A 144179-nucleotide genomic window follows, 5' to 3' on the forward strand; every position below is an offset into this window, starting at 1 on the left:
AGTTAGCCTTTGAGGAGTGGAGGTATTTGTTTGAGGGAGCTCAGCATCCAATCTCGGTAACCACGGATCATAAGAACCTCCTGTATCTACAGTCAGCCCGATGTCTGAATCCACGTCAAGCAAGATGGGTACTCTTCTTTACCCGTTTCAACTTTAAACTTAGTTACCGCCCAGGGTCCCTCAACAAAAAGGCAGATGCATTATCTTGTTCCTTGAGTTCTGAAGAACCCTCTGACCGTTCAAAAGAACAATACATCTTAGACTCCACCTCGTTTTCAGCAACCAATACCTCTCCACTTCCTCCTCTAGGAAAGATCTTCATTGCTCCAAATCTTCGCAAGAGACTGCTTACATGGGCTCACTCCTCCTCCTTCATGGGCCATGTGGGTGGTCATAAAACGCTCAAATTCATTCAGCGCTCCTACTGGTGGCCTCATCTCAGGACTGATGTACAGGAATTTGTGGCTGCCTGTCCAAAGTGTGCTCAGCATAAAAGTCCTAAAGGTCCTCCAGCCGGGTTACTTCATCCGCTACCTGTACCGCAAAGACCATGGACACATATTTCTATGGACTTTATTACTGATTTGCCTGTGTCTGGCGGACAGAACACCGTATGGGTCATAGTTGATCGATTTTCTAAAATGGCACACTTTGTTCCCCTGGCCAGTCTTCCATCAGCATCCCAGCTGGCAAAATTATTCATAGCAGAGATTTTTTGTCTCCATGGATTACCGCAGGAAATCGTATCTGATAGAGGTCCCCAGTTTGTGGCCAAGTTTTGGAGATCCCTATGTTCTGCTCTTGGCGTGAAATTGAATTTCTCCTCAGGATATCATCTTCAAACGGATGGTCAAACAGAAAGAGTGAACCAGGACCTGGAGACATTTCTGCGTTTATTCATGTCCTCCTCTCAGGACGACTGGCTGGACTTCCTCCCATTTGCAGAATTTGCCCATAACAATCTTTATCACTCTGCCACAAAATCTTCTCCATTTTTCATTAATTATGGTTATCATCCAAAAGTTCCTGACTTCCAACTTCTGCCTACACTCGAGGTTCCTGCCGCAGAGTCAACACTTAGACAATTTACTGAAACCTGAAAACAAATTCACAAGGCCTTGCTCAAGACATCCAAGTAGTATAAGACCTACGCAGATCTAAAGCGAAAAGCGGTACCAAGTCTTAAAGTGGGAGATCGGGTTTGGGTTTCCACACGTAACCTAAGATTGAAGATTCCTACTAAGAAGTTTGCTCCCAGGTTTATTGGGCCCTACCCAATCGAAAGAGTTTTGAATCCTGTGGCTTACAAGGTGAAGTTACCTCCACATTTAAGAATCCCTAACGCTTTTCATATTTCTCTCTTAAAACCGTTGGTACTCAATCGATTCAGAGCTGCTCTACCTAAATCACCCAAGATCCAGTCAACACAAGGAGACAAATTTGAGATTCATAAGATCCTCGACTCCCGCAAACGATATGGTCGCCTCCAGTACCTAGTTGATTGGAAGGGATATGGACCTGAGGAAAGGTCCTAGGTAGAGGCAGAGGACGTCCATGCCCCAAGACTTCTTCGGACATTTCATGCCAAATTTCCAGCTAAACCTTATAGGTGTCCGGAGTCCACCCGCAAAAGGGGGGGGTACTGTCAGCGTCCGGGGTCTTACCGGAATGCTGGGGCCGCGGGGCGGGCTTCACGGGCGGCCGGGCAAGGGCGGTGGAGGGCTGCGGCGCTGGGTTCAAGGGTACAGGCAGCGGTAATGGCGTTTAGGGGGTCCGCTCGTGGCGGCGGGATGCTGCTGCAGCAGCTCGATCTCGCTAAGCCGTTGCCTAGGAGACCAGGGGCAGTGAGCAGCATGTTGTCAGAAAAGGTCTGCATTACTGGGCGCCGCCATGTTGGAGACCAAGTTTCTGACATAATTCCTGTTCCTAGTTTTCCAGCCAATCCAGGGAGACTTCTTCCTATAAAAGGGGGCTGGTTTAGGACAGGGATGCCAGTGCTTCAAGTTACAACCCTGTTGTAGGTGCTTTAGCCTGTGCTCCCAGGATTCCTGCTGTATTCTGGTACTTCTAACCCTACTTTGCCAGTTCTCAGTTGCTGCTGCAGTTTTCCCGTTCCTAGCCTGCTGCTGCCCGTGGAGACGCTCTTGGAAAACCCGGTTCAGTAAGACCCTTTGGGCACGGATGACCCCGGGTCTCTTGCCTCGTCCTCCAAGCCACAGTCCGCAGTTTCTTGCTTCCAGCCAAGTCCTCGAACCACCATTCACAGTCCTCAGCTCGTTATCTCCAGCTTCATCTTTCAAGCAACAGTCTACAGTTCTCAGTCTCCAGTCACGACCCAAACTACCGTCCACAGTTCTCAGCTCCTCTACCGCAGTTTCATCTCATAAGTCGCAGTCCACGGTTCTTGTCTTCAACCTCGTTTAACTCTCACCCACAGTTCCACAGTTCTTTGTCTACGACCACGTTCTCAAGTCACCGTTCATCAACCTCAGTTTTCTACCTCTGCTCTGTACATAATAAATACTTTTCATTGACTCTCAAACTCTGCTTACATCCTTCATTGCTCCGTATCCCATGCAAAGGAACTATATCCAACCCCCTCATTTTGTTCTTCCCCAGCCTGCTACCTCCTTGGGCAAGTCTCAACTGCCGGATCCCCAAACTTTGCTAGACGTGACAGTGCTAATATGCAGGGCTTCATGAGCCAATGTACACAACGTGCGGGTATGCGCACGCACGGCAGAACACGTGCACGCACAGAGACCACTCTGTGTGGTGTTTGCACGTGTAGTGTGTGTGTGTAATATTTTCAACTTCGACATCCTGGATGAATATAAGCTTGGTATAATGAAGCACTCTGCACCTACATGACAAAAATAAGATTTTGTGTTGTGGGACAAGAAAGGTGGCCCTATATGCCCAGCGCATTAGCACTCTGTGCCGAGTTCACTGCCCCCAGCATATGTAGCATCATGACGTTATACAATAAGTAATGGCGGGAAAGGGAGGTGGGCACTGAATACATCCTAAGAACATTTCCTGTGGCTTTCTATGTACTGTAGCAGGGTGCCACCCAAGGAGGTGGTGGCATCAGTGGCACGCCGTTTGTTATGACTCTGTCCATATTATTCCCACAAAACTGTCTGATTTGCTAATTAGGTGCTTGTGTGTATTTTCAATAGGAAGCATTTTACTAAATTTGGTATCACTTTATGGGCCTGATTCTGAGACAGATGCAGTGGCGTCCATGTTCGCCTCTTTTGCCGCAGTCAGACGCAATTACGGGTAATGCAGAGTCCTACACAACTCTGTCATCTTGTATTAAACTCTGCATCAGCCCCTTAGTGTAATGTGTATGACATACTGAATGTTTATTCTGAGTCTCCAAAAACATATTCTTACCGTTTGTTTAGCTATAGTACTTATCCACATAAAAATTTTACATTTTTATGTAATGCAAAATATATAGTGTAGCATAGCCACCCATAGCGAGCATAAACCAAGCAAAATAAAAACCACTCAATTTCAAAGATCTCAACATAAAAATATGCTTGTTATCAACTGCTAGTATAATATATATGCTAATCCTTAGCATCTATATCTATATTATACTAGCAGCCAGACAATGGATTCTGTGATTTGTATATGGTCAACCATGGACTGCATGTTTTATTGTACATGTGAACTGGCAACCAGAAAAGGTTTTGTTTTTTATTGACTACTAGATACCCAGGCTTTAGCACTCTGGGATTGGATTATGTATTACAAACCACAAAAAATTCATCTTTAAAATATAGTCTATCAGAGAACGGAGGATACTGTACATCATTCGGGGGAATTCAAATTTTTGAAAAGTCGGTTGGATTTCTGTTTTTTACTGTCTATCAGACACCCAACTGACTTTTCAAACAATTGAATATCCCTCATTATGTCCACAGTCACTATATTGACAGTAACTATATAGAAACGGGAAAGCACATGCCGGTACCCTGAAGCGGGTGTGATGCTGCTGAAAGCATATTAACTGCATGGACAGTATAAGTTAAAGCATGGCTTTCTCACTGTAGACGTTGTGGGGGAGATTCAAATGTCTGAAAAGTCAGTTGGGAGTCTGTTTTTTCCTATCTAATAGACAGGAAAAAACAGACATCCAACCGACTTTTCAAACATTTGAATCACACCCAATGACTGTAGACAGCTAGGGGTGGGTGAGTGATATACAAGTGTAGCCATGCTCAGCTTTGCTGCCAAGTGTCCTAGTCATGGCAAAGCTGGCGCTGCTAATGTACTCATGTACCATGACTTACGCCATTAAGTTGCACCCATGGCACAGTATGAGCTTGCCACAAGTGCGACGATGAGTGTGGCTACATCTGTATGAGGGGACACTGGGCTGGATGCGGGGACAGTGTGATGGAGGGGCACTGGGCTGTATGGAAAGGAGGGGCAGTGAGATGGGGGTGGGAGGGGTGAACAGTTGGCTGGAAAAGGGGGACACAGTGTTGAATGGGGGACAATGTGCCTGGGCTGGCTGCGGGGGTGAGATGAGCCAGTGTGTTAGGGAGTGAAGGTGAAAGACACTGGGACTGGAGTGGGGTGAGATGGTTGGGGATACTGGGTTGGTGAAGGAGAAGACACTGGGAGAGGTCAGTGAGATGGGTGAAGGCCGCTGGGGGGTGAGGGGGGGGGGGGGGGGGTCATGTCTCTGGGAAAATGGTAGCTCTGCCCTAGTGTTGCTGCTCCAGTAAATAGCATGCATCATTAGCAGCCTTTATTTCTCTGCTTCGGTTGCACTGTGCTGCTCCTCAATGCTTGCTGTTGCTGCTGAGATCTGGTCATGTATCCAAAACAGTTGGCTACCAAGGGCCAGGGGGTTGCCAGTTTGGTGGGAGGAGACTGGTGTTGTGCCCATCCCTCAGACTCCTGCAGCCAGCCTCTCACAGTGAGGCAGCTTTGTCCTTTTTCACTGCAGTATCATTGGACTCTGACAGTCCTGCTTCAGTCACGTAGTTTCTAGCCATTAGGGGAAGTTCAGCTCTTTGCTGCCTCACTTATCATCACTCCCTGTTTTAGTAGCAGAGTGCCGCAATTACAGCAAGTTTTTACAATAACAATGATTAGCATAATACAAAGAACATATTTCTAAGTTATAAATATCTTCTTTGCAGTGTTGGACTGGGGCATGAAGGGCCCACCAAGGAATGCAGTGATAGGGGCCCATACTTAGGGGTGTGGCCAACCTCCAGAGGTGGTGTGGTCAGCCTCCACATAGGCTTGGCTAACTATTAGAGTGTGCATGGCCTGGGCCCCTTTACAAATATACAGTATATATAATAAATACTGCAAGTCCATGCATGAAAATATAACAAATTAATAACAGGAATGCACAGTAGAAAATACAACAAACTTCTGTGCAGTATCATGTATAATTCAGTCTAGATCCGGATCCCTAATGATTTTTCTGCTGCGGGGTACACTGGGCTCCACAGGGAATGACATTGGGGTGTAGAGTAGGATCTTGATCCGAGGCACCAACAGGCTCAAAGCTTTGACTGTTCCCAGAATGCATAGCACCACCTACTCTATAACCCCGCCTCCGTGCACAGGAGCTCAGTTTTGTAGTTGGTGCCATGCAGTAAGCAGGCACATAGCAGGGGGGCTGCTCCAGCAGCCCTGAGAGAAGCTTTTAAAGAATATTGAAGACTTCAAGGGCTGGAGCATAGATACTGACTGTGTTAGATGTCAGTCAGACATCTCCTGCTGCAGCTCCATCACCTCCCCCAGCGGCGCTGTACACTCCAGCGCCCTGGTTGCCGGGTACCTACAGCAGAGGCTCCAGTTTTCTTCCAAGTTAGTCACACACACGACCGCTGTTCTCCTGGATCGCGTGGCTGCATTCAGGGAGGAGGTAAGGGGTCCCCTCGACGGGACCCGCTGTAAATCGCGATCCCGCGCGGCTGGTAGGAGGCGGGCCGCGCTCGCTGGTGTGGACACTGTGGTAATACAGATACCCCAGTAGACCACCAGGGCATGGGCACAGGTCGGTTTTCTCTCACAAAACCGTTTTATTAAGCCCCCAGTACCCGGTGGTGAAGTCCAGCAGGGGCATAAGGCTTTGACCTGTAGCCCCTCCCCCAGCCCCAGGGCGCCATTTAGAGTAAATGTTCCCGCCCTGGAGCTGCATATCCCTCTCCCTCACTCCCTGTCAGCGTTTGAGCATGGCGCCCAAACGCTGACAGGGAGTGAGGGAGAGAGAGATATGCATATAGCAAGCAGAGCTGATCCTGGGATTGTTTGGGCAAATCCTCCTCTGTAAAGCCACCTGCCTGTCAGCGCTGTGCATTTTACAGGACACTTAAGTATTCTACATGTCTGCTGACAGTGTTAGTTAAGAAAAAGTGCATTTAGTCAGGGTTATTTGGTACAAGTATCCTGTGATATACATCCAGTCTTTACTGTGCATTGTTATATCTATTAAGTGTATAGCTACACATAGTACTACTCTGTATTGCTAGTCCAGTGCAGTTTTATTGCATGTCATAATTTCTGCATTGTACAAACTGTGACTCTGTGTGTGTGCATATAGCTGCTGTGTGACCTCCATTTCGTGTATCTCACTCAGATTGCTATCACTATATTCTATAACCTGAGGGGGGTAAGTGTGTCAGGTTTATCATAATATAGGCAGTTCACAGGATATACTCAGTGTGTATTTTTCTCTGTGATTTTTAGTCACCATACACCTCTTGAATTCCCTGTTTGTGCTGATACACTACACAGGGGGGTTCTTGTCAGGTATTGTGCTTCTGATATTGTACTGTGTTGCCTTGCATTGAGCTTTTGATTATGTCAGCTACAAAGGGCAACGGAGCTGGGGCTGATCCCACATTGCGTGGTGTTGATGCTGCAGACACATTTGAGGATAACATAGCAGCTGAGGGTACAGGTTCTGGGGGTTCCTTACCCCCCTAGTGGGACTGTAGCAACGGGGGTGCCAAATGACCCACCTTGGGCTACCTTCTCCACGCTATTGAATACGCTGGTAACTATACTAACGCCCTCTATGGGACCTCCTGTGTCGGTACAACCGCTTATGGTCCCACCGGTTAACCCGCCGTGGGCAGATCAATTGTCCAATCAGTTACAGCAATTGAACCAATCACTGACTGCTCGAAAGTCTAACCCTCGCCCGCCTAAGATCAAGGGGTCCTTTAAGCGGGCAATTACTTCCTCACAATCCACCAACGTCCCAGACACCTCGTCTGATGAGGATGGCATTTATACGGACCCCACAGATTCTGATCCTGATGCTTCTGATGGGGAAGTTGTTTCGCAGGTGGATGTGCCTGACTTGTTAAAGGCTATCAGGCTCATTCTTCAGGTTGATGATGAACCAAAGCCTGACACTGCCCCTAATAAACCGGACAGGTTTAAACGTCAGAAGGTGGTTAAACAAGTTTTACCTCACTCTGAACATTTAGCTGACATACGTCAGGAGTCCTGGGAAAATCCAGGAAAGAAGTTCACGCCTCACAAGAAGATGCTGGCTCGCTACCCCCTCACTGTGGAGCTTAGTAAAAATTGGGAAACACCCCCGCCAGTGGATTCGCAAGTGGCACAGCTGGTAGTATCCTCAGCTCTGCCTGTAACTACCGTCACGTCCTTGAGAGAGCTGATGGACAAGCGTGTGGAGGGTTGTTTGAAGGCAATCTACACCCTAAATGGTGCGGTGCATAGGCCCACTATTGCAGCGACATGGGCTGCAGAAGCTGTGGAAGCGTGGGCTCAGGAGCTGGAGGCAGAGTTGCCTTCCAATGCTTCTGATCATGCTAGACAATGCCTGTCGTATATTGTTACAGCGTCTCATTACATTAAAGAGGTGGTTTCTGATGCCGGTATTCTGGCGGCCAAGGCTTCTACTATGTCCATTTTGGCTCGTCAAATTCTCTGGTTACGGTCCTGGTCTGTGGACATGGACTCTAAGAAAACTCTGGAGGTACTCCCCTTTAAAGGAGACATTTTTTTCGGAGAAGACTTCAACAAGATAGTGGCTGACTTAGCGTCTGCTAAAACAGCATGTCTTCCTAGTACTGCTCCTTCGGTGCCGAAGGCTAAGAGTACTTCCTTTGGCTCCTTTCGTCCTTCAGGGGAAAAAAAAGGTCAGGCGTACCCAAAACAGGTTTGCACTTCCAAACCCAATAAGCCCAAACCAAAACGGGCCTGGGCTGCCCGTCAGCCTGCTTCCAAATCTGACAAGCCTGCTGCATGACGGGGCGGGCCTCCCTCTGGGGGATCCCAGAGTGGGGGGCCGACTTCTAGGGTTTACCCAGGAATGGTTGAAGACCATTTCAGATGCCTGGGTAGGGAAGTCGTCACTCGAGGTTACGCCGAATCCTTCAAGAATCATCCCCCTCATCGATTTTGTCTGACAGACGTCCCTTCGGATCAGGTGAAGGCAAGGACTCTTCATTCGGTGGTACAGTCCCTCCTGGACACAGGAGTGGTAGTACAGGTGCCTCTGGCTCAGAGAGGCAAGGGGTACTATTCACCGCTGTTCCTAGTCCCGAAACCTCAAGTCCTTGAACAAATTTGTGAAGGTCTCCAAGTTTCGTATGGAGCCTGGGGACTATATGGTCTCACTGGACATACAGGATGCTTACCTGCATATTCCCATTGCAGTGTCACATCAGCAGTACCTGAGGTTTGCAGTTGGCAACCTCCATTACCAATTTCAGGCGAGTCTTCACCAAGGTCATGGCGGTAATGACGGCGGTAATGACGGCTGTACTCCGCCGTCAAGGGGTCAGGATCCTACAGTACTTGGACGACTTGTTGATCCTGGCAAATTCCCCAAAGATTTTCCTACGCCATCTGGATCTGACTAGTAAGCCCACGGGTGGCTCATCAACTGGAAGAAATGCTCCCTGGTCCCTGCTCAGAGCATGGTGCACCTGGGGGCGTTGTTGGACACTCACAGGAGAAAGTTCTGAAGCTTCAGGACAGGATTCAATGCTTCCTATCTCGTCCACAAGTGTCGATACATTTGGCGATGCAAGTGCTAGGTCTCATGGTGGAGTATGCTCAATTCCATTCCCGCCCTCTCCAGAGGCTGATTCTTGCCAAGTGGGAAGGCCTGCCTCACCGGATCAGGTCCCAAATGATCTCATTGTCTCCGGAGGTCCGTCTGTCACTGAGCTGGTGGCTTCAGGACCAACGATTGAGCAGGGGTCATCCCTTCTGGATCTCCAACTGGGTCCTTCTGACGACGGACACCAGTCTGAGGTGTTGGGGCGCGGTGTTGGAGCAACACTCCCTTCATGGTCGGTGGACCAAGGAGGAGTCTCTCCTCCCGATACACATTCTGGAATTGCGGGCGGTGTTAAACTCTTTGAACTTGGCCAAGCATTTAATACAGAACAGACCTGTTCAAGTACAGTCGGACAACGCCACCACAGTGGTGTACATCAATCATCAAGGCGGCACTCGAAGCCGCATGGCAATGAGGGAAGTATCACGGATTCTTCAGTGGGCGGTACGCCATCTGCCAGCCATATTGGCAGTGTTCATTCCGGGGGTGCTAAACTGGGAAGCGGACTTTCTCAGTCATCTGGACATACACGCCGGAGAGTGGAGCCTCCATCCAGAAGTGTTTCAACTCCTTGTGGACAAGTGGGGCCTTCCAGATGTGGACCTGATGGCATCTCGACACAATCACAAGGTTCCGGTCTTCGGAGCAAGGACAAGGGATCCTCAAGCAGCGTTCGTGGACACACTGGCAATTCAATGGAACTTTCGGCTGGCATACGTGTTCCCTCCGGTGTCACTCCTGCCCAGAGTAATAAGAAAGTTCAAGCAAGAAGGAGGAATCCTACTTCTGATCGCTCCAGCGTGGCCCAGATGGCGTTTCTTCTCAGACCTTCAGGGTCTCTCAATAGAGCATCCACTTCTACTTCCGCAGCGCCTAGATCTCCTCGATCAGGGCCCCTGTGTATATCAGGATTTAGCCTGATTGGCTTTGACGGCGTGGCTCTTGAAGCTTCCGTCTTAAGGGCCAAAGGATTTTCTGAGGCGGTCATTCAAACCATGTTGAAGGCCCGGAAACCGGCTTCTGCTCGGATTTATCATAGGGTCTGGAATACTTACTTTGCTTGGTGCGCATCTAACAATCATGACGCTTACAAGTTTAGTACGGCCAAACTTTTGGCCTTTCTACAACAAGGCCTGGACTTGGGCCTTCGTCTGGCCTCCATCAAGGTTCATATTTCTGCTTTGTCGGTTTGGTTTCAGAGAAAAATTGCCACCTTACCTGATGTGCATACGTTCACTCAGGGTGTGTTGCGGATTCAACTTCCTTATGTCCTGATGTTTTTCAGACAAGGGCGTCTTTGTTACTAATAGGATGGAATTTAGAGGGGAAAATATCAGCAAAGTGCATTGCAGGAATATTAACATATCTCAGATTCAATTTGATAAAGCAATTCCCCTTGGCGGTCTTCTCTTTCTGTACAGTAGCTACCGTACGAATACTTGGGACCAGCAGTATGCTCTGTTCCCTATGAAGGCAACCTGGATTTAGGTGTAATATCCAGAAACAGAACCATGAGCCCTTTCCCAGCACCGTGAGCAGGTTAAGAGTTTACTATAAAAGTACACAAAGTATGTGGCACCAGTAAGGCTGGCACCAGGGGTTATATAGTATGTAGATCTATAATAAGGCAGATAAAACAAATCAGCATAGATGAAAGAAATATGTTCTTGTTCTTTTGCACTGTCCTGTGTTGACCTCTTGCAGTTCTTTTTCTTTCTGGTGGCACTCAGTGGTATGAAATAACAGCATCTGTTTTTTGTTGGTCTAATTTTTAATCTTATAACTAGAAATCAGTGACATAATTTCAGAAATGAATAAAATAAGAATCCACTCACTTTTCCATAGTATAGAAGCTACTATAAGGGGTTCATTTACTAAAGCTTCTAAAACAGAGAATTGGTGATGTTGCCCATAGCAACCAATCAGATGCTGTCTATCATTTTCTAAAAGGCAATAGAGAAATAATAGTGTCTGATTGGTTGCTATGGGCAACATCACCAATTCTCTGTTTTAGAAGCTTTAGTAATTTAGGGCTTGATGTACTAAGACGGCGGTAACATTCTGCCACATTGATACTTATCGCATATGTACTAACATATGCGATTACTATCACTATGCAGTAAGAGCTGCCCCCAGCGTTACCTGTGCCGCCAAGTGAGAGGGCTTGCTGGGGTCTCTGTCACCTCCCAGCCCCAGGAGGTGATGTCTGTAGTCAGCCCCGGGCTCCTCCTCCTTGCAGCCGGAAGGGGATACGGTCATTAGATCGACCACACTTAGGTCGTCAGTCATTTGGTCAACATGCATTAGGGTAACATGGTCATTAGGTCGACATGCGTTTTTCACCTTTTTTTTCCTTTTTTTGAACTTTTTGATACGTTACGATCCACGTGGACTACGATTGGGAATAGTAACCTGTGCCGAGCAGTGTGGTAGCAGTGAAGCACCTTGCCCGAAGCATGGCGAGAGAAGCGCGCCATGCGAGGGGACACGGTGCACTAATTGGGGTTCCCTGTCACTTTACGATGAAAACGACACCAAAAAAGTTTTTAAAAAACGCATGTCGACCTTTTTCCATGCTGACCTTGTTTATGTCGACCTAATGACTGTGTCGACCTACTCACTGTTGACCAATAGTGGTCGATCTAATGTCTGTCGACCTAATGCATGTCGACCCTATGACCCATACACGTCGGAAGTACAGCCGGCTGTGTTCCGGGGGCAGGAGGAGGTTGGGATCTGGGACTGTGAGGGGGAGGCTGCCAGCAGTCAGGTATGCGGGGACAGTGTGAGCAGCTCTGCACGGCAGTGGTGGCGGGATGCGGAAAGAAGCCCATAGGATTCTATAGAGTAAAAAGCTGGCGATACGCGCTGCGTTGATAAGCGTCCGGATTCGACTTTGTACATTTGAAAATGCGGTAGAAACCCCCAAAACAGGGATTTGACCTCATTTTTAAATCCCGCCCTTACCTCTTAATCTTGTATCCTGAATACCGGTAACATTTTTCCTAGCAAGAAAACTCTGCTTATAGGTGACAGTAAGGCAAAATCTGCATTATTGATTTCTGAAATAATCTTATAAAAATTTTAAAAAATAAAATTGTGGTAAATTAATATCATACAATGAGAGTTGTACCACAAATTGTAAAAGTGAAAGCTTTGATCTAAGAAATAGTTCATATATATTTGACAGTTATGCATTATATAAGAATTGTACTATGTCAGAGCAGTATTTTTGCAGATAACAATGAGAAGAAAGCATGTTTATGTGTGTGAGAAATGTCTGACCTTGTGCATCTTCTTGATGTGCCATGGGCACTGGAAGTGGAAATGCCTACAGGGCTGAGAATCAAGTTCCCTTCTAGAGACAGAGGTACTGGGTAAATTACATATATTTTGTCAGTGGTGTAACAGTGATATTATTAAGGTTTAGGGGCATATTCATCTTCCTTTAAATGTTACAATTTCTACATTCCCCGGGGAATGTAGAAATTGTGACATTCATCAAACTAAAAATCATTTTTTTCGGAGTTTGAATGGGAAACTGTTCGCCACCCTGAGATGGCGAACAGCTTCCCGAATCACTGCGCAAGCTGCTGGCAGCTTGTGTAAAGCATGTAGCGGCGGGATCTATTCAGATCCCTCATCCTCCTTGGGGTGCAGCCGGGTACGCAGGGTGATGGCAACGGGGGGGGGGGGGGGGGGGTTTGGGGCGGCCATGCAGCAGCTGACCAGCCCTGGGAGACACATAGGTGCCGGTAGCAAGGGGTGCGGGGCGGTCGTGCAGGAGCTGGCCAGCCCCGGGTCACACATACAGTAGGTGCCGGCAGCAGGAGGGGTGCGGGGCGGCCGTGTAGCAGCTGGACAGCCCGTGAGGCAAACAGGTGAATATTATATATGTTATATATGTTGTCGAAGTCGAAAATATTGCACCTACACTCAGCACGTGCAAACACCACACCGAGTGGCCTCTGTGCGTGCACGTGTTCTGCCGTGCGTGCGCATACCCGCACGCTGCGTACATTGGCTCACGAAGCCCTGCGTATTAGAGTGTGGTATGAAGAAATACGGTAGCCTACGCGTTCGCATAGAAAAGCCACAAAGACATATTCAATATTTTATCCACATAGTGCATAATTTACACATAGTCTACACACACCACACCAGCAAGTTACATTTACTTAGGAAATAGAACAACAGAGATATCCAGCTTTACAGGATGTGAGGGGACAGAACTAGGTTAGGACACAGTGTTTGGTATCCAGATGTACAGTATTTCAAGGGCAACATTCCGATCGTAGTTTGCAGATTATAGCATGCTCCTGTGCATAGATATGCGCAGGAATACAATATTCATAATTTACTGTAATTACTGTACTCGTGATATTCGGTGGGAACCCAGTGGAGGACATCTGCAAGTACACATGGACCAAGCATTGCCCACCTATTCAAACCAATCTATGACCCCTCATGTACTGTAAATGACCTGCCCCTTGACCTATGGAAGAAGAGCTTACAGTTTCCTTTGTATTGTGTTTTGGACCATTGTATAAAAGCAAGGCCTCCTGGCCGGTCTCAGGCTAATTCTCTGAAGGTCATCTTGCTAAGACTGACTGAGGACCGGATCCGGGAGGCGCAGGCGAACAAACGTATGTACTATTGGTTGTAGCTCTTCTCTTGTGATATTGTTGTATTTCTGTGTTTATCCCTTTTAGTAAATATTTGTTGCTGCGTTGGACCACAACATAACGTATACAACTGGTGTCGCATTCCATTCTTGTTTGGGTATAGAAGTGTATTCAGCCACACGTGTCGCTGTGTAGTGCGCATAGCGTGTCGGCGTGCATACGCTACGTGCATTCACGTCATAGGGGTATTGTTTACATTCAGCGGCCGCAGCGGCCCGAACCATAGTGTTGTAAGGTATATCATTTCCCTGTAAGTTAAACGAACTTAACAGTTGGGAGCTCGTCCGGTTCACCACATACTCACAACTTGCAGAGCCTAACAGACTTTGGTCTACCAACAAAGGGTGGTGATGTGTCTTAAGTAATTTTGTATTGTGTTTAAAACTGGCTAATGTTGTTAGACCACGTCTGTTCTGTATAGTCTTAGAGGTGCTGGTGCGAACCAAGGGAAAACAGGGAAAAGCCATTTACTTTCTTTTGTGTGTAATTTTTGGCACGAAAACGCGCACAAAGCATACTGATAGTTTGCATACATTCTCACATATTGTTGCCATAGGTTGTAATAGTCATTATAGCTCTGCAGAGAATCGGATATGTTTATTTGTTATATATTTGATATATTTTGTTAAGGGAGAATTATAAAAACACAACACGCAGTTCCGGACTAAAAGTTTAGGTAAACACTCAAATGAGGATTACCCTTGTGGGCGACTTCCGGCAGGTGTAAGGAACAAAACTGTATTGTGTAGTGGGCAGTAGAATTTTGCTCACATTGATCGCGATAAGTGTGGTATATTAAGTTGCGAACGCATGGTGTACACGTGGTACGGTGTCGCATTCCATTCTTGTTTGGGTATAGAAGTGTATTCAGCCACATATGTCACTGTATAGTGCGCATAGCGTGTCGGCGTGCATATGCTATGTGCATTCACGTCGTAGGGGTATTGTTTGCATTAAGCGGCCGCAGCGGCCCGAACCATAGTGTTGTAAGGTATAGCATTTCCCTGTAAGTTAAACGAACTTAACAATGTGAATATATTATATACATATATTTTTATATACATATATGTAATTATTCACCTCCTTGTTCAGGTGCTGAAGAGGGGAAAATTGTCACTGTAAAAAAAAACTGTCTTTTCAGAAAGCCCAGTTTTTCAGAAGTGATAATTTTCTTATGGGGGCATAATGAATACTGAAAAAATTGTGAGAGAATTCAATGAGAATTAAAAAACTAAAAATTCTCATTGCACAATTTTTTCCTGATGAATATGCCCCTTAATGTATTTTGGTTTCAAGCAGTTAACAAAAGCTGGTTACACATTTGACAAGTGCCTTGACTATAACCAAAATAGCTTCACTAAATACTTTTTTTCTGGAAGCACAGTGTCCAATTCTTTATTTGACATTTTAATATCATTGTTTTCCCTCTGACTTCAGTAAAGGAAAGCCATACTGTATGTATTGATGATAAAGAAGAATAATATTATCTGAGGAAAACGTAAATATAGGAGCCTGACTAGTTGCTACATGCATGTCGGCAGCAATTACACTCGTATTGCATTCGCAGAATTTAAGAGGTCATTCAGGTGCGGTTGTTCCTGCGTTATCATGTACTGATGTTCACTACTTTGCGCATGCGCAGATCCCGTTCTGAGCATGTGCGAATGGGTCCTGCGATGTTGGAAGCAGGATGGCAGCAGACTGTCAGTGACTGACAGTCTGCTGCCATTTGGGGTGGGGAGAGAGCGATGATGGCTTCAGTTAGTGAAAACAGATGCGCCTCACCACCGTTTAGGGCAGGCCCGGCCAACCTGTGGCTCTCCAGCTGTTGTAAAACTACAAGTCCCATCATGCTTTGCCACAGTTTTGCTATCAGGGAATGCTAAACTGTGGCAGGGCATGCTGGGATGTGTAGTTTCACAACATCTGGAGAGCCACAGGTTGGCCAGGCCTGGTTTAGGGGGTGAGAAGAGGTCAGGGATCTCCTGGCCTCTGTGACAGGAAGCTTGCCCAGCAACATACTTTAGGTGCCGTAAGGCCCCCCACCAATGGAGACTGAGTGATCCGATCATTACTGCAGCAGGAGGTGTCTGCATGTAATAGACGCCTCCTGCTGCATCTCCATACAGCGTGATCACTGCTGCTTCCAAGGAAGCTACAGAGATAGCAGCTCCAACCACATCTGAATTTGGCCCTTTTTTGCGGATATTGGCTTGATTCTGAATTTGCACATACAGTAGATCCTGATTAAGAAGTGTGCAATGTTGATGTTTACATGATTGAGCGATTATCGGCCGGCTGTCGCAAACGCACAAAAGGTATCATTGCGATGTTGCCCACAGTGAGGATTTATTCACAAACTTATTGACAGAGACTGTTTGAGCATGGTTGCAGAGAGTGGTGGCAAAATCACAGGTGTGTCACGACCATTTTTGGGGAGTTTGTCTGCCTGTATCTGTGATCACACTCGCAGAAAGCATGGCGCCTGCGTCTCAGTTCCCGCAGCCATTCTGCATGACCACAGGGACACTCAGATGGTAGATTATTGGTGGATCTGCTGCGTGTTTGTCAGTACGCAGATGCTGATATTTGCGAGGCTGCTGGTGGGTGTCTCAATCCATTTCCAGGCAGCTACAGCATTAGCAAATTTTCACACATACGCTGCGTACAGGATTGCATCTGCAAATGCATTAGTGTACATCTCACCCATTGGGCCTAATTCAGACCTGATCATGGGGGTCATTCCGAGTTGTTCGCTCGTTGCCGATTTTCGCAACGGAGCGATTAAGGCGAAAATGCGCATGCGCATGGTACGCAGTGCGCATGCGCTAAGAATTTTAGCACAAAACTTAGTAGATTTACTCACGTCCGAACAAAGAATTTTCATCGTTGAAGTGATCGGAGTGTGATTGACAGGAAGTGGGTGTTTCTGGGCGGAAACTGACCGTTTTCTGGGAGTGTGCGGAAAAACGCAGGCGTGCCAGGATAAAACGCGGGAGTGTCTGTAGAAACGGGGGAGTGGCTGGCCGAACGCAGGTCGTGTTTGTGACGTCAAACCAGGAATGAAACGGGCTGAGCTGATCGCAGTGTAGGAGTAAGTCTCGAGCTACTTAGAAACTGCTAAGAATTTTCTATTCGCAATTCTGCTAATCTTTCGTTCGCAATTCTGCTAAGCTAAGATACACTCCCAGAGGGCGGCGGCCTAGCGTGTGCAATGCTGCTAAAATCTGCTAGCGAGCGAACAACTCGGAATGACCCCCAATAAATGTGCTAAATTTAGCACATCTACGATCAATCACACAGACATGCGGGGGGACGCCCAGCACAGGGCTAGTCCGTCCCGCATGTCAAGTCCTACCCCCTCCCCGCCCCCAGCACGTGCTGGCAGGAGCTACTCGTCTCTGTGAGGGTTGCAGTGGCTGCATGTGATGTCACGCAGCACCGCGGCCCGTCCCGCCCACGATCCGGGCACGTCTGTGATACACAGCGCTCTTTCGCAGGCACAGGCAGACACATCGGTCACCCGCAGTTATTAAAAACCTAATTATAGATGCAGTTGTGGAAACATACTTACCAGCTACCCCTCTAAGTGTGTGGTCTGCGCTGCAGCCCCAGGGGAGAAACTGCAACTTAAAACTAATATAAGTATGTTGTTTACCCTATTTTAACCAAAACCAATGTATTGAGTATTAATTTTGCTCAAAGTATAGGTTGAGGACCATAATATTCAGTTAATGAATGGAACCCACCTCTTACAACCGGAACCAAAAACAAATTACTAAAGATGCAAAAAAATCCATTTATCCACTCATATATAATGTATAATATCACCATATACAGTATATATGACAATATAATACATTTTATATAGCAGAAACATACAGTATACAAACACATTTTATGTATATATTGGGGCAGCACAGATGTTGTAATGATTAGCATTACTGTCATGGCTTTGATTCCGACCATGGCCCTAACTGTGTGGAGTTTGTATATTCTCCCGGTGCTTACGTGGGTTTCCTCCCACTATCCAAAAATATACTGGTAGGTTAATAATAAAAAATATATATATTTATACTATATATACTACACACACACACACACACACACACACACACACACACACACACACACACACACACACACATACATAAATATGTGAAACTGGTTTAAAAAATATTATTAAAATCTTTTTTAAGTGCCTGCTTTTACTACAGGGGCACTGTCTCTGGCTGAAGGGCAAGACACTCTGATCAGTGATCAGCAGCCAGCAGGACTCTCACCGCATCTCAGTGTCAGGAAAAGAAGTCACCTGGCTGGACTGCCGCGCGCCTTCACGGAGCTGAGCTCGGGATTGGCTGCATTTGAGCACGATGGTGGGGGCGGCACAACATGGCATGGAGAATACACCAAGAATCGTCAGTATATCGCGCAGGGGGAAGCTAGAGAAGCCTTCCACTGTGCTGCTGCAATGCCATGTCCAGGGACGTCTAAACGGCAGTGTAGGCCCTTCGGCAAATCAATGCACTGGGGCCCCTAGCCATTATAAATATGGCACCCCTTGAAAAAGGAAAATGACAGAGAGACTGGCACAGAGAGGAGAATAGAAGAGTTGCTGGAGTAGACAACAAAAGGGCAGAGAGACTTGCACAGAGAGAAGGGCTGAGAAGTTGGTGTAGGTAGAAGAACGGAGAGACTGGTGCAGACAGGAAAAAATGGGACAGAGAGACTGGAGCAGAGAGGAGAAGGGCAGGGAAGCTGTCACAGACTGAAGAAGGACAGTGAAGCTGGCAGACATTTGCTAAAACTATTTGCATGGGATGCACATGTGTCGATGAGCGTCTGTGACATCAGACCTATGAAGATGGGAGAAACAGCTGGGGACTGCAGAGAAGAGGAAGCTATCCAAGGGAGTAGGAGTCTCCGGAGAAGAAGAGAACGCCTCTTCACTGCTTTTCTTAGTTCCTGCATGTAAGAAAACACATAACGCCATCCAGAGATGGCGTTATGTTTCTCAAAAGAGATGAGATCTTAGCTTCTCTCATCTATTTAAATACTATTCCTGCACAGTACCCATTATTTCAAATGGGACTCCTGGAATGTGACAGGGCTGCTGCAATGTGTCAGGAGAAATGAAAAGGTGGAGAAATTTGTGATTTCACCACACTTTTCATGTAACGAAAATGAAATACATAGAAAACAAAAGTATGGCCTTTACCAGATAAAATGCTGGAGACAAGCCATATTTTTGTTTACTAAATGGACCCCAAAACCTAGTGTTATACAAGGAGGAAGACCACGATATGGGCATCTTGTACATTGCAATGGGAGTACTAAAACCCCTTTAGGCATGCATTTCACTTTAAAGATAAAAAGAAAATTACATATATTTTACATGTAGGTAATTTATTTAATCCAGATACAGCCATAAACTCACCTCTCCTGTGTCTCGTGAGAGCTGGGTGGGCTGCACTGCACTAACAACTGACATTCCTCACACACTGATAAGAGTGCCGTGCTGTCCGAGCAGCAGCATCAGCACTCCCCTTCTAGTCACTTCACAGCTTCTCTCCAGACTCCGACTTTCACTGTATTGGAGGGGGAGTGGGGGCATGCACATCATGTAAAGGTGAGCCGAGTCCCATGATGACACAAATCCATGTGGGGCTAGGTCCAAAGTGAAGAACAGACAGCTGCTTCCCTGGGCAGCTGTCCTTAAATTGCGAAGGGGGAATGTGAACAGCGCAACGGAGATTGTAATTTGTAATGATGTGCCATGCATTCCTGGGTGCAGGGTCCTCTTAAACGCTCTGTGCCCTGCTTTGGCGCCCCCTGTTCTGGAATTGGCGCGGCTATGTCCAGCGCGGGGGATTGGGTTATTGGCCATGGGCCCTTTAAGAGTCCTTGCCGTGTCTAGTTTAACTGCCGGTGACTGGGGGTTGTTGGGCTACCGTGGTCTCAGTGTCTGGGAACTCGGAACGGCCTCAGGGACACAGGCTACAGGCTGTAGCAGGAAATAAGTTTTTCCTGTCTACAGCAGCACAGCAGACCCTGTGGGCCTATTGTAATGGGGGGGCCTGGAGCTGCAGCTCCACCCGCCCCATTGTTAATCTGGCTCTGACTGCGGCGCATGCGCAGTTCAGACCTGATCGGCTGGTGTATTGGTTAGCATTACTGCCTCACAGCACTGAGCTCATGGGGTCTATTCCCACCATGGCCCTAACTGTGTGGAGTTTGTATATTCACCCTGTACTTGCGTGGGTTTACTCCGGGTACTCCGGTTTCCTCCAACAATCCAAAAAAATACTGGTAGTTTAATTGGTTCCCAACAAAATTAACCCTAGCGTGAATGTGTCTGTGTGTACATGTGATAGGGAATATAGATTGTAAGCTCCACTGGGGCAAGAACTGATGTGAATGGGCAAAATATTCTCTGTAAAGCGCTGCGAAATATGTGTGCGCTATATAAATAACTGGTAATAAATAATAATGCAGTTGCAATTAGAATCAGGTTTCTTGTACATATCTGTTTGTAAATAGCCTTCATCGATAGCAGAGCGCACTTACACCAGCTCTGTCATTGCAAGAGATCTACCTGAAACCAGAGGGCTTGCTGCTGACATACAGCTCACAAAGCCTACAGCCCTTCTATATGCCGTTCTCCCTGCTTCTTTTCTCCTCTGTCTTGTATAGGGAAGGAAGTATCCCCGAGGGTCTCCTGCCTGGAGACGATATTTTACAGCTGATTACTCTATTTCTACCACTGTGTCACCATCACTATCAGGTCTACTACGTTATGCCGGCTGTCTGGATCCCGGCACCCAGCATACCGGTGCTGGGATCTCGACCACTGGTGTACCGGCAGCGGGGCGAGCGCAAAAGAGCCCCTTGCAGGCACGGTGGCACACTACACATGCCACGCTATTTATTCTCCCTCCAGGGGTGTCGTGGACCCCCCCTAGAGAAAGAATAGTTGTCGGTATGCCGGCTGTCGGGATCCTGACGCCGGTGTGCTGTGCGCCGGGATCCCCGTCACCTAGCATATCAAGTGCCTCCTTCACTATCTATACCCTGCTACCACCACTGTGTATACACATACAGGTGTGTGCTACCATACCTGCATTCACGGCCAATTAAGATTTGTGTGGGCCCAGGGCAATAAACCTGTGAGGGCCCCCACAGCGTCCAAAACACTTGTCCACCATCACCCAAACCCACCAGACACTGTACACTTACTGTTTGGACGCTTGGCCCACTGAAGTAATTTATGCAAGCTGTGGACGCCTCCCCTGCCAGCCTGGGAATCATTGAGTGCTGCTTGATCTGGAGGGTCTTGCAGCAGGGTAACACTTTGCCCTAGCTAGAACTCATGGAGTGCATGCACAGACCCTCATCCTGCCCCAGCAGCAGCACCCAGGTACACTGCACAGTAGGTTATTGTGCCAAGCGGGGGAAGACACACAGTGCACATACAGTAACCTCTACAGTTTTCAGCTCTGCACCCCTTTCCCCCACATAACCTTTTAATATTTCCCCTCCGCTGACGCACAACCGCCACACCTGTGCACCTGTGCCAAGAAGCAGACATGCCCACCCCAATGCTGTGATTGACAGCTTCAATCCCTTCCGTCAGTACCCTTGACCCATTCTAAGGTGTCCAGTAGCGGCGGCTGTTTATGCCAGGAAAGTGGTAGAAGTTGCATCCAAAACGACCAGTGGAAGCGGTCTTCTGGTGGCCGGAGTCAGCCTGGCTGATCATAAGCAAGCAGCTCATTAGTATGCACTCTGTGGGTGAGTGGGGCTGCATGCTGGGAACAGAGGGATGGGGAGGGCTGAAAAGAGGCTCCTGCCATCAGAAGTACTCATAGCTGGGTGCATGAGGAGAACAGAGATATTGATGTGCTTGGTTAGAGGAGCTGTGTGTGGGAGCCCTTTATGTGTGGGGGCCCTGGGACATCCGCCCCATCCTTAATCCGCCACTGCCTGCCTTAACCTCATACTTTCCTGGGGAAGCCTAGAGATGCTGCATAGTGTACCTGCTACATACTTATTAACCTCGGGATTCTCTGCATCTGCTTTCTACCGGTTAATAAACCAATCCCTGGTTAAATGATCTACCGTGTGGACTTACCTCCATCACACAACGCAGACACCTAATAGCATCAGAGGTTCTGTCAATAGTCCTAACCAATCCTCAGCTACAGTATCATCTGCTTACTTACTCATAGATATTCATGAGCGGGGTAAAATATTAATGTTAACATCTGAATGCTCTGATTGGCTATCTGGTGTTCTAGGCCCATCCATTCTGTATTTCTTGCTCACGATCTTTTGTTTTTACTTTAGGTGTCAAAATACACCTAAAAAAACCCAAAAATAAACAAAACAAACACAAATCCCATTTGCCGTCCTCAGGTGCAATTCACTTCCAGATCTATCAAAACCTTACCCTTTGTGGCATTATTACACCAGTTTGTCGATTTGAAGTACAGAAGGTGGCTGTTTTGTAAACGGGCAAGCGATTTTGTTCTATAATAAGTAAACCAGGTGATTAGCAGACATCAGTCTGTGAGCCTGGCAATTAACTGTTTGACATATCTGCACTTGAAAAAGACTTGAGGCGCTATAATATTCTTAAAGCAAGTGCCAAGTTTTTATAACATGTTTGCCAATACTGTTTGTGAAAAAAGGTGGCTCTATGTACAGTATATTTGATTTGTCTGCCCAGTATCTAATCTATTATATCCCTTTTACACAAACAGTTTAACCGAGTCATTGCCAGGTTAACCGACTTGGACCTCAGTGTAAACGGCTACAAAAAAATAACCCGGGTCCTGTGATCCGGCAATCCAACCTGGGAATCAACAAGGGTTGAACACGGGTAGGTCCTGGGTCCCGTGGCAGTGTAGACGGACGCGACACAAGTTATTTGATTTGGGTAACGGCAAAATACGGTGATGGGAGCTTCTGGGGCGCTGGCAGATTATGTAATCTGTCACTGCCCCACAGAGAGAGACAGCATATGCAGCCATCGCTGGTAAACGCTGACAGACACAGCCTGCTTAACCACCTGCAGTCTCATCCACAGCCTGACCTGCAGCTTGCAGCCTGACCCACAGCCTGATGCACAGTCTGGCCAACTGCCTGCACCACAGTCTGACCTTCAGCTTGAGCCTCACCCTGAACTTCAGCCAGAAACACTGCCTGACCCTCAGCCTGATCCGCAGCCATTTTTAATGACATCCATAGGGATTTACAGTGCCTGGTTCAGTGTAGATGGGGCCGATTTTGGAATAACCTAGGTCAAAGTGCAGTGTAAATGGGGTCTGAAGCTGTGTCCGACCCAAGATTAACCTGTGTTCAAAATACCAGGTCAGACCCAGGATTTTGGGGTAAAAGAGGTATTAGTTAATGTACATACATTGAACATTAGATATGAATTAAGATTGTATACTTTGTATTAATAACCAAAGCTGTGCTATCAGAAATGAATTTAACTAATATACAGATAGAGCCTCTGCTATCTTGGTCGTTTCTGTGACTAGGCACGCCCGCCTGGGCGCACCTAGTCACTGTGAGTGCCTCCGTCTGGCCGGGCGCACGACCCATTCATTTGAATGGAGAGCGTCTCCGTCCACGCGCCCGGACACAGAGTCACTCTGAATTTGTGGTAACTATGGGGGCAATTCAGACCTGATTGCTAGGCTATGTTTTCTTACAGCCTGCGATCAGGTCCGAACTGTGCATGGGCATTGGCGCATAGCGACGGGATGGTGAGAAAAAAATGATCGCACGGGTGATCGCAAGGAGATTGACAGGAAGAGGGCATTTGTGGGTGGCAACTGACCGTTTTCAGGGAGTATCCGGAAAAACGCAGGCGTGTCCAAGCGTTTTCAGGGAGATAGTCTGATGTCAAATCCGGGTCCCGAACAGTCTGAAGTGATCACAGCGGCTAAGTGAGTCCTGGGCTGCGCAGAGACTGCACAAAATCAGTTTGTGCAGCTCTGCTACACATGCGTTCACACACTTGCACAGCTCAAATACTCTCGCCTTGTAGGCGGCGACTATCTGATCGCAGGACAGCAAAAATCGCTGCCCAGCAATCAGGTCTGAATTAGGCCCTATATACAAATTCCTGCTGATAAGTACAAGAACTTAGGGATGGCCATCAGTGGGTTAACTATTGATGGTCACCATCGATTGCACCATTGGTGGTTAAACTCAATGTTAAAAAAATCATTCACAGGGGAGCCATTGATGGTTTTACCCACTGATGATCATCCGTACTCAATAACTCCCTGGGCCGCAGGCCAATCAGAATCTGGGGGTGGACTGGGGGCAGAACTAGGCTATGTGTGTGCGCACAGAGTAGAAAAAAAAACGGGATAAGCAGTGGAACTGAGGGCCTAATTTAGCATGGATTGTAGACGTGCGAAAAATCGCACATCTGCGATCCATTACGCTGCCATGTGGGGGGGCGCCCAGCTTTCGCATGTAGCCGCCATGTTTTGAGCCACTGCGGCTGTGTGTGACATAACGTAGCCTCCACGGCCCGCCCCTCAAACAGTCCGGACACGCCTGCGTTGTCTGGATGGCATAACCCCAACGCTGAGGCCACGCCCCCTCCCGCCCGCGAACACCTCTGCCTGTCAATCAGACAGAAGCTTTCGCAGATGTGAGATGCCGTCGCATCTCACAGTTGCGCTCGTGCAGTGCGGCTTCTACGCATGCGAACACTTCACAGGACATCAGCATCCGAATGCTGCCACAGCAGCGCTCCATGCTAAATTAGGCCCTGAGATTGTAGTATATTAATCCTGTCTCTCAATGTTATTTAGGTGCAGAAATGATTTTCCAGTACTACCTTACAATGGATACATCTCTAACATACCTAGAGGATTATAAAGCTCCAATTACACTTGGCAAATGGCATGTTTTGAGTGTATTTGCTAATGGACCCAAATTGCCCAATGTTCATAATCATTGAAATATTTATTTTTTATTTATGATTGTCAAGCAAAGGAAATCTCATAATTAATTTCCATCAGATATAATAAAGCTAATGAGATCTGTCAGTGTTAATAACTTTTCCATGGAGCCATGTAAGTAAGCTTCAGGCATGAAGACTTCACAGTGCTATATGACGTAACATCTTTGTTTTGTTTCTCTGTGCACAGAAATGTACAAACATACCTATACTGACATGCTAGCTCATGTACTTCTACTGTATTCATTAATATTAAGGGGCCTATTTATTAACTTTTTTTTTTACTAAAATAATGTGAAAAGGGTGTTTTCACACCCTTTTCAACTTAATTTAGTATCACCTAAATGTATTAAAGGTCTTTTGGAGTGGTGTAGTATGTGATGCCGGCGGTCGGGCTCCCGGCGGCCAGCATACCGGCGCCTGAATCCCAACCGCCGGCATACCGATAGCTGGGCAAACGCAAATGAGCCCCTTGCAGGCTCGCAGCGCACGCCACGCTGTCTATTCTCACTCCGGGGGGGTGGGGACCCCCAAGATGGAGAAAAGCTGTCGGTATGCCGGCGGTCGGTATGCCGGCGGTCGGTATGCCGGCGGTCGGGATGCCAGCTTCGGTATGCTGGTCATCGGGAACCCGGCCGCCGGCAAACTGAAGACCACCCCTTTTGGAGCTCCTGTGACCTACGGTGCAGTAAAGTGATGTTGCAAAGCAACACCTCATGTTACACCACCAGGGAGCCCCGATCACCGATCCCCGGATGTTGGCGAGCATGATTACCAGTGGGGGGCGGGAGTAGTCCCGACGAGGGGGTCAATCCGGTGGTGGCGGTAGCTGCAAAGTGGAAGTGTGGAAGCAGTGCCAGTCTCTTGGCTGCACTAGGTGTCATCGACACTGGTACCACCACTGCTTATACCATAAAAAAAAGGTTGCCGTTATGTATGTATGTATGTAGTATGTATGTATGTATGATTGCCCATTTCAGGGAGATAGTATACAGGGTGAGTCTTTCATATCCAATAATCCAATATCAGAAATATTCTGAAATCCAACATTTTTGGAACACGACTGAGACAGTGACACCTTTGGTCTCTGATGGTTAATTGTACACAAAGTTAGTTTCATGCACAAAAATATTTACATATTATATAAAATTACCATCAGACTACTGTATGTGTATATGGTATACATGAAACATAAATGCATTTCGTGTTCAGACTTAGGTCCCATCCACAAGATATCTCATTATGGTATACTAAAAGCCCAAAAAATAAAAAAAATACGATATCCAACATATTTCTGGTCTCAAGATTTCGCATATGGGAGCCTCAAACTGTATCAATGCACAGCTAATAAGAGAGTCCCAATCTAGCAGTGGGGTGCAACTAGCATACATCTACTTTTATTTTTGATGTTACAGTTTGCAAAACAAATTAACATCAAAATAAAATCCTGTGTCTATCTGGCTCTAATTATTGTGATTGAGGCTCCATTTCTATCATCTGTAGGTCCAGTGTACAGTCCACACAAAACTAATGTTGTTTGTTAGTATCCCAATTCAGCAGTCTCTCTCTCTCTCTCTCTCTCTCTCTCTCTCTCTCTCAGACAGGAATGCACATCCTTATCTCCCTCAGGCAACATGAGAAACATAATTTATAACCCCTTCACTTCTAAGGATGAGTGTGACTTATCCTCAGTGTCACAGTCAGGTGAAAATAATAATGTCCTACTATTGCCAAATACAACCACAGAGGAAGGGGGTGTGATATACGTACCCAGCATTTGGGATGATGGCAGTCATGAGACCAACAGCGGCATCCCGATAGAGGAAATCCTAACGGGTTAGGTAAGTATTTTTACCCTCCGCCCCCTACCCTCCTAACCCTAATCCTCCCTTCCTGCAGCCTAACCCTAGCCCCCCAACAACACACACACAGCCTAACCATCCCCGACAGTGCCTAAACCTAACCCTCCCTTCTCCGCAGCCTAACCCTAATCTTCCTGGTGGTGCCTATACCTAGCCTCTACACCCCGCGCAGCCTAACCCTAACAGTCCCCAGCATACTTACAACCGGGATGCCAGCTGTCGGGATTCCAGTGTCGGCTTTTGGACTGATGTCGGTATTCCGGTGCCAGTCTACTGGCCTTGTGTCAGGATGCTGGGATTTCAATCCCGTCCTCCAGCATCCTGAACGTACCAAGTGTAAGGAATAATTTATTACAAAGTATGATCAATAAAAGTACAGGGCTCATATATCAGGCATCTATCGGGGTCGAACCCCCGTTCTGCTGATGCCAGGGTCATGTGATAAGCAAAATCCAACAAGTTGGACAATCTTAATTTGTGAATTCCGCCCCAAAAATGATCTGAATGGTGAGTCAGGGATTGTGCTGACCCCATAAAAATATTGCAGCTCTTTAGAGTCCGCTGATCGGCAATTCGGAATGCCGTATGGTGGACCGGCATCAGGAAATCGCCCCTTAGATATATAGCCTGCATTAGATGTATTGCTCAATTATTTCAGAGGCTGTATAAAAAATCCCATGTTAGGCAATCTGGATCTGGCAGAGCTAAAGTAACTGAATAGCATTAATAGAGCAATAGCTCTAACTGAATAGCAATATATGAGAGGAGTGAGCCGGGAGCAGGAGCTGCGGTGATACGGGCAATTACAGCGGTTAAGTAAGATTCTCATGCCGGGACGGAGTTCGGGGGACGACCAGTAGGAAAAGTAACCCAAAATTGCAAGAACGTCTGGTTGCTAAATCCAGACAGAAGGGGAGTACCTATACGAAAAACGCTGGTGTCCTGGAGGTCTGGTGAGATCATAAGGTTATTACCGAACTGTAAGCTCTTATTACTGCCTGCGATTCGGAGAAAGTTTTATATGTTTTTATCTTTGGATTATAAATAAACTTTTAATTTCTTTTGGATTTGGAAGGATGGGAACTTGATTCATTGGAACTAAAACACAAGGTGATACCGTGTCTATGACTGTGTGATCCGTCTTACGTGAGGTTCCTTTGGAGGACAATGTGGAAACTTTGAGTATTTATTCCTGAAAATATTTATGAAACTAAGAGGTATCTGGCTCGATTTGACAACAGAATTATTTTAAATAATTTGTCTCATTGGAGGTTTTCTGGTGTGGTAATGTGGAGCTGATTTTAACGGCGCTGTGAAGATTTTCAAAGGTTTTTTCATGTGGACTCCCTGAACATTGTTTCCATTTCTGGATCGTATGCTAGGTCTGTTTCATCATTGAACAAGGGTTATTATTTCAGGTAGTGTTCTTCCTAGATAACATAAACCTTCGGAGTTCAGGGAGAGCCACTAAAACTTTTCTTCCACATATATTAATGAGCTATTTATCTGCTATGTGTGAATAACCATTGTCTGATTGTTCCTGATTACCTCCCAGTTTCCTGATTTCCTGAAATTGGTGAGATTTAAACATACCAGGGATTTATCTATGGTACTGGTGGATCTTAAGACTAGGGGGTCTAGTTATATTATATTCCCTGTCCACCGGTCCCCCCCCGTCCCCCCCCCCCGTGTAATTCAAGTACCTCAGCTAACTCTAAAGAATATGGCACTAGTCCTGCATTATTTTGTCTTTGAGGTACCTGTGAGCACATCCAACATTCCGTTCGGTTTAAGACCTTACCCACTAGTGAGTTGTAATCACTCAAGGGATGTCTGTCAAATGCTGCCTTATTGCTAGACTGACATCTCTGGATGCACTCATCTTCAATTATAGGGTCACAATAACTACAAAATACAGTATTCCTCATACAATAGCCTATCACGTTACCTCCGAACTCCGTAACTACTAGACCTTTGATTTTCTCTGGCTTTGACAAAGTGACAGGCAGATCCTGGGATCCTATAAAGACATCACTCTTTTCTCCAGAACCAGTTCCAGTCCCACACTCGACTCCTCATGAAAACCTCATGAAAACCTCACAAAAATAGAATGTCCTGAAAAAAAAATGTTTGTCAACGGGAGAAAAAAAAAGATAGAACAAAACAAATCTTGCCCATAGCAAATCCATTACAATGACTGGTCTTTTTGCAATCCTTTAGTACGCTCAGGTAGTGTTCAACAGTGCCGCCTCTCAGTCTTAACGGAACAGACTCTCGGGTGATACTTCTGCAATCTCACTCCCTTTACGAGTTCCTTCCGGACTTCCGACTTTCCTGCGATGGGAATTGTGGACCCAAGTCTCTCTCTCTGCTACTTTCACTGGGATCGTGCTGTCAACAAAACTTGGTACGGTCCTTCTCACCTGTCTATTAGGCAACCTGAGCGTAAGAACAATCAGACAGTCTCTTGGTTCACAATCAAGACAGTTAGTAGTTGGCATATCAGGAATCAACAGTTTCAAGTGTTTTTGATAAGTTCTCAAATGCTGGCTCATCTCGATAAGGTACTGTACTGTCACCTCATTGGTGTATTTCTGATCATGGTGCGGATCAATCATGACATGAGGTTGTCTTCCAAAACTAAAAAAAACTAAAAACAAAACAAACATTTCAAAGAGGGTGATTCGTGAAGTGGGTATCTGGGAGTGGTTCCGATGCTACGTAACACTAGTGGCAGTGTCTATGACCACAATAGTCCAGTTTCAAGCTATCACTTTGCTCCTACTCTTAAGGATACCATATCTACACACAAATTTCTGCACAATTTTCTTTGCGGTAAACAGCAGTATTTGTAACGGCAGGAAATGCCTCTACCCAGTTTGAGAAAACATCAGTGCACATCAATACATATTTCAAATTCCTACAGGGTGTTAACTGTACGAAGTCGATTTGTATTACCTGAAAAGGTCCGTCTGCAGGAGGAGTATGGGATGGCTCTGTTGGTACTACCTTACCAAATGTTCTTCCTCATGCAAGTAAGACATTGCTTTCCTGCTTGCCTGAGAAGGGAACTCTGGTACACTCCAGTAGGCTCTTACCAATTTGCACATACCTTACTTACCCTAGGTGAGTCAGACCATGTGACGCCTCAGCAAGGCTTGGGAGATACGTCCTGGAGGCCACTGGCTTACCTTGTCCATCTCTCCAGAGTCCTGAGGACTCCTGACCATACCTATTCTCCTTCCAGACCTCCTTTTCCTGTAGGGAACACAAATTTGCATCTCAATTTAATTGTAGTGTGTTTGCAATGTAGAGTACCATGAGCATAACAAAAAAAAGAAATAAGCCATCTCTAGAGGGAAAAACTAAAAAAAATAAAAATATCAGGTCTGCGTTCACCAACGGGCTGTCACTTATGTCTGGTCTCGTAGTAAAGGTCTGATTCAGATATTCCATACCATCATGCATATCAGTGTCTATAAAAAATTTCCCTTCACCAGTATTCTCATCCTCCACCCTTTGTGCATGACTGCAGTAATATACTGGTGCCACCATGCTGGTGAGACATACCGGGTTCGAGCAGAACTTTGAAGGACCAATATGACATGGGGTGTATGGAAATCATGTATCAGTACTACGTCCCAGGTATTTGACCCTTGTCCTACACAACTGCGATTTATCCCTTGAGACCTGGTGTCCTGTTTGGAAGAGACGAAACAGAAACTGCTTCGTATCTGCCAGGACGACTCAAATGAATCGGCGCACAACAACAAGTCATCAACATGTTGTATCAGCACCAACCCATTCTCAGGCTGAAAGGACTGTAAACAGTCATGTAGGGCTTGGGAGAAAATACTCAGGCTGTCACTTGAAACCTTAGGAGAATCGGGTCCATGTATTGTACCCCCTTTGTGAACGCAAAAGATGAAGAGGAAACTGTGAAGAAAAACAGAATAGAGGTTGGTGACAGATAAGTTTGTAGAGGTGGAGAGGATTTTATTAAAATGACAGCTGGATTGGGCACTACAGGGAATTGATTAACTACTTGGTCTACCCCCCTTAAAGCTTGTGCTTGCTGTGTCACTACTGGGACTACCTCAGCCATCAATCCAATGTCCTGTCCTTCCTAAGTTCATAGGGAACCCGGTATCTGTGAGATAATTTCCTCTACCTGTGATGGACATGAATCTAGAACAGTGGAATGCAACATTAGTCTTTGAGGAGTATCTGACATACCTTGTACTTCCTGAGCGGGTGTACAATATATGTATTTCACATTTCAATTTACATAACAAAATCTCTGTCGATTAAGTTAGTCAGTGGCCACTGCTGCTAGGAAAAAAAGAAAAGGGTTTAGCATCATAGAGGCCCACTCGTAACTTCAGCAGATTTTGTCAAAGGGTAATGTTGCACTTCTCTCGTTCCTCCCATTTGCTGAATTAGTGTTTACCAGTGGTCTTGTCCTGATGGAGAATTTTTTAGTACTGCAAAAAAAACAAGCTTCTAGGTCATGCGAAGTATTCATTCAATCCTTCTCATCCCATATTAAGGGTCTGTACATGGTCCAACAAACATTTCCGAGCTTATCTAGACAAGGGCATTCCTAGAAATGAATACTTCTTATGTGGTAATTAAAAAGAAATACCCGGGGGTTACCCCATCTCTCTCTGCTTTCCCACTGGGAAATACTAATGTGTGGACAGGATATTCTCCATTTATGACGTTACTTTCTTGATTTTTATTTTATTTTTGGGTTTTACTATATATGTACTTGAATGGCTCCATACTTACCAGTTCCACTGATCTCAGCCACTTCGCCCGCAGGCTTCAGCTCCTCTCTTACCGGTTGGATACCACTCCTCTTAGTGCATGAGAAATGGCTGAAACCAGTCACCTTCTCCTCCTAAATAAAACTTTGACATTAATTAGTACATATATAGGTTACATTCAAATTTTTCACATTTTTATTTTTATTATTTTCTATAATTTGTATGCTGGCTGTAACTGCTTCCACATCCACATATGGCAGTGTATTAGCTTTCTCTCTTTTTTCTTTTTTATTGTTGTTACGAGTTCAAACAGTTATTATGTTTTCGTTCTTGTCTTATATGACTTTGGTTAAACATACTACATGCAATACTTCAGGATCAAAACCACCAATCACTGGAAATGATATTCATTCATTCATCGTCATTTTTACCCAAACATTACAAAAAGCCTCACCGCGTGGACCATACATTATAAATCGAGTGGACCCTCTTGGCCTCTGCTCTCCAGCCTGAACCTTGGCTGCCGAACGTTTCTCGCTTGTGCACTTGGCTCCCATCGTGGACTTTTTGACACGATCCCCAAAAGGACAATACGAGCAAACGGTGAAAGTCCTCCGAGTTCTCTCACCAACTCCTCCGCTGGAATGTACCACGACTCACTTCAATAGTGACCCCCGCGTACCCAGTGAGGCCCCTACCAGACCCCTCAGCACTGTAAGTATGAAGTATTAACAGAATTAATACGGTACCTTTTTCAGTGGAGGTTACAGGCCCGCGCTTTTTGGTTTCTATCCACTGGAATTTTCTTGGGTGAGAAACAACTTATCGATCACCCTATCGAGTGAATGTCCACCAGGAAGATTTCTTGAGAGAGAGTCAGCAAAAATTCCTTCTACTTTACACAAATCACGTCTGCGTATGCTCTACACAGCGCGTATGATGACGCAATTGCGAACAAAGAACGCAAATGGTATCACATTGCGCCACGTATCTCACACACAGACGTGCGGTCCAATTGCACAGCTTATAGATACTTGTTATCTATACGCCCTACGATCACAGGAGTTGAATTCACAAGCTGCGCTCCACAGCCGGAGCGTAACACTAAAACCTTAAATCAATCTATCACAATCTATCACACTCCGCACGTTTTTCCTGAAAAAAAAAACACACACACTACGTGCCTCAATACTAGTCAATACGCAAGGTTGCTATCCTTCACGCTGCCAAGCCTCTGCTAACTCAGTGTCTCCCACAGGATCCCGGTTTCCGGGGTTCAATGCATCCACACCTACTTTCAACTCACTAATACACAATGTTTCTGTACAGAAAAAAAAAATCACTCCCTTTGATTGATAGCTTGTCCCAGAGGTAGTACACTTTAAACAAAATATTATAGTAATCTGCTTTTAAAATCGGATAGTTACTCGTTAATGTATAACTATTTATTTTATCCCGCCTTAAATTGAACTTCTATTGCAGGGGTGGGCAATTATTTCAGCTGGGGGGCCGCTTAACACTTCCAGCGAATATTCGAGGGCCACACACAAAATACTCAAAAAGAGTCCCCTTTTTTACACATTAAGGCAGACAGCGTGCCCTTTTTACACATTACGGCAGACAGCGTCCCCCTTTTTACACATTACGGCAGACAGCGTGCCCTTTTTACACATTACGGCAGACAGCGTGCCCTTTTTTACACATTACTGCAGACAGCGTCCACCTTTTTACACATTACGGCAGACAGCGTACCCTTTTTTACACATTAAGGCAGACAGCGTGCCCTTTTTACACATTACGGCAGACAGCGTCCACTTTTTACACATTACGGCAGACAGCGTCCCCCTTTTTATACATTACTGCAGACAGCGTCCGCTTTTTACACATTACGGCAGACAGCGTCCCCCTTTTTACACATTACGGCAGACAACGTCCGCTTTTTACACATTACGGCAGACAGCGTCCCCCTTTTTCCACATTAAGTTGCTGGGCCTCCATGTTTTGAGTCGCAGCGGCCCAACCTGCAAATGGTCCAGACACGCCTCCAATATCTGAAATGCGCCACCTCCCCCCCAACACCGCAGCGATGCCCAGAAAACACTGCACAGCTGCCCCATCCCCACCTCACTGGGACTTAGATTGCAATTGCGTGCACATAATTGTGGAAATTGCCGAATTGCAATTTCCACACTTCTGCGTGTCATGCTGAATTGGACCCTTAATCACCTAGCACTTAGTGTCAAGTGAGTTCCCTCTTTGAAAGGTCCAGACAGGTCTCTTTATTCTGTATGAGTGCTTTGCAGATCATAATGTTGGGAGCTGGATCTTCAGTGGCAATTCAGTGTCAATGCTGTCAATTTTTTGGGATCCATATCGCTATCCAGTCTCTTAGAGAAAACACTCTTTACAGTAAATGAGCATGAAGGAATCACATGGCAGTTCGCACAATGTAACATTCAGCATATGCATAAATATTGCTATTGCAAGAGCTCAAAGGAGTAACAGAAGAAAAATTTGTCCACTGCTAGTTTTGACCATCGGGAACAAGGTGAGGAGATGGGACCAGATAACGTTGTTACAATGGGGTCGCTGTTAAGTATTAGACCCCACTCTTGACAGCCATTATACAACAGAAAAATGTAAAAGCAAGGGAATGAGTAAGAGGGCACATAAATTGTTCTATCTCCCTATTCCTTGCATCTAGACACATTTGTGAGCGCCTTCATTTTAATTTTATGCCTCCTTAGTAGTCTTTGTCTGGTGATCATATAGGTATAGTTCTTACAATGACAATTTCTGAAAAAAGAAAAAGTGCAAAAAGCAGTGCACTTTAGATGGGGGGCCACACCCACTCCTCCGGCCCTCCCCCTGCTGTCAGCACCACCCCCAGGGGTGGATCCAGAGAAGGGAGACCAGTGCCCCCAGAACACTTCTTACCTTTCCACTAATGCTGACTGGTGTATAGCAGAGGCACATCGGGTAGAGAGAGAGGAGACTGCTGCTGCTCAATGGCAGATCCCTTCCTTCCCAGCTCAGGAGTGTGCTGGGCTGTGAAGGGTTCAGGTAAGATGCTACAGATGAGCCCTCTCCCTGCGTGATGTCCTACGGACACTGCAAAGCTATATAGCAGCCAATGGTACTGGACAGGTAAAATGTGCTCTTGTGAGAGGAAGGGGAGCTGGGAGAGGATGACCTGAGGCACTCGCCCCCTGGGCCTCTCCCCTTAATCCGGCTCTGCTCTCAAAATTGGAACCAAGCATTAAGCCACAGCACTCTAACCTAAATCAAATCAGCCTAGGAATCATAATTATGATTATAATAATACTGCAAATAAGTTTGAGGCCATCAAACCTACAATTCTTTATATTCTTTGTCCTGCATTGAATCCCAACTATATAAAAGTACAGAGCAGGTGGAAAAAGAAGGTGAAGGGATAACAGTGAAAGGGAAGATAGAGGAATGGAACAAAATTGAAGGTAATATTTACCAGCTAAAATAGTTCCTGCTGAAGTCCAAAATATATTAATGAATGTAGCCAGGGAAAGGGGTGTGGTATGGAAGGTAGATAGTAACTAGGTCGACAGTGTCTAGGTCAGCCACTATTGGTCGACAGTAACTAGGTCGACAGGGTCTCTAGGTCGACAGGGTCTTTAGGTCGACAGGGTCTAGGTCGACTGGTCAAAAGTGTTTTTTATGTTTTTTTGGTGTCATTTTCTTCATAGAGTGACCGGGAACCCCAATTAGTGCTCCGTGTACCCTCGCATGGCTCGCTTTGCTCGCCATGCTTCGGGCAAGGTGCCTCGCTTTGCTCGGCACAGATCACCATTCCAATCGTAGTCCACGTAGATCGTTAAGTATGAAAAGGTTCAAAAAAAGGAAAAAATTGTGAAAAACTCATGTCAACCTTTTGACCTAGAGACCTAGAGACCCTGTCAACCTAGAAACCCTGTCGATCAATAGTGGTCGACCTAGACACTGTCGACCTATTTACTGTCAACCTAGAGACCAGATCCCCAGGGAAAGATATTAATTTACGAAACCTAAATATTATCAAAAAATATGAAACTTCTAATTAATATATTTAATGTTATTAAGTCCAGAATTTGGATAAACTGTGCAATAATGTTATGCTTTCTTAACTCAGCTTTTTTTATTTTTTTTATTCACTAGTAGGAGTTCATCGCTTGGTCAACCTAGTGTTTCTTCCATCAATGCACAAAGTAATCCTAAGAATTCTGTGATATTAATAGTTAATAGGTTGGTGTTTCTGTGCTGGCTAAGAAGAGAGATTTAATTTATTCATATAGGCCACAGGCCAAATCGTAATTGGTAAAGTACAGGATTTATAGGAACCGTCACACAAGTTGACATATGAAGGAGTCCCAAATAAGTTTATCTTTCCTTCACATCTGTCAGAGGCAGCCAGATTTATAGTGAATATACCATTCATTTTATAGAAGTTTCTGACAAAATCTCACAACCTGTAATTTTGTTGACCCCATAACTGTCTAGTTAATTTTGAGTCAAATCACAGGTAACTCAAGTTAGAGTAGATGTATAAACTGTGTTACATATGGAGACATGGTAACCTGTATATTCAATAAATAGGGTATGCTAAAAAGAGCGTAGCTGCTGTAGAAGGGTGTCACTTGGCATAAAATGACCATGACCTGGGCAGATTGCTGCATCATTTAGGGGTATAACAATATAACCTAATTTGTCCCAAATTTTGAATCATACATATTAGAGTCCTCCCAGTGGATAAAAAGCACATCACAGTGTACTAACGGTACATGGATTTTTGTTTGTTATGCTGAATTCATGTACAGCACACAAGAAACACATAAAAAGCATGTGCAATGTTGTTACACAATTTAAGTGATGAGCATCACTCTATTGCCTCTATTCAAAGTCCCCCTCAACACATAAAAGAGGTGATGCATGCTGGAAATGATGTGTGTGCAGGTGTTGATATTGCAGAGTTATGTAGGTGCACACCAGCAGATGACTGAAGCTATGAGCAGCATAGTTACTTAAACAGTGGTGTTGGTTTATTGATAGCAGGTGCACCTGTTACATGTACATAGGTGATGGAGAAGACCTTGAGTGTAGTGGGGTTCATGAAGCTCAGTAGCCGGTGAGTGTATGCTGCAAACGGTTATCACCGCAGGGATGCGATTTATTGCAGGTACTATCCAGGTCTCCCATAGGAGCTAAGCGGGAAACTTCTATCTCCCACCATCTCACTATTCACAGTGAAAAGACAAGAAGGCCCCTGCACATACTCAGTAAAGAACTTGGTGTCCATCTTGGGATAGGGCATGAAGCTTCCATGGAAAACAGGAAGACTGGATTATTCGCAGTAGCGCACTCTTTCAACAATGGAGTTGTGCATGTGCACACCTAGCGGCATCACTCGGGTCAGAGACACCCGGTACGCTGCATAAACCTGAAAGTGGGAACATATGAAAAAGGTAGCATGACATTAGAAGGATAACGTGACCTCAATGATTAGGGCATGGCCTCACACCATTGTCATCACTCTGTGGGGCGAGCCCGGCATTCACAGATATGCTGGACTGCCCCTGGAGATACCTTCTGCACTTCCGGCTGCTCCTCAATGACCAGTGGTGGGCGTTGCACAATAATGTCACAGTGCAGCACATGGCTACCTGTTACTGAGGAGGAGGCAGCATTTTGGTGTGTTCCCCTGGAAGGATGACACCCGGGTGCTGTCCACACCTCCTTAGTGACTCCAGTGTACACACCTAGGATGTAGATGCATTATTAATACTAATACTACTCTGTGAATTATATACTTCCAGTTTCGAGACCTGAAATAAGTTATGTGCATTTGTGACCATCAGATTGTACATGTGTAAGCATTCCAGCATTAAAAAAGTGCTTTTAATCAAATTTTCAATAACCATTTCATGCTATAGCCAACCTGAGATCACAATAGAGAAAGGCGGATTGGTAATTATTATTATCCTTTATTTATATGGCCCCACATGGGATCCGCAGCACCCAATTACAGAGTTAACAAATAAACAAAACGTGAAGACAGTGACTTACAATTCAATACAATATAGGACAAGTACAGGGTATATAAACATAGCTGCATCAGTAAACAGCACTGAAATAAGTATCAGGGTGGCAGAAAACTGAAGGATTTGGTGCCATCAAAGGGAGTATTGAAAAGATGAAAGGTTAAGTAAGAGACATAAAAGCACATGAGGAAAGAGGAACCTGCTCATGAGAGCTTACATTCTAAAGGGGAGGGGCACACAGACAGGGGTGACACAGATGGGGTAGAAAGTGAGCGTGTGCCACAGAAGTCTTAGAATGACAGATGACTGGGTTTGGTGAAGAAGTGTGTCTTGAGAGCCCGTTTGAAGTTTTGTAGAGAGGTGGAGAGTCTGAGGGGATGAGATAGAGAGTTCCAGAAAAAGGGAGCAGCACGTGAAAAATCTTGAAGGTAGGAGTGAAGGTAGGAGAGGAGGCAATCAGAAGGCAGAAGAGGCGGCGAGCATTAGCAGAGCGAAGAGAACGGGCGGGAGTGTAAAGGGAGATAAGGTTCGAGATGTAACTGGGAGAGGAGAGGGTAAGGGCTTTGTAAGTAAGTGTGAGAAGCTTGAAATGGATTAAAAAGGGGAAGGGGAGCCAGTGAAGGGCTAGTAAGAGAAGGGAGGTGGATGTAGGGTGTTCACTGTTTAGTGATGAAGATGATCCAGGCAGCAGCATTCAGGATAGATTGAAGTGGAGAGATGTATGTGTTAGGGATGCCAGTCAGGAGAAGATTACAATAGTCCAGTCTGGAGATGACCAGTGAGTGGATAAGGGTCTTGGTGGCATCCTGGGTGAGAAAGGGTCTGATCCTGGAAATATTTTTGAGATGTAAATGACAGGTTTATGATAGGTGCTGAAAGTGTGCTTTGAAGTAGAGGGAGGAGTCAAGGATTACTCCAAGACAGTGCACTTGGGGGCTAGAGGAGATAGTAGTGCCATCAATAGATAATGAAATTGTGGAAGGTGAGGTTGTGCGGGAGTGTGGGAAGATGATCAGCTCAGTCTTAGACATGTTAAGTTTAAGAAAGCGCTAGGATATCTAAGAAGAGATAGCAGAGAGACAGTTGGATACATGAGTTAGGAGAGCAGGAGAGAGGTCAGGGGAGGAAAGCTAGATTTGAGTGTCAACAGCATAGAGTTGATAATGTAGGTCAAAAAAGCTAATGTGTTCTCCCAAAGAGGATGCATAGAGAGAGAGAAGAGGAGAGGACCAAGAACAGAGCCTTGGGGGACACCTACAGTTAGTGGAAGTGGACGGGGGGGAGGTAGAGCCATGAGAGGAGACAGAGAAGGAATGGTCAGAGAGGTAGGAGGACAGCCAGGAGAGGGCAGTATTATGCAGACCAAGGGTGTGAAGGATTTGCAGAAGGAGAGGGTGGTCCACAGTGTCAAAAGCAGCAGAGAGGTCAAAGAGAATAAGCAAAGAGTGGATTTAGCATATAGGAGGTCATTGCAGACTTTTGTAAGGGCAGTTTCAGTGAAGAGGAGAAGAAGGAAGCCAGACTGGAATGGGTCAAGTAGTGAGTGGGAGGAAAGAAAGGCAGTCAGGCGATTATAGACAATACGCTCAAGGAGTTTGGAGGCAAAAAGGAGAGATGGGTCGATAGTTGGAGAGTGTGTGTGGATCAAGGGTAGGTTTTTTTAAGAATATGGGAGACGAGTGCATGCTTGAAGGCAGATGAGACAGTGCCTGATGATAGGGAGAGATTGAAGAGGTGGGCAAGATAGGAGCATGCAGAGGGAAAGAGGTAGTGGAGGAGACGGGAGGGGATAGGGTCAAGTGAGGAGGTGGAGGGGGGTAAAGAACAAATGAGGGCAATAACGTCCTCACCAGATACATTGGAGAAAGATGTCAGAGTTGGTAAGAGGGAAGAGGAGGAGTGGTAAGGGATAGGAGGTGGCTGGTTGATGATTTTTTGGTGGAATGTGATGTCCTGACGTATGGAGTCAATTCTGAATGTGAAGTAAGTGGCAAAGTCAAGAGCAGAGAGTGAGGGGGGAGATGAGGTGGGGGTGGGCAGGGGAGGGAGTTGAGAGTGGCGAAGAGGTGCCAGGGGTTGGAAGACTGGAAGGATATGAGGTTCTTGAAGTATGACTGTTTAGCGAGGGAAAGGGCAGCACTGAATAATGAGAGCATAAGTTTGAAATGAAGGAAGTCTGCCTTAGAGTGTGATTTACTCCACTGTCGCTCGGCAGTACGTGAGCATTTTTGCAAATATCTGGTGCATTTGGTGTGCCAGGGTTAAGGTGTTGATCTGCGAGGGTGAATAGTAGTTGGTGGAGGGACAGAGTCAAGAGCAGAAGTAAGGGAAGCATTGTATAGGAATGTGGCTTGTTGAGGGCATAAGAGAGACAGTATAGCAGAGAGTAGGGAATTGAGTAGGGAAGTGGTGTCGATAGCCTCAATGTTGCATTTAGTGATGGTAGCCTTAGGAGGAAGAGATGGAGTAACAGAGAGAGATAAGTTAAAGGAGAGCAGGTGGTGGTCTGAGAGGGGAAATGGGGAGTTAGAGAAATCAGAAATATCACAGCGGTGAGTGAAGACCAGATCCAGTGAGCTCACATTTACATAGGGGGAAGGAAGAGGTACACTGGGAAAGACCGAGTGAAGATGTAAGGTTAAGGAGTTTAGAGGCAGAGGATTTTGTGGGGATATCAATTGGGATGTTGAAGTCGCTTAAGATAATGGAGGGAATGTCAGAAGAGAGGAAGTGAGGAAGACACGGGGGAAAGTTGTCAAGGAATTTGAAGGGCATACCAGGAGGGCAGTAAATGACAACTACTCGTAGATGGACACGTTGAAAGAGGTATATAGCATTGACCTCAAATGTAGAGAATGTAAGGGATGGTTCTGGGGGATGAGTTGGTAGGAGTTGCTAGAGGGTAAAAGGATCCCAACACCACCCCCATGGCGACCCCCAGGTCGGGGTGTGTGTGTGAATGTGGGGCCCCCAGCAGAGAGAGCAGCAGGAGAAGTGGTGTCATAGGGAGTAATCCAGGTTTATGTGATGGCCAGGAGGTGCAGGGAGTTGAAGATGAAAAGGTCATGGGTGTGGGCCAGTTTGTTACAAACAGATCTGGCATTCCATAGGGCACAGGATAGGGGGTATGAGTTTGAGGGAGAGAGGCATATGAGATTATCAGCGTTGTAGCGTTGAGGTGTTATTAATTTGGATGGAAGGGATAAACAGGCGAAGCATTAGTGCGGGCTTCTGAACTAGGAAGGGAAACTGCAGGAGGAGGGCAGGTAGGGAATGCAGTGGAGATGAGGTGAATTGACAGAGAATGGAGGGAGGGAACTGGTCTGAGTGGTGGGGTAGTAGTGGGGCAAAAGTGACTGAGAGTGGGGTGACAGGAAGAGAGGAGGGGAAGGGAGGAAGAGGGGTTGATGGGAAACAGAGGAAGGGAGAGAGTAGGAGATGTAGGAGACTAGGGGGGAGGGATAGATGTGGAAGGAAGGCGCAGAAGAAAGAATTAGGTAGAATGGGGTGATGGGGAGGGTAGATTTAAACCTGGACTTAGTATGGGTGAGGTAAATGGGTGTAAAAAAAAACAAAAAAAAAACACCTAAAATATAACTATAGATTGGATAAAGGAGTGGAGACTGTTTAATAGAGACAGAGCAGTAGAATTGCAGGAATTCAGGTGAAAGTACAGTGTTGGTAAATGTGTATTATAATCGAAAGTAATTGAGTTAAAAGTGAAACTTACAGTAAAGATTATAAGATTGCATAAATTCAGTTTTAAAATAGACTGCTAAAATTGAGAGTGATTGTGAGGGTGGGGAAAAAGCAATGGTAATTCAGACCGGACTTACAAGAATATGTTAAAGCAAAATTACATTGGTACAGGTGAGAATTCCGATGTTTTTGGTAAGCTATAAACATAAATTTGAGTAGTTGCAGATAAAGTGGAAAGGTCTTGCAGCGTTCCTAACGCAGATTTAAGTTATAAGTATCCAGGTTACTCAGACTGGAGTAGTTTGATGTGTAGAGTAAGTGGACACACATTTGTTTGAAAGCAGTCCTTCAGTGGTCCAGATTGTGGGTTGATTGTTCTCCTTCAGGTTTCCTTCGGTTTAACATTGGTGTAACGTCATAATTATGTTTAAAATTGTAGCTATCCTTTGAATAATGGCCCTCATTCCGAGTTGATCGCTCACTGCCATTTTTTCGCAGCGCAGCGATCAGGTTACTACTGCGCATGCATATGCACCGCAATGCGCACGTGCATCATACGGGTGCAAACAGCATCATTGCTGTGAAATGCTTCTGGCGATGAATCCATTCGCACAACCGATCGCAAGGAGATTGACAGGAAGAAAGCGTCTATGGGTGGCAACAGACCGTTTTCAGGGAGTGGTAGGGAAAACCCAGGCATGTCCAGGCGTTTGAAGGCGGGTGTCTGACGTTAATTCCGGGACCGGACAGGCTGAAGTGATCGCAAGGGCTGAGTAAGTTCAGACCTACTCAGAAACTGCAAAAAAACATTTTCGTCCCGCTCGGCTGCACATGCGATCGCACACTTGCAAAGCAAAAATACACTCCCCCGTGGGCAGCGACTGATCGCTGCTCTGCAAAAAATAGCGAGCGATCAACTCAGAATGAGGGCCCATGTCTTTGAATTAATGGACACAAGCCTATCGGCATAAGCCTCCCTAATGCTCTGTAAGTAATGGGCCAAGCATGTAAATACACTGATTACACCCAAACGCCAATGAACCCTCCCCTAGAAATTAGAGATGAGCGGATTCGGTTTTACTCGGTTTTACTCGGTTCTCAAAATAGCCAGCAATAAAACAGTTTTCAGAAAAACAAGTTAACATACCAACCATCTAAGATTTAACAGAGTCATGCCCTCATACCTATACTCAGGAGATAACATTTCAATTTATCAATAGCAACCCATTGTGCATAAGCAATCTAATACAACAGCAGGTGCCTTATGCCAATAACAATGCTTTTTTTCTTATCACCCAATTTGCTAACTAGTATTTCAGTGCAATCAGTAGTGATAATCTGCAGCTCTCATTTTCAATATACGTAAGCAGATATATTTTTACAAGCAGTCATTTGGTTGAAATGTTCAGCAGGAGGGTAGTAGATGAAATTACCTAAGCAAGTATATTTTCACAAGGAGTCATTTGGTTGAAATGTTCTGCAGGAGGGTAGTAGATGCAATTACCTGTTGAAGAGAAGGATGAAGGAGGAGTCACTTCCCAAATCGATATCAGTTGAAGATGTGACTAATATATCTAATTACGTTGGTGTAACGTCATAATTATGTTTAAAATTGTAGCTATCCTTTGAATAATGTCCTTTGAATTAATGGACACAAGCTTATCGGCACAAGCCCCCCTAATTGTGCCACCGCGATCAAATAGTACTACCCATTTTTGCATAGGGATGATTTTGCCTGAGAAAATGTAATATTAGCATTTATTAGATTAATTATTATTTTTGGAAAAAACAAACACTTTTACCAGATAAAGTTGTTCTTAACTCAATAAAGAGAGAATGTGAGGACTAGTTAATTGTTATTTTATGTCCTAATATGTGATTGCTAGTTGTCATTTATCCAAAATGTACCACATATATAGAGAGGAACAAAATTAAACTATTCAGTGATATAGTAATTAGTTATTTGGCCACTAGATTTCATGTATTTAGTCAGTGGAATTTGATCTTAAGTGTTCTTATCCCTATCCCTACCATACCACACAGCAAAACGATTTGAGCTAGAGGCAGGTACATGTTGGAAGAGCATTCACTGTATCACACACAGAACAGAACATGAAACCAACCATTTGCCTTAAGGGGGTGTATTTACTAAATATTGATTTTTAGATTGATTTTTAAAATATACCTAAATCTGCTAAAATCATCCAAAACTTGACTACCACCAATTTTTTATTGGACACAACTTATCACATGCAAGAAGTTGATGTGGTTCCTCTAATTCTGCCTCCCGGGTGTCTTCAGTGAGGTGGCGATTTGCATACCACAGGAAAGTGCCCCACTTTGCATAGTCTAGAATTGTCATAGGCCTCATTCAGAGATGGGTTTTTCTATAAAAGTTACTTAGCCTGAATAGGGTCCATAATATCAGTCATACTAAAGACTGAGTTACCCGAACACATAAACATATCTGAGTTACCCGAACACATAAACATCTAAACAGTAACCATGGCAGAAAATTCAAATACATAATTCAATAATGTCAGCAATCATATCAAGTCTAGAACACTTATGTAAAAATGTTATTTACAATGTCTCCGTGATATCCTAGAATTGTAATAACGTTTGCTATTTCTCAGGCTAAGCAGGTATTAGAAACTGCATAATAAAGACTGAAATAGTCAGTTCTTTGTTAAATAAAATCCAAAGATTAGTCAAGTAAAACAGTCTGTGCTTCATACAGTATGTGACATATATATTAGAACTACAAAGTGTATGGGACTAAATCTCAATGTATCCCAGTATAATAGAATAAATTAATGTAATACATCAACAGTAGATGTCAACACCAGGATGGGCTGCACCATGCACTGTTCTTACACCATGGTCACTTGGCCTAATTCAGACCTGATCGTTAGGCTGCGTTTTCGTCTGAACTGCGCATGCGTATGCACCGCAATGCGCAGACACGTCCTCCCCCAGCACCGGACAGCGACGGACAGCACCAGCGATCGCAAGAAGATTGACAGGAAGAGGCCATTTGTGGGTGGCAACTGACCGCTTCCAGGGAGTGTCCGGAGAAATGCAGGAATGTCCAGCCGTTTGGAGGGAGGGATTCTGACGTCAGCTCCGGCCCCGATCATCAGTACTGGAAGAGTAAGTCCTGGGCTGTGCAGAAAATGCACAAACTTTTGTTTGTGCAGCTCTCTGCACATCCGATCGCACCCCTGCACAGCGATTACCCCCTCCCCCTGTAGGCGTCGACTACCTGGTCGCAGCAGTGCAAATAACGCCTGATTGTGACCAGGACTGAATTAAGCCCATTGTCTTTGAAAAAAGCCACTACAAATTAAGGGGTCTATTGAATAAACCTTGGAGAGAGAGAGAGATAGTGGTGAGAGATAAAGTACTAACCAATCAGCCCCTAACTACCATGTTTCCACAGGCTATGTTTTAAAAATGACAGTTAGGAGCTGGTTGGTTGGCACTCTCTCTCTCTCTCTCTCTCTCTCTCTCTCTCTCTCTCTCTCTCTCTCTCTCTCTCCACTTTATCTCTTTCCAAGGCTTAGTACATAAACTCCTAGGCTGGCTACACATTAGAACAACCAGCAGTAGGGTCGATGGTCAGGGCAATTTTGCCCCGTGCCAGATTGGCGGCACACACCAGGAAGATGTAATGAACAATGGAATGATCACTGTTCCGTCCTTTATTACACTGCACTGGCTCGCATGCAATATCTGTCAGTTGGCTGTGCAGCAGGGCTGACTAGAAGATGTTGCATATGACCCATGGGATGTTCCAAATTGTGCCGATAGCGCTCTGATGTGTGCCCATCCTAAGACTGGAAGAAAAAAGATAGGTTTAATTAAATATAAACAGCTAAAAAAAAAGACTTCTGGCAGCCCCATCATAAAATTAAGGTATTGTCTTGTCCCTTAGATCACTTATTCTTCAAAGCAAACATAGGCACATGCACTAACTCCGCATAAGGCATTTGGGATAAGGCTCTGACCTGTAGCCCCTCCTTCAGCCCCAGGCGCCATTTACTGCAAATGTTCCCGCCCTGGAGCTGCATCTCTCTGTCTCCCTCACTCCCTGTCAGCGTTTGGGCGCCATTACACACACAGCTGCGCTGACTTTGGGACTGCTGGGCAATGTCTCCTCTGTAAAGCCGCCTGCATCATCAGCGCTGAGCATTTACAGGACACTTAAGTATTCTACATGTCTTTTAGACAGCGTTAGTTAAGAACAAGTGCATACATTCAGGGTTATTTAGTACAAGTACCCTGGGATATACATCCAGTCTTTACTGTGCATTGTTATATCTATATACTTATATAGCATTACTTTGTAGTGCAGTTTAGAGATGAGCGGGTTCGGTTCCTCGGAATCCGAACCCGCCTGAACTTCATTTTTTTTTACACGGGTCCGAGCGACTCGGATCTTCCCGCCTTGCTCGGTTAACCCGAGCGCGCCCGAACGTCATCATCCCGCTGTCGGATTCTCGCGAGGCTCGGATTCTATCGCGAGACTCGGATTCTATATAAGGAGCCGCGCGTCGCCGCCATTTTCACACGTGCATTGAGATTCATAGGGAGAGGACGTGGCTGGCGTCCTCTCCGTTTATAGAGAAGAGAGTGAGACTAGAGTAGAGAGAGACACAGTAGTAATTTTGGGGAGCATTAGGAGGAGTACTACTACTTGCTGAAGTGATAGATAGATAGTGTGACTGTATAATGTATATCTGACTTGTGGGGGAGACACTGACAGTGGGGAGCAGTTAGAGTCTGAGAGCAGGACTCAGGATTACATATAACGTACAGTGCACACTTTTGCTGCCAGAGTGCCACACTGCCATTGTGACCACACTGACCACCAGTATAATATATATTGTGATTGTCTGCTTAGGAGTACTACTTGCAAGTTGCTGATAGTGTGACCAGTGACCTGACCACCAGTTTAATAATCACCACCAGTTTAATATATATATATATATATATATAATTGTATATAATATATATATAATATTGTATACCACCTACCCGTTTTTTTTCTTTCTTTCTTCTTCTTTATACATACTACTATAGTAGCTTACTGTAGCAGTCTGCGGTGCTGCTGAGCTGACAGTGTCCAGCAGGTCCGTCATCAGTCATTACATAATAAATATATATACCTGTCCGGCTGCAGTACTAGTGATATTATATATATATATATATTGATTTCATCTCATTATCATCCAGTCTATATTAGCAGCAGACACAGTACGGTAGTCCACGGCTGTAGCTACCTCTGTGTCGGCAGTCGCTCGTCCATCCATAATTGTATACCACCTACCCGTGGGTTTTTTTTTTTTCTTCTTTATACATACTACTATAGTAGCTTACTGTAGCAGTCTGCGGTGCTGCTGAGCTGACAGTGTCCAGCAGGTCCGTCATCAGTCATTACATAATAAATATATCTACCTGTCCGGCTGCAGTACTAGTGTGATATTATATATATATATATATATATATATTGATTTCATCTCATTATCATCCAGTCTATATTAGCAGCAGACACAGTACGGTAGTCCACGGCTGTAGCTACCTCTGTGTCGGCAGTCGCTCGTCCATCCATAATTGTATACCACCTACCCGTGGTTTTTTTTTTTCTTTCTTCTTTATACATACTACTATAGTAGCTTACTGTAGCAGTCTGCGGTGCTGCTGAGCTGACAGTGTCCAGCAGGTCCGTCATCAGTCATTACATAATAAATATATCTACCTGTCCAGCTGCAGTACTAGTGTGATATTATATATATATATATTGATTTCATCTCATTATCATCCAGTCTATATTAGCAGCAGACACAGTACGGTAGTCCACGGCTGTAGCTACCTCTGTGTCGGCAGTCGCTCGTCCATCCATAAGTATACTAGTATCCATCCATCTCCATTGTTTACCTGAGGTGCCTTTTAGTTGTGCCTATTAAAATATGGAGAACAAAAATGTTGAGGTTCCAAAATTAGGGAAAGATCAAGATCCACTTCCACCTCGTGCTGAAGCTGCTGCCACTAGTCATGGCCGAGACGATGAAATGCCAGCAACGTCGTCTGCCAAGGCCGATGCCCAATGTCATAGTACAGAGCATGTCAAATCCAAAACACCAAATATCAGTAAAAAAAGGACTCCAAAATCTAAAATAAAATTGTCGGAGGAGAAGCGTAAACTTGCCAATATGCCATTTACCACACGGAGTGGCAAGGAACGGCTGAGGCCCTGGCCTATGTTCATGGCTAGTGGTTCAGCTTCACATGAGGATGGAAGCACTCAGCCTCTCGCTAGAAAAATGAAAAGACTCAAGCTGGCAAAAGCACCGCAAAGAACTGTGCGTTCTTCGAAATCCCAAATCCACAAGGAGAGTCCAATTGTGTCGGTTGCGATGCCTGACCTTCCCAACACTGGACGTGAAGAGCATGCGCCTTCCACCATTTGCACGCCCCCTGCAAGTGCTGGAAGGAGCACCCGCAGTCCAGTTCCTGATAGTCAGATTGAAGATGTCAGTGTTGAAGTACACCAGGATGAGGAGGATATGGGTGTTGCTGGCGCTGGGGAGGAAATTGACAAGGAGGATTCTGATGGTGAGGTGGTTTGTTTAAGTCAGGCACCCGGGGAGACACCTGTTGTCCGTGGGAGGAATATGGCCGTTGACATGCCTGGTAAAAATACCAAAAAAATCAGCTCTTCGGTGTGGAAGTATTTCAACAGAAATGCGGACAACATTTGTCAAGCCGTGTGTTGCCTTTGTCAAGCTGTAATAAGTAGGGGTAAGGACGTTAACCACCTCGGAACATCCTCCCTTATACGTCACCTGCAGCGCATTCATAATAAGTCAGTGACAAGTTCAAAAACTTTGGGCGACAGCGGAAGCAGTCCACTGACCAGTAAATCCCTTCCTCTTGTAACCAAGCTCACGCAAACCACCCCACCAACTCCCTCAGTGTCAATTTCCTCCTTCCCCAGGAATGCCAATAGTCCTGCAGGCCATGTCACTGGCAATTCTGACGATTCTTCTCCTGCCTGGGATTCCTCCGATGCATCCTTGCGTGTAACGCCTACTGCTGCTGGCGCTGCTGTTGTTGCTGCTGGGAGTCGATGGTCATCCCAGAGGGGAAATCGTAAGACCACTTTTACTACTTCCACCAAGCAATTGACTGTCCAACAGTCCTTTGCGAGGAAGATGAAATATCACAGCAGTCATCCTGCTGCAAAGCGGATAACTGAGGCCTTGGCATCCTGGGTGGTGAGAAACGTGGTTCCGGTATCCATCATTACTGCAGAGCCAACTAGAGACTTGTTGGAGGTACTGTGTCCCCGGTACCAAATACCATCTAGGTTCCATTTCTCTAGGCAGGCGATACCGAAAATGTACACAGACCTCAGAAAAAGAGTCACCAGTGTCCTAAAAAATGCAGCTGTACCCAATGTCCACTTAACCACGGACATGTGGACAAGTGGAGCAGGGCAGGGTCAGGACTATATGACTGTGACAGCCCACTGGGTAGATGTATGGACTCCCGCCGCAAGAACAGCAGCGGCGGCACCAGTAGCAGCATCTCGCAAACGCCAACTCTTTCCTAGGCAGGCTACGCTTTGTATCACCGGTTTCCAGAATACGCACACAGCTGAAAACCTCTTACGGCAACTGAGGAAGATCATCGCGGAATGGCTTACCCCAATTGGACTCTCCTGTGGATTTGTGGCATCGGACAACGCCAGCAATATTGTGTGTGCATTAAATCTGGGCAAATTCCAGCACGTCCCATGTTTTGCACATACCTTGAATTTGGTGGTGCAGAATTTTTTAAAAAACGACAGGGGCGTGCAAGAGATGCTGTCGGTGGCCAGAAGAATTGCGGGACACTTTCGGCGTACAGGCACCACGTACAGAAGACTGGAGCAACACCAAAAACGCCTGAACCTGCCCTGCCATCATCTGAAGCAAGAAGTGGTAACGAGGTGGAATTCAACCCTATATATGCTTCAGAGGTTGGAGGAGCAGCAAAAGGCCATTCAAGCCTATACAATTCAGCACGATATAGGAGGTGGAATGCACCTGTCTCAAGCGCAGTGGAGAATAATTTCAACGTTGTGCAAGGTTCTGCTGCCCTTTGAACTTGCCACACGTGAAGTCAGTTCAGACACTGCAAGCCTGAGTCAGGTCATTCCCCTCATCAGGCTTTTGCAGAAGAAGCTGGAGACATTGAAGGAGGAGCTAACACGGAGCGATTCCGCTAGGCATGTGGGACTTGTGGATGGAGCCCTTAATTCGCTTAACAAGGATTCACGGGTGGTCAATCTGTTGAAATCAGAGCACTACATTTTGGCCACCGTGCTCGATCCTAGATTTAAAACCTACCTTGGATCTCTCTTTCCGGCAGACACAAGTCTGCTGGGGTTCAAAGACCTGCTGGTGAGAAAATTGTCAAGTCAAGCGGAACGCGACCTGTCAACATCTCCTCCTTCACATTCTCCCGCAACTGGGGGTGCGAGGAAAAGGCTCAGAATTCCGAGCCCACCCGCTGGCGGTGATGCAGGGCAGTCTGGAGCGACTGCTGATGCTGACATCTGGTCCGGACTGAAGGACCTGTCAACGATTACGGACATGTCGTCTACTGTCACTGCATATGATTCTCTCCCCATTGAAAGAATGGTGGAGGATTATATGAGTGACCGCATCCAAGTAGGCACGTCACACAGTCCGTACTTATACTGGCAGGAAAAAAAGGCAATTTGGAGGCCCTTGCACAAACTGGCTTTATTCTACCTAAGTTGCCCTCCCACAAGTGTGTACTCCGAAAGAGTGTTTAGTGCCGCCGCTCACCTTGTCAGCAATCGGCGTACAAGGTTACTTCCAGAAAATGTGGAGAAGATGATGTTCATTAAAATGAATTATAATCAATTCCTCCGTTGAGACATTGACCAGCAGCAATTGCCTCCACAAAGTACACAGGGAGCTGAGATGGTGGATTCCAGTGGGGACGAATTGATAATCTGTGAGGAGGGGGATGTACACGGTGATATATCGGAGGATGATGATGAGGTGGACATCTTGCCTCTATAGAGCCAGTTTGTGCAAGGAGAGATTAATTGCTTCTTTTTTGGTGGGGGTCCAAACCAACCCGTCATTTCAGTCACAGTCGTGTGGCAGACCCTGTCACTGAAATGATGGGTTGGTTAAAGTGTGCATGTCCTGTTTATACAACATAAGGGTGGGTGGGAGGGCCCAAGGACAATTCCATCTTGCACCTCTTTTTTCTTTAATTTTTCTTTGCGTCATGTGCTGTTTGGGGAGTGTTTTTTGGAAGGGCCATCCTGCGTGACACTGCAGTGCCACTCCTAGATGGGCCAGGTGTTTGTGTCGGCCACTAGGGTCGCTTATCTTACTCACACAGCTACCTCATTGCGCCTCTTTTTTTCTTTGCGTCATGTGCTGTTTGGGGAGTGTTTTTTGGAAGGGCCATCCTGCGTGACACTGCAGTGCCACTCCTAGATGGGCCCGGTGTTTGTGTCGGCCACTAGGGTCGCTTATCTTACTCACACAGCTACCTCATTGCGCCTCTTTTTTTCTTTGCGTCATGTGCTGTTTGGGGAGTGTTTTTTGGAAGGGCCATCCTGCGTGACACTGCAGTGCCACTCCTAGATGGGCCCGGTGTTTGTGTCGGCCACTAGGGTCGCTTATCTTACTCACACAGCTACCTCATTGCGCCTCTTTTTTTCTTTGCGTCATGTGCTGTTTGGGGAGTGTTTTTTGGAAGGGCCATCCTGCGTGACACTGCAGTGCCACTCCTAGATGGGCCAGGTGTTTGTGTCGGCCACTAGGGTCGCTTAGCTTACTCACACAGCTACCTCATTGCGCCTCTTTTTTTCTTTGCGTCATGTGCTGTTTGGGGAGTGTTTTTTGGAAGGGCCATCCTGCGTGACACTGCAGTGCCACTCCTAGATGGGCCCGGTGTTTGTGTCGGCCACTAGGGTCGCTTATCTTACTCACACAGCTACCTCATTGCGCCTCTTTTTTTCTTTGCGTCATGTGCTGTTTGGGGAGTGTTTTTTGGAAGGGCCATCCTGCGTGACACTGCAGTGCCACTCCTAGATGGGCCCGGTGTTTGTGTCGGCCACTAGGGTCGCTTAGCTTAGTCATCCAGCGACCTCGGTGCAAATTTTAGGACTAAAAATAATATTGTGAGGTGTGAGGTATTCAGAATAGACTGAAAATGAGTGGAAATTATGGTTTTTGAGGTTAATAATACTTTGGGATCAAAATGACCCCCAAATTCTATGATTTAAGCTGTTTTTTAGTGTTTTTTGAAAAAAACACCCGAATCCAAAACACACCCGAATCCGACAAAAAAAATTCGGTGAGGTTTTGCCAAAACGCGGTCGAACCCAAAACACGGCCGCGGAACCAAACCCAAAACCAAAACACAAAACCCGAAAAATTTCAAGTGCACATCTCTAGACTTAGTGTTGCTAGTCCAGTGCAGTTTTATTGTTGTTTGTGATAATTTCTGCATTGTACATGTGACTGTGTGTGTTCCAGTAGCTGCTCTGTGATTTCCATTCCGTGTATCTCACATATACTGCTATCCCTGCATTCTGTACCCTAAAGGGGGCTAAGTGCATCAGGGTTCTCATATAATATAGGGGGTCATTCTGAGTTGTTCGCTCGTTATTTTTTTTCTCGCAACGGAGCGAATAGTCGCTAATGCGCATGCGCAATGTCCGCAGTGCGACTGCGCCAAGTAAATTTGCTATGCAGTTAGGAATTTTACTCACGGCATTACGAGGTTTTTTCTTCGTTCTGGTGATCGTAATGTGATTGACAGGAAGTGGGTGTTTCTGGGCGGAAACTGGCCGTTTTATGGGAGTGTGAGAAAAAACGCTACCGTTTCTGGGAAAAACGCGGGAGTGGCTGGAGAAACGGAGGAGTGTCTGGGCGAACGCTGGGTGTGTTTGTGACGTCAAACCAGGAACGACAAGCACTGAACTGATCGCACTGGAAGAGTAAGTCTCGAGCTACTCAGAAACTGCACAGAGAAGTCTTTTCGCAATATTGCGAATCTTTCGTTCGCAATTTTGATAAGCTAAGATTCACTCCCAGTAGGCGGCGGCTTAGCGTGTGCAAAGCTGCTAAAAGCAGCTTGCTAGCGAACAACTCGGAATGAGGGCCATAGTGTTTCACAGGATATACTCTTGTGGTATTTTTCTCTGTGTATTACAGTCACCATATACCTCTTAAATCCTCCGTATGTGCTCTGCTTGCAGTCACACTATACAGGGGGATTTCTGTCAGGTACTTTGTCTGCTTATATTGTACTATTTTGTCCTACGGTTACGCTTTCATATTATGTCAGCTAAACAGGGTGATAATTCTATGAATGATCCTGCAACATACAGTGCGGGTGGTCTTCTGTATGCCGAATGTCAGGATCCCGGCGCACAGTATATCGGCGCCGGAATCCCGACACCCGGCATACCGACAACTATTCTCCCTCGTGGGGGTCCATGACCCCCTGGAGGGACAATAAAATAGTGTGTCGCGCTTAGCGCGCCACCGTGCCCATTGCGTGGCGAGCGCAGCGAGCCCGCAAGGGGCTCCTTTGCACTCGCCACGCTGTCGGTATGCCGGCGGTCGGACTCCCGGCGCCGGTATGCTGGTCGCCGGGAGCCCGAGCGCCGGCATACCATACTACACCCTACAGTGCTAATGCCATGGATGTCTCTGAGGAGAATATTGCAGCTGAGGGTTCAGGCACTGGGGGTTTTATACCCCTCAGTCAGTCTACAGCACCGGGGGCGAATCATGACCCGCCGTGGGCTACTTTTTCTAATTTACTGATTATGCTGGTAACTAGACTTGCTCCCCCTATGGGACCTCCTGTGCCATTACTGCCACATATTGTCCCTGCAGTTAATCCGCCATGGGCAGATACTCTGTCCTCTCAGTTACAGCAATTAAATCAGTCTTTGGCTAAGCAAAATCCTAACCCTCGCTCGCCTAAGACCAAGGGGTCGTCTGAGCGGGCTATTACTTCCTCACAATCCACCAGCTACCTCTAAGAAACCAGATAAGTTCAAGCATCAGAAGGTTAATAAATTCGTTTTGCCCCACTCTGACCACTTAGTTGACATAAGTCAGGAATCCTGGGAGTCTCCAGGAAATAAATTCTCCCTGTCTTAAAACTTAAAAGATGCTAGCTCGTTATCCCCACGCTGCAGAGTTAAGTAAAAATTGGGAAACACCGCCGCCGGTGGACTCACAAGTCGTGCGTCTGGTGATGTCCTCTGCTCTGCCCGTCACTACCGTCACCTCTCTGAAGGAACCGACGAATAAGCGTGTGGAGAGTTGCTTGAAGTCTATTTGCACTCTTGCTGGAGCTGTACATAGGCCTACTATTGTGGCCTCTTGGGCTGCTAAAACTATTGAGGCCTGGGTTCAGGAAGTTGAAGAGGAACTATTGTCTAATTTCCTGATAATGCTAGACAGTATCTTTAGTACATTATTACAGCATCTCATTATATTCAGGAGGTGGCATCTGATGCAGGTATCCGGGTGGCCAAAGCGTCTACTATGTCTATTCTGGCTCGCAGGATCCCCTGGTTGCGGTCCTGGTCTGTAGATCTGTACTCTAAAAAGTCCTTGGAGGTGATGCTTTTTAAGGGAAACATACTTTTTGGGGAAGACCTCAATAGGATTGTTGCTGAGTTAGCATCGGCTAAGACTGCATGTCTACCTAGTACTACACCTTCAGCCCTGAAGGCTAAGAGTACTTCCGTTCATTCCTTTTGACCTCCAGGTAAAGCAAAGGGTCAGGCGTACCCGAAACAGGCTCGCAAACCCACTAAGCACAACCAAAACGTGCCTGGGCTCAAATGTCCCTACAGATCAGGTAAAATCAAAAACTTTCCATTTGGTGGTACAATCTCTCTTGGATACAGGAGTGATAGTGCCAGTGCCTCTGGCTCAGAGAGGCAGGGGGTACTATTCAATGCTGTTCCTACTTCCGAAGCCGAATGGTTCTTCCCGGCCCATTCTCAACCTCAAGTCTTTGAACAAGTTTGTGAAAGTCTCCAAATCCGTATGGAAACTCTTTGCTCTATTTTTCTGGCTTTGGAGCCCAAGGATTATATGGTATCCCTGGACATACATGATGCTTACCTGCATATAGCTATTGCAGTGTTGCATCAGCAATACCTGTGGTTTGCTATTGGCAACCTCCATTTTCAATTCCAGGCCTTGCTTTTTGGTCTGACCACGGCTCCAAGAATTTTCACCAAGGTCATGGCGATCATGACGGCTCTACTCCACCGTCAAGGTATCAGGATCCTGCCATATCTGGATGACTTGTTGATGCTGGTGAACTCTCCAGAGGTTCTCCTCCGTCATCTGGAACTGACGGTCCAATTCCTGCAAGCCCACGGGTGGCTCATCAACTGCAAGAAACTTGGTCCCTGCTCAGAGTATGGTGCACCTGGGAGCACTATTGAACACCCACAATCAGCTGTTGTTTTTGTCCAAGGAGAAGGTACTGAAACTTCTGGACAAGATAAGATGCTTCCTCTCTTGCCCACGTGTGTTGATACACTTGGCGATGCAAGTACTAGGCCTCATGGTGTCGGCTTTCAACATGGTGGAGTATGCTCAATTTCATTCCCGCCCTCTGCGGAAGTTGATACTCTCCAGGTGGGATGGCCTGCCTCACTGTATCAGGATTCACATGGTCTCCTTGACTCCAGAGATCTGCCTGTCACTGAGCTGGTGGCTAAAGGACCAGCAATTGAGCAGGGGTCGTCCCTTCTGGATCTCCAACTGGGTCCTTCTGATGACGGATGCCAGTCTGCGGGGCTTGGGCGCGGTGTTGGAGCAACACTCTCTTCAGGGTCGGTGGAACAGGGAGGAATCTCTCCTCCCGATAAACACTCTAGAATTGCGGGCAGTGTTCAAAGCGTTGACTCTAGCCCTGCCTTTGGTACAGAACAGGCCTGTTCAAGTTCAGTCAGAAAACGCCACCACGGTGGCGTACATAAACCATCAAGGTGGCACTCGAAGCCGCATGGCAATGCTGGAAGTATCAAGAATCCTTTGTTGGGTGTAACGCCATCTGCCAGCCATATCGGCAGTGTTCATTCCGGGAGTCCCCAACTGGGAAGCGGACTTCCTCAGTCGTCAGGACGTACACGCCGGAGAGTGGAGTCTTCATCCGGAAGTCTTTCAACTCCTACTGGACAAGTGGGGCCTACCAGATGTAGACCTAATGGCGTCTCAACACAATCACAAGGTTCCGGTCTTCGGAGCAAGAACAAGGGATCCTCAAGCAGCGTTCGTGGACACCCTGGCAATTCCATGGAACTTTCGACTGCATTATGTGTTCCCTCCGGTGTCACTTCTGCCCAGGGTGATAAGGAAGTTCAAGCAAGAAGGAGGAAGACTACTTCTACTCGCTCCAGCGTGGCCCAGACGACATTGGTTCTCAGACCTGCAGGGTCTCTCGATGGAGCGTCCTCTTCTACTTCCGCAACGCCCAGACCTCCTCATTCAGGGCCCTTGTGTCTACCAGGATTTGGACCGGCTGGTTTTGATGGCGTGGCTCTTGAAGCTTCCGTACTGAGGGCCAAAGGATTTTCTGAGGCGGTCATTCAAACTATGTTAAAGGCCCGTAAACCGGCGTCTGCTCGGATTTATCATAGGGTCTGGAAATCTTACTTCACCTGGAGTGCGACTAACCATTATGATGCATACAAGTTCAGTACTGCCAAGCGTTTGGCTTTCCTGCAACAGGGCCTGGACTTAGGCCTTTGTCTTGCCTCCCTCAAGGTTCATATTTATGCCTTGTCGATATGGTTTCAGAGAAAAAAATGCAACTCCGCCTGATGTTCATACATTCATTCAGGGTGTTTTTCGGATTCCACCTCCCTATGTCCTGCCTGTGGCTCCTTGGGATTTGTTGGTTGTTCTGGACGCCTTACAAGAGTTTCCGTTTGAACCTCTTGAGTCTGTGGACCTTAAGTGGCTTACTCTTAAGGTCTTGTTCTTGCTGGCTATTGCCTCTGCTAGACGGGTTTCAGACTTGGGTACCTTGTCCTGTCGTTCACCCTTTCTGATTTTTCACCATGACCGGGCGGTTCTTAGAACTCGACCTGGTTATTTGCCTAAGGTGGTGTCGTCTTTCCATTTTAACCAGAAGATTGTGGTTCTGGCATTTACCTCTCCAGGTTTGTCCTCCAAATAGCGGTCTTTGGACATGGTACGGGCTATCCATATTTATGTGAAGAGAACAGCTTCTCTTAGGAGATCTGATTCCCTCGTTGTCCTTTTTGTTTTTATTAAACATGGCTGGCCTGCTACTAAGCAGACCTTAACCAGATGGATTAGAATGGTGATTGCACATGCTTATGTACAGGCTGGCCTTCCAGCTCCTGCTACCATCAAAGCCCATTCTACTCGGTCTATTGGACCTTCTTGGGCAGCCCGCCATGGTGCGACCCTTGAACAATTGTGCAAGGCGGTTACGTGGTCCTCAGTGAACACGTTCATAAGGTTCTCTGCCTTCGATACGTCTGCCTCCCAGGATGCCTCCTTTGGACCCCGAGTTCTTGTGCCTGCTACAGGGCGTCCCCTCCCATGAGGAACTGCTTTAGGACATCCCCAATGTTATCCCTGTGGAACCCCAGTGTACCCCACTGCAGAAAAGGAGATTTATGGTAAGAACTTACCTTTGTTAAATCTCTTTCTGCGAGGTGCACTGGGTTCCACAGGGAGCCCACCCTGACGCACTTAGCTTTTTTGGGTTTGTATGGCATTAGCCGCTGGTACCTTCTCCTGTCGTGAGAATGTAGTATATGTGGCTACTAACTGTTGTCGTCTCTCTTACCTGCTACTGCATTGGACTGGTTAACAAAACTGAGCTCCAGTGCCTGGGGGCGGGGATATAGAGGAGGCGGCGCTAAGCATCCTGGGAACAGTCAAAGCTTTTAGCCTGTTGGTGCCTCGGATCAAGATCCAACTCTACACCCCGATGTTATCCCTGTGGAATCCAGTGAACCTTGCAGAAAGAGATTTAACAAAGGTTAGTTCTTACCATAAATCTCCTTTTCTCATTCAGCAATTAGGGGACACTGGCAGATGAAGATGACACTGGGGATATAGGTGGTGGCTATAGGGAGCTGGCACTTTAATTAAGAAGTGAAACATGCACCTCCCCCTCTATCCCCCATCATCCCTCAGTTTTTAGAATTGTGCCGAGAGAGCCGGTCCCGCTGGCTGAGCTCCAGCTTTTTCACTGTTATTTTCTTTACTTTATTTGTTTTCAACTTCTGTATAACAGCCTCAGGATACCCTTCGCCACTTATAAAGAGAAGTGGGGTCCGGGTTCCTGTCAGCTCTTGCCGTGACATGCAGTGTGTCATACTGTGCAGAAGTGATTCATTGCTTAGCTGAGAAGCACTGTCTTCCCACCGAGCGGCCGCAATCCTGAGGCTCCAAGTCACTGGGAGAGTGTAATCACCCTCATTCCCACCCACGAGCAGTGGGATCGTGGCGGTCATCTCCCCCTCCCATCTTCCATTTCCTCGCTCCCACGCTGGGCGCCAACAGCAGGGAAGGAAACCGCTATAGCGGTAGCTGCTGCTTGTGGGCCACGGTCAGCACGGACTCACGAACGGTTCCCTGGTTTTAAGTGCTAGGCGGGGGGGGGGGGGGGGGGGGGGGGGGCGAGTTAGATGAGAGGGCTTTTGCCTGTCAATCACATTAGACGGGCTCCCTAAGCTACAGGCAGCGCAGCTATTGGCTCATAAACTTCTCTCTCTCCATAGAGATAGGAGTGGGCACCATTTTGTGCACACTGCCATAAATCTTCAAGTCCTGCATATTTGGAGCATACAAGGGTACAGGCTGGAAGCTAAGGGAGTAATATATATGGGAATTAATAATATTGTAAGATATCTCCCTGTATCCTCCTGCCTCTCTGTTAAGGTTACACTCACTTTCTCTCTTTATTGCTAGTAGGGTGAGCAAGTGAAGTGTGTGTGTGTGTGTGTGTGTGTGTGTGTGTGTGTGTGTGTGTGTGTGTGTGTGTGTGTGTGTGTGTGTGTGTGTCTTGAGCAGCAAGGGACCGGCAGCTAAGTCGTCACAAAAGCTTTTTGTGTGTGCAAAATGTAATAAGAAAGCATACACTGATGATTCCTCCCTTTGTGAAGCATGTGCTACAGATGTTATCTCAGTTGGTCCATCACAGGACACCAGTTTTTCCCCTGGGCGGTAGCTCTCACAGAAACAATGTCGCAGTTAGATACTGAGTTAGTTGCATTATGCAAGAATCGTGAGTCAGTTAGAGAGGACCCTCAGCACGGTTCAGTCTCTCCTTCTCTTTCTACAGAACCACCTTAGGTGGAGGGGCTTGCCAAATTGGTGGATACAACGATCATCAGTCACTTATGCCTTTTCTGAAAAGCTTGATGATCAACTTCCCAAGGCTTGAAAAACCCGAATAAGCGCTTTCGGATGCCTAAAAGGTTTCTAATAAATTATCCCTTTCCAGCTTCAATGACGGTGTCAGGAATTGGGACTTAGCATCACAGAGCTTTCTAGTGCGCAGCCTAGTTCAGCTCTGGTGGTCATGCAGGTGTCATGTTGCCCCTTGTTCTGCTTCCCACTGTTCTGGCTCCGGTAGCCCTGTACCTCGTTCCAGCTGACCTCTATCCTCCCCGCCGGCCGGGGGTACTAGGGGCCACCATGTTACCGATGATCAGCTGACCACAACTCTACCAACCACAGCTGTCGGTTCAGTCACATGATTCCGCTGCCCAATCACTGTCCAGCAAGGGGGATAAAAGAGCTGGACAGGGCCCTAGCAAATCGTCCAGAACAACGTCGCATCTTAGCTGCGTCTAGACTCAGACTTCAGTGTTCACTCCTTGTTCCCTGACATTCTTTAAACTACGTGTGTTTCTTCAGTTCCAGCACTACTACCAGCACTGTGATTCCAGCTCATTGTATACAATCAGCGCAGAGACTTCAGCTCATAGCAGCATTACAAGCACTCTGATTTCAGCTCTAAAGCTCGCATTACCAGCACTGTGATCTCAACTCACTGCAGCAATACTAGCACTGTGATTCCAGCTCCAAGTAGTAACACCTGTGCTGACTTTCCTGAAGATAAATAACCTTCCAGTGTGTTCTTGTGTGTGCTGCTGCAAGAATTCCTGAAACAGCTCAGTCCAAGTGCAAGCTAATCAGTGTGAATTTGTGTGTACTGCAGTTCCAGTTGTCTCACCGGTTTCCAGGCCAGTTCAAGCAAGTCAGATATTTAACTGACTCCGGTTCCAGTTGTCTCTCTGGATTCCAGTCCGGTTCAAGGAAGTCAGATATTTAACTGACTTCAGTTCCAGTTGTCTCTCTGGATTACAGTCCAGTTCAAGCAAGCCCGATATTGAACTGATTCTTTCTCCAGTATTTTTCATGTAATCTACAATAAAGCCTATCAGTATTAACCTCATCTTCCTGTGTACCTCATGCACAAGTCTTATCTATGACCACCAAGTTTCCTGCACTGTGTGCCCACCATAGAATCACATATAGATTCTAACTTGGATACACAAAATGCCAGAGCTCTGACAGATGGATAAATGGGAAAAATCTCCCCAGGTGGATTACTCACTCTCCAGGCTGTCAAAAAAGATAGCGTTGATGGTTCTTTGTCTTACACAAGTTTTTTTTAGGTCTGACTAAACTATTTTAGGCAGCAGATCATCAACTATTAGAAACACAAACCTATCTAGTGCGCAATTCCAACTTGTTGGTTATTTTCTCTTTTGCAACCTGTCTAGAAGACCCGTCGGACCGTAAATCGACACCATGTTAAAATCTATTTATATGGCGGCAGGTTTATCACTTAGACCAACTTTGGTCAGTCCATGGGTTAACAAGGCAGTGGAACACTGGGTCACTAAGTTGATTAAGGATTTGCAAGATGGGGTTCCGGTTGATGATGCAATAATTCTAGCGGAACACATTAAAGAATCGGCCATGTATTTAGGAGAAACTGCTAGGGATATTGGTCAAGTAAATTCTAGGATCTCAGCATCTGCTATTGCGGCCAGGAAATTGCTTTGGCTACGTTAATGGCAAGTAGATGTGGAGTCTAAGAGGGCAGTTGAAGCAATTACATTTACAGAAGAAATTCTCTTTTGAAAGGAATTGGATTAGTGGATTTCTCAATCCACGAGGGAACATCTACTTTACTGCCAACACTTACTCCGTCACCAAAACGCTCCTATACGGGAACTTCCTTTCGCTCCTTTTGTACAGTGCAAAGATGAAGAGGAAGAGCTGCACCTCAACGAGGTAGAGTCCGAGGCAAACAACCAGCAGTTGCTCATCACCAAGACCCAAAACTTGAAGAAAAGACTATGGGGGTCATTCTGACCTGATCGATCGCTGCAGTTTGGGACGTCCCCAGTGTCATCTTCATCTGCCAGTGACCCCTAGTGGCTGAATGAGAAAAGGTATTTTGGTACTTACAGATAAATTATTTTCTTGGATACCACAGGGGACACTGGACACACACCCAGTGCTGTTCTTCTGCCTTGGTTGTTGTTCAGATTGATCGTTACTAATTTATTTTTGTTGTACTCTCCATATGTTCTAGTTCTTTCTCTTGGCTCCTGTCTCTCCGCTCATTTTTAAACTGAGGGATGACAGGGGAGGAGCCTGTTTCAATTCTTTATTATTTTAAAGTGCCAACTCCCTATAGCCACCAAAATATAAAAATTCCCTGTAGTCCCACGTATTGCGCAACTATGTTGAAAGGGCTGCCGTATAATCACTATATCCAAAAAGTGTCTCTCCAAAACACTAGTACATTAATATTGGAAGCAAGAAATAGGATAAAGATATCACCAGGCGCCCTGAGAGATATTTCTTTACAGTATTGATAACCAATAAAAAGTGAACAAGTAAATATCAACAGATATACATCCCTTGCAGTGGAGTATTCAATCCTCAAAATGCAGACCTCCTCCTCATTAAATAGGGCAATATGGAACAGCATATATATAAAACAGAGGAGAGAAGCACATATGTAGTATAGTCAATTTAATATCATACACACACATATAGAAAGCACATAACATAAAATGATGAAATGATAAGAAATCCTTTTGGCATCAGCCACATTGGACGTGTAGGGTCTGAGAATCGGTGGTAAACAGTTCTCAAAAAAGCTCTTACAGTCACCAAGTGTCTGCCAGGGGCCGTAAAACTGGGAATCCCCTGGTCCTTGATAACACGGATCGTCTGCTTTTTGCTGAAGTCAGATAACAATAGCCAACGCGTTTCGACTCCTATTTCCTGGAGTCTTTCTCAAGGATGAATAAAGCACATAAAATCCCTAAAAACTATTTAAATACCTGTTAAACAAACGGAATGCTAGCATTCTGGTAGGCTTACATTACGCAATTTGCGATCCCTCCTTTTAGTTGCCATGGTGACCGGACACGCCGATTCGTCACCTCCGAGGGCGACGTCCAGGCACCCGCCGCCATAGCAATTGGACACACTGATATGTCATCTCTGGCGGCGCCGTCCAGGTGCCGGTCACCATGGCAACCTGACACATTGACGTGCCGTCTCAGGCGGTGACGTCCACATGCCCCGTCGTGTCACATCCATTTACTCTCACTCCAATTGCTATAGAGACGAAGGTTGTTGATTCCTCATAAATGGTAGTGGCGCTCAACGGTCCCGTCAAGTCATTTCCCTTTTATCTTCCTTTGGTTGTCATGGCAATACCTAACACTTTATGTCCTCATTGTTGCCATGGTGACGCTGTCTGGTGTCAAACATTTAATCTCAAATCAGTCCTTCAAGGTTTCCATAAAAAGCCAGAGTCCATCTTAAATCGTCCATAAATATTCCCATACAATCAGTGCATCTAAAAATATATATAAAATATACATAGAAATTTATAAAAAAAATTACAAATATAAAATTTCACAGTCAATAAAAAGTTAAACTAAATAAACCACTTTAATTAAAAATCATTATTTAATCCCATGGGATGCAGTGTATTGCACTCATAAATATATTGCATCTCGCTTTTTGCTAAAGCTGTGGTAATATCTCTCTGTCGTGAACCACATTTAATCAACTTAATGGCTAAAAACCTCACTATCCCCTCTGTGGAACTATTGTGATATGTTTTAAAATGGTTGGACAATGCATGAGTCTCTAGTCCTTTTTTAATATTCCTATAATGTTCACTGACACGTATTTTTAAAGGTCTGGTAGTACGACCTATGTAGAAAAGATGACATTTACATTCAATAAAATAGACTACATTCTTTACATTACATGTGATAAAATCTCTAATTTTAATGGTTCTCCCATTTATGCACACAAATTCTAATTTTTTTGATCCGTCACTAGGCACTTCCCGGCAGCATATACATAAACCACAGCGGTGAAAACCCTGCGTTAAAATGCTTCCTTCTTATTTCTTTGGCTGAAGATAACTTCTAACTAAGGATTTCTTCAAATTTGGAGCTTTCTTGTAAATAAATACCGGAAGGTCTGGAATAGATTTGCCCAAAACCGGATCCTTTTTCAAAATATTACAGTAACGTTTGACTGATCTCTCAATTACTTTACGTTGGGAGTTAAAACTCGTTATAAAGGCCCATTCAAATTTCTCCTTGTTAGTATGCTTATGGGGTTTATCCATTAATAAATCTCTCCTATCAATTTTATCTACTTCTTGCATTGCATGTGTGATAGTAATTGGTTTGTAATCACTCCTTTTAAACCTATCTCTTAATTCACATGCTTGGTCCTGATAAACATCTGTTTTAGTACAATTCCTTTTAAGCCATTTTAACTGACCATATGGAATGAAGTCCAACCAATTAAAATGGTGGCAACTGTTGGCATGGATATAAGTCAAAGAATCAGTATCTTTCGTATATGTCTTGGTGTATAAATAATTATCCTCTACAATTAGAGTCAAATCTAAAAAGTTCACAGTACTTTTACTTGTAGTAAACAAAAGTATTCAAATTATTGGAATTCAAATATGAACAAAAGGATTCCAAAGACAAACGGTCTCCCCTCCATATAAGTAAAATATCGTTGATATAGTGCTTCCAGACACCAGGTTCGCTCCAAATGGATGGTTGCCAAAACCAATATTGGACTCCCACTGTCCCATGAAAATATTGGCGTAACTTGGAGTGAACCTGGTGCCCATCGCCGTACCGACTTTCTGAACATAATAATCTAAAATAATTATTGGTGAGAATAAAACGAATCCCCTCTAAGATAAAATGTTTCTTTCATTAAGATAGGAGGTAATGGCAAGAATGCCTGCTTCATGATCAATAATCTAATATAAGGACCTGACATCAGTCCTCCTCCTATACTGTAGTCCTCTAGTTAAGTTCAATGGTGTAGGCTGTGCAAAGCCGTTTCACTGTGCATTTACTATCTAAGCGTGCATTTTATCAAAGCGTGATAAAATTGCCACATAACAGCAGCGTTCCATCAGCGTTAATTTATCTTCAGCTGATATCGATTGTGAATTGACGTTTCTTCTCTTCTTGTCACCTACAGGTAATTACAATTGACTACAACCACCAACATATTCTGCTGCACTATGTCTGTATATGCAAAGCTAATTCTGCTAGGTAATTACAATTGACTACAACCACCAACATATTCTGCTGCACTATATCTGTATATGCAAAGCTAATTCTGCTAGGTAATTACAATTGACTACAACCACCAACATATTCTGCTGCACTATATCTGTATATGCAAAGCTAATTCTGCTAGGTAATTACAATTGACTACAACCACCAACATATTCTGCTGCAGTATATCAGTATATGCAAAGCTAATTCTGCTAGGTATGAATGATATAGACCCAGTTTAATGTTTGTGGAATGCATGGTTGTTTTTGTAAGGTAATTTACTGCTTGGCATTTGAGGGGGTGGGGTGTGGCTACAGATTTCAATTATTGGTTTCACTTGTAGTAGTCCTCTAGTTAAGTTCAATGGTGTAGGCTGTGCAAAGCCGTTTGGCTGTGCATTTACTATCTAAGCGTGGATTTTATCAAAGCGTGATAAAATTGCCACATAACAGCAGCGTTCCATCAGCGTTCAATCAAAGTGAAAATGAAGGAAAACAGAAGCACACCAATCTAACAAAACAAAGAAAACTGAAGAACTAATAACAAATGTGAGTCACTTCTCAGATCACTCACCTCCTGATTGTTCCATCTGATTAAATAGCACGGACCTACCTTACTTGGACAATTCAAAAACCATCCATTTCACCTACAAATGCTTGTATCTGTATTATTGTAAATTTGTTTTTTAAAGCACAGCTGCACCAATGCAATTTTACCTGCAAACACTTAAAACATCTAACATAATTACCATCGCTTCTTAAACCTCTGACAATCCTTTCATTTCTTACACTCCAGATACATTTCTGCACCCACTTTATCTACGCTTTTGACTCATTTCATACTAAATCTACACCCATTAAGCCTACACTGCTTTTCTCACCTGCATTTCTGCAATTCTTCTGCTCGGATTTCCTTACACTCTCCTCTCCTACTTCCACTTTCCCTCAACCTATTTACCTACTTAACACTATGTCAAGGCTTTCTTATAGTCCCCACATCACTCAGTGTCTACCTAATAATGTATCTTTATCCTTCCCCCCTAGTCTCCTACATCTCCTCCTCTCTCCCCTCCTCTGTCTCCCCTCCATCCCTCTGTTTCCTTCCCCCTCCTTTCCTGTTACCCCACTTTCATTCACCTCTGCCCCATGGTCCTGCTACCCCACAACTCAGCCCTGCTCCCTCTCTCCCTTCCCTGTCACCTCCCCACACCCCCATCCACATCACACTGACCTCCCTCCCTGCCCACCTCCTGCAGTTTCCCCTCCTAGCTCAGGCACCCGCACCATTACCACTCTCTCATCATCCCTGCCCTCAAAGTTAATCTCACCTCATCGCTAGGTGAACCCTGATAATCTCATTCACATCTTTCCCATAAACTCATACCCCCTATCATGTGCCCTCTGGAATGCCAGATCTGTTTGTAACAAACTGGTCCCCACTCATGACCTTTTCATTTCCATCTCCTTACACCTACTAGCCATTACTGAAACTTGGATTGCACCCTCTGACACTACTTCTCCTGCTGCTCTCTCTGCTGGGGGCCCCACATTCACACACACACCCCAACCTGGGGGTCGCCATGGGGGTGGTGTTGGGGTCCTTTTACCTTCTAGCTACTCCTACCAACTCATACCACCAGAACCATCCCTTACATTCTCTACATTTGAGGTCCATACTATACGCCTCTTCCAACCAGTACATCTTAGAGTAGCTGTCATTTACCGCCCCCCTGGCACTGCTTCCAAATTCATCGACAACTTTGCTTCCTGGCTTCCTCACTTCCTCTCTTCTGACATTCCCTCCATTATCCTAGGCAATTTCAACATCCCTATTGACATCCCCACACAATCCCCTGCCTCTAAACTCCTTAACCTCACCTCTTCACTTGGTCTCTCCCAGTGGACCTCCTCACCCTCCCATGTGAATGGGAGCTCACTGGATCTGGTCTTCACTCACCGCTGTGATATTTCTGATTTTTCCAACTCCCCATTTCCCATCTCTGACCACCACCTGCTCTCCTTTAACCTATTTCTCTCGACTTCCCCATCTCTACCTCCTAAAGCTACCATCACTAAGCGTAACATTGAAGCTATTGACACCACATTCCTTTCCTCCTTGTTTGACTCACTTCTCTCTCCTATTCTCTCTCTCTCATGCCCTGAACAAGCCACTTTCACATACAATGCATCCCTTATTTCTACTCTTGACTATGTTGCTCCGCCAACCACTATTCACCCTCGCAAATTAACACCTCAACCCTGGCACACCAAATGCACCAGATATCTGCAAAAATGCTCACGTACTGCTGAGCAACACTGGAGGAAATCACGCTCTAAGGCAGACTTTCTCCATTTCAAACTTATGCTCTCATCCTTCAGTGCTGCCCTTTCTCTTGCTAAACAGTCATACATCAAGAACCTCATCTCCTCCCAGTCTTCCAACCCCCGGCGCCTCTTTACCACTCTCAACTCACTCCTCTACCCACCTCCACCTCGTCTCCCTTCCTCACTCTCTGCTCTTGACTTTGCCACTTACTTCACATTCAAAATTGACTCCATATGTCAGGACATCACATCACACCAGACCATCAGTAACCAGCCTTCTCCCATCCCTTACCAACCCTCCACATCCCTCGCACCAACTCTGACATCTTTCTCCCATGCATCTGGAGAGGAAGTCATGGCCCTCATTCATTCCTGTCCCCTCACCACCTCCCCACTTTACCCTATCCCCTCCCGCCTCCTCCGCTACCTCTCTCCTTCTGCTTGTTCCCATATTTCCCAACTTCTCAATCTCTCCCTCTCATCAGGCACTGTCCCCTCTGCCTTCAAGCATGCACTCATCTCTCCTATTCTTAAAAAACCTACCCTTGATCCAAACACTCTCTCCAACTACCGACCCATCTCTCTCCTCCCTTTTGCCTCCAAACTCCTTGAGCGTATTGTCTACAACCACCTTACTTACTTTCTTTCCTCACACTCACTGCTTGACACATTCCAGTCTGGCTTCCGTCCTCTCCATTCCACTGAAACTGCCCTTACAAAAGTATGCAATGACCTCCATGCTGCTAAATCTAAGGGACACTACTCTCTACTTATTCTACTGGATCTCTCTGCTGCTTTTGACACTTTGGACCATCCTCTTCTACTGCAAATCCTTCACTCCATTGGCCTGCGTGACACTGCCCTTTCTTGTCTGTCCTCCTACCTTTATGACCGTTCATTCTCTGTCTCCTCTCATGACTCCACCTCCCCCTCACTTCCACTAACTGTAGGGGTTCCCCAAGGTTCTGTCCTAGGTCCTCTTCTTTCTCTATACGTCCTCACTAGGTAAGCTCATTAGTTCTTTTGGTTTCCAATATCATCTCTATGCTGATGACACTCAAATCTATCTTTCCTCTCCAGACCGCTCCCCTGCTCTCCTCACTCGTATCTCCAACTGTCTCTCTGCTACCTCTTCCTGGATGTCCCAGCGCTTTCTTAAACTTAACATGTCTAAGACCGAGCTGATCATCTTCCCTCCCTCCCGCATAACCTCACCTCCTACAATCTCATTATCTATTGATGGCTCTACTATCTCCTCTAGCCCCCAAGTGCGCTGTCTTGGAGTAATCCTTGGCTCCTCCCTCTCCTTCAAACCACACATTCAGCACCTCTCACAAACCTGCTGTTTTCATCTAAAAAATATTTCCAGGATCAGACCCTTTCTGACCCAGGATGCTACTAAGACTCTTATCCACTCACTGGTCATCTCCAGACTGGACTACTGTAATCTACTCCTGACTGGCATTCCTGAAAAATACCTATCTCCACTCCAATCTATCCTCAATGCTGCTGCCCGGCTTATCTTCCTCACCAAACGCACTACGTCCACCTCTCCTCTCTTACTAGACCTTCACTGGCTCCCCTTCCCTTTCAGAATCCATTTCAAGCTTCTCACACTTGCTTACAAAGCCCTCACCCACTCCTCTCCCATCTACATCTCTGACCTTATCTCCCTTTACACTCCCACCCGTCCTCTTCGCTCTGCTAATGCACGCCGACTCTCCTGCCTATGGATTACTTCCTCCCACTCCTACCTCCAAGATTTTTCATATGCTGCACCACTTCTCTGGAATTCCCTACCTCTCCCCCTCAGACTCTTCACCTCTCTACAAAACTTCAAACGGGCGCTCAAGACCCACTTCTTCACCAAACCCAGCCAAATCTCATCCTAAAAAACTCTGTTCCACGCTCCCTATGTACCCCATCTGTCTCACCCCTGTCTGTCTACCCCTCCCCTTTTAGAATGTAAGCTCTCACAAGCAGGGCTCTCTTCCCTCATGTGCTTATCCTTTTCTTACTTTAATAATATTCAACTGCACCAAATCCAGCAGTCTTCTGCCACCTGATACTTATTCCAGTGTCATCTGCTGATGTAGCTATGTTTATTTATCCTGTACTTGTCCTATATTGTCGTCAACTGTAAGTTGCTGTTTTCCTGCTTGATTATTTGTTTATGTACTCTGTAATTGGGCGCTGCGGATCCCTTGTGGCGCCATATAAATAAAGGATAATAATAATAATAATAATGATACTGTTGACAAAACAATTAATAGGTCCTTGGTATCTTTAAGGTGGGAGGGATTATTTAACACTAAAGGTTGTAGAAAAAAGTAAATATACTCCGAAAGATTGGCTGTAACTGAATCAGTGCCCAACACTATCGGAAGGCCGGAGGGGGTGAGGCATTTTTGTGTACTTTAGGTAAAAGATAGAGTGCTGGTATAGCAGGATTTAAATTAAGGAGGAACTTCTTTTCTCTATCCTCCAACACCCCTAACTCACTGTATTTTTTTAAAAGGGTCTGTAAATTGGAAATAATTTTATTAGTCGGATCTGATCTGAATTTTAAATAAGTTTCCTGATCCTTCACATGTGTCTCCAATTCCTTAATGTACCAGTCCCTATCCATAATCACAACCCCCCCCCCCCCCTCCACCACCACCACTACCACCACCTTTGTCGGCGGGTTTAATGATCACTTCTGAATTGGATCTTAAATCATTGAGAGCTGCCCTTTCTTTAAATGAAAGATTAAACTTAATGCCTGTCGGTTTTATGTTCCTCAAATCTTCCTGTACTAATCCGCAGAAGGTATCTAGGAAATTCCTCTTTATATTGGCAGGAAAAAAGACTGACTTTGGTTTGAATGGAGTGGAACTAATAATTTCTGCTTCTCCTAATTCACCCAACATAGATTTTTAATTAAAAAAAAATTATACATAGCTTGCGGATAAACTTGTGTATATACACAAATGTCTAAAATGTATTAATCAGAACTGAGGGAGCATATTTTAGGCCCTTCTCTAAAACACTCCTTTCATATTTGGTCAAAATGTGTGAACTAATATTAAATATTTTTACACCTTGATTATTATGCTCCAGAGAGCGTTCGTTGGGACCATCCATTTGGAGCGAACCTGGTATCCTTGAAGCGCTATAGCGATGATATTTTATTTATATGGAGGGGAGACATTTTGTCTTTGGAATCCTTTTGTTCATATTTGAATTCCAATAATTTGAATATAGAACTTTCGATTACTACAAGTAAAAGTACTGTGAACTTTTTAGATTTGACTCTAATTGTAGAGGATAATTATTTATACACCTAGACATAAACAAAAGATACTGATTCTTTGACTAATATCCATGCCAACAGTTGCCACCATTTTAATTGGTTGGACTCCCTTCCATATGGTCAGTTAAAACAGCTTAAAAGGAATTGTACTAAAACAGATGTTTAACAGGACCAAGCATGTGAATTAAGAGATAGGTTTGAAAGGAGTGGTTACAAACCAATTACTATCACACATGCAATGTAAGAAGTAGATAAAATTGATAGGAGAGATTTATTAATGGATAAACCCCACAAACATACTAACAAGGAGAAATTTGAATGGGCCTTTATAACGAGTTTTAACTCCCAACATAAAGTAATTGAGAGATCAGTCAAACGTTACTGTAATATTTTGAAAAAGGATCCGGTTTTGGGCAAATCTATTCCAGACCTTCCGGTATTTATTTACAAGAAAGCTCCAAATTTGAAGAAATCCTTAGTTAGAAGTTATCTTCAGCCAAAGAAATAAGAAGGAAGCATTTTAACGCAGGGTTTTCACCGCTGTGGTTTATGTATATGCTGCCGGGAAGTGCCTAGTGACGGATCAAAAAAATTAGAATTTGTGTGCATAAATGGGAGAACCATTAAAATTAGAGATTTTATCACATGTAATGTAAAGAATGTAGTCTATTTTATTGAATGTAAATGTCATCTTTTCTACATAGGTCGTACCACCAGACCTTTAAAAATACGTGTCAGTGAACATTGTAGGAATATTAAAAAAGGACTAGAGACTCATGCATTGTCCAACCATTTTAAAACATATCACAATAGTTCCATAGGGGGGATATTGAGGTTTGCAGCCATTAAGTTGATTAAATGTGGTTCACGACAGAGAGATATTACCACAGCTTTAGCAAAAAGCGAGATGCAATATATTTATGAGTGCAATACACTGCATCCCATGGGATTAAATAATGATTTTTAATTAAAGTGGTTTATTTACTTTAACTATTTATTGACTGTGAAATTTTATATTTATACATTTTTTTTATAAATTTCTATGTATATTTTATATATATTTTTAGATACACTGCTTGTATGGGAATATTTATGGACGATTTAAGATGGACTCTGGCTTTTTATGGAAACCTTGAAGGACTGATTTGAGATTAAATGTTTGACACCAGACAGCGTCACCATGGCAACAATGAGGAAATAAAGTGTTAAGTATTGCCATTACAACAAAGGAAGATTAAAGGGAAATGACTTGACGGGACCGTTGAGCGTCACTACCATTTATGAGGAATCAACAACCTTTGTCTCCATAGCAATTGGAATGAGAGGAAACAGATGTGACAGGGCATGTGGACGTCACCGCCGGGGATGGCATGTCAATGTGTCAGGTTGCTATGGTGACCGGTGCCTGGACGTCGTCGCCGGGAATGACGTATCAGTGTGTCCGATTGTTATGGCGGCGGGCGCCTGGACGTCGCCCTCGTAAGTGATGAATCCGCGTGTCCGGTCGCCATGGCAACCGAAAGGAGGAATCGCACATTGCGTAATGTAAGCCCGCCAGAATGCTCCAGGAAATAGGAGTCGAAATGCGTTGGATATTGTTATCTGACTTCAGCAAAAAGCAGATGATCTGTGTTATCAAGGACCAGGGGATTCCCAGTTTCCAGACCCGGGCGGGCACTTGGTGACTGTAAGAGCTTTTTTGAGAACTGTTTACCACCAGTTCTCAGACCCTCTGGTAATTGTCCTACAGGTCCAATGTGGCTGATGACAAAAGGATTTCTTATCATTTCATCATTTTATGTTATGTGCTTTCTATATGTGTGGTGTATGATATTAAATTGATTATACTACACATGTGCTTCTCTCCTCTGTTTTGCATATAGGCTGATCCATATTGCCCTATTTAATGAGGAGGAGGTCTGCATTTTGAGGATTGAATACTCCACTGCAAGGGATGTATATCTGTTGATATTTACTTGTTCACTTTTTATTGGTTATTAATACTGTAAAGAAATATTTCCTAGGGCGCCTGGTGATATCTTTATCTTATTTCTTGCTCCCTATAGCCACCGTCTATATCCCCAGTGTCATCTTCATCTGCCAGTGTCTCCAAGCGGCATCCAAGAAAAGGATTTATCGGTAGGTACCAAAATCCTCTTATGTCAGTAATTAGAGAAATGATTGGTGATATAATGTGTTTGGTGATATTAGAGGGAGATCAGTGGCATAGCCAGAGGAGTGCAGTGTTTCCAAACTGAGCACCACTGCATAATCTCTAGGGTGCTGCAAGTGGTCCAGACCCAAATCAGATGATTTTGTGTAGCATCTTTCACGTCTAAGCCGTGCACTGCCTGTAGTCTTAAAGAGGCAGCTAGCGGCCATTTAAATATTTTTCACTGCTGTCCATCCCCTTTCTTTCAATTTCCCTTCATTCACCTCTGCGTGGCTCTAAAACGGAGTCCCAAGCACTTTGAAGAACTGCTATGTAAATAACATACAGACTTCTGCCCACCCTGATTTAAATTCCTTCCTCTGTCTGTGTTTCTGTCCCCCCTCTGTCTCTGTTCACATCTTTGTGTTAGTCTCTCTGTCTCAAACCAGTATGTATGCCTGTATCTTTGTATGGAATATAGTCAAAATGTTGATATTTACAATGTCAGCATTCATAATGTCGACATAGCAATGATTTGTTAAAATGTCAACAGTGATCATGTTGTTAGTTACAGAATGTCAACATGTTCACAATGTCAACATGTGAAATGTTGATATTCTGCATGGACCGGATGCAGAGGGTTAGGTTAGGCTACGGGAGGGGTGGTTAGGGTTAGACTACAGTAGGAAAGGTTGGGGTTAAGTAGGTTAGGGTTAAGTTGCAGTAGGGGAATTTAGAGATAGGCTACAGGAGAGACTGTTAGGGTTAGGTTGCAGTAGGGGAGGTTAGGGTTAGGCTACAGAAGGGGAGGTTAGGTTACAATAGGGGAGGTTAGAATTAGGCTACAGAAGGGGAGGTTAGGTTACGGTAGGGGAGGTTAGGGTTAGGCTACAGGAGGGGAGGTTAGGTTATGGTAGTGGAGGTTAGGGTTAGGCTACAGGAGGGGAGATTAGGATTAGGTTGCGGTAAGGGAGGTTATGGTTACACTTTTGGAGGAGAGGTTAGGGTTAGGCTGCGGTAGGGGAGGTTAGGCTACAGGAGAGGAGGTTAGGGTTAGACAACATTAGGATAGATTAGGGTTAGGTTGCCATAGGGAAGATTATGTTAGATTTTAGGAGGGGAGCCTAGGGTTAGGTTGCAGTAGGGAGGTTAAAGTTAGGCTATAGGAGAGGTTAGGATCACGTTCCAGTATGTGAGGTTAGGGTTAGGCTACAGGAGGGCAGGTTAGGGTTAGGTTGAGGTAGAGGAGGTTATGGTTAGACTTTAGGAGGGAAGTTTAGGGTTAGGTTGCGGTAAGGTAGGTTATGGTTAGGATACAGGAGGGGAGGTTAGACTACAGGAGAGGAGGTTAGGGTTATAGGGTTAGGCTACAGTAGAGAAGGTTAGGGTCAGGCTATGATAAGGGAGGTTATGGATAGACTACAGGAGAGTAGGTTAGTGTTAGGCACTTGGTGGAGGGTTAGAATTAGGGATTAGGCATACTCCCTGCCAGAAGCCCTACTGGATCCACTGTAAGTCAACAGGGAAGGTGCTGGGTCAGGGTCATGGGCACAATCTTGCCGCCTGCACGCTGCCCTCCTGCTGCTGAGAGGTCACCAGCACAGCTTTGTCACCGCCTTCCCCTTGCGTCTGTTGCTGGATCCAGCTGTGATTGTGCCGGGCCTAGGAGGAATGATTGCAGCTCAACATCTTGCCACCCTCTCCCCTGCATGGCCATCTTGGGAATAAAGTCCACACCAGCCAGAGCAAGCAGCACAGGAGGCAGTGGCATTGTGTTGGAATACAACGGACTAAGAACCTGCAGCTCTCTCCGCAGGGCTTTTTGATTCTATGGGAGCTGCATTATGCCTACTCTCTAGATTTTTGCTTTTTAATTTCTGTGTGGTTTTTCAAAATGCTGTAGAACAAATCCTCTGTACCATGTTCTATGCTTTTTATGTCTGTAAATTGCTTTGAGTTCTATAGGTGAAAGAGCGCTATATAAATAAAGTTGTTATTATTATTATTATTATTATTATTATTATTATAAGTCAACATCATATTACCGCCAGACCCAGAGGACATTGCTGGAGCTGCCAGACCCGCTTCACCAGATAAGCCACCACTAGACCATCAGGGACATTTTATCAACATTCTAATCACATCATGATGAATGTCAAACTGGTCAATGTCAACATGATGATTGTCAACAAAATATACCAACTCTGTATAATAAATAAGGTAGTAAAGGTAGTAATAATAATAATAATATGTACCCTCTCTCTATCTCCACATGTGGGCCTTCCCTCTGTTTAGGCATTTTTTCTCATTGTCTCTCTATTCTGTTACTCCTTCTCTTTCTCCCATCTGCTCTCACAACCCAATATGCACTTGCAACACACCTCCCACTTCTTTCTACTTACTTCCCTCCCACACCATGGTATGGGAGATGTTAGCCCAGATTTGGGTGGTTGGGGGAGGTAGTACTCTGTTGCATGCAGCAGTGGAAACTGCCTTCACTGCCTGGAGGAGGTAGTGGATTTTTGGGGTCTTGAGGGAATGCCACCTCCCCCCCCCCCCTCCGTCGTTGATGACACCATGGCACCACAGCACTTGTTGTTACCCTTTGGTCTCCCTCACTTCATAAGCTTGCTATGATACCAAGAAAAATATGTGAGTAATACAATACAGTGGGTAGGGCTGTCCAATACAGCTTTCCTACAGTAGGATAAAAGGAAGAAATTAGATTTTATTGCTGTTTATATGGTTGTGATACATGTATACCCTCGATTTTCCAACACATCAGGTGCCAGGAAAAGTTAGGCAGTCGGTGGTAGTTAGGCTGCGTGATGGTTTAAATAGGCCACAGGATGCTTAGGTAGGCTGTGGGGGGTGGATGGGGGAGAGAGTCGGGTTGCGGGCGGGTAGTCAGACTGCGGCAGCGAGTCAGGCTGAGGAGCGGGGAGTCGGGCTGCAGGGTAGGAGTTAGGCTGTGGGAGGAAATCTGGGTAGAACTAGGCTGCAGGGGAGGGGGGATCAGGATGCAGCTGACACCTAAACGATTCCACCAATAATCAGGCAAATCTGATAATCATAGTGCCAGAACTGAGGGTGCAGGATTATCTGTGGTGTACCTGTATCATGCTTCCATTTACATACAGATTGTTGTAAAGACCGTGTTCATAGGGAAAAGTTATTTGACACAGAATATGAAAGACAGATGTCAATTGTTTAATAGAAAAAAAAGTATAACCATACATGTCCTGCTTTGTGCTTGTGCCAAATATACAGTATAAAGAGCATCATTTCTGCAGTGTTAATGAAGAGAGATATTTCTTACATTTATTTGCTGTCTTCTTTTACTAGCATCAATGCCAGAGGCACAGTTAAAGTTTATCAAAGGAAGAAACTCCACACCTTTCAAATTTTTCAGAACAGTCTTTGCCAAAAAACATAATATATATATGGCAACATCATGCTTTAAAGTTACATTATGACAATTCAACATACACTTTAGTTTCACAATTTAAAGTAAATAACATAGATAAATGTAATTGTATGGTTTATGAAAGTAACCAACAAAGTTTAGACAGTAACTTGTTTCTTAGAAAACAGTAAAGAAAAAAAATAATAGAAAAATAATAAGCATAGTTGGTGACTTTCTGACTGAACCCTCTGGCAAGCATAGGTGTGCGCAGGGGGGGTGCCTGGTGCGCACAGGCACCCCCTAATGTCTGGCACCCCGATCTCACATGCCTGATGCAGCGATCGCCGAGCAGGCTGATTACTGTCCCCTCTGCGCTGCACCCTGTCAGGACCTCATTACCGACCGGACGCCTGGGTTAATCAAGGGTGCCACTTACACCGGCTTTCAAATTCCCAGCTCCACCTCCATGTACAAAAACAGTGTGATGTAACGTTATTACGTCATGCTGCTCGCATACCCACCACATACACACCTCTCTCTTTCTATGCTGTGCCAATGCCAGCCACTGATGAGGAGCAGCATACAGCCAGCGTTCCTCTTAGGAAGACAAATTCAATACTGGCAGGCAGTCGGCAGCAACATTGACAGGTCACTTGTTTTTCCAGCAGCGGCAATACTAGTTTGCGACTGTCATTGTCAGTGAGTGACTGACTTGTAAGTAAGCTATTGCAGCTTGCAGGGGAAAGAGAGGGGGAGCCAGACCAGACTGAGTAGGAGCACTGTAATTGCAGTGAGTGCCATCAGGGGTGTTTGTTTGGTGCACACCGCAACATCTGACAATGTATCTGCTTTATTAGGATTGGTACAAAGGTGGATATTTTATATGCGTTGACCATTAATTGATGGTGCTAGACACGCCCAAAGGCGGTGCTAGACACACCCCTCCGACGGTGCACCCCCTAATAAAATGTGCTGCGCACGCCAGTGCCGGCAAGGGGTATCTGGGTTGGCACAGTGGACAGTGGTGTGGGATCGTGGTGAAGGCGTGGCACAGGGGGCATGATTGTGTCATTGTGGCCAAGCCCCCTGCTATACAATGCCAATATTAATGGAATTGTAGAGCGGGGGCATGGCTATGATGATGCAATTCATCGGGATCCCAGTCTGACCAATTGGGCAGCTGGGTGGCGAGTAGGGCATGATCCAGGAGACTTTACCATTCTTCTGGGGGGCCGAGAGCACCACCCAATTTTCAGAAGCCTCCCAGCCGTTCCAGAACGGTAGGCAAGATTGATAAGAACTAATTGAGTGAAGATTTTGCCTTTTAAATGCCGATTTGTTTTTCTTCATTTTTCCAGGTTTCTTTTAACATTTACAACATATGGAAGGAGTGTCTGTGGGGGCAGATGTATGAGACCTTGGACAGAGATAATGGGGCAGATGTATTAATCCGGTAGAAGTGATATAGTGGAAGGTGATAATGCACCAGCCAATCAGCTCCTGACCATAAAAAAATATAGTTAGAAAATAAAAAATTATAGTTTTATAAAACTGATAGTTAGAAACTGACTGGCTGGTGCGTTATTATCTTCCACTTTATCACCTCTACAGGCTTAATACATCTGCCCCAAAGTAGCAACCAATAAGCTCCTGCCATTTTTTAAAACAAATCCAGTAACATAGCAGTTAAAATCTGATTGGCTGGTACCTTATTTCTCTAAACTTTATTGCTCACCATATTATATCTCCCCCATATTATAACTAAGAATATACAGACAGAGCATTCCCTGCCATTTATGTACTATTTGATTTGTGTTTCTTGCCTGTCTCTTTAATTAGATCACCTAGCCTGTTAGTCTGTTATTGCCTTCTCTCCTGGCCACTTCCCTGTTGCTATTACCATTAGTGCATCACTCCTTCTGTGTCTCTCAATACCCAGATGTCTCATTAGTACCTTTACATTATTTCCATACCTTGTTATTAATTCAACATTCTCTTGTCTTGTTCTTGTCTTTTGGTGTTCTTGGTCTTGTCCTTGCCTAGCGTGTGCCAGTCTGTCCAGCCTAAACCCACTCCGTGTCAGGTGAGTTCTACTCCAGCATATTTCCTTGCACTTGCCCAGCCTCCAATTGTTTCTTGGTCCACATTAAGACCTTGGAGCTTCTGAGTACTGGGTGGACTTAATCCACCTAGGAAAGGTGGCGCTAAAAGTGAAGCTTTAAAACGCAGGAGACTTGAGGATTGCTGGGCTTGCTTAACACTCCATCCAGATACATTCCTCAGATCATTTCATTTCAATCAACACTCTGTCCAGATATACTCCCAGATCGTAACAGGCACATGGATCTAAAGAGCAAGATGGCGGCAGAGAGTAAGTTTTTTCTGGGTAATGGGAAGATATGGGTGGAGTCGAGCATTCCTTGCATACTGTAGAATGAGCTAGGCACATTTCTGAGCTTGGTTTTTTGCATGATTGTGCGCAATGTTATTAAAATTAGTTGAATGTATATCTTTAGTGGAGTAGAGCTCCTGGCTTTGCAAAAGGGCTCATGGCTGTCATCACTGTAAGTTGTCAGTACTTTTCCTATACTTTAATGTGACACCTTTTACACCTTCCTTCTGCACATTGAAGGAAGAGGACATTTGCATGTGCGCTGTTGCCCAATGTAAAGAAAAAGTAACCATAAAATGAAGTGGAAGTAAAATTAAGGGGTCTATTCATGAAGCCATGAAAACTGTGGAGAAATGAGCCAGTGGAGAAGAACCAATCAACATTGAAGTAACATTTATAATTTGCATACTATACAATTTTACGGAGCACTGTCTAACTTCTCCACTCTTTTCACTGCTTCATGAATAGACCCCTAAGTGTGATGTCCCTTCACTCCTGGGGCAATATGTAATAGCCTGCGAGATGCAGGCTATTTGAAAATTTCTGCGAGTGTGCCTGTATTTTTAAAACTGGCAATCATTTATTTGCCTTGTAAATGATTGTCACTTTCAGAAATAAGGGCAGTCTCACAGAAATTCCTGAACAGCCTGTATCTCGCAGACTATTACATTTTGCCCCTGGTGTTTGTGTGTTATGCCTCCCTGTAAAGCTAATTGCTCCTCTGAGTGGTGGAGTCATCTCCTGAGAGCAAAGACTAGGCATGTGCACTTAATAAATGTGGTTCTGTAGAGGCAGCATTTTTGTTTATTAATGGTGGGTTAATCTAATATTAATGAGAATATAATATACTGTATCATTTTACAAGGATGTCTGGCCTCATGAATATAAGGCCTATCAAATTGATGGGCTGCAGCCTGCCTCAACAGTAGTTCAGTGTTCATAAGTTCTCAGTAAAACCTGGCATGCTAACAACTATATGAATGAATGTCACCTTTTTTTATTGCAAAGTATATACTTTCCACTCTGATTGCATTTGCTTGTCTGCAAAATTAGGTTGTCAATGAGAAATCTGTGCTATGCTTATTTGCATGAGCCCCAAAAAATGGTTGCTGGTGATTGTGCTGTAGGGCCATTCTATTAAACATGTTTGACATTGGTCTTTCACAATGACTGCAATCTTACTGACGTACTCTTGTTCAGTTCTCTTTTTGAGTAGATGATTCCAGCATAGGTCAAAGGGCAACTTTTTCCAGTAACAAGGGCGGACACCAAGGTCGCATATGTCAAAAATGTGAAAGATTAGTAAACTACTGTATCTTGTAAATTATGTTTTGGACAGAACAAGTACAAATGAGCAAAAGCAAGGTGAGACTTGCAGTGTCAAACAAATACTGATTGCAATCTTCTTTGTGAGATCATCCACTTGTAAGAAAAGATAGCTGACAAAACATGTGAAAGGAAACAACATAGAGCATCAGTAAGATCACTTACGAGCCAAATTAAATTTTTCTGCATAAGTTCACGTTTTTTTAAAACTTAAATAGGAAGAAACCCCTAAATAGATTATGGCAGTGGTTCTGTTTGTGAATTACGGCGCCCTAGAGTATCATCACTTCTTTCACGGCACCCCTAGGCCAAACGTTTCTTATTGAGAAATGTAGAAATAAATCTTAAATTAAGTAAATTGTGTTTCTATGTCATCCTTAGTGTCAGGAATCAGCATTCAGTGATGTCTCACTTACTGGCGCGCTGGTGTGCAGGCCTCCGGAGGTCACGGCCCCAGTCTGCGGCTGTATGAGCATCCTGTCTGCGGAGCGCAGTACCCACTATTGTGGTGAACCCCTGAAGTCCATTCTGTGGGTGCCCTCCTGTGTACCGGCCATCTGTACAGCATGGGCGCTGCCATGACACTTGCGGTCAGCTGACCGGAGAGCACCCAATCCTGCGCTGTGATTGCTCACATGATCCAAGTATCCAATGACTGCCGACCAGGGGGTATAAGTCCAGAGCATCGGCTCAGTCTCATCACCTTGGACAACGTGTTGCATTGCGTCTCCTGGTTCCAGTCTCCAGTTTCCAGTTCCAATCTCCAATCTCCAGTCTTCAATCTCCTGTTTCCAGCTATTTCCTATTTCTGGCATTTTCAGTGATCTCCCGGTTCCAGTATCCTTGTGGAACTACAAGTCCCAGCTATTACTTCAGCTTCAACTCCGGCCACAGTCAGCTTCCACCTATTGCAGTAAGAAACTTTCTTCAGGTGTTATTCATCATCTTCACCTGTGTATGGTTAACTTGCATTCTGCATTGTACTATGGCATCTGGCACTTAATACAATCACTCTATATGTATTTCAAGTTGTCTCCTGCTTAACCTTGCTTGGTTGTGGACTTTGCATAACAAACTGACTGTGTGAAGTATCGTTGCTGGTTCCCAGACCAACTGTGGGAGTCATCACCATCTGATTGCTATACTGGTTTCCAGACTAGTTCATTCCCTGTATTTCATTGCCTAATTACTGCACTGGTTTCCAGACCAGCTAAATACCTGTGACTGTTTATTCATCGTTGTCAGCATTTCTTGTACCATCCATCTCAAGTTATCATCTGCTTCAATTACTGTTTATACTCGTGAGTGTTAGGCGCCGGGGTCCGCTCGTCGGTGCGGCCCGGCGCCTAGCAACCAGGGACGCCGTGCGCGTACAGCCGCCGGCTCCCTGGCAACGCTGGACGCCGGGCGCACGGAGCCGCACGGACCCTAGCAACGGGGACGCCACTGACGGACCGCGTTCCCCGTTGCTGGGTCCATTTTAATTAATAGGACACCTGTTTCCTGGCCATGCAGCTAGGCAGCTGTATGGCATCTAATCCAATCTGCCTCTAAACAGCTGATTGGAGGACTCCCTGTTAAATACACTTCCTGGGCTTCTCACAGACGCCGGTAATAGCTTCTTGCATGCTGTATCTGTTTGCTGAGAGTGTTTCCAGTCCTGCTGTATCCGGTCGTTCCTGTTCTCAGTTGTCCTGTACTCGGAAGTCGTCATCTGTTCCTGGAGTCCTGACTGAGCACCTTTGAACATCCAGTGGTGTTCGTGAGTCACGGCGTAGCCGTGTGTTGCGGCTTGGCCGCTTTATCATTTATTATTTATTATTTGTGTTTCGGAGCTTTTGCGGAGGATTCCGCTCCCACAGATCCACTCTGGTATCCAGCGGTGCTGGGTAGGAGTAACGGACTAGTGGATTTTGGTTGTCCTTTTCCCTGGCGGGTTTCCGCACATACCTCAGCTTTTGTCAGTTAGCTTGTAGCCCCTGGCCTGGTTGTTTAGTCAGAGGGCCCCTTGTTATCACCCTGTCTCGGATTTCCCTTTGTCTCCCATTAAGACCTGAGGGGGCATCGGAGTTGGGCAGACATAATCCGCCCTTCAAACGCGGCTGCCATGGGCTCAAGCAACCATAGTCTCGCAGGGGATTTCTGACAGCACGGGCGAGACAACGGAGTTAGGGCGCCAGGGGCTACTTTCTATTCCCGCTTCCTTCCCCAGCATTACGTTCCAGTGCTCCGGTCCTTGCAATAGGACCTCCTCAGACCAGAGTGCTGGAATCATAACATTATTACCGGCCCACACCCAAACTTAAAATTAAACAGGGTTTGATTTTTTCCTTATTCAGTTTTGTAAGATTTATCGGCCTCATGAATCCCACTGGTTTAGGGCCAAATCCTGGCCAGCTCCTAGTTAGCCAGATTCAAGAACTTACTCAGATGGTTCAGGATCTTTCCCTTCGGGTGAAGTCGCAGGAAGATCTTTTACGAACTTCCCCGAGGGTAGTCCCTGAACCAAAAATGCACTTGCCTGACCGCTTTTCTGGTGATAGGAAGGAGTTTCTAATTTTAAAGAGTCCTGTAAACTTTATTTTCGTTTAAGACCAATCTCCTCAGGTACTGAATCTCAGCGGGTCGGAATTATTATTTCTTTGCTCCAGGGGGATCCTCAGACCTGGGCTTTTGGTTTAAAAGCAGAGGATCCGGCATTGTTGTCAGTAGACGCCTTTCTGGGGTCTTTAGGGCTTTTGTATGATGACCCTGATAGAGAGGCATCCGCTGAGAGTCAGTTACGCGCTCTCAGACAGGGTAGAAATCCTGCAGAGGTTTATTCTACGGAGTTTTGCCGTTGGTCGAACGACTGTGGCTGGAATGACCCAGCCCTGCGCAGTCAGTTTCGCCTCGGCTTATCTGAGTCTATAAAAGACAGTCTCCTTCAGTATCCCGCTCCTGAGACTCTCGATAAACTCATGGAGCTTTCTATTAACATTGATCGTCGTCTCAGAGAGCGGAGGGCTGAAAAAGGAGCACCTGTCAGGTCTACTCCATGTGTATTTTCCATTCCTGAGGACATAGAGGAGCCCATGCAGATGGGTCTCTCCCGGCTGTCTCCAGAAGAAAGAGCCAGAAGGCAAAACTCTGGTCTTTGTTTGTACTGTGGGGGTAAGGGACATTTTGCCCGTAATTGTCCGAATCAGTCGGGAAACGCCTCGACCAAGTGAATTGTGAGGGGGTTCACTTTGGTCTGCAGCTTATCTCCTCGAATAACTCCCTTTTAGTCCCAGCTAAAGTTTCCTTTGGCAGCCTCAGTTCTTCGGTGTCGGCTTTTGTTGACAGTGGAGCTGCAGGGAACTTTATGGACTTAACGTGGGCCAAGGCCTTGGGTATTCCTCAGTTAGCTTTGGGTAGGTGTATCACCATGCATGGTTTAGATGGGAGTCCCTTGTCCAATGGGGTTATTTCCCTCTGTACACCCCCTGTACTACTTACGGTAGGAGCTCTTCATTCCGAAAAAATTGAGTTTTTCCTTACCCATTGCCCAGCAGTTCCAGTGGTTCTGGGTCACCCTTGGCTGGCCTTTCATAATCCCATCATTGATTGGTAGTCGGGGGAGATCTCACAATGGGGTACCATCTGTAATAAGGAATGTATTACATTTCCCGTCAGAATAGCTGCTGCCATTCCCGAACCCATTCCCGTGGAATACCAGGACTTTGTTGATGTATTTTCCAAGGGCAATGCGGACATTCTGCCTCCCCATCGGCCTTATGATTGTGCTATTGAGCTAATTCCTGGTGCCACATTGCCAAAGGGAAGGTTATATGCATTGTCCGGGCCAGAAACTGCGGCCATGAATGAGGAGAGCCTAGGGAAAGGATTTATCAGGCCATCTAAATCCCCTTTAAGTGCAGGCTTCTTCTTTGTGGAGAAGAAAGATGGATCACTCAGACCTTGCATTGACTTTAGAGCCCTGAATAAGATCTCAGTTAAAAATACTTACCCTCTGCCACTGATTTCTGTCCTCTTTGATCAGCTGCGTTCGGCTGTGATTTTTTCTAAAATTGACCTGAGGGGAGCGTATAACCTCATCCGAATCAAGTCGGGAGATGAATGGAAGACGGCGTTCAGTACTCAGTCGGGTCACTACGAGTATCTGGTGATGCCGTTCGGCTTGTCTAACGCTCCGGCAGTTTTCCAGGATCTCATTAACGATGTGCTCTGTGATTTTCTAGGAAGATTCGTGGTCGTTTACTTAGACGACATCCTGATCTATTCTGACTCTATTGAACAACATGTTACCCAGGTGCGTCAGGTTCTTCAAAAATTACGTGAAAATCACCTATATGCCAAGCTGGAGAAGTGTGAGTTTCATGTCACGGAGGTATCCTTTTTAGGGTACATTATTTCCCCTCGGGGATTCTGTATGGAACCTAAGAAGCTCCAAGCCATCCTTAGTTGGGCGCAACCCACCAACTTAAAAGCAATTCAGCGCTTTTTAGGGTTTGCGAATTATTATAGAAGATTTATTCATGCTTTTTCCGACCTGGTTGCTCCCATTGTGGCACTGACTAAGAAGGGAGCGGATCCTACCAACTGGTCACGTGAAGCTGAGTTATCCTTTCAGGCCTTGAAACAAGCTTTTGTCTCAGCCCCAGTCCTCAGACATCCCAACCCTGAATTGCCCTTCATTGTTGAGGTTGATGCCTCGGAGGTTGGAGTGGGGGCTATCCTATCTCAGAAGGATCCGGACTCTCTAGAACTACATCCTTGTGCCTTTATGTCCAGGAAATTCTCATCCGCTGAATCAGTGGCGTAACTAGAAATTTTTCTCCCCCAAGCCAAAAAATTCTTCGGCGCCCCCCCCCCCCCCCCCCTTCCTTCATGCTACATAATTGGGAGCAAGAAAGGGATAAATATGCGCGCGCCTTCGGCGCGCGCGGCAAAATAAGGGGTGTGGTTTCATTGGAATGGGCGTGGTTTCGCATAAAGGGGCGTGGCATTGCAGGAAAAGACTACCTTATACCCCAGTTCTGCAACCTGCACGCCCATACGTTGGCCACCACAGGAAAGAAAAATAATCCTGATTCATGCCCCTTACATTATTTGTCATTTTTCCTCCTTATAGTAATGCCCAGTATACATTATTCCACATACTGCAATGGCCCTTAGACATTATTCCACACACAATAATGCACAACTGTTATGCACACCAGTGCCTGCAGGAAAGTACTGGTGTCAGAACTGTTATGCACTCCAGTGCCTGCAGGAATGTACTGGTGTTTGAACTGTTATGCAAAACAAATGGACTCACAGACAGACTGGAGAATATGACATAACGTACACAGAAGGTGATAGGGTAACAAAATACACACAAGGTGAACAGAGAAGCCCAGAGGCTAAGGAACTGGGTATCTCCCTTGTATTAGAACTGCTCAGATGGGAAAAGCAAGATGTTGTGTTTTAATACGTAGAGAACCCGAAATGCTGTTGCTAAGGGCAACAGCAAAACCCTAAAGGGTTACCAACGGGTGTGGCAGTAAACTCCTTGGTCAGAGATGGAATGATAGACACAAGGAGAGTCTCCACAATCCTAATTCTCACTTGCAGTGCACAGGTTCAGCTTACTGCCACTAAACTGACCCCTGACACCTAGCACAGTGAGACAGGATTAGACAGGCAAGTCTTAGAATACAGCCGCAAACTTGCTAAGTTCACAGAGTAGTAACAGAACCCCAGCAAGCTAAACGACTGACTCCAGTCTTACTGCTAGGTCTGGATTGGCAGAGTGTAATACCAAATCCCCAGGCCTATTTGCAGTAAGCAACAAACAAATACAAAGCTACACAGTACTGGTTAACTTTCAGGAACTGACTAACCAACAAAGATTCAGCAGCATCTGCTTACCCTGAGAAGAGGCCTTATAAAGCAGGTGCTGTCCACGCCCCACTCAGACCTCACAGACTGTGAGCACAAAAACCTGCACCGGATCCCCTGCCGTGCACAGAGCCTATAACCACTGCACAGCAAAAGACCCGAACCGGAGTATCAGCTGCGCTCAGGTTACTCCGCTAGCACTTGTCTCCCGGTTGCCATGACGACGTGGCAGCACAGGGCAGGAGACCCTAACAGTACCCCCCCTCTGACGAGGGGTCAAAGAACCCCTACCACCGGGTTTATCGGGGAACTGCGAGAAGAAAGAGCGTATCAGTCTGGGGGCATGAAGATCACAACTGCGCACCCATGACCGCTCCTCCGGGCCATACCCCTTCCAGTGCACCAAAAATGACAGCCGACCCCGAACCACCTTGGAGTCAAGAATCCTTTCAACAGCAAACTCCCTCTGGCCACGTATCAGAAGAGGGGAAGGTCTTCCACTGGAAGAAGGATTACTAATCGCCCGTTTTAAAAGGGAACAATGAAATGTTTTATTGATACCCAAAGAACGGGGCAGATCTAACTGAAATGCCACCGGATTGATAACCCTGGTGATCTTATAAGGGCCAATGAACCGGGGGCCTAACTTATGAGATGGCTGTCTCAACTTCAAATTCTTGGTAGACAACCAGACGAAGTCTCCTAATTTGAAGCTGCAGGGTCTTTTCCGCTTATCAAAAACCCTTTTGGTCACTAATGACACAGACACAAGGGCTTTCTTCACTTTCCGCCAAATACCTCTAAGGACCGAAACCACAGAGGAACCACCAGGCGTGGAGTCCAGGGGGTCAAAAGAATTGGCCTTAGGATGATGCCCATACACACAAAGGAAGGGAGAGATCCCTGTAGCAGAGTGAGCCGCGTTGTTATAGGCAAACTCCGCCATGGACAGATGAGCAACCCAGTCAGTCTGACACTTGGAGACATAACACCTGAGGAACTGCTCCAAGGACTGGTTCACCCTTTCAGTCTGCCCATTAGACTGCGGATGGTAGCCTGACGACAAGCTGACAGAAATCTGGAGATCGGAACAAAATGCCCTCCAGAATTTGGCCACAAACTGGGATCCGCGGTCAGAGACCACATCAAGTGGCAACCCGTGGAGACGCACAACATGCAGCATAAATAATTCAGACAGGCGTCTGGCCGATGGCAGCCCAACCAGTGGAACGAAGTGCGCCATCTTCGAAAACCTGTCAACGACAACCCAGATGGCTGTCATCCCCGAGGATTTGGGCAAGTCCACCACAAAATCCATTGAAATGTGGGTCCATGGCTTAGATGGGATAGAGAGTGGATGTAATGGGCCAACAGGAACTAGAGATGAGCGCCTGAAATTTTTCGGGTTTTGTGTTTTGGTTTTGGGTTCGGTTCCGCGGCCGTGTTTTGGGTTCGAACGCGTTTTGGCAAAACCTCACCGAATTATTTTTGTCGGATTCGGGTGTGTTTTGGATTCGGGTGTTTTTTTCCAAAAACACTAAAAAACAGCTTAAATCATAGAATTTGGGGGTCATTTTGATCCCAAAGTATTATTAACCTCAAAAACCATAATTTACACTCATTTTCAGTCTATTCTGAATACCTCACACCTCACAATATTATTTTTAGTCCTAAAATTTGCACCGAGGTCGCTGTGTGAGTAAGATAAGCGACCCTAGTGGCCGACACAAACACCGGGCCCATCTAGGAGTGGCACTGCAGTGTCACGCAGGATGTCCCTTCCAAAAAACCCTCCCCAAACAGCACATGACGCAAAGAAAAAAAGAGGCGCAATGAGGTAGCTGTGTGAGTAAGATTAGCGACCCTAGTGGCCGACACAAACACCGGGCCCATCTAGGAGTGGCACTGCAGTGTCACGCAGGATGGCCCTTCCAAAAAACCCTCCCCAAACAGCACATGACGCAAAGAAAAAAAGAGGCGCAATGAGGTAGCTGACTGTGTGAGTAAGATTAGCGACCCTAGTGGCCGACACAAACACCGGGCACATCTAGGAGTGGCACTGCAGTGTCACGCAGGATGTCCCTTCCAAAAAACCCTCCCCAAACAGCACATGACGCAAAGAAAAAAAGAGGCGCAATGAGGTAGCTGTGTGAGTAAGATTAGCGACCCTAGTGGCCGACACAAACACCGGGCACATCTAGGAGTGGCACTGCAGTGTCACGCAGGATGTCCCTTCCAAAAAACCCTCCCCAAACAGCACATGACGCAAAGAAAAAAAGAGGCGCAATGAGGTAGCTGTGTGAGTAAGATTAGCGACCCTAGTGGCCGACACAAACACCGGGCCCATCTAGGAGTGGCACTGCAGTGTCACGCAGGATGTCCCTTCCAAAAAACCCTCCCCAATCAGCACATGATGCAAAGAAAAAGAAAAGAAAAAAGAGGTGCAAGATGGAATTATCCTTGGGCCCTCCCACCCACCCTTATGTTGTATAAACAAAACAGGACATGCACACTTTAACCAACCCATCATTTCAGTGACAGGGTCTGCCACACGACTGTGACTGATATGACGGGTTGGTTTGGACCCCCCCCAAAAAAGAAGCAATTAATCTCTCCTTGCACAAACTGGCTCTACAGAGGCAAGATGTCCACCTCATCTTCACCCTCCGATATATCACCGTGTACATCCCCCTCCTCACAGATTATCAATTCGTCCCCACTGGAATCCACCATCTCAGCTCCCTGTGTACTTTGTGGAGGCAATTGCTGCTGGTCAATGTCTCCGCGGAGGAATTGATTATAATTCATTTTAATGAACATCATCTTCTCCACATTTTCTGGATGTAACCTCGTACGCCGATTGCTGACAAGGTGAGCGGCGGCACTAAACACTCTTTCGGAGTACACACTTGTGGGAGGGCAACTTAGGTAGAATAAAGCCAGTTTGTGCAAGGGCCTCCAAATTGCCTCTTTTTCCTGCCAGTATAAGTACGGACTGTGTGACGTGCCTACTTGGATGCGGTCACTCATATAATCCTCCACCATTCTATCAATGTTGAGAGAATCATATGCAGTGACAGTAGACGACATGTCCGTAATCGTTGTCAGGTCCTTCAGTCCGGACCAGATGTCAGCATCAGCAGTCGCTCCAGACTGCCCTGCATCACCGCCAGCGGGTGGGCTCGGAATTCTGAGCCTTTTCCTCGCACCCCCAGTTGCGGGAGAATGTGAAGGAGGAGATGTTGACAGGTCGCGTTCCGCTTGACTTGACAATTTTGTCACCAGCAGGTCTTTCAACCCCAGCAGACCTGTGTCTGCCGGAAAGAGAGATCCAAGGTAGGCTTTAAATCTAGGATCGAGCACGGTGGCCAAAATGTAGTGCTCTGATTTCAACAGATTGACCACCCGTGAATCCTTGTTAAGCGAATTAAGGGCTGCATCCACAAGTCCCACATGCCTAGCGGAATCGCTCCGTGTTAGCTCCTCCTTCAATGCCTCCAGCTTCTTCTGCAAAAGCCTGATGAGGGGAATGACCTGACTCAGGCTGGCAGTGTCTGAACTGACTTCACGTGTGGCAAGTTCAAAGGGCATCAGAACCTTGCACAACGTTGAAATCATTCTCCACTGCACTTGAGACAGGTGCATTCCACCTACTATATCGTGCTCAATTGTATAGGCTTGAATGGCCTTTTGCTGCTCCTCCAACCTCTGAAGCATATAGAGGGTTGAATTCCACCTCGTTACCACTTCTTGCTTCAGATGATGGCAGGGCAGGTTCAGTAGTTTTTGGTGGTGCTCCAGTTTTCTGTACGTGGTGCCTGTACGCCGAAAGTGTCCCGCAATTCTTCTGGCCACCGACAGCATCTCTTGCACGCCCCTGTCGTTTTTTAAAAAATTCTGCACCACCAAATTCAAGGTATGTGCAAAACATGGGACGTGCTGGAATTGGCCCAGATTTAATGCACACACAATATTGCTGGCGTTGTCCGATGCCACAAATCCACAGGAGAGTCCAATTGGGGTAAGCCATTCCGCGATGATCTTCCTCAGTTGCCGTAAGAGGTTTTCAGCTGTGTGCGTATTCTGGAAAGCGGTGATACAAAGCGTAGCCTGCCTAGGAAAGAGTTGGCGTTTGCGAGATGCTGCTACTGGTGCCGCCGCTGCTGTTCTTGCGGCGGGAGTCCATACATCTACCCAGTGGGCTGTCACAGTCATATAGTCCTGACCCTGCCCTGCTCCACTTGTCCACATGTCCGTGGTTAAGTGGACATTGGGTACAGCTGCATTTTTTAGGACACTGGTGACTCTTTTTCTGAGGTTTGTGTACATTTTCGGTATCGCCTGCCTAGAGAAATGGAACCTAGATGGTATTTGGTACCGGGGACACAGTACCTCCAACAAGTCTCTAGTTGGCTCTGCAGTAATGATGGATACCGGAACCACGTTTCTCACCACCCAGGATGCCAAGGCCTCAGTTATCCGCTTTGCAGTAGGATGACTGCTGTGATATTTCATCTTCCTCGCAAAGGACTGTTGAACAGTCAATTGCTTACTGGAAGTAGTACAAGTGGGCTTACGACTTCCCCTCTGGGATGACCATCGACTCCCAGCGGCAACAACAGCAGCGCCAGCAGCAGTAGGCGTTACACGCAAGGATGCATCGGAGGAATCCCAGGCAGGAGAGGACTCGTCAGACTTGCCAGTGACATGGCCTGCAGGACTATTGGCATTCCTGGGGAAGGAGGAAATTGACACTGAGGGAGTTGGTGGGGTGGTTTGCGTGAGCTTGGTTACAAGAGGAAGGGATTTACTGGTCAGTGGACTGCTTCCGCTGTCACCCAAAGTTTTTGAACTTGTCACTGACTTATTATGAATGCGCTGCAGGTGACGTATAAGGGAGGATGTTCCGAGGTGGTTAACGTCCTTACCCCTACTTATTACAGCTTGACAAAGGGAACACACGGCTTGACACCTGTTGTCCGCATTTCTGGTGAAATACCTCCACACTGAAGAGCTGATTTTTTTGGTATTTTCACCTGGCATGTCAACGGCCATATTCCTCCCACGGACAACAGGTGTCTCCCCGGGTGCCTGACTTAAACAAACCACCTCACCATCAGAATCCTCCTGGTCAATTTCCTCCCCAGCGCCAGCAACACCCATATCCTCCTCATCCTGGTGTACTTCAACACTGACATCTTCAATCTGACTATCAGGAACTGGACTGCGGGTGCTCCTTCCAGCACTTGCAGGGGGCGTGCAAATGGTGGAAGGCGCATGCTCTTCACGTCCAGTGTTGGGAAGGTCAGGCATCGCAACCGACACAATTGGACTCTCCTTGTGGATTTGGGATTTCAAAGAACGCACAGTTCTTTGCGGTGCTTTTGCCAGCTTGAGTCTTTTCAGTTTTCTAGCGAGAGGCTGAGTGCTTCCATCCTCATGTGAAGCTGAACCACTAGCCATGAACATAGGCCAGGGCCTCAGCCGTTCCTTGCCACTCCGTGTGGTAAATGGCATATTGGCAAGTTTACGCTTCTCCTCCGACAATTTTATTTTAGGTTTTGGAGTCCTTTTTTTTCTGATATTTGGTGTTTTGGATTTGACATGCTCTGTACTATGACATTGGGCATCGGCCTTGGCAGACGACGTTGCTGGCATTTCATCGTCTCGGCCATGACTAGTGGCAGCAGCTTCAGCACGAGGTGGAAGTGGATCTTGATCTTTCCCTAATTTTGGAACCTCAACTTTTTTGTTCTCCATATTTTATAGGCAGAACTAAAAGGCACCTCAGGTAAACAATGGAGATGGATGGATTGGATACTAGTATACAATTATGGACGGACTGCCACGGTTAGGTGGTATAAAAAAACCACGGTTAGGTGGTATATAATACAATTATGGATGGACAGACTGCCTGCCGAGTGCCGACACAGAGGTAGCCACAGCCGTGAACTACCGCACTGTACACTGGTTGATAAAGAGATAGTAGTATACTCGTAACAACTAGTATGACGACGGTATAAAGAATGAAAAAAAAACCACGGTTAGGTGGTATATATTATAATACAATTATGGTTGGACGGACTGCCTGCCGAGTGCCGACACAGAGGTAGCCACAGCCGTGAACTACCGCACTGTACACTGGTTGATAAAGAGATAGTAGTATACTCGTAACAACTAGTATGACGACGGTATAAAGAATGAAAAAAAAACCACGGTTAGGTGGTATATATTATAATACAATTATGGTTGGACGGACTGCCTGCCGAGTACCGACACAGAGGTAGCCACAGCCGTGAACTACCGCACTGTACACTGGTTGATAAAGAGATAGTAGTATACTCGTAACAACTAGTATGACGACGGTATAAAGAATGAAAAAAAAACCACGGTTAGGTGGTATATATATTATAATACAATTATGGATGGACGGACTGCCTGCCGAGTGCCGACACAGAGGTAGCCACAGCCGTGAACTACCGCACTGTACACTGGTTGATAAAGAGATAGTAGTATACTCGTAACAACTAGTATGACGACGGTATAAAGAATGAAAAAAAAACCACGGTTAGGTGGTATATATTATAATACAATTATGGATGGACGGACTGCCTGCCGAGTGCCGACACAGAGGTAGCCACAGCCGTGAACTACCGCACTGTACACTGGTTGATAAAGAGATAGTAGTATACTCGTAACAACTAGTATGACGACGGTATAAAGAATGAAAAAAAAACCACGGTTAGGTGGTATATAATACAATTATGGTTGGACGGACTGCCTGCCGAGTGCCGACACAGAGGTAGCCACAGCCGTGAACTACCGCACTGTACACTGGTTGATAAAGAGATAGTAGTATACTCGTAACAACTAGTATGACGACGGTATAAAGAATGAAAAAAAAACCACGGTTAGGTGGTATATATTATAATACAATTATGGATGGACGGACTGCCTGCCGAGTGCCGACACAGAGGTAGCCACAGCCGTGAACTACCGCACTGTACTGTGTCTGCTGCTAATATAGACTGGTTGATAAAGAGATAGTATACAATACTACTAATATACTGGTGGTCAGGCACTGGTCACCACTAGTCACACTGGCAGTGGCACTCCTGCAGCAAAAGTGTGCACTGTTTAATTTTAATATAATATTATTTATCATGTACTCCTGGCTCCTGCTATAACAACCTGCAGTGCTCCCCAGTCTCCCCCACAATTATAAGCTTTATATACAATACATTGATGTGCAGCACACTGGGCTGAGCAGTGCACACAGACTGAGTCACTGTGTGACTGTGTATCGTTTTTTTCAGGCAGAGAACGGATATATTAAATAAAACAAACAACTGCACTGTCTCTGGTGGTCACTGGTCACTGTGGTCGTCAGTCACTAAACTCTGTCTGCACTCTCTTCTAATCTACAGTATCACAGCAATCTCTCTCTCTCTCTCTCTTCTAAATCTAATCTAAATGGAGAGGACGCCAGCCACGTCCTCTCCCTATCAATCTCAATGCACGTGTGAAAATGGCGGCGACGCGCGGCTCCTTATATAGAATCCGAGTCTCGCGAGAATCCGACAGCGTCATGATGACGTTCGGGCGCGCTCGGGTTAACCGAGCAAGGCGGGAAGATCCGAGTCGCTCGGACCCGTGAAAAAAAAAGTGAAGTTCGTGCGGGTTCGGATTCAAAGAAACCGAACCCGCTCATCTCTAACAGGAACCCCTCTAGGAGTCTTATTTCGGGCACAGATGTCACATGCCCGAACCCACTGATCCACATCCTTAGCCACCGAGGGCCACCACACCGCCCTAGATAGCAACTCCCGAGTTCTGGCAATACCCGGGTGACCTGCCGACTTCTTGGCATGGAATTCCAGGAACACTCGCTGTCTTAACCTAGGAGGCACAAACAAAAGACCTACCGGAAGGTCTGGAGGAGCCTGCTCCTGTGCTCTAAGGACTAATGATAAGAGGTCCTGGGTAATGCCCACTTTAATACATGATGGGGAAACAATGGGCAACGGCTCCTCGGTGGTCTCCTGGATTGGAGCAAAACTCCGCGAGAGCGCATCAGCCTTGATGTTTTTTGACCCAGGGCGATATGTTATCAAAAAATTAAAGCGAGCAAAAAACAAAGCCCATCGTGCCTGCCTGGCATTGAGACGCTTTGCTGACTCTAAATATGCCAGATTCTTATGGTCAGTGAGAATTGAGACCACAAACTTAGCCCCCTCAAGCCAGTGTCTCCACTCCTCGAGTGCATCCTTAATAGCCAACAATTCCCGGTTACCCACGTCATAATTCATCTCGGCAGGCGAAAATTTACGGGAAAAGTAAGCACAGGGATGAAGGCGATTATCAGACACTCCCATCTGAGAAAGCACTGCCCCAATACCCATCTCAGAGGCATCCACCTCCACCACAAAAGGACGCTCTGGATCTGGGTGTCGCAGCACCTTGGCCGAAACAAATGCCCTTTTGAGACGGGCAAAAGCCGCTTTAGCCTCACAAGACCAGTGAGCAACATCCGCCCCTTTCTTAGTGAGTGCCACCAAGGGCGCCACTATAGACGAAAATCCAGCGATAAATCGTCTATAAAAATTCGCAAAGCCCAGGAAACGCTGAAGCGCCTTCAAACTAGTGGGCTGCACCCAATCCAGGACTGCCTGTACCTTGGAACCCTCCATTTGGAAACCTTCTGGGGAGATAATATATCCTAGAAATGCGATTTGCTGAACTTCAAATTCGCACTTCTCCAGCTTCGCCCCAAGCCGGTGGTCTCTGAGTTTCTGGAGGACTAAGCGTACATGCTTCCGATGTTCCTCCAGGGAATGGGAGAAGATTAGGATGTCATCTAGGTATACAACTAAGAATCTATCCAAATATTCCCTGAGCACATCATTCATGAAATCCTGGAAGACTGCCGGGGCATTACAGAGCCCAAAAGGCATCACCAAATATTCATAATGCCCTGAGTGGGTATTAAAGGCAGTCTTCCATTCATCCCCCTCTCTTATTCGGATTAGATTGTACGCACCGCGTAGGTCAATCTTAGAAAAAATGGTGGCAGTACGAAGCTGGTCAAACAAGACCGAAATGAGAGGCAGTGGGTATGAGTTTTTAATCGTGATACGGTTCAATTCCCTGAAGTCGATGCAGGGTCGCAACGAACCGTCCTTTTTACCCACGAAGAAGAACCCCGACCCAACTGGAGACTGTGAAGGTCTGATAAATCCCTTAGCCAAGTTCTCCTGAATGTACTCTGCCATAGCCTGAGTCTCAGGACGTGACAGGGAGTACAACCTGCTCTTGGGAAGCTTAGCATTTGGCAACAAATCAATGGCACAGTCATAGGGGCGATGGGGAGGTAGTACCTCTGCAACTTTTTTGGAGAACACGTCCGCAATATCTGCATAACACCCTGGCAATCCTGGCAAACTTAGCTGCGAGAGCCTGACTGGAAGGCTCAAGCAACTCCTGAAACAATCAGTACCCCAACTAAGAATCTCCCCAGCGACCCAGTCAAATTGAGGATTGTGGGCCCTTAACCAGGGTAACCCCAACACCAATGGGGCAAAAGTACAGACAGTCACATAAAAGGACAATTTTTCAGAGTGTGTGGCTCCAATAAACAAAGAAATCTGGCTAGTGCAAGAGGTAATTTTACCTTGGGATAATGGTTCCCCGTTTAACCCACAAATCTCAATTTCCGATGCCAAGGGTACTAAGGGAACAGAGTGTTTCAGGGCGAATTGGCGGTCCATAAAAACCCCGTCGGCCCCACTGTCCACAAAGGCCTCAGTCTTGACAGTTTGACCGAGGATCTTCAAGGTCACCGGAATGATAAAAGTCTTCTTGGGAAATTCTGACTTCTGGCCTGACAGGATATTTCCCATCACCCTCAGGCCCTGAAGTTTTCCGGCTTTTCTGGGCATGATACTACCACATGACCTTTATTCCCACAGTACAAACACAACCCCTGCTGTCTCCTCCGCGTCTTCTCACGCGAGGAGAGGCGGGTAGCCCCAATCTGCTTAGGCTCCTCGGAAAATTCCTCAGAGTCTGAGGTTCCCTTGGGAAGGAAGGAAATCTCAGTCTCCCTTTCAAGCCTACGCTCTCTCAGCCGTCTATCCACCCGGATGGATAACTGCATGAGCTGATCCAAGCTATCAGGCAAGGGATATTGTACCAGTTGGTCCTTTATCTGGTTAGAAAGACCTCTTCGGTACTGGTGTCTCAGGGCTGGGTCATTCCACTGGGTATCATGGGCCAACCTCCGAAACTCCGTACAGTAAACCTCAACTGGCCTTCGCCCTTGCTTAAGGATCGAAATCTGAGCCTCGGCTGATGCCGTCTTGTCAGGGTCATCATACAACATGCCCAGTGCCGTAAAAAAAGCATCAACACTTTTAAGCGACGGACAGTCAGGCTGCAACCCATATGCCCAGACCTGTGGGTCTCCTTGTAGCAAGGAAATCACTATGCCCACCCGCTGAATCTCCGACCCAGAAGACTGAGGCCTAAGCCGGAAGTATAGCTTGCAGCTCTCCTTGAAACAAAAGAACTGCGAGCGATCTCCAGAAAAACGATCCGGGAGATTTACTTTCGGCTCCTTAACCCCTGCAGGTGCTGCTGCTGCGGGAGCTCCGCCAGCAGCCTGGGAGGTGTGCATTTTAATGGACAAATCATTAAATTGTCGAGTCAGGACCTGCACCTGATCGACCACCTGTTGCAACGTATTTTGAGGGGTATGCTCCATATTCCCACAAAATTTCAACAGGAGTATTAGGCTGCTGAATATGTTATGCACACCAGTGCCTGCAGGAAAGTACTGGTGTCAGAACTGTTATGCACTCCAGTGCCTGCAGGAATGTACTGGTGTTTGAACTGTTATGCAAAACAAATGGACTCACAGACAGACTGGGGAATATGACATAACGTACACAGAAGGTGATAGGGTAACAAAATACACACAAGGTGAACAGAGAAGCCCAGAGGCTAAGGAACTGGGTATCTCCCTTGTATTAGAACTGCTCAGATGGGAAAAGCAAGATGTTGTGTTTTAATACATAGAGAACCCGAAATGCTGTTGCTAAGGGCAACAGCAAAACCCTAAAGGGTTACCAACGGGTGTGGCAGTAAACTCCTTGGTCAGAGATGGAATGATAGACACAAGGAGAGTCTCCACAATCCTAATTCTCACTTGCAGTGCACAGGTTCAGCTTACTGCCACTAAACTGACCCCTGACACCTAGCACAGTGAGACAGGATTAGACAGGCAAGTCTTAGAATACAGCCGCAAACTTGCTAAGTTCACAGAGTAGTAACAGAACCCCAGCAAGCTAAACGACTGACTCCAGTCTTACTGCTAGGTCTGGATTGGCAGAGTGTAATACCAAATCCCCAGGCCTATTTGCAGTAAGCAACAAACAAATACAAAGCTACACAGTACTGGTTAACTTTCAGGAACTGACTAACCAACAAAGATTCAGCAGCATCTGCTTACCCTGAGAAGAGGCCTTAAAAAGCAGGTGCTGTCCACGCCCCACTCAGACCTCACAGACTGTGAGCACAAAAACCAGCACCGGATCCCCTGCCGTGCACAGAGCCTATAACCACTGCACAGCAAAAGACCCGAACCGGAGTATCAGCTGCGCTCAGGTTACTCCGCTAGCACTTGTCTCCCGGTTGCCATGACGACGTGGCAGCACAGGGCAGGAGACCCTAACAACAACACAATATGCACACACTGTAATGCCCCCGACACATTATGCCACACACCGTAATGCCCGTGACACATTATGCCACACACCGTAATGCCTGTGACACATTATGACAGGAATCGCAATGCCCGTTATACATTATGCTACACACTGCAATGCCCCTGATACATTATAGCACATACAATGTCTGTGACACATTATGACACACACCGCAATGTCCGTGATACATTATACCACAATGCCCGTGATATAGTATACCATACACCGTAATGCCTGTGACACATACCGCAATGCCCTGCCCGTTACACCCTATGCCACACACCGCAATGCCCGTTATGTATTATGCCACACTGCAATGACCCTGAGACATTATACCACATACCACAATGCCCGTGATATAGTATACCACACACCGTAATGCCTGACACATTATGACACACACCGCAATGTCCGTGATACATTATGCCACACACTGCAATGACCCTGAGACATTATACCACATATCACAATGCCCGCGATATAGTATACCAAACACCGTAATGCCTGTGACACATTATGACACACACCGCAATGTCCGTGATACATTATGCCACACACCGTAATGCCCATTACACATTAAGTCCTACAGTAAGGCTTCTAATTACTTTTCAATTACCTGCTCGTTGTCAGGGGTTTCATGCACTGGGTGTCATGCTCGTTGCCAGGGGTTTCGTGCTCTTGGTTCCATGCACGGTGCCAGGGGTTTTCATGCTCAGGGTGTCATGCTCGTTGCCAGGGGTTTCATGCACTGGGTGTCATGCTCGTTGCCAGGTGTTTCATGCACTGTGTGTCATGCTCGTTGCCAGGTGTTTCATGCACTGTGTGTCATGCTCGTTGCTAGGGCTGTGCTCCCAGTGCCACATATGTCCCCAGTGCCAGATATTCCCCCACGGTGCCAGGTACTCACATGCCCCAGTGCCAAATATAGCCCCCCCCATGTGCCAGGTACACATATACCCCCCCAGTGCCACATATGCCCCCAGTGCCAGATATTCCCCCCCAGTGCCACATATGCCCCCAGTGCCAGCTATGCCCCCAGTGCCATATATTCCCCCCAGTGCCAAATATGCCCCCAGTGCCATATATTCCCCCCAGTGCCAAATATGCCCCCAGTGCCAGATATCCCCCCCCCCAGTGCCATATATGCCCCCAGTGCCAGATATCCCCCCCCCAGTGCCATATATGCCCCCGGTGCCAGATATTCCCCCCCTCCAGTGCCATATATGCCCCTAGTGCCAGATATTCCCCCCCCAGTGCCATATATGCCCCCAGTGCCAGATAATGCCCCAGTGCCAGATATCCCCCCTGCCAGATATTCCCCCCCAGTGCCATATATGCCCCCAGTGCCAGATAATGCCCCAGTGCCAGATATCCCCCCCTGCCAGTTATTCCCCCCCAGTGTCACATATGCCCCCAGTGCCAGATAATGCCCCAGTGCCAGGTATCCCCCCCCTGCCAGTTATACCCCCCAGTGTCATATATGCCCCCAGTGCCAGATAATGCCCCAGTGCCAGATATCCCCCCCTGCCAGATATTCCCCCCCAGTGTCATATACGCCCCCAGTGCCAGATAATGCCCCAGTGCCAGGTATCCCCCCCTGCCAGTTATTCCCCCCCAGTGTCATATATGCCCCCAGTGCCAGATAATGCCCCAGTGCCAGATATCCCCCCCCCTGCCAGATATTCCCCCTCAGTGCCATATATGCCCCCAGTGCCAGATAATGCCCCAGTTCCAGATATCCCCCCCCTGCCAGTTATTCCCCCCCAGTGCCAGACATCCACCCCCCCCGCCAGATATTCCCCCCCAGTGCCAGATAATGCCCCAGTGCCAGATATCCCCCCCCAGTGCCATATATGCCCCCAGTGCCAGACAATGCCCAGTGCCAGATATCCCTCCCCTGCCAGTTATTCCCCCCAGTGCCAGATATCATCCCCCCCCCCCCGCCGCCGCTTTTTGGAGGGACACGGAGGGTACAGCCTCTCCTGTGTCCCTCTTGCTGCATCATCTCCGGCGGCCCCGGGTCTAATAGGGGGAAGTGCCGTCCGTGAGCCAATTAGAGCTCACGGACGGCACTTCTCCCTATCAGACCCGCGGCCGCCGGAGATGATGCAGCAGGAGGGACACAGGGAGGCGCGGCTGTGCCCTCCGTGTCCCTGCAACAACCGGCGGAGGGAGGGAGAAAGCAGACTGACATGCGGACGCTCGTCCGCATGTCAGTCTGCTGTAAATCAGTGGCGCCCCCGCAGCCCCTCGCCCCCAAGCCACCGCGAGGACTGCGGGGGCAGTAGTTACGCCACTGCGCTGAATCCAACTACGATGTTGGTAACCGGGAGTTACTGGCTATTAAATGGGCTTTCGAGGAGTGGAGGCATTGGCTTGAGGGAGCAACACATACCATTTCAGTATTGACTGACCACAAAAATCTTCAGTACATCGAATCAGCTAAGCGGCTGAATGCCCGGCAGGCTCGTTGGGCTTTATTTTTTACTCGTTTCAAGTTTATTATCACCTTTAGGCCAGGTTCCAAGAATACCAAGGCGGATGCCCTGTCACGCAGTTTTCTTCCAGTTCATAATAACAGTCCTGTTACTCCCATACTTCCGTCTTCAGTCATTTGGGCAGGCCTCACACAAGATTTATTTACCCAGTTAAAGCAGCTTCAACATCAAGCTCCTGGAAATACTCCTGCTGGTCGTCTTTACGTCCCTGAGTTTTTGAGAGCTACTGTTTTGACTGAGTTTCATGATAGCAAAGTTGCCGGGCATCCGGGGATCTCTAAGACTTTGGAATTAGTCTCCCGCTCAGTATGGTGGCCTGGTCTTTCTAAAGACATTAAGGAGTTTGTTTTTTCTTGTCAGGTCTGTGCACAGCATAAGGTTCCCCGCTCCTTGCCTATCGGGCAACTTATGCCCTTAAATGTTCCTCTCAGGCCATGGTCTCATATTTCCATGGATTTTGTGGTAGACCTCCCTCTGTCAGCCGGATTCCGAGTCATATGGGTGGTAGTGGACCGTTTTAGCAAGATGGCCCATTTCATTGCTCTTCCCCGACTGCCATCTGCCCAGGGATTGGCAGTTTTGTTTCTCCGCCATGTTTTCAGACTTCATGGGTTGCCCACTGATATTGTTTTTGATCGGGGTCCACAATTCATTGCACAATTCTGGAAGTCTTTTTGTGCCTCATTAAAGATGAAATTGTCTTTAACATCCGGCTACCATCCCCAATCCAACGGGCAGACCGAGCGAGTTAATCAATCATTAAAACAGTATTTGCGTTTGTACTCAGCCAAACTCCAGAATGATTGGTCCGAGTTTCTTCCTTTGGCGGAGTTTGCTTACAACAATTCTTGTCATTCCTCCACTAATGTGTCTCCATTCTTTTCAGTTTTTGGTTTTCACCCCAGAGCTAATTCTTTTTTTCAACATTCCTCTGTTTCCTCGCTAACCTTAACCTCTCATCTCAGAGTCATTTGGAAAAAAGTGCACCTTGCTCTCAGAAAAGCGGCATTTCGAGAGAAAATTTTTTCTGACAGGCTCCGGCGTCCTTGCACTTTTAATGTGGGAGATAGGGTATGGTTGTCGACTCGTAACATTAAACTTCGACAAACCTCAGCTAGATTGGGCCCCAAATTTATTGGACCATTTCATATTATTAAAAAAATCAATCCAGTTGCTTTCCGGTTACGTTTACCAAGAGCTCTCCGGATCGGAAATACGTTCCATTGCTCCCTGTTGAAACCATACGTTTCTTCCAGTAGATTTCCTCGGAAGATCTCTCAGGGGAAATCACCAGTAGATGTACAGGGTCATCAGGAGTTCTTGGTGGAGAAGGTTCTCGATTCCAAATTGTCCCGGGGTCGGCTTTATTTTCTGGTGCACTGGAGAGGCTATGGTCCAGAGGAAAGGTCTTGGGTCCTGGATAAGGATCTCCATGCCCCCGAGGCTCAAGAGGGCATTTTTTCGGGAATTTCCTCGGAAACCTGGCTTTAGGGGTTCCTTGACCCCTCCTCAAGGGGGGGGTACTGTTAGGCGCCGGGGTCCGCTCGTCGGTGCGGCCCGGCGCCTAGCAACCAGGGACGCCGTGCGCGTACAGCCGCCGGCTCCCTGGCAACGCTGGACGCCGGGCACACGGAGCCGCACGGACCCTAGCAACGGGGACGCCACTGACGGACCGCGTTCTCCGTTGCTGGGTCCATTTTAATTAATAGGACACCTGTTTCCTGGCCATGCAGCTAGGCAGCTGTATGGCATCTAATCCAATCTGCCTCTAAACAGCTGATTGGAGGACTCCCTGTTAAATACACTTCCTGGGCTTCTCACAGACGCCGGTAATAGCTTCTTGCATTCTGTATCTGTTTGCTGAGAGTGTTTCCAGTCCTGCTGTATCCGGTCGTTCCTGTTCTCAGTTGTCCTGTACTCGGAAGTCGTCATCTGTTCCTGGAGTCCTGACTGAGCACCTTTGAACATCCAGTGGTGTTCGTGAGTCACGGCGTAGCCGTGTGTTGCGGCTTGGCCGCTTTATCATTTATTATTTATTATTTGTGTTTCGGAGCTTTTGCGGAGGATTCCGCTCCCACAGATCCACTCTGGTATCCAGCGGTGCTGGGTAGGAGTAACGGACTAGTGGATTTTGGTTGTCCTTTTCCCTGGCGGGTTTCCGCACATACCTCAGCTTTTGTCAGTTAGCTTGTAGCCCCTGGCCTGGTTGTTTAGTCAGAGGGCCCCTTGTTATCACCCTGTCTCGGATTTCCCTTTGTCTCCCATTAAGACCTGAGGGGGCATCGGAGTTGGGCAGACATAATCCGCCCTTCAAACGCGGCTGCCATGGGCTCAAGCAACCATAGTCTCGCAGGGGATTTCTGACAGCATGGGCGAGACAACGGAGTTAGGGCGCCAGGGGCTACTTTCTATTCCCGCTTCCTTCCCCAGCATTACGTTCCAGTGCTCCGGTCCTTGCAATAGGACCTCCTCAGACCAGAGTGCTGGAATCATAACAGTGAGCATTTAATAAACATCATTGCGCACATGCGCAGGAATCTCTTACAGCCTCCTTGGTTTCTTCATCGCTCCACCACTGACCCACTAGTGCCCCCTCCGGGGACAGACATAACTACAGATCTGACACTTAGTTTCAATTGTGTGGTGAGGGGCAAGATCTGCTTCTGTTTGTCCACATATATTATTTTTGGCAGCCACCAGCACTGAGTGATATTGCCTATTACATTGACCATAAATAATTTGAATTGGTCCTGGACCACACATTCAAGGTAAAAAGGAAGTAAAGTCGCAACCGTTTTGGGGCATTTCGAGGATGCAACTAAGATCCCTTACACACCACTAGGGCTACTAAGAACTTCAATTATTGACTGATCTGCAACTGATCTGTGACTGATGCTGTGTGTTTGTACACAACCAATGCAATTTGCAAAACAGACGAATCAGGCCCTATATTAGGCAGCAGAGAGCTGTACCTAGCCAAAGATTGGATTCAGCATGATATGACAGGCTCACATACAGATAGGCTTACCATACCATTCCTTTAACCGGGACAATCATGGATTACACAGGTTCTGTGGCTGATTAAAACCTGGTGAAATGCAGACTTGCCTAAGAAGCCAACCACAGAACCTGTGTAATTCATTAGTGTCCTGGTTTAAAGGTAAAGTATGGTAAGCCTACACATAGGGTGATATATACTGTAGCAAAGTGAATTTGCAGTAAAATCTCTGGAAATTAATTTTTTTTTATTTTTTTTATGCATCACTTCAGATATTGAAGTCTCTGGCCACAGCAGCCCCTGTATGTGTTTAAGGGGCTGTGATCTAGCCGCAAGTTCCAGTATGCATAGCTTTCCAGAGCTTGGCCCTAATACCATACTTACAAGAGACTAGTAATATTGGAAAATGGACCGGAGGGATATTGAAGGATAGTGGCCACCAGGGGTTAAAGTGAACCGGAAGGGGGCGGAACTGTGTTCCGTCAGTTCCACTTGGAGACGGAACGCAGTTCCACCTCCCCCGGCTCACCTAACCCTCTGTGTGCAGCGCAATGCCGGGCGCCCACTGAGATTGCGTTACCAGCGGGTGCCCGGAGGCAAGAGCTCAGTACTGAGCTCCGGCTTCTGGCGCTGTCACTGTGCGCTATGGGAGAGATGTCATGACGTCTCTCTCATAGTGCTGAGGAGCGGGCGGCAAGAGAGGACTGCAGCGGTCTGGAAGCGGGAGCGGGGCTCGGTAAGTATTGTGAGTGTTTCCTTCCTTAGCGGCGCATCTACGGGAGGCATCTACTGGGGGAATCTACTAGGGGCAAACTACTGGGAGGCATCTACTGGCGGCATTACTACTGGGGGGGCATCTACTGGGGGACATTATTACTGGGGGCCAACTACAAGGGGGCAAGCTACTGGGGGCAAACTACAAGGAGGCAAGCTTCTGGGGGCAGACTACAAAGGGACTAACAACTAGGGGCAAACTACAGGAGGGCATTACTACTGGGGGGGGGCATCTACTGGGGGACATTACTGGGGGCCAACTACAAGGGGGTAAGCTTCTGGGGGCAAACTACAGGAGAGCATTACTACTGGGGGCAAGCTTCTGGGGGCAAACTACAGGAGGGGCATTACTACTGGGGGCAAGCCAGAAGGGGGCAAATTACAGGAGGGCATTACTACTGGGGGAAAACTACAGGAGGGCATTACTACTGGGGGACATTATTACTGGAGGCCAACTACAAGGGGGCAAACTACAGGAAGGCATTACTATTGGGGGGCATCTACTGGGGGACATTATTACTGGGGGCTAACTACAAGGGGGCAAGCTCCTGGGGACAAACTACAAAGGGGCAAACTACAGGAGGGCATTACTATGGGGGCAAACTACAGGAGGTCATTACTACTGGTGGCATAACTACAGGGGCATTACTACTTGAGGGCTTAACTACACGGGCTAAACTACTGGGGGCATTACTACTGGGGCTAAACTACAAGTGGGGCATAACTAATGAGGGCATTGTAAAGAGGGCACTTCATAAGGGGCATCACTCCTGGGGACATAAGGGGCACTACTATTGCGGGCATTGCATAAGAGGCACCACTATTATGGGGACTATATAAGGGGTACTACTACTGTGGGCACTAGCAGTACAGTGGACATTGCACAAGGAGCGCTACTACTGTGGGCATTGTATAAGAAGCGCTACTGCGGCGGGCATTATGTGTCTTCCGGGGTCCTACCACTGTGGGCATTATTACTATTCTGTGACCACGCCCCTTTCTTTTTTAGACCACACCCCTTTTGTGTCACGCGCCAAAGGCACGCGCAATGCCATTGTTACTTGGACGCCGTGGGGTGGGGGGTGAGTTCCACCACCTCTGAAGGACCACTTTAAGCACTGGTAGCCACTTCTTCGGGACAAGAGAGAGAAATTTACCAGCGCTGGCTGATCATTAAATATAAGAAACAAATAAAAAATCTGATAGGCTTGTTAGTATTAATAAACATTTACTATATACACATATTAAAAAAAATCACAATAAATTCAAATAAAATAAATGAATGCCATATATATGCCTGTTTAGGGTAATTGGTACCACAACAGGAAATGTTCCACAGTGCTGGCTAGGATTGGATACTGCAGTGGAAAAGTATGCTCCTGAGGAAGCTGGATTAAACATACCACCGAAATGCGTTGAGCTTCTTCTCCCTGCCTGTTTGAAATCTACCAACACTGCTGGCATTTATTGGTCACCCCTATGCAAACTTTGGGACTTTTCCACTGCAGTATCCACTTAAATGGTCCTACTTTACCACCTACCAAGGACAAAGTTCTCCAGCTATAACAAGGTGGACAACATCTGCATCTGGATCACTGGTAAAAGCCTCAAGATTGCAAAATTATCAGATCTATGCCAAGATAGCCGATTATTGATGGTCTATGCCATTGACACTAGTCCCTTTTGAGTGAATCCTAGTCAGCACTGTGGAACATTTCCTATTGTGGTACCAATTACTCTATACAGGCATATATGTGGCATTAATTTATTTACATTTATTGTGATTTTTAATATGTGTATAATTTACTAAATGTGGTGTTAATACTAACAAGCTTATCGGATTTTTAATTTGTTTCTTATATTTCATGATCAGCCAGCGCTGGTAAATTTCTTTCTCTTGTCCAGTATCCATACAGGAGAATTTACCATCCCCGTACCAGCTGCTATTGATAGCGCATCCTACATTTCTTTTTTCTAGGTCTTCTTCGGGACAGCTGGATTTCATTTAGCTGTCTCAGCAAGATTTAAATACAGTATTTCTAGCGGACACAAATGGTGGTAAAGTACATGATGATGTATGTTAATGATCACATAATATTATCTTGGGGTGGGTTCTTCAGCTAGGTACAGCCAGTATGTGCCGCCAAATTCTCTTGCTAATTGTGAAAACTATTTCATGTGGCAAATGGTCTTCAGTGCCATAGCCAGGTTTCAAAGTGAGGTTGAGTGAAGGTTAAAAATAATAATAATATGTACCACTAAATGGCAAAATTCTACTGAATTTATGCACACAACTGCGGTCATAAGGAGACCCAAATACTGTACTCAAAGCTGTATTCCTTTTCAGTGGAAGTCAGAACAATAAGAAAACACACCAAGTAGGCAAAGATTTAGGTTAGCGGGAGAAGCAATGTAAACCCTCCACCGCTACTCCTCCAGCCCCTACAACATCACTGGTCTTCCTCCTAAATAACCTAAATTATTATTTGGTTTATAAACTAAGTGATGACAAAAGCATAAAGGGCAGGATGTACTAAAATAAAAACGCGGGCAAAAATCTGAAAACGATGTTTTCAGAATTTGGATGTATTTCACATATATGTACTAAGCTCTGGAATGTGATACTTACCAGAGGTTGGACTCTAGAAGGAGGTGTCCAATAGAAATCCATGTACTTCTTGTTTCATTCCTAACAGATGGAATCCTAATGTAATCCGTGGCACGTGTATCATTCTGCGCAGAAATCCCAGGTCATAAACCTGGAAGTCCTTGTATCGCAAAGGACAGCTCTCATCGGGAGAGCTGTCCTTTGTGATTTTGTAGGTACATACCAGTGCTATTAACACCAGTATTTACCCGATAAGTGCATAGTACATCCCATCCACATTGAAGTAGATTATAAAGTGTTACATAGTGTCAAATTCATTAACACAATTAACACGTGGAAACTATCACAGATACTGTAGGTCAACTTATTCACTGCTGGAGTCTGTTCAATTTTATTTGCCCAAATTAGATTTTGACATACATTAGTTCTAGCCTCCTTCCTGGTAATACATTTCTCACTACTCTCCTTTTGTGTATTTACTCTAGGTACAAAATATACACATACTGTAGATATTTTGCTGTAAAAGAAGTGCATAGTGTAAAAATTCTGCAGCACTTATAATATTTGGCCATTCACATCAGTCCCTGCCCCATGGAGTCTACAATCTTCTGTATATTCCCTATCTCAGGGTTAATGTTTGTCAGGAACCATTTACCCCACCGTATATTTTGGGATTGTGGCAGGAAACCATGCAAGCATTATTATTATTATTATTATTATTATCTTTCATTTATATGGTGCCAAAGGGCTTGGCAGCCTCTAACATAAGGGGTCATTCCGAGTTGATCGCTCGCTAGCAGTTTTTAGCAGCCGTGCAAACGCATTGTCGCCGCCCACTGGGGAGTGTATTTTCGCTTTGCAGAAGTGCGAACGCCTGTGCAGCAGAGCGCCTGCAAAAACATTTTGTGCAAAACAAGACCAGCCCTGTACTTACTCTTCCTGTGAATTGATTCTAATGTTGGAGGGTTGGCTTTTGACGTCACACACCCACCCAGTGTTCCCCCAGCCACGCCTGCGTTTTCCCTGGCACGCCTGCGTTTTTCTTAGCACTCCCTGAAAACTGTCAGTTGACACCCATAAACGCCCCTTTCCTGTCAATCTTCTTGCGGCTGCCAGTGTGAATGAAAACATCGCTAGAACCTGTGCAAAACCACAAAAGCCTTTGTACCCGTACGAATGACCCCCATAGTACACAAACAAATGAGCAAAACAAGAAAAGAAGCAGCTTATAGAACAAGACCATGTAGGACAGGTACAAAGTATATAAACATTGCTTCATCAGTGGACATGACATTGAAATAAGCATCAGGGTGGCCGAAGCTAGGCACTGATGTAACAAGTATGGAGTAGAAGATACAGTAGTCTAAGTAAGAGAAGGAAAAGCACCTGAGGGGAGAGAGCCCTGCTTGTGAGAGCTTACATTCCAAAGTGGAGGGGCAGACAGACAGGGTAGACAGTGAGCGTGGAACAGAGGGTTAGGAGGAAAAGATGTCTGGGTTTGATGAAGAAGTGGGTCTTGAGAGCCCGTTTGAAGTTTTGTAGAGAGATGGAGAGTCTGAGAGGGAGAGGTATAGCATTCCAGAGAAAGGGAGCAGCACATGTCAAATCTTGGAGTTGGAGTGGGAGGAAGTAATCAGTTGGCAGTGACGTGCATTTGCGGAGTGAAGAGGACGGGTGTTTAAAGGAGATAAGGTAAGAGATGTAAATGAGAGAGGACTGGGTGAGGGCTTTGTGAGTGTGAGAAGCTTGAATTGGATTCTGGAGGGGAAGGGGAGCCAGTGTAGCACTTGCAAGAGAGGTGAGGCGGCCAGCATTCTGATGGTCGTGAGTCTGACCGTCTGGATTCTGTACCCAACCCATTTCAAAACATTTAATTTAAAACTGCATAACCTCCAAGGCGGTGCTAGTTTCTTTTGTATTGCTCAAACCTCTGTGGTACCACAATGAGCGCCACCTTCATAGTTGTGCATCCCCAACTCTAAAAGCTCATGAATACTGTTCTATTGAACTGTAGTTTGAATCAGATCAGTGTCATATTCGTCAGACATGCTCTGCTCATCACCATTAGCCCTACCCGTCTACAGTGCAGACAGTGTTCTGCTAACAAACATCATTTACTAGAACAGGAAACTCCTAATTTCTGCTGTTCTGCTACACACACTTTCCAAGCAGGAGACAAACAAGACAGGACTTGTTGGAGATTGGAGGATGAGGCACTTAATAGGTGCACAATCACACCAAGCACACAGTTTGTTATGCACCATGTGAGATGGAATTTTACTTTATCCTATTTGCATGCCCAATACACAGTAGGGACCAGAGTCCGGAATCTGTAGAGTCAGACGCATCTCAGACACATCTTCACTTGCGGCTGGGTGGCTGTAGCCGAGCGGCAACTGGACAACTGCACGCAGGATAAGAGTTGTTAGGGCATGTCTTGATCTCAAAGGCGGAATTTTGGGGTATTGAAAGTTGGGAGATCAGTGTGATTTTGGGTAGTTCACTTGCACCAGGTATAGGACTGGTGAAGAGGTGAACTGAAAGTGATGACGGCTACTTTCACAAGAGGATGGATCGGGCCAGTGCTGCCACATAGTTGTGACGAAGATACGCATTTCTTTCTGAGAACGCAATGCGTTTGCAGTTGTGGCTGACTTGCGTGCAACTCTGAATCTGTCCGTTATAGTCCCATTCAGAACTTGGCCTAATTATTCACTCATCCTTATATTTTACTCTTTAATCTTCTTTTCAATTCTCCCTTTGATGGCACCAAATCCCTCGGTTTTCTGCAGTCCTGATACTGATTTCAGTGCTGCTTACTGACGCAGCTATGTTTATATACCCTGTATTTGTCCTATATTGTATTGAATTGTAAGTCACTGTCTTCATGTTTTGCTTATTTGTTTACTCTGTAATTGGGTGCTGCGGATCCCATGTGGCGCCATATAAATAACGGCTAATAATAATAAAATGTACCTACACTGATATCTGCGTTGCTTCTTCTTTTTTTTTTTGTCCTTAAAGACGATTAATGCCGTGCAACAGCTGATTTGTCATGCTTGGAAAAACTAAAATAAATATTTATTCTCCAGCTGCAAAAATTTGTATAATTTAAATTTTCTATAAGAGGGATTACACTAGGGAGGTCTACATTACTCAAATGGAATGATAAAAATCTATAAATATTAATATAATAGTCAGAATTGGGGCTCAGATGGTGAATAAAGCTGCCACTGCATATGGTTCTCTGATTACCACATCTACACCTGTGCTATGTGGCTTGAAAACTCAAATCTTCATAGATGCAAGTGTGCTACTAAAAATTATTACGGTTTCAATGTTTAATATTAACAGATGCTCTTTTGTTAATGTGTGTGTGTGTGTGTATATATATATATATATATATACACATAGATATGTGTGTGTGCAGAAATACAGTATGTGCACATCTTAGTCCTCCCGGCTAATACCAAGGCACATTCTTTTGTCAAACACCAGTTTTCCAGTAGACATCAGCATAATAATGCTACAGGGTCTACTACGGTATGCCGGCGCTCGGGATCTCGGAGCCCAGCATACCGGCACCGGGGTCCTGATCGCCAGTATACCGGCAGTGGGGCGAGCTGCGCTTGCTACGCTATTTATTTTTCCCCCAGGGGTGTCGTGGACACCCCAAGAGGGAAAATAGTTGTCGGTATGCCGGCTGTCCGGATTCCAGCGCCGGGATCCCGACAGCCGGCCTATCAAGTGCCACCCATGCTACTACATATAAGCTATGTGCGTGCTTTGATTGAATTTGCCTTGCTGGTTCCATGGATTGAAGTCATAAGGGTTCAGAAATTGCCTTAGTCCACACCGAATTGTATATTAGGCATGAGTAATAATAGAAATGATTGGACTGCATTGCTTTGCGGAGGATGGGTACAAATGCTAATCACTCAGGGAGTTTCAGCCTTGGTTTTGTCCGGCCTTAACAATCTCAAAAGTTTGACCCTACAAAAGTAGAGCAAAAATATAAAAAGTATATTATTTTGTTTGTCGTAAAACAATCAAAGTCAAAAGAAGAAGAAACTTATGGCACAGATCAAGTAAAGTATTTAAATGAGACACTTTAAGAAGTACAGTATGACTGCAGTCTATCAGAATATTATTTTGGTGCAATTGTAATTTTTACTGTACTGAATTTTTTTCTTTCTTTTATCCTTTTACAACATCTGTCTTAAATAAATAATAAACAAAAATACCCAAAACCTAGTCACTATTCTGTGACTGTGATTGCTCATAGCAATAAGGCCCACATCAGAGGCCGAAGGTGGGTTTAAAGGTGGGTACACACTTGACGATACGCTCCGTGAACAATATTGTCTAGTGTTTTCCCTTGCCTCCAAGGCGGCCGATATAGTGCGTAAACACTGGACGATATCGCTAACGATAGTGTTCAGCGACATCATACCGCAGCCGACCTGTAATTGCAGTTTTGGATGATAAGTCCAAATTGAGCTGCATGTACAGACGACAGAGGGGGTCAATAACGACCCGCGGGAGCGCGCATCATCCATCGGTCGTAGCATACACACTCGGCTCAGAAGGCTGAATATGAGCGATATATCGCGTAGTGTGTACGCACATTAAGTTAAAATCAGGCAACACTTTCAGAAACTCATGAATTTTTTCTTAACAAGGACAAAATTAATGTTGCAGAAAAAAAATGTAAACAAAACTAAAGAAATTCTCTTTACAAAGGAAACGGGGGTAATGAGTTACTAAATCACGAGATTTAGCCAATCACCAAGCAAATTCTTGTCTTACAGTTTGAAGATTTTGAACTACCTACTTGTCTGTGGATGTTGTAAATCACCTCTCTATTTAATATGTAAATTGAAAAGAATAAAGAGCAGAACACAAGATCTACTAATTGCATGTCTTGTAATGAACAACTTTGTGGGACCAGCTGAACACACAAAACAGGCTGTCACATATACAGTACAGCACATGTAACAAATAGAAAATGTATTTGGAAAGTATTCCTACTGTAACCAATTTACAAAGCAAACACTGTAGAGAGAGTAAATGGCAGTCAAAATTGCGCTGTGTGGTGGAATATATTAAGAAATGATTAGAAACTTTGTATCAAAGTAAAACATTTTACCATGAAGTTGCAATAACATTAATAAAGTTTATTATTCTTTTTGCTCTGAATTAAGTCCTACTGAATTAATACTTTTATCTAAATATTTACATATATTTAATGCTCACCTTCTGATGATCCTGGTTAAAATAAATAAAGCAAGTAGTTCAATATGTTACAGTGATTATACATTTTCGAATAATACCCAATTCTCTTCATAGATGCTGTCACCCAAAAACCATGATTAGCCACTCTTAGGTAACGAAATGAATTTTAAATGCAGAGAAACCAGGGAATTGGGGTAAAGCAAATGTGCCAGTTTTTGCTGTAGAATCAGCAGCTCATTAGCCTGTGTCTTGGCCCATCACTGCAGACTTGGCTAAGCTTGTCTGCAGCCAAGACTCCACACAAGCTTACAGACTGTTTTTTTCTCTTTTTCCTGCGTAGAAATGTAAGAAACTGCTACCGTCCAGTTCTCCGTTTCTGTTTGTGATGTCTCAGAGCTGTATATAAGAAATAGATTTAACTTTTAACCTACAAAGTATACCAAGTTTTTAGTTTTTTTCATTGTAGAACTAATATTTCACAAGTGTATTAATGGGAAAGAAAAATTAGATCACACTGGAAAAAATAAAATTTGTTATAAAAAAACATTGTTTTTTAAATTCATGCCTTTCAGTAGACTTCCGGATAGAAGTGCTTATGCAGCCTAGAACAGAGGTGGATCTGTAGTCCACAGATAACAAGAGGTAGTGAAATGTCATTTATGATAGGTAATGGTATGGTAGGTGATGCTGAATGAGATCCCTATGTGGTTTGAGCCTCCCTTTATTTCTATATGCTACACATTATTTATGACATGTGTACATTGATTTTTATTGAATTATTTGTATTTACCATATTTTACATACAGATGTGTCCTCACATGAATCCTTTTTATGACATATCACATCCTTTTTATGCCATATGGCAGGAGACACCTGGCACAACACAGGTACTCCACCATGGGTAGCGAGTCCCAGCCTTTCACAGTTTCTCCTGAATTTTCATCTTATTCGCCTACTTTTGAAAAAAGTATTTCAGGGAGATTGTGTAATGAACACCTATGTGTGCTCTGTTAAAGCGAACGCGTACTGCTGTGTCTGAGCATTGCTGCATGTTGCTCATTTGTTGACAAAACAAAAAGAGAAGTGATAAGTGGAAGGTGAGAATGCACCAGCCAATCAGCCAGGCTTAATACATCTGCCCCTTATTTGAAAATGCTTGTAGCCATAGAGATCATTGTGCCTTATAACTAATGTAGGGAAATGCTACTAATTATCCATTTTAAATGTCTATATCCATGATTTATTTTTTCCAAGTACATAACAGCTACATAATGTGCGTAAGGTGCAGTCAGGGAGAATTCTAGACTCTTCAGGGAGTCAGGGAGATTGCTGCAGTTTCAGGGAGTCTCCCTGACATTCAGGTAGAGTTGGCAAGTGTGCATCACAGCCGCATAAAAAGTCACTTACTGTACAGTGGCACTTAGGATTAGCTGTACAATGATGCAGGCTCCGTGACCTAGTGGTTAAGTTCCCTGCACACAGAGATGGTAGGGTCACTGGTTCGAATCCCGGTTTCGACCTGTGTTTATGATGGGTAGAGTAATGCACAGCACGGAAGCAGTTAGTTTCCTGGCTGTCAGGATCCCGGCAGTCAGGATATCCCAACAGCCATGGGAAACCCGGTGATCAGAATCCCAACCGGGGCCTGGAATACCCACTCAGGGAGTGGTCCACGCCACCCCCTGAGTGGGAATAAATTAGTGTTTTGCCACCGGGCCCGAAGCGTGGCGAGCAAAGCAAGCCAGCGAGGGGACATGCTGCGCTTTCCGTCGGGATCCCGCTTTTTGGGATTCTGGCATCGGCCTTATGACCGCCGGGATCCCAACCGTCGGGATCCTATACTGAATACCATAGCACTACTCTCTTTTATCAGTCCTCTGTATGTAATTGACTGCGAGAACCAGGAAGTACGGGACTTCGTCCGAGTTCTCACATATTTTTAAAGAGGCAATCAGTTACAAGACAAAACAAGGTTGGTTTTGCTGTGTAACTGATCGCTGCTTTAAAAATACATGAGAACACAGACGAAGTCCAGCACTCCTTGTTTTCGCACTCTGTACATCCCCCCCCCCATGGCGTGACTTAGTTGTACGTCCATTGCACACCAAACTGAGCTGTTTAGCATGATTTGTGGATAGGTATGTGTGAACATATCTGTGTAAACTTAACCAAGGGAACGCACACATATGTTTTATTTTTTTCAAACCTGATCGTTGTGACAGTTGTTTAGAGATTTATCAAATATTGGGGAAAGATAAAGTAAATAAGTTGCTGTAATTCTTCTAGCAAGCCTGTAAAATGACAGCTAGCAGCTGATTGGCTGGTATGGACAACTTCTCCACTTTGGGGTCTATGTACTAATAATTAAAGCAGATAAAAAACCCTCCTATTTTGCCTGCAAAGGGGGTGGGGGAACATTGACCTTGGACTATCCCAAAACAGTTTTGCAAGTTTCACTCCTCTTGCACAGATAGTTTGCTGTCACACAGCATTCAAAGAAGTTGCGTTTTACCATGTGTCGTAAAATTGCTTAGTTCAAAAGTAGAGCAACATGTTTACTTACAATTTTTTGTTAAATTGAATGAAACGCCCACCAAATCTTTCCGTATGTTAATTGAGGGTTATGGGGTAGATTGTATGTCATGTGCATGTGTGTTTATGTGGCAGAAAAGATTTAGTACCCAAGAAGGCCTTGCACATCAAAAACAAAGGAAAATGTGGAAAAAATGTACATTGGAGGTCATTCCGAGTTGGTCGCTAAGGTTTTCGTTCGTACAACATAATCGCAAAGTTGTGATTATGTTGTAAAATTGCGAACGTCCGCCCCCGTCGTACTTTTGCTATTTCGTACGCAGTATTACACAAGGTAGGCGTATGCCATATTACAACGCATTATTGCGAATCCAACGCATACACACAAACCTCATCGCAAAAATACGATGTCATCGTAGATTTACGCATTCTTCTTAAATATGCTAAGTTTTGTGCAAACAAACGCACAGCAATGGTTTTTTAAACCTAATTTAGCTGACACCTTGCAATTCTAAGTCAGCAAGCGTCCCTCAATTATAAATCCAATTAGTGTAATAATTGATTATGTGCATCACCAGTTAAGTCTGCTAAGAATACCTTAAGAAAAGTTTGTAGGCATAATTGGTCATTACCATGTTTTTTTATAAAGAAGTGCAAGAGATGTATAAACTGTGCCTGACAGAAATGTAGATAGCATAATTTGGTGTGTATGTGTAGTGTGTGAATGTATGTGTTTACTTTTTTAAAAATAAAATAAGCTAACTTACCTAATTTGTATGTAATAAATAAGAATTAAACTCCTAATTTTTTTTTTATTTTTTTTTTAGCTAACCAATTTCTGCATTGCAATATGCTTTTAGATTGTTGGCTGGAGAGGGGGATTGGGAAAGAGAGTGGGCTTGGGCTGGAGAGGGGGTTTGGGAAAATGATGCTGAGGTGGCTGGAGAGGCTGAGGTGGCTTGAGAGGGGGATAGGGCAGGAGAGGCTGAGGTGGCTGGAGAGGCTGAGGTGGCTTGAGAGGGGGATTGGGCAGGAGAGGCTGAGGTGGCTGGAGAGGCTGAGGTGGCTTGAGAGGGGGATTGGGCAGGAGAGGCTGAGGTGGCTGGAGAGGCTGAGGTGGCTTGAGAGGGGGATTGGGCAGGAGAGGCTGAGGTGGCTGGAGAGGCTGAGGTGGCTTGAGAGGGGGATTGGGCAGGAGAGGCTGAGGTGGCTGGAGAGGGTGAGGTGGCAGGAGAGGGGGATTGGGCAGGAGAGGGGGATTGGGCAGGAGAGGGGGAGGTGGCTGGAGAGGGTGAGGTGGCAGGAGAGGGGGATTGGGCAGGAGAGGGGGTGTGGGCAGGAGAGGGGGTGTGGGCTGGAGAGGGGGATTGGGCCGGAGAGGGGGAGGGTGATCGGGAAGGGGATGGGGAATGTTGCTGGTGTGGACTCCCACCACCAGCACCTTGCCGTTGTGCTCGCCCTATAATGACATATGTTAAATTTCTGTAAAAACAATAAAAAATGAACCACAGCATATTCCTATTACTCTGTTCTGTACCATGTTAAAGAAACAGGGTTAACTTGACTAAGTTAGTAAAATATATTTCATGGTGATGTTGGCCTTATCAAACAAAAAGATGCAAAATAAACTATATTAAATACCGTCTATCCATTTTAAACTATATTCTCATTTTTTAATCTAAACAACATCCCCGGTGTCAAAATTGACCCACATTTTAAAATTATAAAAAAAAAAAATCATCCGGTAATTTATTAAAGTTTTCTGCATGTGTATTAATTATGGCCAACAACATACAGTCAGTACCATACCTCCCAACATGACTCTCGCCAGGAGGGACAGAATGTTCTGCTCCGTCACTTCACTCTTAATGTATGATTGCCATCACTTGTGCAGAGAAATCAAGAGATTAACAATTAAGTTACAAATACCTAAGCAGAGTTTTCGGTTCCTCTTGCAAAAGGTCATATTGGGAGTTATGCATCACTGCATAACCTACCTACACACACTCATGCAAATTTTCTCTGTGCAAATTTTGGCACTCACACTTAACGATAGTATGCAAAGGTTATGCGTTAATCCCGTCTGTGCACGAAATGTTACTTACTGCGGACACGTAGGATCCGGATCTGTTGGCGCATCTCCGCCAGGAGGTCTGGCGTGCGCCTCCGCAGGTCGCTCCAGCGCCTCTCAAGCTGGATGATGGTCCTGCGACTACGGAGGCGGCTCCGTAATAGGCGGCGGACCTCCGCGTAGGCCTCGCGTTTAACCCTATTTGGGATAAAACGCCCAACGCGGCCTACGCGTCGGCCCATTACCGCCACTAGCAGGCGGAGTTCCCGCCGTGTGAACGGTGCAGCACGCATCATGGCAATGGCGTTTTCCTTGTTTGGGCATATATTTATAGTGTGTGTTGGCATGTGATTGGTGTAAAATCTATGCTGTCATTTAAATAAACTTTATTGATGTTTGCAATGCTGTGTAGAGCAGAGTGATTATTTCACTAGAGCGGAAATACGCAGTCGCGGAAGAGCATGAAAAAAAAAAATTCTGACATAACCCCCAATACAAACACACTTTGTATAAATTTAACAAAAAACACAGTGTACTCACCACATTTGGTGTGATAAATCAGCTGCACAGTCACAAAATGTACCACATTTTGTAACATATGTTGGTGTTTTTTTCAAAGAAAACATGATTTAAAAAAACAAAACAAAAAAAAAATTAGCAACGACACATTATTATATTCCCAGAAAAAACATTGTAAGCTTAACATTTTAAATTTAAAATGACCAAAAAAAAAACAATATATTCAAACACACCCTAACAATTACACAATGACCTTACAATAACAACCTAAATGACATGTGATCAAAATGACCATAAGCATACAGTGTTTTTTAGTAATTTCCAAAAGCACAACAAAATACACTATACCTGAAATATTCTTGGACAATGCTTGCCCTTACTTGGCTTCCCCTCCGGGAAACACTCCCACCACCAAATCTCCGCCCAACCCCTGGCTCCTCATCTGGCAATTCCTCTGTGTCAGGAAGCTCAACGCGACTCCTTACCGCGATGTTATGAAGTATAGCGCACAGGACCACTATTTTACTTGCCATCTCCGGCGAATACATGATATCGCCACCAGTGCGGTGGAGCACACGAAAACGTCCTTTAAGCACACCAATTGTGCGCTCCACCAGCTGTCTAGTGGCAGTAAGCGCGGAGTTAAATGCCGTCTGTGGTCCTGGCCTGGGATTACGGTAAGGAGTCATGAGCCAGGGGGTGCAAGGATATCCACGGTCTCCTGTTTGATGAGAACATTAAATTAGAATGAGAATATTATTTAGGTATAAAAAAAATTATTAAAAATAAATTAAAAAACCTCACCCAATAACCACATGTCTTGTCGTTGACTTGATCTTAATCTCTGCCATATCCCTGATTGTCTAATAACATGTGCGTCATGGGAGCTCCCAGGGAACTTAGCATTCAGGGACAGGATCTGGAGGGATGGCCCACAAACAACCATTACATTCAGAGAATGAAACAGTTTCCTGTTTCTATAAATTTCTTCATTATGTCTTGGTGGCACAATAGCTACATGTGTGCCATCCACAACCCCAATAACATGTGGGAAGTGACTACCACCTTCCTTAAATTGCCGCTTCATCACATCTAGGGCACCAGCATCCAAAGGCATAGCAATAAATTGCTTCACACGCTTTAGGAAAGCCTGGCTGACACGCCGCAGGACCTTACTGAACTGGCCCTGCGACATGCCAACCAGGTCTCCAACCACATGCTGGAATGACCCTGTGGCCACAAAATGTAACACAGCAAGGAATTGTGTCAATGGTGGTATTGCTGTAGGATACCGAATTGAAGACTCCAGATCACTCTCTATTATGGAGAGAGTGTCTAGGATTAGATGTGGTGGCAGCCTGTATCTACGCACAACCACATCATCTGGCATCCCAAAAAGTAGGACACGGGTGCGGAAAATTGGTGGCCTAGCACGCCTCCGTTGCCCTGGTTGATGAGGAGCCGGTTGTGGTTGGGGGGCTGGCGGTTGGGGTGTAAGTGCTTCCGTGGGTTGGGGTGGGAGGGCTTCTGCAGCCACAAAGACCGACATCACCAACTTAAAATAAAGATAATAATATTGAGAATAAGACAAATGCAAGATTAAAATGTACAACCTTAATCCCAAAAACAATTTCAGGGTGTAAACTTACTGCAGGAGCATACGACATTGTTTCTGGATTCAATTACGGACCAATTTGAAGTTGAGACAAAAAAGGAAAATCACAAATTAAAAGGGATAAACAAACATAGTTTAAACCCAAAAATAAAAAAAAGTGTCAACCAACCAAACAGACACATAATAAGAGCATCAAAAACATATCAAACCCCTAAGTATAAATAATGATAATTATGTTAGAAATCTAAACTATATTCAACACAAAATTTAGTCCTTTAGTAGCTATTACAGGCAAGAACAGCACTACTTTGCAGAACAATCCGGGAAAAAATAAGTTTATTTTGAAAAAATAGTGATGACAAACATAATCAAAACACTTTGAACACACACATACTCCACAACACACAGGCCTAGGGGATTTACCTGCTCCTCAAAATCACACACTTGATTAGTGTAAGAAGCGGTGTCCAAAAAATAGACAATAATTTGGGCAGAAAAACAAAATGGAATACTTCTCCAAAATATAACACCTACAAGAGACACAAAATGACACTAAGACCACATAGAGCCCATTAGCACAAACGGACACAAACACAGGCCTAGGGGACTTACCTGCTCCTCAAAATCACACACTTGATTAGTGTAAGAAGCGGTGTCCAAAAAATAGACAATAATTTGGGCAGAAAAACAAAATGGAATACTTCTCCAAAATATAACACCTACAAGAGACACAAAATGACACTAAGACCACATAGAGCCCATTAGCACAAACAGACACAAACACAGGCCTAGGGGACTTACCTGCTCCTCAAAATCACACACTTGATTAGTGTAAGAAGCGGTGTCCAAAAAATAGACAATAATTTGGGCAGAAAAACAAAATGGAATACTTCTCCAAAATATAACACCTACAAGAGACACAAAATGACACTAAGACCACATAGAGCCCATTAGCACAAACAGACACAAACACAGGCCTAGGGGACTTACCTGCTCCTCAAAATCACACACTTGATTAGTGTAAGAAGCGGTGTCAAAAAAATAGACAATAATTTGGGCAGAAAAACAAAATGGAATACTTCTCCAAAATATAACACCTACAAGAGACACAAAATGACACTAAGACCAACATTTTTACATTAGTCCACAAAACAGAAACACTAAAGTACAGGTTAGGGCCCAAAAATAAAACAAAAATCAACATTGTAAAAAATACACTAAAAAAAATAACTACATCAGAAAAACACCTGCATTGCACCAACAAACATACTTACATTTAACAATAAGACGATTGCACGAATACTCACAAACGGAACTTTGCAAAAATTATGCAATACGGTGTATATGCTAAAAGCTACAAAACAGAAAACTGTATGCTTGACAATGCTAAAATTACTCACTCTGAAAAGTCCAAGAGCACCTTCTCGCACGAGCCAGAAACACAAACTCCATTCATCACCAAAACACTCACAGCGTGCAAACCAGGCCATTAAATAAGCAGTACAATCAGTAGCAAGATTAGCATACTGTACACCTGTGTGAATGAACGCGCCGCACGTAGGTATAAATAGACACACACCTGGGCGTACAGACTTCATCTCCAACATGGCTACTCGTGAGGAATTAGCAGCAGAGATGGACCGCATTATGCAGCAGCAGGTGGCATTGGCGAAAAAACGCATAGAGTGCCAGAGACGGATGATGGAATCCGCCTCTGCGGATTTTGAAGAGGCAGGACCTAGTACTCGGGAAATGTCAGCTTCTGAGCCCCAACAATTAAGTGAGGATACCCTGCCACACACACATACTGGCCAAACTGAGGGAGAATCATCATTAGCCACACAAGCACAACAGACAGAAGCTGCTAGTGACGAGGAAGATGGTGAGGAGCAACGGGAAGAAAGCTCACAGGCTACCTCCAGACGTAAGAAAAGACAGCCAGCATTCACTAAGAGGGAGTTGCGTGTTTTGGTCACGCAGGCCATGTCCAAAATACATAGAGGCCCCAAAAACATGGGTGCTGCTACGAAAGATCGCATCTGGAGGGACATCACACATTCTGTGAATGAAGTTGGCTCTGTCGTCAGAACATCACAGGAAGTTAGACGACGGTAAGTGCATCTTGGCAGTCCATTCTCTGTGCTAAGTTGTCTTCAAAATGTAGTTACATGTGATGTTATGTATAGCAAACAAAAGCAGAACATGTGTCCTATATATTTTTAGACAGAAATAATAATACTCTACTTTGCCCCTATTTCCACAAACATATGTAGTTGGGCCGACTTCAAATCCCGCCTGAAGGCAAAGAGGTCTGCGGAGTGGAATGCCTCAAGGGCTACAGGTGGAGGACCAGCTGTCGCTGTGGAGTTTACAGACTTGGAGGAGATGGCGATGCCCTGTATCAGTTATGAGGAGGCCCAAGGGGTGTCAAATATGGACACGGACCTGCCTGAGATCCTGACGGAACATGACTTGCCAGGTAAGTTTACACACGTATTTGTCTGCAATTTAAACTGTATGTTTTAAAAAAAATTAATTTTTTATTGTACTCTTTTCCCACACATTCTTCTATTTGCTTGCCACAAAACACAGCACAGGGGGGTGATCAGTTAGAGTCACAGGAAGGTTATGTGGCTGAGGCTGAGGTGGAGGGACCTAGTGGGTCTGGGCCCACAAATCCCACCTCTGCAGGTTCCTACTGGCCCCCCCACCCAACCCTCTGCTATCCCGGAGATCCTGCTTGAAATAGCTAGGTATGGTGAGAGCCTAAATGCATTTCAAGACGGGGTCCTCCGGGAGGTAAGCCAGATAGCTGTCCGGCTCAGTGAGCACTGAACCAGTGTTGAGCAAGGTGTTGCTCAACTCTGCCAAGGTCTGGCAGAGATCAGGCAGGGACAAGAACAACTTGCCTCCTCATTCCAAAGCCTTGCAACTAACATCTTGCAAGGGCTCCAGGCCATCGCTGTCTCCCTTGCCCACAGTGGCAGAGAGCCACCCACATCGGCTCCCTCCCCTGCCCCTGCCCAGGAAGAACAGCCCACTGGGCAGGCCCAACGAAGGTCGCTCCGCAGACCAAGCCAAGAAGAACAGCCTCAGGCGGGGCGAAAAAAAAGAAAGTGATGTCTCTCCAGATGGGCAGCACCCATGTTTTTCATGTTGCCTCTATGTTATTTTGGAGTTGGCGTGTGTGTCCAGAATGGCTAACTCCCTCTTAGTGAAATGTATTATTAATGTTTGGAGGTATTGTAGCCTGTGAGCTTATTTTCAGAAACAACAGAGCCATCTTCCTCTTACTAGTGTGCTATGTATTGCTGTGTTTGTGTGGTGGATCCTAATTCTTTCTCAGTTGGGTCCAAATTTTTGTGTGGCAGGGTGTGTAATATTTTATTTTGGTACTTAAATTTCTCAGTTTGTCAGAAGCTGAATTTTGCCGAGTACTGAGTTCTGCTATATCATTTGTGTCAGTGGCATCTGCTTGCTGCTTGGTCCATCTCTGCCTGTGATACTCACGTGTAGCCATGTTGTTTTGATGTTCAAAAATATTACTACAGTAATAAACATATAATATTTTACCAACAATTGTGCACTTTATTCAAGGAAACATATAATATTTTACCAACAATTGTGCACTTTATTCAAGGTAATGCATTATGTAAATCTTAGTTCCAGGAAGATTATGTAAGCATATAGACACTTGTGTAACGAGGGAACAATCTGCAATTTTTTGAAACAATTGCATGTTCAAAAATACTACAGGTATGCCTTGCACCACACTTTAATGTCCATATTAATTAAACTGACACAACACTTTTTTGTTTTATCTATGGTCAACAGGACATCATTTAAAACATTGTCAGATATTATTAAAAAAAAACAACTATAATTTCTGGCCAAAATTAAGTGTATGCTGCATTATGTGGGTGTCTGTTTATTTAGGTAAAATGTTGCTGCTTGCAATTAACATTTTGTGTAATTTCACTTGTTTGCAGTTAGTAGTCTTACACACATTAAAACCTGCCCTTTACAAAAATGTTTACACACCAACTTTAACACAAACAACAACCTTATTTGGCAGTGTGTGAGATTTATATGTGAGTAGAATAAACATGTAATGTGGGTTCAGACAATTGCTGTTTGGTAACTTTCATCTGAGCAGTATTTAACAAGTAATTGGCCAACAGATGAATGTGCTCTCCAATTAACTGCTAATTACTGCATACACACTTGTAACAGCACTTCGCAAATGCAGAGTAACTGCAGACCTACTCGGCTGCTACGTGAAGATTGCTATGGATTCCTATGTTAGTTTTAACAGCGACAATGTTTTATTGCGAAAAACACGCCCATTGCGAGTTGCATACTCCCACACTGTACGCCCACTTTCACGCCCATGTCGGACCATTGCGAAGTCTCGCCTCCGCCACGCCTCCGCCACTCCTCGTTTTCGTTTGTGAGTAACGTGTGGGTTTTTTTGTGGTATTTTTGCACCAGTGTCGTACGACTGTGCTCGCGCATGCGTATTTACGCATTTGCGCATGCGCAGTTAGTTAGGTTTTGCACATTTGCGATGCGATGTCTCTCTGCGATCAACTCGGAATGAGGGCCATTGTTGTTCGAATTGAGCGCCAACTCTGCATCCAAATGATAGCCCAAATGGTGAATATTGACAAAGAAACTGTTAGGCAAGTTTTGCATCAATGTAGTGATCCCAAGTGGCGCTACTTTACACATCCAGCGATAACAAATTGCTTACACGATAATGATGTACACGATCTCAGATGTACTTCAAATAGGTTGTCAATTTTTAAATGAACAACACTATAAACAAAAGAATCACAAAGAACATAGTGCAATCCCATTGATAAAAAGGTGTTTTTTTATTTTTGGTCCAAAAAAATAAAAAATAAAATAAAAAAACCCCCACCTTTTTATCAACGGGATTGCAGTATGTTCTTTGTGATTCTTTTGTTTATAGTGTTGTTCATATAAAAATTGACAACCTATTTGAAGTACATCTGAGATCGTGTACATCATTATCGTGTAAGCAATTTGTTATCGCTGGATGTGTAAAGTAGCGCCACTTGGGATCACTACATTTTATTTATATTGTTTATTAAAATCACGGTGAAAGGTTCTTCCTTTGTGTTTCCAAGGGCTGCCACTGACATAAAGCGCTTAAGGGGTCGTCTTTCTTGTATTGGCAAGTTTTGCATCAAGATGACAAAAGTTTGTGCTAAGATAGTTCCAAGACTTCTCACTGGTGAGCATAAAGAAAATAAAAAAGGAATTTGGTCAGACGTTTTGGAACAAATTAACGTGCATTCACATTATTTATATAAAGTAATTATCTGTGATGAAGCATGGATCTTCCAGTATGATCCTGCGACAAAACGCCAGTCCATGCACTGAAAAACACCATCATCACCAAGAATGAAGAAAGCACGTCAAAGCAAATCCAAATTTTCTATGATATCAAGGGTGTTATTTTGGCAGACCGGGTAACAGAAGGCGCAACAGTGAATCAACTTACTACAAAAATGTTTTAAAAACTTTGCAGGAAAGAATCAGAAGAAGAGGCCAAAGTTGTGGAAAAATGGTTTCAACCTCATTCAGGACAACGCACTAGCCCATACAACTCTTTTATGATGACACTAATAGCATCATGCCCCTGTCCACTCAGGATTCACTGAGGTTTGTGGACACAAGAAATTATATGATGACATCAATAAGTGGGTGGGACTTGATGTTGACACATCCTTGTCTATTGGAATCTTTCACCCTAATAAGAGAATCTTTACACCACAAAAGTACAAGTCCTTAATTAAAACTAGATACGTGCATAGACCCCCATGTTTTGGTCACAAACCGTCATGTATTGGTTTTGGTTTTGCATCAAGTGTTTTGGGTTTCTTTAAAAATCATTAAAAACAGATAAACTCATGTAACGTGGACCTGTATGTATTACTATAGTATTATTAACATCCACAACATATATTTTTAAGTCATTTCAAGTAAATTTTGCCAACTTCACCATACACTCTCCTGAAATGTTACCTGAAATCACTAGGGAGGGATTTACATGCAAACCAAAACTCAAGATTCAGTTTTTAAATCTGAGTTCCATACTTGTGGGAACACCTGACTCGAGACTCATTCCACTTAGATCCTCAAGACTGATCCAAGCCGGGATTCTGTTCTACTCGGATCCCGAAAGTTAGAGTGTGTTCGGTTTCCAACAAAACAGAACAGCTCATCTATAATGAAAACACATTATATTTTAGTGTTCTATGCGCTTGTTATAATAAGAAATGACCTTTATGACATTAAAACGTTTTTCAGCTGCAATATAAATACTATTCAAATAAGGTATAAAAACTTCTAAAACTGGAAATCTGGAAAAGCGGTTGCGTAAAAAGTGACCATGTTCCCTGGTGGTCATTCCGAGTCGTTCGCTCGGAAAATTTCTTCGCATCGCAGCGTTTTTCCGCTTAGTGCGCATGCGCAATGTCCGCACTGCGACTGCGCCAAGTAAATTTGCTATGAAGTTAGGATTTTTACTCACGGCTTTTTCTTCGCTCAGGCGATCGTAGTGTGATTGACAGGAAATGGGTGTTACTGGGCGGAAACAGGCCGTTTTATGGGCGTGTGGGAAAAAACGCTACCGTTTCCGGAAAAAACGCGGGAGTGGCTGGAGAAACGGAGGAGTGTCTGGGCGAACGCTGGGTGTGTTTGTGACGTCAAACCAGGAACGATAAGCACTGAACTGATCGCAGATGCCGAGTAAGTCTGAAGCTACTCTGAAACTGCTACGAGATGTGTAATCGCAATATTGCGAATCTTTCGTTCACAATTTTAAGAAGCTAAGATTCACTCCCAGTAGGCGGCAGCTTAGCGTGTGCAATACTGCTAAAATCGCCTTGCGAGCGAACAACTCGGAATGAGGGCCCCTATACTGTAATTATGTAAGTAGTATACTTAAATTGTAATCTAAAATGTATGTTTTATCATCACATGAATCATCATATCATGAGTAAACAATGAACATTGCATTTTTGTGAGTGTAAAAGATAATATAGATGTGGGTTTTCAGTAATAGAGACTGGCAGTCTGTGACCAACTTGTGCCAATAATATATTCCTAAGAATCTTTGTTATAAGTCCAAAATGAGCTCCAGAAGAATGCATTGTACGCTCCCCTCCATTAATGTTAATAGCTGCTTCATTCTTTCTGGCAGATTGCTTCAAAATCCAATTACCTTTTATGTCAACTAATAATTATTATTGTATATCACTTTCTGACTTTATCGCTACATAAATACTACCAAAGGACTTATCCACATGTAATCTTTTCTTACATTTCAACACCTAAAGTTAAACGAGACACATCATGTCCTCTGAGATAGTTTCTTCCAGTACATGGTTTGATATAAAGGAGACGGCCAGAGAAACAGTCTTTATTTTGATTAGGACTAGATTTAGGGTTTGTGCAGTTTGGGCCATTATAAATGTATAGCACTATTGATTAGTAATTTTCACCCATTGTACTTTTTGCACTGCATAAATAAACAATTAGTGGAGCGACGCAGAGACGCATCTACATTGCACGGAATTAAATGTATTTAGCCAAAGGCGTACCTACCCATTGGCCAGGTTGGCACTCCCCAACGGCGCTGGCCTAGAGGATGGGGGTGTCACCTATTGGTGGGCAGGGGGTAAAATTATGTAGTAGTTCTCAAGGCTGTAACTAGGACAATGCGGCCGATGCCGTGCACAATGGGCAGGATGTCCTAGGGTGGGACTAGCCCACTGCCACAATCTAAACTTGCTGGACGTTCAATGCAATGTATTTCACTTGAGGTGTGCCAGCTCCATCTGATCAGTTGCTATGTGCCAGCACTGACAGACAGGTTCCAGGACCATTGGCAGTGCAGCGGTCAATGGCAACAGCCGGCAGCGTGGGATTAGGAGGTCAACAGCTGACAGAGGCATGGAGGAGTTAGGGAGTGGGACAGAGGAAGTGAACACTTGCGACCCACAGTAGTGCAGGTAACTGGCTATCTGTCATCATGGTGCGGCTCGGTGGTCCGTTCCGTGTGAGGGGGATAGTCGGGTGATGAGCTTAGGGGTGGGCAGAGCCGTAACTGAGATGGTGCGCAGCACACAGCACATGTGCCCTGTTGGCAGAGAACCTTGGAATCCACCTGCAATAGTCTATGTGGCGCCGCCGTCAGCTAGCTGCAGCGCTGCCAGCTCTAATATATGGAGTGTTTCACCTGGCTCCTTCTCTGCTGAGCGCAATTCTACATACTGTACATTACAGTGAGCAGTGCTGTGGCTGACCCACCAGTGTTCTCCACCCCATCCTGGCTCCCCCGGCCGCAGCTCCCACAGTGTCTTTTGGGATCTCCCCTACACATCTCTCACAGGAAGAGGGAGGGCATGTGAGCCGCATGATGTGAGGAGTCAGATGACACTCATCATTGCGGAGCTGCCACCCGGCTCTTACTACGTGCTGCAGCCTGCTCCTGAGAAAGAAAAAGATATGAAGTACAGAGATAATGGCCGGGTGAGTAAAAAGTGTTTAGATAGAGAGGGTAAAAAAGATGATGAATACATCAGAAACAGAGGTAAGGACTTAAGTAAAAGGAGATAGAGCATCAGGAGAAAGCGACAAGTACGGTCAGAACCAGAGCCGTAACTTGACTTTTTGGTGCCCAGTGCCAGAGAGAGGATTGGCACATTAAGACACACACGACCACTCCAAGAAAATGGATTTGGACACAAATGTTATACTTTATACCACATTCATGCACTTTACTTGAGAGTTGGTTGTTATTCAGTTACAATACCCTTTATTAAATAACACATTTCAATATACTGCCATACCCAGGATCCAAACCTATAACCTGTTGAATTCTAATCAAACACCTGAGCTATTTGATCCTGCTTAAAAACTATGAACACTATATGAAGCTACAGGTACTTTGTAAAAAAATATAATCAGCATTGCAATTGAGCAGATCTATGCAGTGTACAGTCACACATCCAATCTCTTGCAGCCACACACTACATAGATCTGCTCAGCCGCAATGCTGATCATCCTTCACAAAGTACAAGATATGCTTCAAATAGTTAGAATTCTCTAGCTTAGAATTATCTACCTTTCTATGAAAGGGCAGATAGCTCAATGAATAGATTGTCTGAGTGCAATGCCACAGGCAATGGATTCAAATCCCGAGTTTGCCAGGATCTTGAAATGTTATAAAGGACAGTGTGACTGAATAATAAACAAACCTCAAGTTGAGTTCATGAATGTTGTATAGGTATTAGCGACAGATGGGGTCAGGATAGGAGACATGGGCAGTCAGGAAATGCTGGGCTTCAAAAAGGGGGGAAGCTGCAAGTGAAAGTAATTAAAACAGATAATTAACAAGTGCCGCCAACAGTGCCCTCTACCCTGCGGTGCTCCTTCTGTAGGCACCAAGTTATGGCCCTGGTCAGAACCTCTGGAAAAAGCAGGGAGAGTGCAGAGAACTGACTAGAGACAGGAAAGGAAGAGAGAGTGAGGTAGAGAAAAAAAGGTTGGCAGAAAAAGAATTTACCATCTATTCAGCATTAGAGCTCCTGGGCTGGCAGCAGTATGCCTCCTCTCTCATCTAATAACAATCCCTTTAGTCTGGTGCATAAAAGCCTCTTACATTAGTTTTATTGATCATATGGATCAAGGATATAAACCTGCTGGATTTTTAGCCATTTGATAGAAAGAGCAGAGACGTACTGTAAGCACCATGAATGTATGTGTATGTATGTATGTAGCTATGCCCTCAATGATGTTAGCCACACCCCCTGTGCAGACACCCTAACAGTACTGGTAATGCTTCCATATCACTAAGGGGCACTACTGTGTGGTGTACTGTGAATAATGGACACAGGGCCTAATACAAAGTTGATCGTAGCCGCTACGATCAGTCACACAGACATGCGAGGGGACACCCAGCATAGGGCTAGTCCGCCCCGCATGTCAGGCCCGACCCCCCCCCCCCCCCCCCCGCACAAGTACAAAAGCATCGCCCAGTGGCAATGCTTCTGTACTTGAAGAGTAGCTCCCTACATGCGCAGGCCGCTTTGGTTGCCCCCCCCCTGCATGGTCTGGGCACGCCTGCATTGCCCGGACCGCGCCCCTAAAACGTCGGCCAAATGCCACCGGCCGGCCCCCTCCCGTCCAGCGAACGCCTTTACCTGTCAATCAGGCAGAGGCGATCACAGGGCTGAGACAGCCGCCGGCGCATGTGCAGTTCAGACCTGATCGGCTGGTGTGCGAAAACGCACAGCAACAATCAGGTCTGAATTAGGCCCACAATTCTGTGTGGTGTAATGTGAATAACGTGGGCTTATAATGTAAATAAGGGGTACTACTGTATGGTGTAATGTGAATAACAGACACTGCTGTGCGGTGTAATGTGAATTGGTACTTTTGTATAAGCACAGCCCTTCCTATGAGGGCACCCCCTTTATTTTGATGCATGCCTTTGAACCTCTGTCCCTGCATGTGTTTATTAGTACATTAAGCTCTCGAAATCCCAACAGAGACAATGCGGCATGGTGTGCTCAGATGCTGCTGTCAACTGTCTATCTATAAGTACTATTCTCCCCGCTGGCCCTACACTGGTACCAGACTTCTGTGTTACATGTTAGGGTGTGCAGTACATGGCTTATAGTTATTCTTATATGATTAGTGTATATTCCAGGACTTAATGTTGCAAGATGTACCTTATAAAAAGTGTGTGCAGGACTTCTTAAGTTCCTAATATTATAAGATGAGTGTGCAGATAATGATATATGATTATGGATTTGTGTGAACAGTGCATAATAAATGTTATATATATTTATGTGTACAGTGCACAATGTATGTTATACAGCGTGTGTGTGTGTGTGTGTGTGTGTGTGTGTGTGTGTGTGTGTGTGTGTGTGTGTGTGTGTGTGTGTGTGTGTGTGTGTGTGTGACAGTACTCTATCTCTGAGGGCTTTATGTGACGTATTTATTATTGCCACATTTAATAGAAATTAAGATTTGCAAGAATATATTACAATCCACATGCTGGGACAGATACTCCAAAAAGAGTCCGTCCCTGTGATGTGTTAGCAGTGAACTGATTGCATTAGCGATCACTTTACTTCTCTAGCAGAACCCCACAATGCTACTGCGCAGCAGATCATGCGTACGCTGTGCCCATTGCTGGGGAGCATTCCTACAGATCTTTCTCCTGGTATTTTCTGCGGAGTGTAGCCCAGCATGGCTACAGCAGCCATGTAAAGGCTTGGTAAGTCTGACAGCCCAGCACCACCATAGAAACCTATGGGGACTGCTTCTATTGTAAGTACTGCCAGGACTGTGGTATAAGGCAAGACAAGATTACTGTGACTGGGTTAATGATGATGATGAATGCATGTGTGTTCGTGCTACCTGTGTAATGAGTACTGGCTGGGAGCCATACTTTAAAATACGTTTGTAAGCATGGGCACCACAACCTTTTTGGTTGAGGGGGGCAAGATATAATTTTTATTTGACGCCCTAAATCGCTGAATGTCACTCCCTCAGGGGCACCTGGACTTACCTGCCACACCTCCTTCATGATGACCGAGATATGTATCTATCTACAGATGGCCGCCGTCAGCTTACCTGTGAATAGTTCACAAGTGCGGGCGCATCGCAGTTGCGACTAGCTGCACCCGCGTGCAACCCGTTCACGGGAGTGTACACAACCATGCAATCCTATGAATCGTGGGCACGTAAGCGGTGCAGACTTTACAGGGTACATTTTCAACTGAACCCAGTTGACATGGGGGGAGGTCAAGTGGTGCCATGAGATAAGGGGGTAAGAGGACCAAGGGGATCTGAAAAATGGGGGGGAATGATAAAGTGGGAGGGGGTAGAGGTGAGGAACATATGAAGTGGGAGGTGAGAAGGGCACAGGGCTGGTCCCAGAGGAGGGACCAGCCCACAGTGACTAGCCACACACTGTAGGGCTGTAGTTGGGAGCAGGTGGGAGGAGGGCCCTGGAGGCAGGCAGAGAAGGGCTGTGGGGAGTGAGAAGATGACACAGCCCAGAAAGGGGATTATCTCCCTCCTGATACTGCCCACCATGGTAACCCTAGATGGAGGCCACACTGCCCCCCTCGCCAAGTACTTTGACTGGCACCTCTCAAATATTTGTGAGGGGTGCCACCCCCTGCCCCCCGTTCCAGCGCCTATGTTTGTAATGTCAACTCAGACGTCTGACCATGGAGTGCCTGTGTAATAGTTATGTAGTGAATGATTATGTGCCGTGGTCAGGGAATATGTTCATGAAGTTCTATTGTCATGATCAGGGAGTACTGTATATGTGTCATGGAGTGCACGTATCATGGTCAGGAGGTACCTGTATAATAGTCATGAAATGTATGTGTCATGGGGTGCATGTGTAATATTTATGGAGTAAAAATAACTGGGGCTGCAATATAGAAAACAGTCATACGCAAATTACTTTTATTGCATTAGAGTATTTTCTTATCATTATAGAGGATATTGAAAATATGTACAGTATGTGAATTAAGAGCCATGTACTATCTGTGTCATAATAGGGTGGGGCCCTTTCTTAGGAGATATTACTAAAGATCTACTTTCAACAACAGAGATGAACAGTGATTTGTTTATTTCATCAAATGTAACTATACACTACTGTGTTACATTAGCTGTGTCTGCACATTACCCACATTAGGCCTAGTCATTTTAAATTGTACAAAAGAGATTTTAAGGATTCAGTCACATGTTACACCTATGACCACTTGCGCATAGTAGGGACGGAAGGGCGGGCAAGCATAGCCCAAGTTTAGGAAGCATGTTCCTAGACACTAGACACTGTCCGCCTAATTCTGTGACATTATACAGAAAATTGGAGAAAAGTTGGCTGGTCTCGTAAAAAAGTTGGTTAGTTGTGTGAAACACTATTTTAGTTTGACAGACAAGTAGGACAGGTGGTCAGTTGGAGGAAAAGTGATCACCTTAAGATTTCTTTTTTGTTACAATTTTTTTTTCTTATTAATGCAGTTTCCCACTGTCTGTCCCCAATGTGACTGTCACCCACTGCCTCACCATCTGCCCATCTCCCACTGCCTCAGCACATCACCCTCCTTCTCCTGTCACCTACTGCCTGTCACCCTCTCCCTGTCACCCACTGTCTCTCCCTGTCACCGACTGCCTCAGCACATCACCTTATCTCTCCTGTCACCCACTGCCTGTCACCCTCTCCCTGTCACCCACTGCCTCTCCCTGTCACCCACTGCTTGTCACCCTCTTCCTATCAAGCTCACTTTCCGGGCACAACTTTCCTTGTCACCCTCTGCCTCTCCTCATCAACCACTCCCTCTCCCTGTCTACCTGTAGCTCTCCCCAGTGTCACTCACCACCTCTCCCCAGCATCACCCACTGCCATAACCTACTGCCTCTCCCTGGCATCATTCATTGCCTCTCCCTGGCATCACCCTCTACCCCTCTCCCACTGCTTCTCCACATCACCCTCTCTCTCCTGTCAACCACTACCTGTCACCCTCTCCCCATCATGCTCTCTCTCTCTAGTCACCTTCTCCCTGTCACCCTCTGCCTCTGCTCATCACCCACTCCCTGTCTCCCTCTAGCTTTCCCCAGTGTCACCCACTGCCTCTTCCCAGCATCACCCACTCCCTTTCACCCACTGCCTCTACCCAACGTCACCCACATCCTATTTCTGGCATCAACCCCACTGCCTCTTCACATCAACCTCTCTCTCATCACCCACTGCCTCTCCCTGTCACCAATTGCCTGTCACCCTCTTCCCATCATGTTCTCTCTCCAGTCACACTTTCCTTGTCACCCCCATCTCCCTGTGCCTCTCCCCAGCATCACCTACTGCCTGTCACCCACTGCCTCTTCATAGCATCACCCACTGCCTCTCTCCAATGTCACCCATAGCTTCTCACCCACTTCCTTTGCCCAGCATCACTCACTACCGTTCCCCAGTGTCACCTTTTTACTGTCATCTACTGCCTCTACCCAGTGTCACCCAATGTCTCTTTCCAGCATCACCTACTGCTTGTCACCCACTGCCTGTCATCCAGTGTCTTTCCCCAGCGTCACCCACTGCCTCTCCCCAGTTTCACCCCCAGTTTGTGACCCACTGCCTATTGTATACTGGTAGCAGGTAGTACCTACAATATGTTATTTATATACTGGTAGCAGGTAGCACCCATTTTATTATTGTATGGATAAAATAAACATGAATACTCCTACAACAAAAGAAGGTATTATTGTAAGGAGGTGTAGTATGGTATGCCGGCGGCCGGGCTCCCGGCGACCAGCATACTGTCAAAGTCAGAAAAATGTCTCTATGCACGTTGCCATATTTGCACCGCACACTGGTCCGCGCTGCGCATGCGTACGCTCTCCCGTGAAGGCGCATACCCGCAATAGCGTGCACTCGCAGGCGCGGTATGCGTATTTACGGTAGAGTTTATGTAGTCGTAGCGTGCGACTCATTCGTTACATATTTTCACAATTAATGTAGTTTATAGATCATGATCCCTTTGATAGTTTCTGAAAGTTTGGTTAATATAGAAGGTCCCTGTTTAAAGTAATCCCTCTTTGTATTGTACGAAGGGTCTAACAGGAATCATACAGCAGTGTTTGGTACCCATCGGAAGAGTATTTAATTAGCAATATTCCGGTGTTGGTTTGGAGCGTATTAATCGCTCGTGCGGATAGTTATGGACATAAGAAGTTTATGTCCATTTCTATTATTTACACATACTCAGGTATGCGGCGGGAAACTTAGTTCCCCACCCACCTGAGCTGTTTGAAATCGTCACAGCCCACCTGTATGAATCAACCTATGACCTTTTGTTATGATGCAGGGCCGAATTCCGACGTCCAATGGACAATGGGATTGTAGGGACTGTAGGATTGCATTGTGTGTGGGGCATAAATAGGCAGGCCGACCACATCCAGCTCTCACTCTTCAACGGTTCTCATTGCTGAAAATCGGGTGCTGGATGTCCAGGCGCATGCGATCGTTTCCCCTTGTGCGTAAGTTTTCTCTCCGTAATCATTGTCTTTCTGTGAGCCAATTTCTCTCATCTCTCTCCGTCTCTCTCTCTCTTTCCCTTCTCTTTCTCTCGTATCTCCCCTAGACTAGTATTGTATTGTATTAGATAGTATTGTATTTTGGTTAGGAAGTCTCTGTTATATTGTAGTGTATCATTTGTACTGTTATCCCCTTTTACAAATACATTAGATATAATACAGTTAATAGGCTTTGGACCCTAAACCAGTATCTGTGTATTTCCTATAGTGTTAAGTGTTCACTTGAGCGTCGGTGACGCTCAAGCAGCTTTGTAGTTAGTCAGGTTACACAAGGTTGCACTTACACCCTGTACTCACATTAAGGTATTCTGTGAATTTTATTGGTATAAGGTTTAGACATAAAGGTATAGCGTTGTGAGCGTCTGCGCCGCTGGTGATCTCCTCGTGGTCTCGAGCGTCCGCTACGCCATAGCGAATCATTACTCTAGTCATAGCCAATAACGTGTCCTGTGATCACTGGGCCGTGAGCGAACGTGACGCTTGATCGTCTCGCCTACGGCTGAGCGATCGTTACGCAACTAGCGTACCATTACGGTACTTCTTAAGTAAACAGCGTACAGTGTTCTTAGACTTCATAAAGGGTTGTTTATACGACAAGGGAATTTAGCATTGTCAATTGGGGACTCGTCCTATCCTTCTCATATCTGCACTAGGTAGATCAGCAGACATTATCCCTCCAGCAAAGGGTGGGAGGTTGTCTCGCAGTGCTGACGGGATAAGCGTCTGCTTCGCTTAGATAAAGAGTGCTGAAGGAATCCGGGAACCGGAAGTAAGAACAAAACGCTTGTGTCTTTTAAAACTGTTTTATTTCTCTTCTGTCTTGCGTATACACGCACGCATACATTTATCTGCATTTCTTTTTCAATTTCGTATATCACTATTCCTGTTTGCCAATTTTTATAGTTGATAGAAAGTGCTAAAAGAGATTTGCTGTTATTTCATAGTAGAGGTAATAGTTAAAATATAGACCAACACACGGCTTGTCTGGGAGATAAGGCAGTCAGTGTGGTGTGCGGTAGATGATCAGGGATCATCTACATTGATAAAAGTAGAAATTGTGTTACGGTGGATCTTTGTTTTGCGTACACGTGTCCCTAACAAAAGACTTGCGTACGCAATCCAAACGGCAGACGCACGCAGCGTACATTACGCAACGTAGCGTCTGGTTACGCCCACGTAGCTCGTCACGAAAAGTTGAATTAGCGCAAAGCGATAATTAGCGCAAAGGCGATAAGTAACGCACAGCGGTAGATAACGCGACGCGGTAAATAACGCAAATCTATTTTTGGAAAAATCTGAAATTTAGTTTAACAGATCCTGCTCCTAATTGGTAACACAGTTGGACTGAAGACAATTTCTGCGCAGAAATAGATATAGAAACAAAAGTGTACATGTGTTGAGTGAGTGTGTTTTTATCACATAAGTTTATATAACTTAGAGGTTGAACCAAAAGGAAAGTCGGGTACTCGTCAAGGGACATACGTGTAAGTGACATATACGGTGGCTAGGGAGGCATCCCTGGTTAAATAATATTTGAGCATTAGAGTATAGCGGACCATAAGGTAACAAGACCAGGAGGTCATAAGGTAACAAGACCAGGAGGTCATAAGGTAACAAGACCAGGAGGTCACAAGGTACTAAAAGGTCCGCTATAAAGGTACAAGAGGCACAACGCCTGGGGTGTTGGTGCAGAACCCATATAGGCCATAAGCTCATGCTGAAGGAATCGCGGCCGGAAACATCGATTCCATTAATCTCTCAGTACATAACAGGTAGTGCTTATGTACTGAACGATTGGACCGCACGTAATTGTGTGCAGTAGTTAGTAATCTGACCTAATACCATTAGAGTAAAGTGGTCACAAACGCTATTTGTACATTCTGACGTGATTTGTGTAATTTTTTATTTTTAAAGGGAAGTTCGCTGGTCACTCAGGAACTATCTAACAACCCCAACTTTACTGGAAAGAGTAAGTGTCCTTCGGGTAACCCTCATATGTTCCAGTAAAATAAAGGTTCACAGGGGCCCTGGGTTGGGTACCGCAGCTCTGGTTACAGTGATTGCAGTACTGGCCAACGTGGGCGAGAAGTAAGTGGGGTACTTGATAAACCACCACCGCCGGCCTGCCCAGGACATCTTGGTTTGTTTGTAAGGGTTCGCTGAAAACCTTGAGATAAAGATCCAAGGAGGAATAAGCAACACCTGCAGATTATGGGGGCCATTTGTTCAGGTAGGGGGCGATCAACCTCGGTTCGGGTTGATTCAGGGAATCGGCCAGTCGGGTCGGCACGATATGTGATGTGTGAGAAATATGGAAATCACGCTGAAGTTTTATGTGATGAATGGGAGAGAATGACTGTACAAGACAGGGAGAAATTCCCAAGAATAGGTAGCTCCAGTCCAGAAGTGTTACAAAATTTAAGGAGGAGGATATGTCTCATTGAACCAACAAAGGGACGAAGTAAACATTATGATTATTTGCAGTTAGGGCAACAGGAAGGTGAATTACAAAGAGATTCAATTGACTTTTCTGAGAGGAGAGATAGTGGCATCGGGGGAGGAGTTGATTGCGGAGAGAAAAGCACAAGGTTGAACAATAAAAACGCTCTTAGCAACTGTAGTATAGATTATAAGAATAAGTGTAATAACTGTAACAATGATTATTGTAATACTGTTGAATGTACAACTATTAACCTGTGCAAGTTGCACCCCATGTCAAACTTCCCTAAGGAATACAAACAAGAAAGTGAACCCAGAACGATGTCAGCACCTCTTCCAGCAACCATCACAAAAGCCATCCAGGTGGACGCGACCAAATTGGTAAAGGCAATAATCGAACCCCCTAACGGAGGGTCAGGTGAGGTCGTGTCCACAGGTACGTACAATGTTTCATATCACGCACAAACAGATGTACCCCAAAATGTAAGACCAACACCAGATGATGTAACTGAGCTCGATCTGGCCAGGGTGATCTCAGTCCCCAATGGGAAGACTGACGATCAGGGAATCATTCCCGTCAAGGACAGTGCAATGCGCTGTCTCTGGTCCCGGACCGAATTGAGATCAATTATGTCTGAATTTCCTGATCCTAGGAAAAATCTAGCCAAATGTCAAAGGTTTATTAAAGAATTAGGAAACGCCACAGAACCCACCAACAAAGAATGGCGGACAGTGCTGAGGGCATGTTTGCCCTCCAGGGTTGACCCTGAAAAATTCATTGCTGATTGTAAATTAAACACGGAGGTACCTTGTATGGAGGAACACAATCAGGAATGTATTAGGCAGATTAACCGACAGTTAGGAATATATTTCCCAGCTACTGTCAAGTGGAATGACATTTTCTCCATAAGGCAAAACGAAAGGGAAAATGTTTCTAATTATTTCAATCGAGCACTGCAAATAATGGCTAGAAACACTGGGATCGCAGACATCAAGACAAATGCACAACATAAAGGAATAGCGGTTAAGGTATTGATGAATGGTTTAAAAGATGAATTAAAAACAAGGGTACAGACCACCAACCCAAACTGGAGAGATATCTCGGTGACCACACTAAGAGAGGCCGTCATCAATCATGATCAGAATAACACCAGATACAGAGAGTCACAAAGAGATGAGTTAATGGCAGCAAATATACAGGCCCAAACCACAAGACCACCCCAACAAAAGCCCCACACCCCTGCGAGAAATCCAGATATGGAAGTCTGTTACAATTGTCATAAAAAGGGACACTTTGCAAGAGATTGTAGATCAAGAGAAAGACAACACCATAATCATAAAATCCAAGGAATCAGGGAAGTACAGGGGAAACGATTGATGATGATGAGCATCCGAGCGTTTGAGGAGGCATCAAATCAACCAAAACCTCAGGTCATTGACACATGGAGGAAACCCAGGATTTGTTATCATTGTAGGAGAGAAGGGCATTATGCCAACAACTGTAATAACCCACATAAAGTTAGACCCCCTAGACCAAGAAATGAGCAAAATTACAATCAGGGATCACATAGGCAGGAAAGGTGATTATTAGGAATGGAGGCAAGCCTGAGGTAACGGTTAATAAAGTGGGAGGTCATTCACTGGAGACACAGGAATGACCAGGTGAAAAGTTGTAAATGTATTTGTGAAAAAAAAAAAAAAAAATGTTTTTTCTCTCTCTCTCTCTATCCCCATCTCTGACGAGTAGTGGTAAGAATTCACACATTGCATATCCACTTGGTCCTTGCAGAAGTCTACCAAACCCCAGCATGACCTCCGCCACAATGTATTTCTGGCCAGATACAGACAGTGGAGTAATGCAGGTGCTGGTGGGGAGGGACTGCTCAAGGAGACCAGTAGACACATAGATATGACAGCCTAATAAGTCTGACAATGTTTTTCTAATGCTAACAATGTTTTCTTAATGTTGACAATGTTTAAAAATGCTTTGTTTCTCTTTTCTTATTTGTGGTTATTGTCGAGTTATGTAATGTATATATGCACATGAATTGTTCTCTATCTCTTTTGTTTTTTTTTGTTGTCTCTCTCTTCCCACTCATGTTTCCATGGTTTAAAGATGGTATGTCACCCCTCAGTTGGACCAATGGTAATGCCAGATTTTTTTTTTTTCTCCTTACAGAAAGATCGTCGGTTGGGAAGGAACATTGCATCACCAGAATGTTCGTTTGGAAGACTGAGAGACAGCACCTTTGAGAGGACAGCAGAACAAGAAGAACAACAAGACGAGAGAACTTGTTATCGTAACAAGTTCTCTCTCCCTCAAACTGTTTTTTCTTATACCCCCTTTACAAATTTCTTCTTTTCTCCTCCTGTAAGATGGACTTGCCCCAAGGGACTGTGATATGGATTTTCCCGTTAACCATGATGTTGACCAGAGCAGTCTGTTTCGGTGAGAGTACCAGTGAGGTCGAGAAAGGATCCAGAAAGGTTCTAATGACTGAGATGGAGGTGTAAATTTCCAATAGCAACTCAATCACCAAGCAAAGGCGAGTACCGGGCACGATCTAACAACCATGTTATCTGTAAACATTTTCTTTGAAGGATTGTTAGTTCAAAAAAAGAAAACTGTATCTGTAGGCTCGGTAACAATAATGCCAATCCAGTTTTAATATCCATATGGACCGGCATCCATTGAGTGACTATCACTCCTTAGTGGGTAACGTATTAAACCAAACAGATTGTTGGGTATGCTCTCAAGTACCTCAGGGTCACAGCAAATCAGGGCTAGTACCATTTCCTTTAACGTTAGGGGAGGTACTTGAGCTAAGTGGTGGGAGACCGGTGGATCGGAGGTTTAACATCTCCAGCCCTCCTAGTTTGAAGCTCCACCAATACCATGTGGATAGGTCCCTCTTATGTTTTAATATCTCCAACCCCCGTAAGCCGGGAAATTGGGAAGTGTCATGGAGCAACCTTACCATGACCTTTTCACACAGAGCAGATAGAATGCCTACAGATACAGAGCTTGTACGCCACATAGCCAGTAGAGGAAAATCTTTCCGGTATCGATATACCTTAGGAAATAGGATTACTAGAGTTGGAGAGGTATCACCAGGATACTGTGCACATATCGTACAAACTGATACGTGCATTAAGCAGATGGAAGAATTAGGGTCAGGAGATTTCACCTGGAAGGTTTGTAACATGATCATGTCCTTCTCCGTCCCATATGTTCTCCCCGATGACGCATATTTCATATGCGGGAGAAAGGCGTACAAGTGGCTTGCCCCAAACTCTGAAGGATTGTGTTATATTGGAAAAGTATTGCCTGAAGTGATGACTGTTACACACGACAAAATGAAGGACATACACCGTGGTGCCCAAGCTCCTTATACTCACACTCATTACGAGCACCGAGTTAAAAGACAACTGTCAGAAAGGTTAGAGCATCCGGCCTCTGATCTTATCCATGAATCCACCGGGATTCAGGTTCTGGTAGCGTTAGATTTCACTCGCACCGCTCGAGGAGTGATGAATTATAGATACATTTCCGCACTCGCCAATTTGTTAGATAATATCACTGAAATGTATGATGACACGTTTAGATACACTGGAAGAGAACTTCAAGCTTACAAAACAGAACTAGTTCAGCATAGGATGGTTCTTAATTATCTTACAGCAGTAACAGGCGGATATTGTGTTACATTGGCAACACAGTACGGCATAAAGTGTTGCACGTATATCACAAATAGCACCGAGGATCCGGTAGAGGTCATAGACCAAAAGATGGACGATATTCTGCAATTAAAGTGGGAATTTCGTCGAAAACACAATCTCACCCTTGCTGCTGTAGGTAATGAGCTGACTGGTTGGGTGTCATGGTTGAACCCGCGAAATTGGTTCTCCGGTTTGGGAGACTGGGCTCAAGGAGTCATAATGGATGTTGGAAAGTTTCTACTATGTATCTTGGGTGTCGTTATATCGATTGGATTGATATTTAGATGCGGGCAGGCTTTAATGAGGTGCAAACAAAGTACAAAAGTGATGAGCTTGAGGAGTGAGGAAACCGTAATTAACCTGGATTTGATTTATGACCCAATGATAGAAACCAGGATGTGATGAAAATGCGATTATACGGTCCGTTTCTTTCACCTGTTTTTCTGCTTTTCTCCCAGATACAAAGACCCCCTTGGACGAGGAAGCTGACGAGACGAGATGTATACAGACAACGGATTGACCAAAGAAGAAGATTTGACAACTTTAAATATGGACACTTGATGAACTTTGCCATGGATCCCCAGTTTCCCTAGTATTTTTAAACTCACGCTAGCCCAACATTTTTTGTAAATCTGATGGCACTGACAAAGCTTGTTGCTCATGCCTAAGGAGCAAAACAGCGCAAAGAAGACGACTCTCAACAGATACCGAACACAACTTCAACAACAGATGTACATTTCCCTGACATAGAATATCATTGCATTTTTCGTAAGTGTTCTTTATCTTCATCTCTACAACCCTCAGGTAACGACACACATAGACGATAGGGAGTACAGGCACAGATATCAGCAACCACATACCTCCCCCATTCATGTATCATCAACTAAAATGTGCATCCCCATTTTGTTACAACCACAGCCGAAATGAGCTCGGTAGAGTTTGACAGCCCATCCGCAGACCCTTAGTACGGGATAAGAAGGAATTCAAATGTATACTTCGCAATACCTCGAAGCTTGATTTACCACACGTACGGCACGATGATACATGACCCTCCAAACATGGACTCATACACACATGCTTCTGCTTTCTCACTAGGTCATACCCTCTTCACACCTACTCCACTCTTCTTCCTTACCCCACCATGGAAATCAATTAACCCCTGACTTACATTTTTCTCCTTTTTGAAATGTTTTAGAAGGTGGCAGTTATTATTGACTGCCAAAGGGTGGACTGTCAAAGTCAGAAAAATGTCTCTATGCACGTTGCCATATTTGCACCGCACACTGGTCCGCGCTGCGCATGCGTACGCTCTCCCATGAAGGCGCATACCCGCAATAGCGTGCACTCGCAGGCGCGGTATGCGTATTTACGGTAGAGTTTATGTAGTCGTAGCGTGCGACTCATTCGTTACATATTTTCACAATTAATGTAGTTTATAGATCATGATCCCTTTGATAGTTTCTGAAAGTTTGGTTAATATAGAAGGTCCCTGTTTAAAGTAATCCCTCTTTGTATTGTACGAAGGGTCTAACAGGAATCATACAGCAGTGTTTGGTACCCATCGGAAGAGTATTTAATTAGCAATATTCCGGTGTTGGTTTGGAGCGTATTAATCGCTCGTGCGGATAGTTATGGACTTAAGAAGTTTATGTCCATTTCTATTATTTACACATACTCAGGTATGCGGCGGAAAACTTAGTTCCCCACCCACCTGAGCTGTTTGAAATCGTCACAGCCCACCTGTATGAATCAACCTATGACCTTTTGTTATGATGCAGGGCCGAATTCCGACGTCCAATGGACAATGGGATTGTAGGGACTGTAGGATTGCATTGTGTGTGGGGCATAAATAGGCAGGCCGACCACATCCAGCTCTCACTCTTCAACGGTTCTCATTGCTGAAAATCGGGTGCTGGATGTCCAGGCGCATGCGATCGTTTCCCCTTGTGCGTAAGTTTTCTCTCCGTAATCATTGTCTTTCTGTGAGCCAATTTCTCTCATCTCTCTCCGTCTCTCTCTCTCTTTCCCTTCTCTTTCTCTCGTATCTCCCCTAGACTAGTATTGTATTGTATTAGATAGTATTGTATTTTGGTTAGGAAGTCTCTGTTATATTGTAGTGTATCATTTGTACTGTTATCCCCTTTTACAAATACATTAGATATAATACAGTTAATAGGCTTTGGACCCTAAACCAGTATCTGTGTATTTCCTATAGTGTTAAGTGTTCACTTGAGCGTCGGTGACGCTCAAGCAGCTTTGTAGTTAGTCAGGTTACACAAGGTTGCACTTACACCCTGTACTCACATTAAGGTATTCTGTGAATTTTATTGGTATAAGGTTTAGACATAAAGGTATAGCGTTGTGAGCGTCTGCGCCGCTGGTGATCTCCTCGTGGTCTCGAGCGTCCGCTACGCCATAGCGAATCATTACTCTAGTCATAGCCAATAACGTGTCCTGTGATCACTGGGCCGTGAGCGAACGTGACGCTTGAGCGTCTCGCCTACGGCTGAGCGATCGTTACGCAACTAGCGTACCATTACGGTACTTCTTAAGTAAACAGCGTACAGTGTTCTTAGACTTCATAAAGGGTTGTTTATACGACAAGGGAATTTAGCATTGTCAATACCGACACCGGGAGCCCGACTGCCAGCATAATGACAGCACGGCGAGCGCAAGTGAGCCCCTTGCGGGCTCGCTGCGCTCGCCACGATGCGCTCGCCACGCTGCGCTCGCCACGCTGCGGGCATGGTGGCGAGCTACGCGCGCCACGCTATTTTATTCTCCCTCCAGGGGGGTCGTGGACCCCCACGAGGGAGAAAAAGTGCTGGTATGCCGGCTGTCGGGATTCCGGCACCGGTATACTGTGCGCCGGGATCCCGACAGTCGGCATACTGAAGACCACCCATTGTAAGGATATAAATATAACCACAGAGCATTATGAATAATAATTTACCAATTCTCCCAAGACCATACCGATCAACCACCCAACAGTTCATATAATCATCTCTTATATGTTTTTATTTTCCCTGCCCGGAGGGATTCTTCCTATATTGGACAATTAGCAAACATTCCAAGAGGCTTTTTCCTTTACCTGATATCATCGTCAATCTCTCACTTGTCAAGATCTACAACCACAAACAGCACAGGGACTGAGACTTATCCCCCACTTGGCAAGACAGGGAAGGTGCTACAACACACACATACATGCACACACACACACACACACACACACACATGCACACATATGCACGCAGCAGCAATTACTTCTCAGATGTTCTTTAAAAAAAAAGGCATCTTTATGTGCAAATTTCCTAAACCTTTACCTATTACAACTACTAACATAGATTGGGGTGGTCCAGCTACTACGCTGATACATCCCTACTAAAAGTACATCATAGCTACTCCCACATTTTCTTTGACCAGGCCAGCACCACTTAAGTATCACACATATGTACAAATCCATCAGACAGCCTACAATTATGTGTTAGTTACAATGCAAACTAAAATCTATTACCAGTCTAACAATAATGTATTCTAAGTAAAGACAAACTATTCAATCATCTATTCACAGATCTGGCAGGGCAGCAAGGACTAACACAAGATGGAAACCCTCATAGCAGACTTAGAAGGACATTTACTAAGCAGTGATAAGAGCGGAGACGTGAGCCAGTGGAGAAGTTTCCCCATCAACCAATCAGCACTGAAGTAACAGCTATAATTTGCATACTATAAAATTATACAGAGCTGCTGATTGGTTGATGGGGAAACTTCTCCACTGGCTCACTTCTCCGCTCTTATCACTGCTTAGTAAATGTCCCCGTAAGCAAAGATGACCTCTGCAACTATTGGAGAGCCAAATCTCCTTTACCAGAAATCTGAGGGGACGGAAAGCTGAAAAAGAGATGGGGCAAATTAGAAGAGTCCACTGGCATGAAATGGAGTAGAGAGGAAAGGCAGAGAGGGTGGAGAGGTGATGAGTCGTCCAGAGCGGAGGAAAGACTGGGCAGCTCCCACCATTGTCACAGAGAGAACCTACAAAGGAGTCCTGTGCTGATGGAGGAGGGAGAGACTGAGAATAACCAGCTTGTGGCACCCAGGTCCCAATCAGCCTTTACATAGGGACTGTGTGGAGCTGTATCAAGCCTTGGAGAGAGATACAGTTAGAAGCTGAGAGGTTATTTCTCTCCAAAGCTTGATACATCTCCACCTATATTATGTTAAGAAGAGACATTTTTTGAAATCACAGATGTTAGCCAACCTTTAAAAAGAGACACTGGGGGTCATTCTGACCTGATCGTAGCTGTCCTAAATTTAGCACAGCTACGATCACTGACACAGACATGCGGGGGGATGCCCCGTATGTCTGGCCCGGCCCCACCGCACCAGTACAAAAGCATACTTTTATACTTGTAGAGTAACTCTCAGCCAGCGCAGCTTCTGCGGCTGGCCGGGAGTTACTTGTCGCTGCCAGGGTCGCAGCGGCTGCTTGTGATGTCACGCAGCTGCTGAGGCCCGCCCCCCGCCCACGGTCCAGCCAAGACTGTGTTGGCTGGACCGCGCCCCAAAAACGGCAGCAAAATGCCACCGTGCCACCCCCTCCCGCCCAGCGACCGTCTCTGCCTGTTAATCAGGCAGAGGCGATTGCTAGGCAACGTCGGCCGTCTGGCATGTGCCGGCGCACCGATCACGAAAAACTGCAGCGTGCGATCGGGTCGGAATGACCCCCTCTATTTTATTGATAAATCAACTTGTGGAAAAACAGGTCACAGACAGCATTTAACTATCATCTGTATTCCAGGAAAAAAATCCAGCTGAATTACCTTGGTAAAACCTTTTATGTGTTTCTGAAGTTACAAGTTCTTCCTAAACTGTGACCCAGACCTTGTCCCCCTCTGGCAGATACTGCTAATTTTTTTAATTAGTCCTTTTCCTGAGAGAGTCTCTGGGTATCAGCAAAGAGTGTCAGAAGAATGAATTGGACTCTGTATGGCATTATTCTTTCCATTAGAACATGCTGTCACCCCCACCCCCTTATACATATTGACACCCCCCCCCCCCCCACTACTAATTCTTCTCTAATTAACACTCCTAAACTACTATGTTTTTCCTATAACTGCAGAATCCTCAACACCTCTTCATAAAATAAATCTTTTTAACTACTACAATCATCCGTTCTACTCTTCAGTTCTTCTGCATCATACATATCAAATGCAGACACTCCACCCCCTCATCTCCCATGAACCTTTGTGTGGTTTTACATACTATAGAAATAAAACAAATGTCAAACACATCACCTCCTGTCACTTTCAAACTACTGTAAATGTGCCCTGTGGAATTTTAGCCCTGTCTGTAATAACCTAATCTCCATCCATGACCTCTTCCTCTTAAACAGCCTCCACCTTCTGGCAATAACAGAGACATGGCTCACACAAACCCAAATTACTGTACCTCACCTGCGGCATTGTCATGGTGGTCTCTACTTCACCCACACCTACAGACCTAAAAGTAGACAAACACTCATGCTGTTATACAGAGGCCAGGGGCGTAACTAGAACTGTGTGGGCCCAATAGCAAAATCTTGAAAGAGCCGCCCTCCTCCCCTTGTCATTACTGTGCCACTTAGCAAGAGAGAGAG

This window comes from Pseudophryne corroboree, chromosome 4, assembly GCF_028390025.1.
Source record: "Pseudophryne corroboree isolate aPseCor3 chromosome 4, aPseCor3.hap2, whole genome shotgun sequence".
Classification (NCBI taxonomy): Eukaryota; Metazoa; Chordata; class Amphibia; order Anura; family Myobatrachidae; genus Pseudophryne; species Pseudophryne corroboree.